Source organism: Phalacrocorax carbo, chromosome 4 (assembly GCF_963921805.1).
Source record: "Phalacrocorax carbo chromosome 4, bPhaCar2.1, whole genome shotgun sequence".
NCBI classification, from domain to species: domain Eukaryota; kingdom Metazoa; phylum Chordata; class Aves; order Suliformes; family Phalacrocoracidae; genus Phalacrocorax; species Phalacrocorax carbo.
This window is the reverse complement of record NC_087516.1, coordinates 54,957,154-55,077,318: the sequence shown is the minus strand read 5'-3', so window position 1 is coordinate 55,077,318 and position 120,165 is coordinate 54,957,154. Positions and strand designations below refer to the sequence as shown.

The window sequence follows — 120,165 nt, the reverse complement described above, 5'->3', positions numbered from 1 at the left end:
CACTGTGAAATGTAAAAACAGATACGTGCTTTTTATCTTCCTGACTGGTGTGATGCTAGGCTTGCGAAAGTCATACAGATGCAGGCAAACCGAACGCACAAGGGAGGCGCTGCCCGCCCTGCAGGGTGCAGCAGCAGTGATTGTTCTAGCCTGATTTGCTGTGGCAGTAGACGAATGAAAAGGCCCCACATCTGGTATCACCATCATAAGAATAGGCTGAGCAGCAGATGTCAAGCTTTGCTTAGGTGTAATCTATCTGCTGAACACCTAATCAGAACTACTGTCGGCATTTTCAATTCAGTCACTGAAGTCAATGTGTTCGGTTCACTTCAGTCAAGTAAGTAGTGATATGCACATGATATTAATGTCCTTAGACCCCGTGTCTCTTACTAAAAGAGGCTCAGAGGATAAATGACTTACCAGCTACAGAGAAATGACCTGCAGGCTGCAGCATGCTTCAGAGCAGCACAGCATTTGTGTGGACAGATAGCGTCTCTTCAACTACCTGCTACTGTGATGTACCCCGATCTTTGCCCTTATGCAGACTTCCCTCCTGTGTATAGGCCTGGCACAGATTTTATCTAGAAATGTAAGTCCCTTGATACTCCATCCAGGGAAACCATCTGAAAGTAGGAGGGTATCAGCACTTTGTTTGAGCTTGCTCTAACAGCGGTACCCCTAATAAAAATTTGGCAATAAGGGTATGGCTAATGCTTCACCTGAGGCCGTTAAACAACCAGGTAAATGGGAGTTCTGTTGGTGTCACAACTTTGTTGGTTATGATCAGCTCGTGCGAGCACTTGCAGCTTAGACCGATGCCAAAAGGAATAGTCCCTTTCTAGAACCAGGTAAGTCATTGATAACTGGTCTTCCCAATGTATTCTGCAAACTGGTTGAGTCAACGGAAATTATTTCCATGCCTGAGAAAACTTTTGGGCTTTTGTGGGTCCACTGTGGACTGTGATTATAAACATACCTGTTACATTCAGCCATGCAGAGGCTATGTGTTATTTGGTGTCCTGGTCTCTGTTCACAGCTCTACACTCTATCAGTGACTTTATTGCGCTATTAATGCCCAAATGTCTTTTGAATGTGATTTTTTTTTTTTGTAAGTAAGAAGCTGTTGAACAGTTCAGGATGAGAGGCTTTTTCTGTGTTTCTGGCACTGGATTAAATGGACGTGGAACCTCTCCTGTGTGAATGCTCCTGTAGCATCTCCTGGGTTTTGGTACGGTCCTGGAGCTTAAACTATTTGAGGCAAGTTTCTTTTCACACCCCACTTGTGTACATAATCCTTTTCCCATCCTGACTGGCATCTTCCCACTGCAGTGCCTGCGGCATAGCCAGTGGTTTCATGGAGCTGGGAAGTGAATTTGGGAGGGTCAAAAGCCATGGTTTTGCAACCAGGTGGCATGGGATTGCATGGCTTGGCCTCTGGGTTTGCCTCTTCAGCTGATAGATAAGAAGCCTGAAACTTGTGAGGCTGTGGCACTTCAACACTGGCAGTGCCGAGTTCACATCAAATTGCCTTAATCTTAATGATCTCTGTGCATTGTGGGCTCGATCAAGCTAGACAAGGGTATTGAACAGTCAAAAATAACATGCTGCCTTGCTGGAAACTGCTATCCCAGCTGCTCCCTGTTTTGCCAGAGCTGTCTGCTGGTTTGCTTGCTGGTGTGTTACAAACCTACGAAAGAGCAGCTGTGAGATGCTTAAACTGGCAATTACCCAACTCCTTTACCTAGGAAAGGAGAAAAAGGAAGACTCTTGCATGCTGCATTTCTCAATTGATGGGCTTCTGTTGAAGTTGCTGCAAGATATGCCTTTAAAAATCCATCTACAAAAAAACCCCCAACAAACAAAAACCCAATCCCAAGCAAGCCTGAGAGCGCTCTCACCCACATGGCTTTATGCAGTAAGGATTGTGTAGTGTATTCCTGTTAAAACGCGCAATTGTTAAACCACACAGTGCCTCTGTGTGAGCACACGCGGTGAAAGTGGTTGGAATTGTTTCCTTTGTGTTTGCTCAGCTGAAAGGCAGTGATTGCGTTGGGGCCAGAGCCAGGAACGAAAAGGGCTCCTCACCCGCGTGTGGTGGTGTGGTCGCGGCTTCTGCGCGTGAATACAAAAAGGGACAAACCACAGGATAAAGTGAGAGCACTGAAATTTTTATTTGTTACCTCTAGGTACCACGAGTTTGACATTAATAGGCAAGACCAGTGAATGAACAGCAGTACATTGCATTCAAACCCGAATCTCCAAAGCACCAAAAATGGAGCTAGATTTACTTCTTAATCCTATAGTCAGCACACTAGCCTGGACTTGCTGCATCTTGTATTGTCCCTAATTTAGTAGTACATTGTTATGCAGTTAGGGGGCGTGAGGAAAGAGTCATTGTGTAGTACCACTTCTACATCATCATAGGACTACAACATGCACATTCTACTATGTGGCCCAAGCAACAAGAATACAAGTAGAACAGTTACGGGCGGAGACAGGTTCATGTTAACACCACCTATGAATTTGTAGAAACCTTTTTGGATGGGTACCTACAGCAGTTCATCAATTTGTGTGGGGACGTTACACGCATGCACGAGTGATACAGTGGAAAACATAGCAGGAGTGGCAGCAGGACAGAGGACAAAGGTGAAATCTGTGATGGGATGCACTGGAAAGAAGACCTTCCTCAGCTTTCTACAGCAAGTCTCTGCTCTGTTAGCGAGGCCTGCTGGGCAACAGTTTTGTTCTCATGGCTGCGGAGTTTTGATACGACTTCTAGAAATGCCATGCTCTGCACTTCCTTTTGAAGAGGTTCTGGAAAAAGAAATAGTAAAAGAAACGGTGCTTTGTATGAGACGGGCAAAAGAATGGAAAAGCTTGGCGAGTATGGGAAACTTTTCTACTGAGCCCTGCACATGCAGGAGCACAAAAATGTGTGTGTACACGTAACCTCGTTATTTGCCTTTTTAATTGGTTTTGTGGATGGTGAGACAGCTCTCCGGGGCTGGGGGCACGCACAGTCTCCACAGACTTCAGGCAGAGATGGAGGAGGAAGCTGTTGCGTAGCCGTTGGGAAAACCCACCCGACTGCTGTCCAAAACAGATGCTTAGGAAGTGATTTTAGTGAAAATGTTTTTCTGCTCTATTCCTTAAACTAGCCTGACCAAGTGAGCTTGCCTTGAAAGGTTCACTATGTCATTCGTCTGTATCAAATCGGCACCAGTTGTTTGTGGGGGTGTGTGAAGTGGGTGAGATGAGACGGTCACTGTTAGCGCTCCGTCTACCGCTCAGCTCAAACACAACGCATGGCACATTGCTCAACATGGTGCCTGCGTACGCAGCGTTTGTTTGCCTTGGAACTGAGAGACACTGTTTCACAATTCCGATCCTGGATTGCACGGTACTTTGCACTAATAAGGAAAGGTTGGGAACAACCCATAAAGGTGAGCTTTTTTTTTTTAAACTTGATGAGTTTTCGCGAAGCCCGGTACTCTCGACATCTCCCAGCTGAGATCCAAAGCAGCTGGTTCTGTTTCGTGCCCTGTTCAGGCTGCTCTAGTGAACTCGTACTCAGCGCAAACATCTACGTACATATTTTTTGCTTCCCAGGTGCCACTGGGGGGCCTAATCCCTGAGCTTCCCAGGAGAAATCCCAGCCGTCTGTTTCAGATTACTAATGCTGCATGTTATGCACACTTACTTCTTTTTCTTTATAGCAAACGTAGACATTTGTTTCCCTTGCTACCTCCCTCCTTGTTCACAGGTTTTCAGTTTCCCAGCAGTTTAACCCTCACGCTGCTGTGCACCTGGGAACCCATACGTACAGAGCGGTGTCAGCGAAGCTGTTGGGGTGGTTATGCTGTGTAAGCACTTCCTGCTCTCTTTCTCCTGAGATATCGTCACGTTTAAGCGGGTGTTACTGAACTGAATTTCAGGAACTTACTGTGCTTTACAGTGGCTGAATACTTCTGCTTACCAGCCAGATTCCTGTGAGCCTGGAGACCCTCACACACAGAGGTGACTGTGCTAGCTATGAATGCTCTGCTTTTGTTGATTCTTTGTCACATGTAACCATTCTCCACTGTCCTCATTTTTCCCTCTTTCCATCTGTTCACTCAGTTGCAAGAGCAACTTCCAGACAGCAAAAATCACATGTAACCATGTACCTATTTACTGCTTAACACACAGCTGTTGGCAATATCAAGTTAAATGTGATGCCAGATAGCCTGTAACAAAGGATAGTTACAACAGCAGGCGCCGGAGGATTAAATTTACCAATAATTAAACCAGTGCAACGACTTCTAGTCTTTTATGGAACTATACTGGGGTCAATTACTTTAAAATGGCTCACAGATCTGTTTACAGTAGAATACAGAAACATACAGAAACAAACAAAAGTTAAAAGTTAATACCAGGGTTGCTCAGTTGTTCCTCTCATGTACTTGCTAATTTTACACAGGTCTGGTCATCAGGAAGCAGCGCTGAACACTGGGGTCAGCCATGTGCTGGGCCTTAACTTTACAGCTGCGTATTGCAGTAATGTGCTGCCTGTTCCCTGGGAGCCTGGGAGTAGGCTAAGCCGCCTTGTGTCTAGGCAAAGCTTAGAGTGCGGGGGCAGACTGAACTCTGCCAGTTGGATAACCCTAAAAAAAAAAAAAAAAGCCCTAAGAGAAGACTGTTCCTTACTCTGGTGGATTAGACAGACAGGTGTTGGACTTTAAATAACTCTGTCGATCTTGCAGGTGACAGGACTCAGGGAAGGAGAAAAGGCAAGTCTCAGGCAGAATTTCTGAGGATGGTTATTTTAGTTGGAAGCAGTGGGAATACACAGAAGAACATCACAGTGAGGCTGAGGGAGGACCTCTGCAGAAAGGCTCCTGCTCTAAAATGGATGGATAATCCCAAGCACAACATGGCTGTAGAAGGTTGTAACAACTAAATTACGTCTTAACATTGAAGTGAATGCTTACTGGGACTTACAGCAGACTTACACTTAGAGTAGGCATGGTGAACTCTCTTTAAGGGGGAAAAACGCGCATCTTTATTTACACAGACATTGTGCACTTAGCAATGATAACTTTTAATCAATTAAATTCAATTGCTGTAAACTCATCTCTGGAGAACCTTCACATGTCTCGCACTTGGCAAGTCGTGTGCAGACAGGCTCTGCGTTTCAACCGTTCTTAGTTGTCTGTAAATTTTGGAAACCTTTATGGAATGAAATTTGCTCTCCTTCCATGGAGTAAATCCTTCTTAAAGAACTGAATGAAAGAAATGTAGCCACTTCTTGAAACCTGAGCTGGAAATCCAATTTCCCCATAATACCTTGCTTTTCTCTTGTTTGTTGGTTTGTTTTTTGTTTGCCCCACACAGCTGGGAGTTCCAGTATCAAACCACAGCTTGCTACACTACCCTCAAAACAGGCTGACCTTTAGCAGAGGGTTTGCTCAAAGACTAGTCTTTAGTGTCCGGCGCTGACATGGGTTACAGCATGTCCTCCTCACCTTTCAAAGCAACCACGAACAGTTGCGCCTGGCAGGCAGAGCATGAGAGAGCTGCTGAGGGAAGGACTCCGCCTAGTGAGGTAAGTGTGAGGAGCCCTCCTAAAGCAGGATTACAGCCTATGTGTTGTACTAAGTACTCATTTGTGTGCACATGTGTCCTTGCAAATATTGCCTCTATTTTTTTTCCTACTGTTCTTGTAGGAATTTAAAACTACAAGTGAGGAGGCTCCTTGCAAAATTCACTAAACTTTACTTGACTAAGTTGACCAATAAAAAAAGCCATCGCACTCCAGTGACAGGGAATTTGCAGCGAAAGGTGAAAATAAAATTCTTGTTATCTGCATATTTGCAATGAGAGCCTGATACTGTACGGTTTTAAATGCCTTTCATTGCTTTCCTGTCAGCTGAAGTTTGAGCTAGCTGCATCCTGCAGAAGCTAGAGTCCAATTTCTGCAGTTGATATCCAAAACTGAGTTAACAGCCTCTCTCTTGACACTAAGTAAATGCTATAAATTGTCATAGTAGATCAAACCTCGTGTACATTGTGAACACAGGACCAGTCCCACAGTGCGTTTGCACACGTTGTATGTTCAAGCTAAAAGAGAGAACTAAGTTAAAATACATAAAGCTCTTGGGGAAGTAGCCCCTCCTGAATACTTACCAGATCCTATAAGGGCACAGATCAGCACCATGGAGTTGTATTTTATTTCTGGAGCGCTCCTGTCGTCTGAGAGCAGTCTGTGTAGAATCTGAACAAGCTGAGCATTTTCAAGATCCTTTTCAGCAGTGACTGAAATACAAGTGAAAATGTGTGAATCTGGAAGTGCCGCTTGCTTTGATGCTTCTCTGTGTTAGCCATTTACTGAAACGTGGATCTCTTGCCGTAGGGAAAGTTGTGCTGTGCTACGTAACTCATTGGCATAAAGCTGAAGCACGTATTAGATGGTATAATGACAGGAAACACAGCTTTTGCTATAAAAATGTAAAATAGCCGAACTGCTGGAAAGAAAAATCACAGAGTTCAGTGATAAAACCCAATCTTAAATGTGCGGCGAGCTGATGGAAAAGCCACCAGGGTTTCTAGTGATTTATGCCAACACCTGCAATATTTCAGCTTTCAAGGCTTCCACTGCCTGAATTTGCTTTTGGAAATTTTGTCCAAGTAAATACAGATGGCCTAATTCTTGATGCCACGGTAGAGGGAACTCAGGGTCCATTGCAAAGGCTGCGAAAAACTTTTCAAAATTGGAGTGAGAATTACTTCCTCTGGAGTTTTCTAAGAAACATTATATACCGAATTCAGGCTCGAAACCTTTAAATGTCTGAAGACAAGACTAAGAAGGGTTAGATGATTCATGTGAATAGGAACATTTTTCCTTGTAATTAAAACAATTCCCTGATGCACTGGCAATGATTTGGATGTTGAACATAGCATTCCTCTAGTACACAATGTCAAGAGATGAAACCGAGAGCAAAAATATGTCATGTTGCTCGTTTAGTTCATTACCTTAGTTAATAAGCAAGCAAATAGGATAAACAAAACCTCTGTTGGGCATTTACCTTTTTGTCTGTTAAGCTGAGGTACTATAACGGCAGGTCAAGACATGTAATCTCCTCTGCCTTCATATGGCAACGTTTGCACCTATTTCTTAATAAACTTAATAAAGATACTTAATAAAGAACTTAATAAAGATATTTGGGGGCATCATCCACCTCTGCCTGTATTCTCTAGCTCTCACTAATTAGGTAAGTGAAAGCTTTACTAAATCCCTCAAAAGGGGATTAACCAGTCCAGTATAGGAATGTAGTCAGGTCACGTAGTTGCCACTCTAAAGTATGATTTTTCTTAACTGTTAGCCCTTGGGCTTTACCCAAAATCTGAAAGTTATATTTGAAGGCCTTTCTAGATCACGTGATCCCCTACCAGCATGATGGAGCAGGCACTGTATTTCCAGCAATCTCCAATTTTCTGCGTAGCCTCATTGCCTGCCCGTGTCTGCAGGAACTGTCACGTATTTCTGTGCTACTGAACGGCAGGTGGAACGAGGAGGCTCTTCCTGCGTTGCAAAAGAAACTCGTACAACTCCCCCTCTACAACTTCTCTTGGACGCAGAGTGGAAAGAAAAGAGGTGGAGTTAACCGCTCGGATACTCACCTAACTCTAAAGCCGCTATTAGTGCCAGCGCAACAAGAGCTTCGTTTTGCATTATTACGTGTTCACTGGTTGCCATGGTTACTAAATGCTTGATGCCACCACTCTGTACAACGGTCCTAATTACATCCTAAAATAAATAACATAGAAATGAAAAAATTCGGCGTTGCATTGAAACTGGATTAGATGACAAAGTTATAATGGGTGCTGTGTTATCTTTGGGTAAGGATACTCGTTGGCTTTACGCACATATAATCACTTTATAGATAAATGTACATACACGCGGGTCTCATAATTGCGGAGTAATAGCAGATAATTTAAAGATAGGGCCCGTTAGACCAGGCCAGTTAACCACAACTGAGTTAAGACACGTGTAACTAACTCTCTTCTAGGTTATACTGTGTAGCTCAAGTTCTCGTGGTGTGCCTTCGGTTGCCTAACAGTGAGTCCCCTCTGTTGTGTTTGAGCTCAGCTGGTGTTCAGAGATGACTGGTCTTCCCCTCCTCATGTTGTGAAGTTCAGAGCAGGTTATCAAAAGCACCCAACAAACCGTATCTTTGGGATAAGAAGACAGAAGAATATAGTTTTAATAAAGTTATCAAATCCTTTCTCTCTCTCCATGGATTTTGAGTTTCTTCAAAATGTTCAGAAAGGTGAGACCACAAACGTTACACCTTACTATGTAACAGAAACGGTGTACTTGAAAATGCTGACTGGGTGAAATGGCTTTGAAGCAGTTTAAAAATACACAGCTGGGATTCTGTTTTCAAGTCCCAAATTTGATCCAACTTAGATACGTAACAAAGGATGAACCAAGACTTCTGGTCTTTGATTACTTGTTAATTATAATTTTAAAAGTGAGTTTGCACCTAATGTTTTCACCATTATGTCCCATGACTAGCTGCAAAATGTTTGCCTGAAAATCAGGTAACTTGGCACACCAAAGGCAAATTGTTCAAGGAAACGTGGTTTGGTTTATATTATTGTTTTGTTCTGTGGGTGCACAAAGTTTTGAAATAACTATTATTTCCTGAAATAAGAATCTGATTTCAGTTTTTTCATCAACACGTTGAATTTCCATTTAAAGCACACATCCCTTTCTAACTCCATCCACAAGCCAAAACTCATTAACTGAGATGTGTTCAGAATGAGCTGTGTTCCGGTGCTTGCACAGGCTAGGCAGTGACATTCTTTATGCAAGGAAACAGACACAAGATGATCATAATCCTTGAAAACTGAAATATTTTTAGAAAATCATACTGGAGATGCTAGTGGCACAAGTCATAGCCTAATTACTCAAGAATTTCACATTTAAAACCTATTTTTTCTGAATTACATAATGTATGCAGGCATGTAAGTATTTTTATATTTTTCCTTACTTGCAATGACGTGTTTTATTATTTGTGATTTTTCTGGTGGAACTCCAAAGCAGTTTTGAGGCTTCATGGAATAATCTGGGAACTGCTAATTTCTATTTGAATTGGTGTAGAATTTTGGCTATATGAAGCCTTGGGAATCAATCAGCCCCTTTTGACGTCAAAATTTTTTATTTTGTAGGTGAACGTCACCCTCCAAAAGGCAGTACCAAACAGACCGGAGATGACAGCAGCCAGGTTTGTTTAGTGCTAGTATGGCTTAACTCACAAGCACCTACTCCATCGTTTAGAATGAGACATATTCTAAACTACTGTCACCTTTGTAAATATTACCCCACATACTTTAAAATTAAAAACTGCATTCAAATCTAATGTGCTGTGAAGAATCATACAGTTGTACTCGTATTCAAACCTAGAGGGCAGTAAAAGCATTAAAATCCCACCCTCTCAGCTCCGTTTTCCTCTTCAAGTTTCCTTTGAGTGCATAAATGACACTTGTTCATTTGTGATAATTGTTAACTTCTGTACTAATCTGTTTGACGCCATCACAGATGTGCCTGTATTTAGGACTGAATTCTGTTTTCCTGTAGAGAGTATTGATAAACACTTGCGTCTGTGGTGGCGTATGCTGTCTACACATGTATCTTGTGGACTGGGGGGGGTCGTAGAAAAAATGAGAACTCTGGGGAAAAAAATGAAACCTGATCAGTTTTAGAGGCTAAAAATAAAACGGAGAAAGGGCATTAGAAAGAGACAGTAATATCAGAAATCAGCGAAGATTTAAATCTATGGAAATCCTGTTGATTTGTTTTGGAGCGGCTCGGTATAGATCAGGTCCACAATGTTTTTCACTTCTCAAATGCCATGCATGAATGAAGAGGTCACTGTTAAAGCCTGAGTTGTCCAAATCACACTTGCTATTTAAGCTCCGTCATGCAGCCTGTGTTCATATCAGAGACCACACTAACTGAAGTCTGAGCCTGAAATAGCTTGTTGCCAGAGGAGATATTTTTGTCCCTTCTATGGCCATGTTTTGCCTAATCCTCTCTTGAGCAAGGACTGTGGACTTGGACTGCTTATGTAAAGGTATTTGATGCAAAGGTGACAGGAGGGACAGAACTCCTCTGTCCCACAGTTTCTCTTGATGTCATTTCTTTTGCCACACATAAGCAAGCTTCTGTTAGAATTTGGAATTAATGGATCATTAGAAATGATCATTTGAATCTTAAAACTCTGAAATATGCTATGTGAAGAGCAGGGGACAGACTATTTCTAGATCTCAATCTTACATAAATATATAGGCAAGATCAGAACAACTGAGAATCGTAACAATGATTCTTCATATATAGTGTCATTAAAATACAGAAAATACGGCACGCTGAACTTCTGAGAGTTACAATCCAAATGAAAATGAGGCAATACTTACCCACGTGAATCCTAACAGTGTTCCTTCAACTGGCCTGCCACCCTGAAATTGCTTTGCTTCGTTTCAATTTATTTTTTTAACTACGTAGTTCCAGCGCGCAGTTAAACCTGTTGCTTGCGTCTGACCGGCAGGTCCCAGAGGCAGAGGAGATGTAACACAGGAATTAGCTAGCCTGGCTCTCTAAAAGGATTGCATACAGGAGGCCTCGGCTACCAATACTAAGCACAGACGTTTTTACAAGCCAACGTTTTTCACCATTAACTTACTTTTGATTTGCTGTGTCGTATAAGTGCGGAAAGTAGTCTGTTGGACTCTCCCATCACACCTGCGTGATCCTTGGCTTCGCACCACTCCACCAACCGTTCCACCAGTTTTACGTTTTTGCCCAGCTGCTCAGCTGCTTCTGCTACATGATGCCGGAGCCAACAACACAACAAAAAAGTTGTCACATTTTTTAAGCAAGTGCTAGAAAAATAGGCTGGAAGTTACTGACTAGAAGAGGTTGTTATGTAGAACTTTGCTAGCTTGCATTAACAGTGGGAAAAGTCTAGGCTGCATGGAAGAAAGTAAAGCCAGTCAAAATGGAAACAATACAGAGAAACATTCATAATCTGGTTTTTGAAAACACCTTATCAGCCCCGTTGATGAGGCCTGTGCATTCATTAACAGTAGGGAAAACACAGGCGATGTCGCACTCCCAGGTGAGCTAGCTCAAAAACTTAAAATCAGAAGGGACCGCTGCCAGAAGGGGAGCACTGTGGTCAGCTAGATTAGCTTTTCTAGACTGTAAGTCATGTAAGTGTCTTCAATGAATTTCTCTTTCAATAGCTTTGCTAGAACTAGAATGGATCTTTTGAAAAAAAAAAACAACAAACCAACCTGCAGGACTGGGTCAAAAATAAACACTTGGCTAATTTATCTCATTAACTACTTTTGTTTTTTAACAGACTTTGATTTTACAAATCCTCATCCTGGAACAAGCTTAAACTAGAAGGTGCTTGTTCATTTTGAAATTGCAGTTTATCAATTAAGCAGCGCGTTAGCCAGTTCCAAGGAGCCGGGAACAGCCAGGAAATGCAGTAAGTGAGCAGCAAAACAGGAGTGGTAGCTTAAAACACTCACGCCTCAATACATACTCGTAATGTGACAGTGTAGGAGAGTTCTGAAGTACAAGAGTAAACAAGCATTTGACACCTATTCTGAGGGTCCCTGGTAGTCAATTTAGTTCTGAAAAAAAAATCAACCCACATTCCTCTCCCTCTGCATATGTATTACATTCCAAGGCTTCAGGAATAAAATTTTAAAACCCCCTTTCCTTCCCTCTTGTAAGAATCTTGGCAGCATATCACAGACTGAACCAAAGAGAATCACTTAACATGGAGAAGCTTATTTTTACCTTGTGCATCTATTAACATTCTTAATGTTCCCAGCAGCTTGAATTGAACAGGGGGCATCTCCGATCTGAGAAATTTCAATACCGCTTCTGCAACACCAGCTGATAGCATCTTAGCCTTATTTACAACTGCATGAATAAAGAACAGGAATGATCTGAAGAACATTTCTGGAAGATGCCGTTAATTTCTAAGACAGTCTTGGAGCACATTTTCAGACACAGTTTGAAAAATAGCTTGTGAACACAGACTTCAGGAACCTGAGTGTGTGCTGACAATACTGCACTGTGGAAAAATGTCACGGTTGCTAAGACACAGGTGTGAAATTAAGTGCTTTTTCCTAGCATGCACATTCAGTTTCCAGTGTTGACCCTGAACATAAACTGAAGGCTCGACTTCTCCCCCTTGGTCTAGGAAAGGCATTTTCCACAAAATGCATGAAGCAGAAGCTCAGGCTAGTACTTGAACCCCAAAATATGAGGAAACTTCCCCGATTCCTAACATCATTCTATTTCACACAGGCAAAGGAACTAAAGCAGCTAATCAGCAGAATAACCTCTTACCTGGTTCCAATACTTTACTAATATAATACTGTATGTACTAACATAAACAACACTGGCCCGACATGTCTGGAGCCTGTAGTTGTTGTACTGCCCCCCCCCTTTCGTCCCTGCCACTAGTCTAAGTTCTCCAGTTTCATGGAGCTCTCTGAAATATATGCAAGGTGCAAACTTGGTCCAATATTGTTCTTAGAAAAAGTACTTACTTCACATTCAGAGTAGCATTTAACAAGCAGTTCATCACTGAGGCCAGTTATTTCTTGCTAATTTTTCTATAACAATATATGTTAAATCTTATGTAGGTCTCTGGCAGGCATCCCTGAGCACAGGCTAGAGGGAAACTTGCTGACTGATGGAAGCTAACGGAATTACTCACCTGAGTAAAAGCAAGCAAATGGCATACCATTAAAGCTGCAAGGGTTTAGTTATGTGTGCATGATCATTTTGAGCAAGTTATTGTTTGTCAAAACTGAAAAGAGTAAAATAAGGCTAAATGGATGAAAGACTTATTTTTGGCTTGGTATGAGAAAGCGTACACAAGTATTACAGACTTGCTTTGTTTTTATGTGCATGTGCTCTGCCCTTATGCCGGGGTAATCAAAACTCATGCAAATTAAGTTATTAAAAATGAGAAAATTAGCATTCAGTTCATTGCCTACAAACAGCACCTAATTGCAGTAGGCTGGCTATTCTAACAGTCTATCTGTAGCTCTAATTTGTGAGTTGTCAAAGCCAGAGGAGGTTACAGTAAGATGCAGAGTTTCAACAAAGTGGGTGCTGCTCTCTGGTGGGGATTCTCAGCTGTAAGAGAGATCCCAAATGAAACAAACAAAAAAAGAAAATGCAGTGCTCTGGACAGAAAGGATTGAGAAATTTTATCCGAGGCTGCCTCAGCTCCCCGCCTGTTACAAAGCTGTCCCTTCCTTGGTGGGAAATGATACTGTGGGATCAAAGTGGCAAATGATGGTTAATAGGCCTGTGATGTATTTAAAACGGCTGGTCACAACTGCTGTGCGAAAGACATAAAAGTGATGATGGGCCTGAAGGAAAAGCAGCAGTGTGACCTGCCTCTAGGCCTGTCAGTCAGTTCTCCCACCCTCATCCCCTGGCAGGGTGCAGTGGGAGAACAGGATTTCACCCTTGGGTAATCCGCAATGCAAAGTGACGCTTACCAGGAATAGCCAGGTTTCTGAGAGCACTCAGTGCAGCGTGCTGCACGGTTACGTTTCCATCCTCCACATGTCTGTCTAGCAGATCCATCAGCTTTTGAACTATGCCATTATCCACCATATGGATGCAGTTTCCGTCTGTGTGAGATGAGACAAGTCACTTGTGGATGGAAAATTATTACTAAGATTTTTACAAGAGCTTTTTAAGAATAGAAGGATTATTTCCTTGCTCTTTTTTAGCTTTTATTGTTGAGAATTTGACCACCACCATCAATGGGAGTTGCAGTGCTCCTGACGAATTTAGAAGAGTGATATAAGAAACACTGAAGGAGTCACAAAGCCCCTGTATCTCTCTACAAATGTGAGACAGTTTTTTTTAAAGTAGGCTTAATGCTTTTCAGAACTGTGAAGTATAAAACTACTGATGCTGCTGTATAGCTCAATACCACGTATGCAGTTTCTGTTTGTAGCTGTACAGGCAGAGCATGATAGAATGGCACAGATAAATTAATATAAATTATTATGGTATATTCTTACCATTTCTAGCAAAATTTGCAATAGCCAATGCTCCTGCAAGCTGTAGCTGATGGCTATTCGAAGGAATCCATGAAAGTACTCTTTGGAACACGCTGCCTTTTCCTCCTTCAAATAACTTTTGCATGGATTCATCTGGGGTAAAAAGCATAGACAGTCAGCAAGCCAAAGAAGTGTGTGTTAGGGAAAATTCTTCTCTTTATATCTGTAAAGCTCTGCTGGCTTCACTACACTTAATCCAGTCCTGCAATGGGATGAGGGACAAAATCTGACCCATAAAATGTTAACTGGCAGGTAGAAGGTCCTCTAGGTTAATTAGAAAAATGATAAATAGTAAAATTCTGCAGCCAAATGACATTACAGGTATCTTCTCTTGCTTTGCAGAAAGTAGTGTCACGCTGTACTTACCTCCAAGCAATAATAAAACCATAAGATCAGAAGCTGTTTTAAGCTCTGCAATATCATCCTCTTTGTCACTGTCCACAGTCTTCTGGACGATCTCAAGTAAGCACTCCACCAAGCCTGCTTCAACCAGCTGCAGTTTAATGACATCTAAAGAATAGCATGGATAACAGAGTCAGAACCATGGTTTTAAATACATCTATTGTATACACAGAGAGGACAGACTGGGGTGGAAAAAAGTAGTGATGTCAATGGTTTTGCTGACAGCTTGTGTAGGTAAAACTGAATTTTAAAAATTTTATATTCTCAGGGCCAACTTCTGTTACTATTCATCTACCAGGTGCTCCCCTGGCTCTGGATTGCCTTCAGAGCACAACTATGTGCTGAAGCTGCATGGAGCTGCTCTTCACTTCTCAACAATGAGGATATTTCTCTGCAGTAAACTTCTGGCATCTCAGTCATCACGCAGCCGACTCATGACTGTGCTGTGTTTGGGCTTTCCAAAGACGACTGCCTGTGCTGCAGAACAAACTTAGGATTTCTTCATCTACGTTACGTACAGAAGAGCTACTGACTTCATGGAGACATGCAAGTATAAAACGTAGAACTTCTTGATGAAATCTCAGAGCAAGTAATTACCCATTCCTTTTAGCTGAGCCATGATCTCTGCCATTCATTGAAAGGGCTGCAGGAGAAGTACAGTAAAGCCAAATCCAAAAGGCTGGGTTGGGAGAGAAATTTGTTGAGATTGAAGAAAAGCTGGAAACTGGTGAGGCAAACTAATTTCTTTGTTGTCATTGGTAACAAGGCTCAACAGAGAAGGCGATAAACATGTTCTCATGTGGTGAAATAGGACTTGGGAGCAATATTTTTTCTGTTGTATCTACGACACAACCGTAACAGATTATTTTTTTCTCCCTGTGAACTTGGAACTGGGAAGCTCCTTTACATGCCAAAACTCCCTTTCTGTTAGGTGGGAATAGCAGGTCATCTGATGCTGTTTTATGTTTTTTGTTAGGTGAAAGTGATTGTGGTAGTTTTTATATGCTGATTTTAGAAAGCACAGTCACAAACCTCTGCAGAAATGTGCAATCAAATGGATTTCTCTTAGCTTTCTGCATGAAATGGTGTTTTAACAATAAGGCCATCACCTGTTGTGATGGGTTATCCGCTGGATTTAACTCCATTCACCACAACTCTATGGGCCCGGCAATCCAGCCAATTTTTTACCCAGTGAAGAGTATACCTCTCCAAGCCATGAGGAGCCAGTTTGTCCAGGAGAATGCTGGGGGAAATGGTGTCAAAGGCTTTACTAAAGTCTAGGTAGACAACATCCACAGCCTTCCCCTCATCACCTTGTCATAGAAAGAGGTCAGGTTAGTCAAGCAGGACCTGCCTTTCATAAACCCACGGTGACTAGGCCTGATCACCTGGTTGTCCTGTAGGTGATGCGTGATGGCATTCAAGATTATCTGCTCCATAACCTTCCCCAGCACTGAGGTCAGAATGACAGGCCTGTAGTTCCCCAGATCCTCCTTCTGGCCCTTCTTGTAGATGGGCATCACGTTTGCTACTCTCCAGTCAACTGGGAGATCCCTGGTTAGCCAGGACTGCTGATAAAGGATTGAAGGTGGCTTGGTGAGCACTTCTGCCAGCTCCCTCAGTACTCTTGTGTGGGTCCCATCCGGTCCCATAGACTTGTGTGTGTCCAGGTGGTGTAGCAGGTCTCTAACTATTTCCCCTTGGATTACGGGGGCTTTGTTCTGGTCCCCAGCCCGGTCTTCCAGCTCAGGGGGCTGGGTACCCAGAGAACAACTGGTCTTCCTATTAAAGACTGAGGCAAAGGAGGCATTAAGTACCTCAGTGTTTTCCTCCCCCTTTGGCACTGTTTCCCCCCACACTGAATAAAGAATGGAGATTGTCCTTAGCCCTCCTTTGTTGCTAATAAATTTAGAGAAACTTTTTTTACACTATATACTATAGTATACTATGTATATTTGTAAACTACATTTTCATATAGTTTGAAAGTGCCAGTTTGGTGAGGAGTGTTCTGCCTTTGGTGAAGGATGTGACTGACTCTGTTTCTTGTTGCCACTAGGCTTTTTGCCTGAGTGAAATTAATTTTTCCTGTAAGAGCATCTGACCTTCTTGTGAACTTTGTTAAGGAATGCAAAATATCCAGCTGGGATTTAAATAGGTACTTTTGCACTGAGGTAGTTTAAAAAATAGAGTTTCCTTAGTTACAGAATACTGAGTTGCAGGTGTGCTATGATTTAAGATATAAATTGCTACACCAGTGTCCTTAATAACAAAACAAAATCTCAGAAAACCCCAACCACCAAAACGCAGACTCAGCAAATATTTTGTTTAGATGTTTTTGCCTGCTGACCTATTGCTAATTATCTACAATCAAAAAGCACCTAAACAGTATCAGCACAGCGAAATCAAATATTTAACCAGAGTGGAAGAGTTCAGCTGACTACCTCATAACATGCAAGCACCTGAATTATATTTGGCAGCAGTAAACTTACCTTACCAAATTTTATTGTGAATATAAAACATAGTCTAAGAAAAATTAAGCATTTGAACTGAAATATGTCAAAGTTGCAAAAGGTTAGACCCAATTCTGTGTCAGTCACTGAGGATGGAGCTATCAACTAATATACTAATATAACTATTATATAACATATATATATTATAACTATAATCAACTCGTAACTATTAGTTATTATGTGACAAATTAATATATTTTGGCAAAATGTGTTTTTAGAACTGAAAAAAGGAGTCCTGTTTTTACATACCCCCTAAAAGACAAAATAACTTTTTAAATAGAAGTCTGTACAACAGAGTAGGATAAAACATAGATCTTTAGAGTTTACAAGTCTGTCTAATAATTTATTCCATTCAAACAAGCTTTAATGCTGAGGTGATTAAAACAAGGTTATAGAGCCATCAAATACTGTGATGTCTTCTATACTCGGAACTGATTCCCACTTCAGTCCAGCTCCACCTGTTAACTCATTTCCTCATTTCCCTTTAGGGCAGATGGTAGATTATACAAACCACCCAGAATTCATTTGGGAGGAACCTGCTGGAGCGGTGATCAGGCACACATCACCTCCTGCCCTGGCTTGAGCAATGAATGAAACTCAAGTCTCCTGGGGCTACCATAATATATGCCACCAAACACCCAAATTAAATTGATGTGATCTCTCAATGAACAGTAGGGGTAGAGCATCCAGCTCTCAGCTCTGCAATTAACAAGCCTCTTGCAAAAGTATGTCCCTAGGAAATGGAACTGCCAGAGGTTCTGTGATCCCAGGAAATGACACAATGACTGATGTCCTGGTGCTGTAATGGACTACGAGTGCTTGAGCCAGCGTTTTGCAGACAGATGTTGTAAAGCCCTCTAAAAAGCATCTCTTGATATTCCCACTGCAGGTACAGGGAATAAAATACAACATAATCATATACAAATTGAATTAGCATCAACAATTTGTTGCCTCCTGTAATATGTTCAGACAATTAAGACCTATTCACATCATATGAAACTGTCATCACAAGATCAACCATGGTGGCTTATGAGCGAGGCAGCCACTTACTCTGCATTTAGTCTCTGAAAAAGACACTGATATACCAAAATACGTGTAAAGGTATGAATAAAAAATAGTGTAAGGTAAAAAAAAAAAAAATCAAATTGTCACCGTTTTCTGCCAGGGGAGCCAAAACTTCAAAAATCATCTCTTTTTTATCATGCTCTATTTGCTTCTTGAACAGTTTCACAAGCTCTTCAGCGATGTTTGTGTAGGCAAACTGCTCTTTACTTGACTCTGTGAAGCAAAAGGAAAAATTCAGGATCAAGTAAACAAACCACATCAAAAGGTAGGACAATTTTTTTTCTCTTTATTACGAGATCTATTCAGTAAGATGACTAATAGTGCTCTTCACAGACAAGAACAATAGACTCGTGCTTGTCACTAAAAGAAAAGAAAAATGTCTAACAATTTACGGAAAATGTACTGACCTGAAATAATTATGATTAAGGCTGTTAAAAATATATAAATATATGATCGAGGCTGTTGGGTCTGTTTCTGCCCAATGGAATGTAAAGGTAGCTATAGAAATGGTAACATCACAAAAATACATATTAAGTCTTTGATTTCCCTCAGATTACGAAGACGACTAACAGATTATATACTGCATTTTCTATGGCAGACATGAAGGGTTGTATTGGATGCTTTAAAATTTACATGGTTTCACGATGGTGACATTTCCTTTGAAACCTGTGCGTGGCTGTTGCAGGGTCATTTCACACTGCCCAGATAGCATACAGCAGCTTTACAGATTTGCTACCAGGAGGGTAGCCAGCAGATAGCGGTTCTTCAAGTGTAGATTCAACAAAAGCATCTCTTACTCCATTGCCTGTATCTTATTCCTCCTCACTGGCAGTATTACAGGGGATGCACGTGGTAGGGCTGGTGTTCTGCATTCTCCAGTTGCCACCTCCTGAGGGCTGTCTGTAGTTAGAAAATCTTCCAGCACCTTTCCTACTGCTCTAATGGATGGTTAGCAATTATTTTAATGTAGAATTGACCCCAAGGACCGGGGAAAAGCATCAGCTGCAGACCTAGACCCTTTTGTACACATCCCATTATTGTTTTATCTCAGTACACATGACTGCATAGTATATTCTAAGTGGATTTTTGACCTTTCCAGTATTTTTAAAAGCAGAACCATCACTCTCTCTATTGGGTTTTTGCCCTGCTTTGACACAAAATAAGAGTTTTGTATAATGCTTCTCAAGGGAGCTGTGGAATTCAGCTATCTCTTAAGTGATGAAAAATGACAACCTGACAATAAAATTCCCTTAAGTTGCAGGCAAAAATAAAATATTACAGTTACAAGGTGACTGACTATGCTATTCCTTAAGGGAGATTAAAGTATTGCAAGCTAAATTAATTTGGTGCCAATCTTAAAGAACGAGTATCTTTTCAGCATCTGGGAACAGGATGGGAAGCAGCTGCTCTTACGCTTCTTTCTCATGGTTCTTATTATTCAACTGGCCATGCTGGATCTTTCCAAAGAGGGAAAGGAAGTGTAGTTCTCAATGAAGATTCCATTTATTATATAATATACTTATATATTATATAGTACTAAAACTATTATACTGGTTTTAGTCATATTTTAGCACTAGGACTTCCAGTATATGACTTGCATTATACTTCCTGCTGTGCAGACACAACACAGAGTGCCCGTCTTGAAGATCTCTGATCTATTCATTTCTTTAGTGCTGTTTTGATGGTTCTTTCCCTGGTTTAGTTAAGTAGACTTGTCTGCTATAAGCAAAGGCATTATGTGTGTGATCAGACTACACTAGATAACATGATTTCTCTCTGGCCTTGGTATCTATGAATTTAGGACAGCTGTGAATTACTTCAGGTCACCAAATAGTACAAACTCACAGATATATTTTTCATATTTTGAACTAAGTCTTCTCAGAAATATAGGATGATATCATAACTGCTATATTAGTGTACTCCAGTGCAAAAAAACTCAAAAGACTAATATTTCTCTGAATAGGTTGGCAGAACAAGAACAGCAGTTTAAATCACAAGTGATAATAAAACATGGGCCCATACAACCTGTTGGGTTACACTTTGTGGAATACCCATGAAACGTAATCCACTTGCAAAGACATTGAATCAAAGCAGGACCACAAACTTCAATTTAAATGAAGTTGTAACTAAACCTGCTAAAAATAACATCTACAACTTAGTAGTGTTCATGGGTTATACATGTAAGTATTTACTCTAGAACATGTTAAAACTCCACACCTAGAAGAACTTTGTATAGGCAGATTTATGAACTGTGCCTGCCTCAGTTTCATTCAGAGATTGCCATGAGCCAAATTTAATCCCAACATAACTTTGTGGAGCTACACCAGGATACATTATTTATAATATTAATAAATAATTCACAGTAAGTAGCAGCATTCAGGAAATACTATTTAGGTGATTTAAAATGTGCGTAGTTGCACTGAAGAACGTTAACATAAAATGTAAGGTTGTACTAAGTACCAGTTACTAAAAGGGAAAAAAAGAGACAACTATAGGTTTTGGAGACAATAAGCAGAAATTGCTTGCTTTGAATTTTGAGTGTACCAAAAGTAATGGAATAAGCATCAGTGCAAGGCTTTTGTTAGTCTTGAGATTTAACTTTACAAAAACTGGATGTAAATTGGAGATTAATATTGTGGACTTACCAAGTTCTGCTAAGTTGCCAAATGCAACAAGGCACATCTCTGTCAGAGCCGCGTTTTGGCAATGAATACCCAACAATTTCACTAAGGTAGGAATAACACCCATATTGATAAGCTGTGACTGCAGGGTATCTACATAAAAAGAAAGTACAACAGTCAGTTAGCATTTCTGTTCGTAGTACTATTCTTTAAACCAAAAAAGCATTTCTGACACAGAGCAAACTTCTAGGCTAAGCAACAACGTTAAAATATCTGTCTCCTCTACTCTCCTACACTAGGATCTGGTCCAGACTTGAGATATGGACTCATAATTCCCTCTGCCCCTGGCAATGGGACGTATTCCCAGAAATATTCCCTCCTGATGTGGTCATAGGATATAGTGGATTACACAGCTACTGATAATTTTGTGGTTATCAGGTTCCTAATACATGTTGGGTTTGATTCTGAGCTCACTGAGACTAGCTGACTGAAATCAAACACAACTACATCAGTGAAATAATTATTTGTCTGAGAGCATGTTCCTATATACTGTTTTCCCTTAAAGATTAAAACTGGAAAATTAAAATTAGAATGAATATAAACTGGCACTGAAATAAACATGAGAAGTCTTATAAACACAGGAAGTCACAATGTAGATTATGAGGAGCTTGAGAAAAAAGAAAGTTTAATAAAGACAAAAAAATGGAAGGTTTAAGAAAAGTCCTTAGAAGCCATTCTGATAATTTCTTGCATAGGATGAAAGTTTATAGTATTTACAAGTAAGAAAGTTATTGCTCCTAGATGTCTGCAAATAGAAAGATGCTTTGATGGTTAGGCAGAAACATGGTTGTTTTAAAGGATTATTTATAACGATATTTCTCTTACACATTTTACCTATAACATAGTAAAGAAGAAAAACATTGTTTCACAGTTGAGTAGAATGAAGCAGACATGAACACACCAGATGTTGTTTAGTAATTTTCCTAAGCATCTTTTTTCCTTTGTTTCTAAGCACTTTAACTACGTTGAAATTTTACAGGCTCAGAAGAAAAGGATCCAAAGCCCAGTGAATTCAAGAGACTTGTTATTAATTCATTTAGTTTTGGGTCAAGATGTACAGGGGAATTCTCTTTTTTTTTTTTTTTAATGAATTTATTCTGAGCAACTGAAATCAGTTGGAGTTTTTATATCTGTGGAGTCAGAGCTACAAAAATTGCAGATTTTTACAGGGGGATAAAAACATATCACAACTGAAGTCTGGCAAATTTAGTATCATCTCATGCTCTCGGAAAACTCTTTGCCTTCAAGATTCTGCCAAGCACGTTTGAAATTTTCATGTAATAAAAAATATGAAAAGAATCTGGAATGTTTAGTTCATTTATACTCAGAGTAAAATACTTCCATAATGATTATCAATTTGGTACACTACGTAAATGGCATGGTTATTGGGGGATGAGCAGGAATCCTTATGGCTTGACATCTTTAATAAAACTGTATTACTTACCAGTAACTGAATTTCCCTTTTTTTGGGGGGGAAGGTTACCTCTTCCACAAATTCCGCAGTCTTTAGAGAAATTTATGAGATCGCCATGTCAGACATCAAAGAGCTGTTGAAGTTGTCAAATTTCAGGTAAGTACAAATTGCGCTAGCGCATGCATTGAATGCCATTTTACCTCTGGCAGATGTGTGAGTCACTACTATGCCCTCCTACTTCATTCCAAACTGACTGTAAAAATCTATCTCTGAATAGGAAAACTGGGGAGGGGGGAGCTGGAATGGCTCTGTGGAGAAAATGATGGCGTAGGAGAACTCAAGTTACTGGTAAATAATCTGGTTTTGTCCTTGGTTTGTGATTGTCCCCTGCAGACACTTAAAAATTCCGAAGGAAAAATGGTAGTCATGGAGAGTAGGAGAACAAAGACACAAACCACAGATGCCATAGAAAATTATGTGGAAAGAAATTGCTTTGTTACTAGACTATGCTTTTAGTCACTCTAAAATCACTTTATCCAACCATAATGGACAGAGAGACAACTAATCTCTATGGGCTTAATTTGGCAAAGTGTTCTCACGTCAGAAACATTAACCCTCTATTTTGAGCAGGGCTTTTTTCCTGCTGTCTCTTTCTTAATACAAAATACATAAAAAGTGAGGAGGAGAAGACAAGTGGAAAAAGGGAAACTATATCTATCTGAAAGGAAACAGGAATCTTAAGAGCCAAATAGAAGGATATATTGTTCAAGAGAGCACGGAGTGCACTGATTAAAGGGCCTCTAGAATTCCCAATTAGGAAAAAAGGAAAAACAAAATATACCAAGACAGAACAAATGTACTGCGTCGAAAGCTAGGTATGATACCTGATTCCATACCAGTCTCATTTTCCTGGAGTAGAAGGACGGCACCTGAGCACAGGAATGGTCTACAGTGATAGGAATCACAAGAATTGCCAGTAAGGTAAATATTGATGCCTAACCACAGTATGCAAAAGGATAAATTTTCTCCTCTGCCAAAGACAGGACAACTCTGTGAGTCACAAAGCTGCATAGGAGGCAAAACCTTTGAAAATAAAAGGCTGCCAGCAGCTATTTGCTATGTTTATACTTAAGCCTGGGCTTGCCGTGCAGATTCTTGTTATTTACATCGGTCATTACCACCAATAGTGACCACCATAGGAGGTTCTTTCTCTAGTAAATACAACAGCAAAGTCTATTAAGAAGACATTTAAGAGAAAAGTATTAGGCTTCTCACTGGTATGGAGGCCTACAGCACTTTTTGGTTCAGAGAAATTAAAAACATCTAAGTGGTTCAGCCTTAGCTGAAGGGACTGAGCTACCTACCCTCAGGCTGGGCAACCTAAAACCTGAAGACTGCAGACCGCGTAACTTGGAATAACTGCAGATGTTGGCTTTTCATTGCAGGAAGTGTTAAGGCCCTACTAGAGCAGGAGAGAAATTCAGGGGACACATGCATCCATCCTACAAGCAGTGTTGCCTGACACAGGACTAAAGTGAGCCATGAAGCCAGGCAGCATCATGTCTCAGGATGAAACAGCATTTCTGTCAGCTTCCTAAGCAGCACTTTATGCACAGTGAGCAGGAAACATGGAAAACTGAATGCCTGAATTTATGACTTAAAGCCACAAAAGAGATTCTTTTAAAGTTTACACTGCTATCACATGTTGCACTAGTAAGACATCTGTGTTCTCTTGGGGTGAAACGCACTGACAGTGATGCTGTACAGATGCATATACAGGTAGATAAAAGGCAATCAATACATGCGCCAGCACAAAGAATTACCTACCTAAAACTTGAATTTCAATGGCTCCATGTCCTTCGGTGACACACATGGAAACTCCAAAAAGTAAGATCTGGGGAGAATATCCCAAATTGAGAACTTTACTGGGGGCATTTGAGTTTAAAATGTTGATTTAGGCTAGTTCATAATTTTGGACAGAATTTCAGAAAACAAATAGTCATTTCGTGTTTCATCAGTAACCATGACTAATAATGCCAAAGGAAAAATTTTTTGTACAAATTGGTGGCATAGTGTCGTACTCTAGAGAAACCTGCTTGCCATCCCCACGTCTAAGTTAAATCATCATATAACATATAAGTGATTGTATTGATTATCTCATTATCATAAGAAACATAATTTTTATCTGCTTTTACATGCTTTAGGTTACTTTGCATTTGTATAGTTAGGTCTTGAAATGATGCTAGACATCTTTAGCTGTGATGTAAATGAAACAAAAACCACGGCAAGCATGAAAATTAACAAAGGTAAATCTTAGAAGGAAGCATTACTGAAATATTGCTGTTAGACCATAATAATGGTGCCATAAATCTCCCTTTCATTTCTTGCGTATTTACATAGCTTGTGCAGATGGTAAACAGTGCGAATCAGCCCCCAGTATTCATTCCAGACGCTAAGAGTTTCGTGAGAATAAGAAAGGCTTGGCAGTTTTATGATTTAACATCAGAATGTTACATTTTACAAAGGCACTGAAGAAAAGACAGCCATGACAGACTGAAGTTGAATATGAAATGAGATAAGGAAGCAATCTATGAACATAATTATTTTTATCTACATATATATATGGCCATATATAAATATCGGTATACTTTCATACATGCATACTATAGCCAGTTAACTTCTGATCTCCAATTTGACTACCTAATAAGCCAATTGGCCTAATTCTGCCATCATTTCTGCATTTCTTTAAAAATGCTTTTATGGTTTGTTTTATAAATCTCGAGACAATTAGCCACCTCATAGACTGATCACATTAACCTGTAAATAGTCTTGGCCCACAGGATTATGAGATCTGAAGAATAACTACTCATGTTGCTAGCTCTTTTACGTGTTTGTACATGATTATTAGTTTTATTAGATTAGTTATTAGTTTTTCACTCTATCCAAGCCTGCTTTGCCTCTTGGTCTTAAGCAAATTCATAGCTACACTGGCACTATATGTAATGATAACTGTCTTCAGAATGGGAGAAGCACAACAACATTCTGAACCCACTGAAAGGTGCCAAAACAGCAGCTTTAAGCACGGGTGCTCTGTACCCCCAATGAAGTTTGCGTAGCTTGACAGGGAAAGAATTATTATAGGTTTTTGTCAAGACTTGCTTCATTCAGGCTTAAGTTATGAGCAAAAACATTCACAAACATGTGTGACACGTTTGTTTCATTCCTAGCCACACCTGCAGCTTTGCATTTTAAGAAATAATAATGGAAAGCAGGGATGAGCTATTTGTGTCTGATTTGAATTTGGGTAGTAAAACACGATTATGATAGAGATGGTCAAGATAATCTGGGCTGAAGGTGAAGGGATGTCCCCCAACAGAAAAAGCCTTCTATTTTTCACAACACAATTAAAAATCTACACTTTTTGTTTCTATAAGCTTAAAAGATGCAAGACATGCCAAAGCTAAGTTTGTTCTGTTAACGTTGTAGTGACTAATGAAATGGTAAGATACCAAAGAGGCAAAGGAAGAATTGAGAGACAGCAGGCAAAAATAATTCCTGAACACAAGCAGATGGCACAAGAACCTTGTAAAGGGAATCTTAGGTTTAAAGCTTAGACAACAGTGTTATGAATGGAGTTACAATTGCAAGCTGAGTGTCCAGAATCGAGACGAGATACAAGAATGCTCCATTAATTTGCTCTGTTTAGGAAAAGAAAATATTACTCGTAGCTGCCCTGTAGTGGCCATTTTGTAAAATTCATGTGATAAATCCCTATGCTAATTCAAAAACTTGAAAGTACTCAAGAATGAGTCTCATTAAAAAATAAGGTAGTTGATAGCTATTAAAAATAAAGCAGTGGCTATTGGAAAAAGAGGGCATTTAGTTGACTGGGAATGACAAACTGTTTAGAATCAAATAAAACGATTTGTATACTCTTTGCTCATAAAACGCTAAGGATTAGAAAATATTTGGGTCTTCACAGAAAATTAGATGCAACTAAGAACTAAATGTGCTGTAATCATCCTTATCTGGATAGCTAGTGCAATTTAAAAGAGTGGGAGTCATTAAAAGCAGTAAAGAAATCTTCAAAGTCCCCACCTGTAATTTTGTAACGTAGCATGCTAAGTAGGAAAAGATTACAGAAACAAGAAAAAAGAAGGTAGAATTGCTATTTCAGACTGAAACACTTCTTTCTTACATTTCCAGTATTTTTTCTTGTATTTTTGTCCAATTTGTTTCCATAACTACTGACAAAGCAATCTGGGACTCTAGGCTGCAATCCCATACTCCTCGTCTTTCAGCAAAACCAATGCAGTGTTTGTCGTCTTCGTAAGGAACATGGGATCAAGCTTTTGCAAGTAAAACCTGAAAATGGTATCCGCTAATCTGTGAGCATAATTAACTGTCAGCACAACCTGAGTTTTCATGTTTAACAGGTCAGCAAAGACCTGAGTACCACATGTACTCAGAATATTATCCACCTGATGCTGCAATGCGTAGAATTAAGTGGTTGTCTTGGGCTTATATCTGACATTGACTGTTGTCCTGAGAATTTATGATGGTCCACAAGTAATATTTTTGGAGCAGTTCACGACTATTGTCCAATTGTACTTGTGGCTCTTAAAACAGAACTGGCAAGAGAGGCCAACTACCCGTCTCTCCACGCACATGCTGCAGGTATGGTCAGCGAGTTTTCTTCTAAAAATTTCATTCTCTAATGCTTGTTGGTTTGGTTTTGGTTTTAATATGGATTTGGCAGATTGTTTGGCGTTTAATTCAGTGGCTGCCCCAGTCAGTGGGCAAATTCACAATGGAACTACAGGACACAAATCTTACACAGCACACCCACGGGGGCTGGGCCAAAGAGGAGCCGGGTCCCTACCGAAAGGTCCTTTCTCATGGAGATCACCAGGTATGTGGGGTAAGGTGAGGGTTTGGTAAGCTCCCAGGAATCCTCCCTGATGTGGTGGTAGGCCAGAATGGTGGTGTGCACCCAGACCCAGGAGCTGGGAATACTCCAGCATTTTTCACTTCTGACATTGCTCCAGTGGCTCCTGTGGATATTGTGTCAGTTCATTAATTCATGCAAGGTGAAAGGTGTCATTTTGCAGAGTAGAGAGGAGCTAGTGAATCCTCCTGGTTGTCACTGAACTACGCAACTCCTTTATTGACTGCATCAGTATAAGCTATCTTACTAGATGAAATGAGTCACTTATTCAATGTTCATCATTGTTAAACTGTTCAGAGCTGCTTGTTTGGGAGATATATCTCATAATTAGTTTCCCTAGGGAAGATGTGCTGGGAGCTTAGTCACTGAAGCAAAACTGATACAGTATCTCCACACAGCACTTTTGGACTGGTCTGTCTTGAGCTACCAAATATACTGGTTACTCATTAGTCTTAATTAATCCAGAGGACTCTGGTATTTTAGAGGTGAGAATATCTATTTGCTCCACATATTTTAACAAATAAATACTGACTTAACACTATGAAATGTAATAAAACGTGACACTCATGCAGTCATCAAGCAAACCAGTTCCTGAAAAATATATGAAATAAAGGAACTAGAAAGTTGCTATTTGGAGAAGAAGAAAGAAGTACTGTAATCAAGTATCCTTACATAGTACTAGGAAAAGAGGAGAAAAAAAGAATGTAAGAACAAGAGAAAGAGATGAGACGCATATAACAGTGGTATCTGGAAGTGGATAAGTAACACTAAGAGCGAGAGCTCCAGAGAGATGGCACAGAAAACATACAAGGAAACTATGCTAGAAGATATGATAAAGCAGATTAAGGAAGCTATTTCTTCCTAAGACAAAACACTACAATTCAGGAAATGGGCATGATCGAAGAAACAATGTGATTAGCTAACTACATTTGCAATCTGTGCCATTACAAGTCAGGAGAACAGCCTCTATTTGGCTTTCCTCATTTATCCCAGTTCTCCTACAGATTCAGATTTTGAAAAACTTAGAAATGTGTGAATGCTGTAAAATATGCTTTGGCATATTACCATGCTTTTGTGTGAGGCAAATTAGGTACTAAAATATCAGTATACTTGTACAATTGGCGTAGAACACTATTTTCTTATCCTCAGTGGTCAAGGATTTCTCATTTAACATACTATCTTGTGTTTTTGTCCCAGCCCCTAAACACCTCCATTAAATGGGATCAAGAACATAAACTGATAATTTGTAGACAGAGAAGAGTGTTGAACATACACATGAACTATTTCCCATTTATCTCAGAAGAAAGCAACATGGTTTTATACACGTTTCACACGGAGAAAAATGATTACGGAAAACTTTGGCATATATACCCCCAAATCATCAACAAGACAACACTGCATGCCTGTGACAAATTAGTCTTCTGGTGTTGTTTCATACTAAATTAAAAACAGAGGACTTAATGTAGCCTTCTAGTTTACTTCTGTAAATCTGTTTTTTCCTAATGGGTATGATACATCTCCATTTATTGCTTTTAGACAAAGAAGTAAATTCCAGACGTTGATTTTTAAACTTTATATGATATGCTATATAGAACTGCATCAGGAAGATATCTAGTATTTTTGGGAACATAAATTTACTGAAACAGAAAATTGTATATGTGAACTGAGGTGCTTGATCTTTTCAGAGTAACTTAGTGTTAATATCCACAATGTAAACCTACAGTTGACTTTAACTTTCATCTTTTTTCTTTTTTTGATGGGGTTGTTCTCCTGGTAGACATAAAGCAAATTTTCGGTGTTGTTTACCATTCTCATTGCTATAGTTCATCAGCATGCCACAAAAGACAGTCAAGAGCTTCTCACTGGCTGGATCTGTCTTACTGCACAGTGACCTTATATGGTCTACTACAATATGTGCACCACCTGCACGGTCAACTGCGTTCCTGCCCTCATCTGTAAAACAAAGAGTTACATTTAAAAAAAATGAAACCAAAACCCACCGTAGAGTCCCGAACATAACAGTAATCATACAAAACAAAATTCTTAAACAGAGTGAAGTCATTTCTCCAGTGTTGTCAGCTTCATCTAGAGAGACGCTTGAGGGCCAGCTTTTAGCGTAACAGAGCTAAGGAAGTGAAAGCACCTACAACAAAAGGGATTAACCACCTGGCACTGATACCTTTGTAAAGAAGTGCAGTGTTTGAGGCAGAGCCGCTGGAGCTGAAAAATCATATTCTTAAGATACATTGGGTTGTGCCAGAGGGAGGTTCTGAGCACTTTACAAAGCCTAGTCCATAGACCCTTGTGGACCAGGTAAATTACTTTTGCCGTTATGCAGATCGAGAATTTGAAATACAGGAAATAAATTGCTTAGGCTACTTAAAAACGAAACGGGGACTAAATGTACAAAGCAGAGGTACTAGTTCCCAGTCACAAACTCTTGTTCATCCACTCACTCTGCCACACAGCATGTTCTTTGTACTTCTATACCTGAAATTTAATACCACTATCAGATTCTTTTTGTATGGCTAGAAGAAAAATTTGCTCTGCATCTATAATAGACTACAATGCTCTGAGGTTTCATAAATACCACACCATAATCTTTGTATGGAACTGTTTATGTATAACAAATCAGATTTGATGTACCAGTGTAGGAATAAAGGAAAAACTGGCCTTCTATTACAGTAATCAACAATACCACTTGCTTTTCCAGCAGGCAATCAGCAACAGCCAACAGTCAATAACATAAATTCCAGGGCTTCCAAAAGGAGAGACTTCCAAGTGAGTTACAGTTGGAACCAGCTGGAAAAATCTGGATGAAAACAAAACCTTGGGGGGAAAATCACTAAAGCAGAAGTTTTGCAGAATAAGAAAAAATCCCCCTCTCTTCAATTTCTTAATGGCCCCAAAGCAAATCTCCTCTTTCCCTTGTTATTCACCACTCTCTCATTACTCTTCTCTCTCCTCATCATACGTGGAGGTCAAGCTACCAAGTTTTCCTCATTCTGCAACATGTTCAGTATGAAAACCAAGGCTGTTCACACTTATAATGTGATTTTCCACTACAGTGTTCCAGAGCTCTGCAAAAAGAAGTTTCTAAATTTTCCAATTCTTGTTAATACTGTTTACAAGACATATATACCCCTTACATACTATATATATATAACAGGATTGTAAGTATAGTATATACACCTACACTATATATATTCATAAATATACATATCAATATATATGAGGTGTATATATAGGGACTTCAGATAATTTGTTGAGTGGAGCCAAAGGAGAAAGGGTAATTCTTGGTGGATCTTAAATATTAAATTTATTACCAAAGTAATACGTGTTTTGCAGAATAACTAAGATACATGCAACAGAGGAAAAAAGTCACTGCCATGACTGTCTCCACGCTGGACATGATCAAGACATCAGGGGACTGTGTTTCACTCCATTTATGTGTATTCCATTTTGAAAAAGGAATCTGTTTACAGTCAAACAAATTCAAGGTAAGATTCTGTGTCAAGGAAGAACTATTAAAAAAGGAGAAATAGAAAGAAATGCCTCACATCCTTGATGCAGTGACAAACGTAGGCATAATGCTGCAATGAAAGGAAGTCCTACACCAAAATATAGTGAGACAATATAGTCAGGTGTTCAGATTCAGTGCTTATGTTTACCAAATTGGCAGAGAAAAAAACAAACTTGGTGGGAATATTCCAGAATCCTGTTTCATGTATCCTCTTCTTGTATTTTTTATTACAAAAGTTATGCAAATACATGATTTTGTATTTGACTCGGCCATTTTGTGAGTCAAAACAGGTGTGCAAAATGAAACTGAATTGCTGATTCTGGATCAGATGGACTGAATGTGGTCCTCAAATTACTATAATGCAACTGAAATCAAACAAAAAAACCATGATAAAATCAAGCTTGAGATAAAAATCAGGTGTCATGCTTGTTCCCATGTCTTGATGTAGCACTGTGTATGAAATATGTAAGCAAAGAATAATATAAAGGTAGAGTTGGGTGAGGGTTTGGAAGCAAGGGTTAAAAAAACCAAAGAACCAGTTACAAGCCAAGTTCCTTACCTGGATGGAACTTGGCACAACTCCAGTGAAAATAATTGTGTGAAAGTATCTTACAACAAATGAAAATCTAACTCATATATCCTTTTACTTCTATTCTCACTAGTTTGTCAAAGAAGTTATACCTCAAAAACTGCTGTATCTTTAAGTACATCATGGTCTCTCACTTCAAACACATGACAAAATTCTTACCCACACAATATTTTTCTTAGGTAGATAATCATCTTCCACTGTACAGACAGCAAAAGTAAGGCAGAAAGATTCAGAAACAAATCTTACACCAAGAAATGTCTTTCTGTCTCTGTAGTACACTCAAAAAGTTCAGGATGCCTCCCAAGTAGGCAGCAGGCTGTAAGTGCCAGACTTTGACATGACTACATAGGCTCATAGATTCATAAAAGAGATGCCTTAATTGAGTTTGTTGTTCCACCTCTTCACCACGCTAGAGCTCACCCTGTGTAGCTGCTGCTCTGCCCTAGGCACCTGGGTGAAGAACAGACCTGGGCTAGTGCTATAATTAGGATCTCCTGGTGCTGCCTTCTTATGCCCAAATGGATTAACTCAGCTCATTAGTGCAGGGCCACAAAGAATCCTGTACCAGATGTAGGAGGAAAATTCTGAAGGTCCTGACCACCCACTCCAAGCTCAGGCTATGATGCCCTGTTGCATCCCTGAGCAAAAAGCCTATTTCTGACTCAGAATGCTCCATGTACTTATTGCCGACTTGCTTCTCCCTGCTCCGTCGCTAAGAAACAGATTTTGCACACAAGAATACTCACCGAGCTCCAAATCATTTATAGTCAAAACAAGACCACAGCACGTTGCCATGTCTTGTTCTCAGTCCAACTATTACCTTGCAGTTCAGCAGCTCTATGAACTCCCACACTTAACGTGCTTCCAGCCTCCCAGAACCTGTGTTGAAATTTTTTCCTGTGACCTTTTTAAATAAACATTTGCTATTCCTAAGAGATCCGTGATTGAACAGTTTAATGAAAGCATTCACATTTCTGCTTAAAAATGCCTCACTACAGCTCGCAAAGGGCAATACTGTTGTATTGCTTTTTTTTTAAGTACACGTAATATTGTTTAAAGATGCCAGAATGACAATCCAAAAGACCAGAGGGATTTTTTTCCTACAAAATGTACAGTAAGATTTATTACAGAATGAGCTATTACTTCCACAATGTTCTCTAGTCCCATGCAATGCAACCATCTCTAAGATCAGCACAGTCTCTCTTTCTGTCCTGAGTTGCTCAAGTTTTCATGCAAAACTGGGTTTTAATGTGGTTTAGCAAACTACCGTGATTGCTCACACTTCCCCTATGAACAAGAGCCCTGTCAAATTTCCCCATGGCTCAGCCGTGCCAGCTCCAAAGGATGCTCAAGTCTGAGACCAAAATTTTTTTAGCGCATATGATTGGTAGGTCTTTAAAATGCAACACTTCTTAGAGTAGTTTCAATTTGCTTTTCCCGAGATGTGTTTGCATAATTTTCCCTTGAGTTTTCTTCCCCGGTTTAGTAAACCCTAAAACAAACCACTAAGTCATAAAAGGTTAACAGGAAAAGAGAATTAATGTGACCTTAAAGTATGAAAACAATGTAAAGCATAAGCGATCTACAGCCAATGAGTTATTTCTAAAACACATGCACCAAAGTTCGATTTTTGTCACCACTGTAAGGTTATTATTTCTGGGAATAGTTATATCACGCAAAGGGCTGTGCTATAGTATAGGCAGATATCAGAAAATATTTTTGCAAATAGGTCACCTAGTGCTCTTTAATCTAAACCTTAAATTAGGTTTGTTGTTTTCATACTGGGCCTGTTTTTTAATATAAAGTTTAAGCTCTGCCAATCCAAGTGATAAAGAAGCAGGTGCATCTCATACAGATTGGGACGAAAACATTTCTTGCTAACGTTCTATTAGGCTATAGAGCTGTGTCTTCACAAGAAAAAGCCAGCAGTTTCAGACAGTTCTAAAAACTCATGTTCTACCCACTTTTTGATTAAGTTTTAAAATACATTGGTCTGGTTCCTCCACTATTCCAAACTTTTCTCTTTCTCACCTCTAATATTTAAACTACAATTTAGAAGTAATTTGTACTTCAGAAATTATCGTGGTCCTGCAAAGATGCATGCCGTTATTTAAGTGTGTATATGGTGAGTAAACCCACAGGCTGGTAAAAATTAGGTAGGTGGCTACAATTCTGGTGATGACGGCATCACAGCTAGTTAAATAATGACTAAGTAAAAGCATAGAAATGGCTAAGTAAAAGCATATAGTGACGTACTGAATGGTTGTTTGAAACCTTGTCCATTTTTTTCCTCACAAAAAAGGTAAAGTATGAACACTCTACATTACCTTCACCTATCATATCTTTACATCTTAATGGCCATAGTGACACTGCTTTCCAAAGAGTTCTTTGCTTTTGTTGCTTTATCTTAGAGTGCTTTTGTTGCTGTATCTTCACTCTGAAATGTGAATTTTGTGCTTCATATTACAATTTGCTATGTAACGATATTTCTCAGTAGGGGCCCTGTATTGGTTTGCAGACTCAAAATGGGAAAAATAGATTTAACCTTTAAAAAGCATCAGAAATCACAAGTCACCATGGTGTTATAATGTTTATTATATATGTAGCTTCAAAAATAGACCCATTTTGCAGATAATGAGCTAGAAAACTATTAAGAAATTATAGCATTTCTTAAAAATTATCTTTTGGGCTTCAAATTTAAGATTTTTACTTTGAAATGTTCCGGTTTTGTCTTGCAACTGGAAACCTGATTCCTCCTTTCTCCAATTCGTGTTCTACAGAATTTTATTGGTGTAAATAGTTGCACTGGTATAAATGGTGCAACTCAGTGAAGGAAAGGACGATTTATACGATCAATGACCCCATTTGCATAAATCAAGCTGCCCAGACAGCAGCTTTTGGTGACATGGGAAAAACATAGTATTTCTTTAAAATTCTTTTCTAATTCTTTTCCTCTGCAATTGGGTGTAATGATCAACTAAGTTAAATTACATACTGTCATTTTACTTTAAGTGCTTCATCTTTATTGCATTTGGCTCCATTCCTGCATTGTTTTTGACCAAAATATTTCTTAGGTTAGACCAGTGGTTTATGGATAACATTTTTTTTAATTATTATTTTGTTAAAGATGAACTAGTTTACGGTAGTCCAAGGCGGGGTGGGGGGCAGAGTTCTTTCTACATGTTCTATTTTTATTTACTTCTATTTTTTAATTAGGTCCTCTTTGTGTGGTTTTTGTACTGAGGCATTCATCTGTTCCTGCTGCTCATTCTTTCACCTGAAGTCATAATATTCTGTGATATCAAACTGGCTGCGGCAGAGCAAATTATGATGTGACATACAGAAAATGATGACCATGCATGGGGAAAAAACAGCAGGATTAGAACTCCACAGGAAGAAAGTTCCTGCTTACATGTTTTCTCTCTTCTTCTTAAGAAAATAGAAAGAGAAAATATTCAAAAAACACTGCTGGGGAAAACCCTTAGCTAGTGTAAACCCCATTAGCTATGTAGACATTAGGAAAAACATTGCCATTACATAAACTGGGAGTTTACAGGGTTTTTTTCCTGTCTGAACACTGTAAAGAGAAAACTTTCAATGCAATGCTGTTGTTCAGTTTTAATACTTGATCCTACTTTTTCTCTTGAATCTGTTTTGCATGCTTTTAAATCACTACGCAGCATTGCATTAATTTTATTTTTTCAAGGAAAGTAAGCTTCATGTAATTAAATTGCACTACTATTGTTTGCTGCTTTTTCCAAGTCTTCTGTGCACTTGTCTACAAGGGACAAGACACAGCCATACTATGTTTTGATACTCATGTTTCAATAATTTGGAAGATATTTTTGGGGTTTGCTCTGTCTATCTTGTACTGAAATTTCCTTCCCCTTTATTTAAATCCTTCAGGAATTATAAGTGTCTGATTACCAGAACTACAGTTTTGGTATATGGAGAAAAAATAATCTTGAATTAGTCATGCTTGCTTCAGAGATAAACAGAACAGTCTTGTAATCAGTTCATCTGAAATTGCTGGCAACTGTCCTTAGCCCTAACTCCAGCTGCACTGAGGATATTGTCTTACAAGTTATTCTTTTAGAAATTATTGCTAAAATAGTAAATACGTAAGCAGTAAACTAGAAATGCTAACAGAACACTGTCTTTTAATGTAGTGCCTTCAAGGAGTGAAAATAGCATTGATCTTTTGGATAAAACTATTGCCAGCACGTTTGCTGGCTAATGACGTCTGATGCAGCAGCATACCGGCCCTCTCATGCGTCTGGTTTATTGTAACAAATACAGTTTTAAAATGTTGTATCCAAATGGAGATCATGGGGAATTTTTGGCAGACTCTTATAAAACATTCAACGTGTGGACCATAGGATACCAACAGCAAGAAGCCCTGATCTCTCTCATGAGTATCGTGGGATTTCTTTTGTCTATAGAGTCCGGAGTTTGGCAGAACATTTGAAGGGATGGGTAAATGTGGCAGTGTCGCAGTCTCCCTAATGTTATACTGAGGCAGCAGTCAAATGTAAGCCAGATTCAACTCCACGATTTAATTGCAATAAAATTTGCTTATTTTTTATATTCCTCTTATGCCAGACACACATGAGAAAACTCATGTGTTTCTGATTTCAGAAAAAAAGAACAGTGATGACTTTACTGTTCAAGACTTTTCAATACTTCACTTTCAGTCAAATTCTACTGGTGGACCTGAGATTTCAGTATAACAGCAGAGATGTTTCTATTAGCAACAAGACAAAATACTACTACATCAAATGCTTCTAGTCTCAGTATTGGCACATGATTTGTTCTGGATTCCAAGGAGATTTTACTTTTAAAATGTAGTAATTTCCACTACTAAATTTTATTTGAAAATAAAGAAGCCAAGCAGTATGAAAAAGTTCTACTAGATATACCTAAGTCAGGTAAAGGCCCTCAAAGCTGAATGTAGTAGCTCTCCCCTCTGTCTTCCTTTCCATGTGCAATACGCTTACAGCAGATTCTTCAGCTGATTTTATAACTGTGCAACTCCTTAGTAATTCCATTGCATTCAAACAAATTACTCTAGGTTTATGAGAGCATAAGTCAGCGCTGAAGCCAGCCTATGCTTATTATTTCATACAGTGTGAAATAAATCATGGAATCCAATTATACAGTAAAACATCAGGCAGTTTTTCTACACTGGTAAATAAGTATTTATAGCATCTCATGCTATTAACAGAAGAAACCTGCACACAGCAATTAATTTAGAATTGTTAATCCCAGGCCTTGGAGTGGAGTGTTGTCTCTCAGCATCAAACTCCCGAAGAACAAGGGTGTGAACCGAGCACGGCACGGTCACGGTCCGGTGCGGAACAGGGGCATTCTGCTGGATGCTGCTGAAAGAAGCTTGGCAAGAGGCTTAGCCTGGTATTGTGTGAGAGCAGTACTGCTATCTGAAGGCGCTCAAAGGTGCTGTGGGTCTCCACCAAAGCAGCCTGACAAGCAGTCTCAGAAAGTGTGTAACCCATGGGGATTTGGAGTAGGTTGGGAAAAGCCCAAGAAGCAAAAAAATGAAACCACACCATAAAGGATATTTGTGGATCCTAATAGGCCCTGGGAGAAAGAAAATTATTCAGAGAAGTGAGAAAGTAACAAGTGGCCCTGGGATCTAGGAAAAACTGGGGTGAGTTTTGGGTCTGGGGTCAGTGCTATCCCTGCCCCAGTTCATGAGGCCTAGGGGAAGTGAAAGGGCCTGGCCTTCTACAGCAGCTCCAAGCAGCAGCATGCAGGCTGTCTCTCCTTAGTGAGCAGCCTGCACGGAAGAGCTGACCTGTAAAAGATTCTTGTATCTGACAGGTTGTAGGATACAGCCTGAGAAAGACCAGCAAAGCGTTTTGTTTTACAAAATCTTTTACCTCCTTAGCAGAAGGCAAGCCACTGATTTGACTAGAGGGCAACTACCCATGCATTACCACAGCCTGCACTAAAGAGGCCAGGCGGTGCCAAGATGTGGGTGATAAGCTGGACACTCTCAGGTAAGTGACTCTCTTCACAGAAATGAGTGCTGCTGTAGATAGGGTATTCAAGGCATCCACCCTGACTCCTCAGGCTGTTCTGCTGGCTGGACAACTAACCAGCACACAGCAACCTCAGGATCAAGAAGGCTCAAAGACCAACCTTGTTCATTCACACCGATGTCTCATGTGGCAGGAACACAGCTTTGTTATTGCTAATGCTAACCATCTTGCTATTATCTGTAGTTTTACTTAACTCTTTCCTCACAGTCTTTTATCAAATACTTAGGCTGCAACTTCCTCTGGTAGGCACGATCTCTTGATTATATTAGTGTACAAACTGTACTATAAAAACCCTCTACCTAAACAGAGTCCTGGTCTCCTGGCTGAGACATTCAAGAGCTCCTCTAAATCAAGGGATAAATTTTACTAATAAAATTCTTTGACAATACTGTCCAATTTCTATTTCTGAGAGTAGCACAGTATTCCTTAGATATGACTGCAACAAATATAACTGAATTTATGTGGTTTGCATGTTTTATGTTAACTCTATGCTGTTATTGCACTGTATGAAATGCTGTATAAAACCAGATGTCTGTGTAGCTATCATGTAAACAAATAAAAGGCTTGGCCCAGTGCCATATATGCATGGTGCACAGTGTTGCAAAAATCTACAGAAGTGAACCTCAGAGTACAACAAAATTATATTGTACTTTATTATTTAAGAAGCTATGGTGATATAACTAGACTGTATTAAAACACAACGTTAAAAGGAGAATAATGATGGCTGCAAGCTTAAAAAAAAATTAGTAAACACTTAATTCCCAATTATACATAAACAATGCTTAGCAAAATGCTAACAGACTCTTTCTTCTGTTTTCCATGGCAATTCAGTTGATGTTTTCTACCATTGCTGATTTAGTGACAGCTGATATTTCTAGTCACATAATGTCTACTTTTCCAAATAGAGTAGAATAAGCTAGACACTCTGGCCACGTCTAGACACTGATCTAACAAGCTTTGTTTTCTGAGCAACATGTGACTGTGCAGTATCTATAAATATGAACAATTTCAAGTATCTTAAAAGGTGAAGTGAAAAAAAGACATGAAAAGGGAGGTTGAATTGAAAGGGGAAGAGTGAGTTATGTATCTTCTGTTGTTCACTTATTGTTACTGAAATTCTAAAAGCTTTTCCTTCTGACAAGGAATTCTCTTTGGTCTTCATAAACATTAGGAGAATTCTAAGTTTTTGCCTTTCCTGCTTTGCTTAGCTTTGAAGTATGAAGATCTAGCTCAGTCCTTAATCAAAGTTTGAATCCTTAACTTGCTTTTAGGGTGGCAGCAAGATCTAGTGAATAAACAGGATTTCTTTCCAAGTCTGCTCATGACCTTCTTTAAGACCCTGGAAACACTTTCCATCTCTTTTTTCTCTTTTTTCTTTTTTTTAATTTCCTTGTTGCCTGTGGCTTCTATTTTGACTGTAAATTAAGCAGGTGTCTCTCAGCCTTTTGGAATACGACCAATATACAAACTTTAAAGACTGTGAATGAAATGCTGGAGGGGGAAAGTAAGGAATCAGAAAAAATCTGCTTTGTTTCTTAAGAGTTTATTTTCTTTGTACCTGTACTGACAGAATTCTTCTAAATTTATTCTGCTTATTCAAATAATCTTCCTGGAAAAAAGAGGATGAAGAAAAATATTTGCACTGCAGAAAATAAGCAGGACCTACCATACCCATACTCTTTAAAACAAACAAAAAACAGGCCTAATACCTTAATCTTAAAGAAGGGAAAAGTTGCAAATCTATGGCAATTTGGTGGGGTTTTTTGTTTGTTTGTTTTTGTGGTTTTTTTTCCCTTTGTAGGCTTCTGTTAAGTTTTGGCTTAAGTCATGAGAATTTTGCCACTTGTTTCAGTAGAGCTAATATTTAGAATGTAAATTTTAAAAAGACTAATAGCCTGAGAATGAGAATTCATGCTTTTCATAGCACCTCTCAAATGGCTCTTTCTGATGCTCTAGGAAGATTTCCTCATCATTCTGATTCCATTTAGGCCAGCTATAAACTAAGTAAATTAGAATAATATTGCTTAACAGCTTTCTAAGAACATTAATGATTAACTGCCAATACGTACTAAATATTACTGTGAAAGTATGCCCTGGCATGCATATGACATGCTTAGTTTCAAGCTGATGCAATACTTGTGCTGCAGAGGCTTGGGAAAAATGCTGCATTATCAAGGACTTCTTACTTAAAAATGCTATTGTTTTCTAAGACTTTGACGTGCCTTAGAGAAGACAGATCTAAACACTATCACTGTAGAATTAAAAACTAGAATTTTAATTCTCTGTAAGCTGTTGTAAACAATCAGTTTTCAAGCAACAAGTTAAAGCCTCTGGTCTCAATTTCATTACAGTGCTTGGGAAACGGTTTAGTAGATGGCATTTGCATTTGGTAGGATCTAGTACAATGAAAAGTGAAACATTGTGGTAAGATGCCGCCTGGCTGCATGAATCAGGGTGACCTTCATAAAAACGATTAGCCAGTAGTGTGCCATTATCAACACCAGTTGTGTTCTAGGATCCTGCCAGTTTTCCATATGGTACTGAAAAAGGTTATGCCATTTTTTGAAGAAAACGGAATTTGACTGCTTTCCAGTATGTTTAATTCTTAAGCATCTGTTTTTTCTGCTTTAGATCCTGAAATTAACCTCATCTCCTGAGAGGAGATGTAACCGTACAATTGAGTAATTTCTTATTTTTGTACTTTGCCATTCTTAGCAGATCTCTGCAAGAGGTCTGTATATCCTGGGCAGCTGAGTATACAAAACCTATAGTACATGGAAGATCTTTTTAACAAGAAGTGGTATAATGTTCATGGTCTGGTGTTAACACCGGGATCAGGAGAGACCGGGGTCTATGTGAAAGGCCACATCACTGAAATTCAGTAAGGAATCTTGCCATCAATACAAGTAAGGCTGGGTAGATAAAAAAGCAATGTACAGCTTGGGAAATGAGAAAAGGATCCAGTAAATTTCCTGCAGAAAAAAGTAGATAAGCAGCTGTCAGTGGAAAGCCTTTATAGAATGAGTTGGCGTTTTTAGTTTCTTTCCAATTCTATAGCTGTTTATATCATGAAGTATGGTTGGTGAGAACATGTACCCAGGCTGGTGGTTTCATGAAGAAACAAGGTGTGGATGGGTGCAAAAAGCAATAGCTTTGAGATGCCCCAAGGAGGTCCCTAAGCACTACCATTAATATTAATATTATGGAAGGGCAGAATGGGAAATTTTTCATTTCCCTTACAAGATACATGGAGAGCTTATTTCCCTTTGATAGCGTTCAGAATATGTGGATGCTCTAAAGAGCAGGAAGGAATTATTTTCTAATGGGTAAGAATCTAATATAATCTCACCTGAAGTCAAACAGAATTACTCCTTCTAGTCTGTATGGCTATTGAATCAGGCTCTAAATATGCTAGCTTTTCGCTTCCTCTTATAATTATCACTTTTATAGTATAATTATGGTAGCTTTTATCGTGTGCTCAATGCTACATAAAAACACATCAAAATAGTTTGTCAATCAGTTCTAAACTGAAGTGTGTAACTTACCTGTGGAAGGATCACTGAGATTAAGATAGTGTGTGCACCACAAAATTAATGATAAAAAATATTATGAGGTATTATCTGCTAGGAAAATACTACAATTTTAATATAGCATCATCTTCCATTAAAATTCTTGACTAAAATTTCATCAGGTTGGCCTGATCTTTCATCTACACAAACTGCATTGGCACGTGGGGTGTCAGAGCAGGACAGAGACTTGGCTACAGACAGGTTTTTCTCTTTCTCCCACATTCTCATGTGGGTCTTGACAAAAGGTAGGCCTAACTTGAAAACCCTTGTCTCAGTCTCCCTGTCCCCCAGGCACTCAATCTGCCACATGATTCAAGTCACCAGAGTCTTCCCAGTTTATTGGGAAAGAAGCCAGCAGAGAGAGCTGAGGGATGTACTAGCCATCAGGCTGTTCATGAAGTAATCCCAAACTGCAATTCGGATTGTGCTGACGATCTTTAACTTAATATCCCAACTGCCAGAGCTGACAGTAGCAAATCATTTTTAGCCTTTATCTACAGTAGAATTAACCATTGTGCTCTCGCTTAAGACATTGCCTTTTTTTAGCAAGAACCATGTTATGTTAAACATAACCTTTCCTGAACAATGGAGATGAGATCTTCATGTTGCACGTGGAACCAAGGTGCAGAGGGACCGTAGATGAGCTTTGGAGGTATGCCCTGTCAGTCTGTAACATCTGTACATCTCTAACAGCCCTAAATGAATGAACTTACTACAGAAACAGTGCTGGGGAGAATGGTGGGGAGGGCTGGGAAGAAAAACAGTAGAAAAGTAGCTATAGTTTGACTCCTGGATAAAGAGTGATGAAGCAGCTGAAAGACAGGTCTTATGCTCTGACTGGACAATGCCTAAGAGTTTAGCTTTGATTATAAGTGAAAAACATAACCGGTGGTTGAAAGGAATGTGTGGGCTAGGAGCTTTGCATCTAGTAATACAGTTCAGGCAACATTCTGTCCCTGAGTGAGGCTGAGGAATCCGTTGTCTGGGGATACGGAAGTACAAGCAGCTGTACTTGGTACAGGCTGTAGTTACAGTGGGGGAGAAAGCAGGAGGGAGAGGAGGAGAGATCATGTCTCCATTTCTTTGCTTTGCAATTTCTGCTTTGATGAAAACTTGGGGGCCGAGGTGTATGTGGTGTTTACTAGCTACAGCATGTAGAACAATTACAAGCTGTACCAGAACATACAGTAATGTATCTGTTCTTAAACTGTAGGACAGCACTGAACAGTTTGCATACTGTGATTAGTTAAATTCATTCCTTCTGACTTAAAATCTTTTTGGTCCCCTCAATTGTTTCTTTCATCTCTGCATACAAGAGGAATGCTGGGAGACTAGAAGCCTCATCAGTACTAACAAAGCTTCCTTCTACTCTGCTTTGCAATTATATTTGCCTGTATTCTTGATGTTCAGAGACTCTCATAAAGCAGATCTCTTCACAACATAAATACTTTAAGCTGCTTGGAATAAATTTGACCTATTTTTTTCCCCTTTAACTGTTTATGAAATGCATTTAATACTTTGTAATTTTTCCATGCTCAAACAGCTGACTCAGTATTATTTTAGGGGGCTAGCACTGATGAGCACCCAGACAATAACTTTGTGCATGTTCACCTCAAACTTAATAGAGAAGAAAATCTGTCAGTAAGTCTCAAGGTTTTCATTTCATGCTTTTTGTGAGGAGATGAATCTGTTTAGTAAGGTCGCTGCCCAGCAAGTGTGTAATTCCCCTTTTACCTTGTGGAAGGTACTAAACCTCCTCGATCATCAGGACTTAGCCATGAATTACCTTTCCAGTAGCAGCCCCTCCTGAACTTAGGTGGAAATGGTCTTGCCTTCATGCAGCAACTCTGGGATCCGTGAACTCTGAGAAATCACTGCCATTTTCATTTAATCACGAAAAAATTTCAGGCAATCCTTCTCCTTTGCAAGGCCACTTTTAAGAGGCCTTCCTTGTAGGAAAAGCCATTTGTCCCACAACTTTCATCCTGTGCCATGCAGACTTCTCTCAAAAATAGAGACCTGATTAACTCCTTTTTGCACAAACCGTCACTAAACAAAGTGATGTATGCTTACTGGGATGAAATACAGGATAACTGGGGCTTTCAATAAATAGAAGTGTTGCTATGAGCCATTCAATATGGGCTTGATTTCATAATTTCAGCCTAACATTGATTTAGGACTTAAAGACCTTCCTCATTACTGTCTCTTATAATTACATGGGCAGTAGAAGCGAAAAAAACACTCATGTATACGGCAAAATACAGCTAATGATGTATTTCAAGTTCCTTTGAGTCCCAGTTACCACAAGGGTAACAGCTGCTTTTGTCTCCATTGAAAAGAAAAATACTATCAATACATAATAACATCTTTTATTAGAGCTACTGGCCTCCACACCTTGTCTTTGTTATACTTTAAAGCTCTTTGTTAGGGGAAAAATAATAGTCATAATGAAAATATATCAAATTTTATACCAATAAGCATATTGAAAGTATTTGTCCTAAATAAGAATTTAGAAGAGGGTACATAACTACATAATCATTACACATTAAGATAACATACAAAATAAAGTCAGATAGGGTGGATGTGATAAATAAGCACTGTAAACAGCTTCTGCTCAAATCCAAGATGCTAATCTTGATTTTTGTGACATTTTATTACGCTTTATTCATTAATCTTATTCAAATACACAGGGAAGGTAGTGACCGTCCTCCCACAGGAGCACAGCAACACAGGGCATACAGAACACATCACTGCCTGCTGTAGATGCTATCAGTGCCGGCTTTGCTACACAGAAGGGCAACACAAGGCGTGTAATACAGCTCTTCCATACTGGATAACTCCTGCACTGTAAAAGCCAGCAGTCGTCCATAATACCTAGAATCATAGAATCATTAAGGTTGGAAAAGACCTCTAGGATCATCAAGTCCAACCATCAACCCAACACCACCATGCCGCCTAAACCATGCCCTGAATTGCCACGCTTACATGCCTTTTAAGTAATGGTGACTCCACCACCTCTCTGGGCAGCCTGTTCCAATGCTTAACCACTCTTTCAGTAAATAAATTTTTCCTAATATCCAGTCTAAACCTCCCCTGATGCAGCTTGAAGCTGTTTATACTTGTTCTATCGCTAGTGACCCGGGAGAAGAGACCAACACCTGCCTTGCTACAACATCCTTTCAGGTAGTTGTAGAGAGCAATAAGGCCTCCCCTCAGCCTCCTCTTCTCCAGGCTAAACAACGCCAGCTCCCTCAGCTGCTCCCCATAAGACTTGTGTTCTAGACCCTTCACCAGCATCGCTGCCCTTCTTTGGACACACTCCACCAACTCAATGTTGTTCTTGTACTGAGGGGCCCAAAACTCAACACAATATTCAAGGTGCAGCCTCACCAGTGCCAAGTACAAGGGCATGATCTGATACTACAAAACCATTTTTATGTGTCCTTATTGTATTTCATGAGAAAATGTAGGTTGAACAACAATGACGTGAAGAGTTAGGTAGATTTTACTTATATGAAATAAACCAGTGCCACCTGGGAGTGAGCTTTATATCACATATGGTCCTGAAATAAAATATAGTAAATACATTATGTTATAGAAAGCTCAACAGCTTCTCCTTGAAGTTTCCATGGGGAAGCAGCTGTTCAGTTAATTGGTCACCTTAAAGAAAATCCTAAATGAAAGAATTATGCATTAGCATCCTCAAGCAGTAGTTGTCTGTAAATGGAAATGCCAGCATGGAAAATCTGATTAACTTTCCTGAGGTCAAAGACAAGGTAATTTAAAACAATATAAAATGTAAATTTCCAAACTAGGCTGAAAAAATGTAGCAAAGAGAACGGCTACTACTAATTAATTTTTTTCAACAGACAGTATTCAGAACAGCAAAACTCATAGTAAATGCAACACATAGTACAAAGAAAATTTCTTGCAATATGAAATAAGACACTAAATCTCAAGATAACAAAATGCTTTTACAATTTCATCTCACTTCCCATCTGCAGACATCCACAGGCTTCTAATTCCTTCATGTGCGTAGGAAGATGTTCTTCGTGTCTCTGCTTCTGTACCATATTTATTATGCACTGGCTTTTATCAAAATATTTAGAGTAAGCAATAATGAGGCTGCATTTTCAAACCACGGCAACCACTGGTTTGGTTTTGTAAATGACATATCCATGCATGTAATCAGCACATGGAGTCACAATTGCATTTCAAAAATCAATTGCTTGGCAGTGCAAAATTTACTGGCCCACAAAAAGCTAAAAAACCTCACCAACCTCCACCCGCCATAATTCCTGGCTATGAAAAATACCAATATGTAATCTTGGAGCAACTAATTGGCCACATAAGAATTCCGAGAATCAGCAGTATAGCTCAGGCATCATTTCAACTGCATATGTAGCTCTGCACAGCTTTGAGGCTTGTAGAATATGAATGTTCCCTTCTGAGTCTGTCTATTCCCTTCTGAGACATTCTATCTGAGGAAAAATTAACTGATCAGGCCTCTGTGTATGTAGTACCTGCTCTTTGAAAACCTAGCTCATTAACATTTAAAAAAACCCCAAACCCAGGATCACAAATCTTTTCTATTCTTATATCCAGTTGTATCACAATATGAAAACAGGTTTTTTTAATCTTTCTGTCACAAAAGTGTAATACAAGTGTGACATTCAATTGTCCCATAGAATCAGATGAGCCATGTGGTAAATAAATAAAATCAAGAGAAGAGGAAAGTGACTGCCCAGAACGCAATGTACAGAACACCAAAACATTCCCCTCCCTCCTACAAAAGCATCTACAGAATATGGCATGTTTCAACACTCACGGCTATCGTAGCATATATTGCCCAGGGCACGTCCTGTTTGAAGCAATACTTCCTGGTCTTTGCAGTTTAACAGTTGCACCAAAGGAGGGATCAACCCAGCATCCACACATGGGTTCCGCATAAATTCTGCAAATAATGCAAAGCCTGTTAAAGCAAGCCAGCTATTTTCGGTTTCATCCATTCTAGTTATGCTGGCATTGCAACTGGGCCTTTTGTGAGAACAAACATGTGCATAGACAAAAAATATAAGTTCTCATGCAAGTTTATAGAGAATAAGTCCAAGTCAGGATTTGGGCTTACATTCCTTTCATTATTCGTTAATTCAGAAAGAATTGAGAGTATTTAATTGACTTCCATGGAAACTAATTTAACATAGCTCAGACTGAGCATGTTTTTAGCATCATAAAGAAGTGCTGAAAAGGACAGTGAATTCACAACCTTTTTCTCCACCCCAACAAATTCAACATGAATTAAAATCACTAAATAACACAAAAGGTGACTTAAAACAGCATTCATACTCCTACGTGAGTAGCATTTTTTACTCTCTATTCCCTTAATTAGAACTCCTGAAGAGCTTTTCCTTTAAAAAAAAATTAAAAAGAAAGGAATTAAAGCTAAGTAACATGCTCTTTATTTGGAAGGTAAGAAAAGGAAAAGAAAAACAAAGAATGAGAAATACAAGAGAGATTATGTGAGTCCAAAGGACTGTACCTTTCCACAGTCTTTCTGATTCCTGCCATGGGAGGAAGCCAGAGGACCCATCCACTGGGAAGCGCTCTGCCTTTCTGTCCTTCCCACTGTGTCCCCCAGTCACAGACAACCAAAGTATTTCACATCCAGGCAATTCATAGAGAATTATGCTGGTGTCAGAGAGATAAAGGACTGGTCTCTAGAAGGAGCTATAGTTAGGCAGGCAATGTGCTGCACATTTTACAAACCAAGTTTACAGAAGGAACCACCTGCTACACCAATAGTTTACTACAGAGCACCCTCCAGAGAAGTAGCATTGTAATGGGCAAACAGTCAGTATGGTTTTGATTTGTTGTGAATTGCAAACTATGTCTCTTCCTGAGCCTAGACTATGTTGTATCTTCCAAAACCAGTTTACTTTTGTGTTACTTAGTCATTTATGAGACAGAATGAACCAGGGTGTACAATCCCCATAAAAAGAGATGAGAAAGTTTTCTGATTCTGGATCAACAGAACCCTTCATGCCAATAACTCAAAGATTTCATACAATGCTTGAAGTACAAAAACATCTGCTTAAATACTCCATTTGTTGCACCTATTACAGTGTTCTTTAATGCTTCTGTAGCTACAAAATCTTGTATCTTCTGTAGTTAATCTTGCAGTGTTGTTTTGGCTAAAGAAATAATTGCATAGAGGTAAGCAATCCTCACGTGATGATAAACTTTGTACTTCATCTACTTGTTGGTATATCAATCAGCAATATCTATACACTTGCAGAAGTACAACAGAAGATAATAGTCAGCACAATTGATCCACCTTCCTAAGATACTGTAACATTTTAAATGTAAACAGGTGCTATACTGTGATAAATGGTGATGGTATCCACCATAATCAACAGAACAAATATCAGATACATCTGTTCTGTAAAATTGGTCTTGCCATGCCCTTGTAACTTTTTACCTTTTTCTTATCACCCACTTTCACCTTCATCTCAGTGTTTATTAAATTTATGTTCCTCCCTCTGTCTTCTCTGTCCCCTTAGCCTCTTCCCCTCTTAATTGCCTATAAAAACTTTTCTCTGTTACTCAGCTTCTCCCTTCATCACTTTCCTTTGCACTTACTAATTTACCATAGTCTCTACATCATCAAAGTCAGATTTTTTTTTCCTCTCCTAGTCTGTGACATGAGGTGGAACTTGTTCCCTCCTAAAAGATTGAGAGGTTTCAGTCTGTTCTGTTGTGTTTAGGTTCTTGCTTGTGTGGTAAAAAGGAGTAAGAAATGCTTCCTCTACTCTCCCGCCATCTGGAGTGAGCAGAAGCTTTCAGTCTCCCATTCAGCAACAAAATAATTAGGCAATGTGCTGAGCAAACTTGCTCAGCAAATTTATCAAGGTCACCTAAGGGCAAGAGGTAAAAAAAATGGTCCCATATATAGCAAAATAGATCTGTGAGACAGCAACAAAAATGCAGTAACTGCAACTACATTTGCAGGTGAAATTCCACAGATGTAATAGAAGAGAGAGATGGTAATCAAGAAGAGTCATTTAGGAGGTTTCCAGTGACCTGGCGGAGAAATGAAGTAGGTCCTTTGAAGAAAACAGTGAAGAATCGCTTAAGAAGTTAGGAGGAGAACCACTGAGGACAGAGTAAGGTAAACCAAAGGAGGACAAGATTTTGAAAGAGAAATATAATTGTGTTTTAGTATTACAGATTGTAAAGACGATGTTCTCATTCCTACACCTGGCAAAGAACAGGAGACTAAAGAACTCGGAAGAGGGTTTTATAAAGTCCACAGTGGGGAAGGAAACTCCATGTAGCAAGTGCATCTGAGCCTTCAGTATGCTCACAGTTGAAAGGGAAATGGCTGTAGCTGGAGAGACAAGAGGGACTAAAGGGAGTTTTGTGTGTTTGGATATTTAAAATGGGAGAGACTAACACGAGCTCATGTTGGGAGGAGGAAGAGACGTGAGCTGGAGAGGTGAAACAGAGCAAAAGCACAAAGAGGTGAAAAGAAGACGATGAAACAGGACAAAACTACTGAGGCAAGCAGAGGGATTTGATGTGACTAGATGTGTGTGTAGGACCGGATGAGGGGAATGGTAAAGGAAAACTAGAAGCAGGGAAGAAAAAGATGCTCTTTTATCAATAAAGCCCAGATTCAGTGTCAGAGGCACTACTCCCAGCTCTGCCAGTGCTGCATAGCATGACCAGTTCCATTGCCTGGGTTTAATGCCTACTATCTGTAGGATGCTGATAACACAAATTTCTCAAAGTACCCTTAAGCTTGTTGAAAAAAGGTGCAATGAAATGCTTGTAATCTTATATAAGAGGACCAAGAAAAAAACAGAATTCAAATGAGCTATCTGCTCTCCTTCTTAAGCAGCTAGTTCAACAGAATTAGAATCCAAAGAGAAAACGCCCAGGTCATCTCAGTCCTGAAAGCAATGGGCACCTTAAATAATTTCTGATTACCTTCACTTTAACCTGGGCTGCCAGAAGTTCCAGTTACACCTGCTAATAACTCAGAAAAAGACAAAAGCTGTTTTGTATGACGAACCAAGTAAAATGCCAGTTCTTCTGAAAAGTGTACTCATACAACAATTTAAAAGCTGGTAGGGAAAAGGATACATTTCAGACATTTCATGTATTAGAAACTATTCAGACATTTCATGTATTAATTCAGATTTGAACTATACTGGCTAAATGCTCTGTAGGAGAATCTTGCAGGCAACAATGCATAGTAATCAGTTAAGCTATTGTGAACGTTGTTTTTATTCTTAGCTTTCCCCCTTCTGAGGTAAGAGCTAAAAGGACTAACTGTGAGGATACAGAGTAGACTGCAACATTCTGAATATACTTACTATGAATTTATTAAGTACAGAACAGGCATGTGATACTGTTGCATGAATCTCTATTATTGTGAAAGTTTAAATATCTATGTTTACATTTTTTACTGGCTATTATCTAAATAATTTTAAAACATAAAACCTAACTAAGTATATCTTCTTTTCTTGTTAATGTTGTTTCTGAATATCCATATATAGCATAGTCTCAAAACCAGTGAATTGGGTGGAGGAGGTCACACAGGGGCTATCAATAAGAATGTGTAATACTGTGATTCTAAAGAAAAGGTGGAAAAAGAACGTGGAAATAGTCAGCAATAATGTAGGCCATCTTCCAAAGAGGCATGAGAGTTTACAGAGGGAGAGAGATAGAGCTGCCAGGCCTGCATGCAGACAGCAGTCAGGAGGCATCCTACTTTTCTCTGCCTGGCCTCTGGGGAAGGAAAGTGCAAAATGCAATCTGTGCCTCTTTGGCTGAGGCAGCAGCAAATCAAGGAGTGAGAAGTCTGCCACAAACCTCCTCTACCCTTGTCACAGGGTCTGCCAGTAGCGCCTGCTGCAAATATGAGGCCATTTTTCTGAACTCAAAGTATGCAGGGTATTGGATGAGCTTTAAGATAATTACTTCTAAAGAAAAAAAATTAAATAGTTTTAGATAATCTCCTACATTATATGACTGTATGTGTATAATACATACCAAAATGGACCTAATTCTCATTTGGGAGCTTGGGCTCTTCCTCTAACACACATAATGCTCTTTAGGTAGGAGTAACTGGTTTTTGTGTGGTATCAAAGGCCTCATAATGGTCATAATGTTATCACAAATCTCAGACCAAAGAAACAATCTACTATCCCTTAACCACCTGCATACATACTACTGGTGCAACTACATGCACTATGTGTAACTGGATGCATAGATGATGCACACCTTTTTTTCCTATATGCATTTCATAAAGCCAGTGGCATGCTACCTCTGCCCAATAAATTACGCTATTGATTGTCTTAAAACTAAATAGCTTGACAGTAAGGACTAAAAAAATTCTAGCAGCCAAATGCTGTTTTGATTATATTACAAAGTAGAGAAACAAAATTTGACAAAACAAAAACAAAAAGAGTGAAAAGGAGAGATATGAAAGGTGTCTAATCTACAAAATGAAAACATAAATGAAGTAAAACATACTGACAAGTGAGGTGAAAAACTGAAGATGTTCCAGCAGAAAAGTTCTTGTAGAAAACCTCACCATTTCTGGCTACTTCTGCTATGATGTTAGCTACTTTTGCTGTGCAGGAAGATTGTGGCGTCAACAGACTCGCAAACACCTGAAGAACTCCACTTTTCTGGATTTTTTCACTTGTCTCCGTATCTGAAAAATACAAAAATGACTTGTGCATCAGCTTGCTTTGGGGAAGAAAAGAAAGAAAAGCAGAAGGGAAGTTAAGTCTTCTCAAAGGTGATTATTAAAGTACTTATTTTCCCATATAAGAAGCCAACTGCTATTTCAGTGATCATACTTATTATATATGATGTGCTCATAGAACCTAATACTTTGCCATTCCTAATCAATTGATCTTTATAAGGTGACTCTATGTATATAAGTAAATACAGATACATACTCATGCACACATAAGGAAACTACTGGAGAGACTGGTAGAAAGACTAAAAGTCATGGAGTGATATGCAGCATCCTAAAATACTATGTAAAAATCAAGGAATGGTACTTTGAAGTGATGAATTATTGGAAACGCTCAAGCAATGATAGGGGGAAGTCCTTCCAGCTGAGGACACAGCTTAATGCAGCATAGGAGTCAGAAACTGGAGAAGAGGGAGAGCTAAGCAGATCCTGGTCTAGACTCCTCTTACACTCAGCTTGAATATCTTTCTAAATCACTCTGCTAACCAACAGTAGCTCCAGTAAAGTCTCAGTAGAAGGGAAAGGGAAAAATAACAGTGAGTGTCTTGTAGTAGGTATCAAAGATTCAGAACAAAACTTCTCTTTCTGCCTGTAGTAGAGAGGAATTGTGCAGCTGTTCCATAACAGGGCCCCACCTAGCACTGCTGGACAACAGCTCTGTGACAAACTGAAAGTTAACATTGATTCAACTGCAATTAAGGATAAGATACTAGATGCTAAAACATATTTCGCTAATGCTTTCAAAGAACAGCATATTTGAGACGAATATTAGTGTGACATACAGTATGATTAGATGGCAGCTATCACTCAAGAAAGCAGCATGACTCCTTAAGCCATTCATAACAGAAGTTACTTGCATTCTCCAAAGATGGCTGTGAGATGCTCTAATTGACAACTTTTGCAAAGCAAACCAAACCCACCTGAATGCACGTCTGTTGTTCAACAACCCTGTCTCGCAGGGGTGTTTTTAAGCACTACAACATGCACAACCCCCCTCACATCACTTAAAATAAAAGTTTTACAGTAAATGCAAGTTAAAATGAAAAAAATCGCTAGAGCTTGCCAGTAACAGTGAGAAACAGATGCAGACGTTTCAGAGCTCTGAAGACAGGCCTCTGAGCACGACTTTCTGCAGTTTCTTAGAAGCACCCTTACTCTGGTATAAGAGCTATCAAGATAGTCAGGCGGGGCAGCAACAGTAATAATCAGTGGATTTTGGTTTGACATCGTATCTTTCAAATCTGGGAGAAAAGGAAGGGATATTATATAATCTTGAACAGCAAAGGAGGAGACTTAAACTAATCCAATAGTTTTTTCAAGCCAAAGTTCTCTGTTTTCCCCCTAAACAAGTAAATGCCTATTTTGTGCACCACAACTAGCCAGTCGTCTAGAGCAGCAGTTTGCAACCACTCTTCAGCTGTGCTTCACCTGTGAAATGGTAATGACATGTCACTGGGCTTACCACCTTCTCTCTCCTCCTCCTCTTCCCCCTTTCTCAGGGCTGAAATTGATTTTTGACTTGTGGCAGCTCCAGGACAACCCCGCTTCCTCTGAGCGTGGGAGAGATCCACTCGAGCTGGCCCTGAACAGAAAGCAGCACAAGCCTGGCAGAGGTGACTCGTGTGGGTTTTGTGGCTCACATACAGTATGTATGTGCATCCAGTGATGTCTAGGTGACAGAAAATGGACTAAAAGGAGAGAACTTCAAGTCTGGATTGTAGTTATGCCTCTATCTCTGTTCAATTCCATCTTGGGATGCTGGTCTTTGGCTAGGACTACTCATCTGCAATATGTCAGTGATGACTTCTGATTACAAACAATTAGGTATAAAATTAAGATGGATTAATTTCAACATATCATGCATAATATAAGTGCTAATTATTATTTACCTGTTTGCTATCTAGTTAGCTGCGATTTTTGAAATGCACTGAGGAATCCTCTCAGAAGATATAATGTGAAGGAGCTTACGGCTTACTTGGAAGCTTTTTATAAGTTCTGACATATAGCCTATACTTAGTAGATATATTCTCCCATGTATATATACAGATGAAAGAAAAGTTTGATTTCAGAGAGAAATCATATCAAGACTAAAGACTGGTCCAGACATCTTAGCTGTCTATTAAAGACAGCTCCTCCTTCTCCCTTAAGTTCCAAACTGAAAGTACAGAATTGAAAATTGAAAACGCAGGTATCTGTGAACCTGCATTAGTAGGCAGGAGACATTAATGCATTTTTTTCTCCTGCCACGCTGCTGAGATACACAGTATCCAGTCTTATTTTTATGATCTGTAATTTGATGGACTCATTACTGTGCAGAGCATAAATTACATAAATAGAACAAAATATATCCTGCATGAAGTGGGAAAATAAAATTAAATGCTTCTCCAGGCCAAGTGTGTGTAGCAGATATGCACTGATTTATTTTATTAAGATAAGCAAGTGAGTAGCAATATAGCAGTGGGCTTAACAGACCTGTTGGAAATTGGGAAATCAGCTAGCTGGGATCACATAGATGAAAACAGACCATTGACTTTTGTCTTACTCTTAAGCAGTACAGGAGGCACACCTGCATATACTTTCCCCTTCAAACCAACATCCCACTGGTTCTTGTTACTCAGGCTGAGTACCAATACCAAACTTCTGCTAGCCACAAAAGAGGGAAGACTGATTAATTTGACCAGCAGCAAGTGTACCTTTCCTATCACTGGGCAGGGACACCCCTCTGCTCTACCCTGAGTGAGTACTGAAGCATAATTGTGGGGAAAAGCACATTACTCTGACATCAGGCAGAAGAATAGCTACCAACTATGCAGCCCACACTGCTCTCTGAGGCAGTTTTGCCATTAATTGCCTTGGGTGTAAAAAATGCCATGGCGCACTTCAGCTTGTCTACTCCAAGTCTACCTGAGCCCTGCTCTTCCTCTGCAGAATATCTGCAATTTACACTTGGTCCAATATACAAATTAATCTAGTGTCAAAATAGAGATATGACAGTATGACATTAAATCCTTGCAGGCAGTTTATAGTATATCCTCCATATAAGGCATCCTAAGGGAGTGTGCCAATAAAATTAGTGTTACATCCTCATTTACATTACTCTAAATTATCCTGTTTTGTATCTGCAGGATAAATCAATTTTTTTCAGGGACTGTGTGTTCATCACATTAAAATTCTAATAAAGAAGGTGGAAAAAAATGTGCTGAAATATACAAATTAATTTCTTAAGCCATATGTAATTGGCAGACATTTTAGTTATAGAAAATCAATCTTCTTGGTGGACTTTTGAAATGCTTCCACAAAGAAGGTATTTCAATCGGAACAAGATGTCTTATAGGTAAACCTCAAATTGCCTTGTTAAATCTAACATTTTTGTATTCTTTTAAAGGAGGAGGGCTACACGTGCAAGTGATGCACAGGGCTGCCCTGTGGAAACTGGGAAGTCTAAACGAGGATCTTCAGCCACCCTTCACTTGTCTGAGGAGTCAACTGTATACTCAGTTCAGGTAGTAAGTGTTAAAACACCAGGCTAAAGAAGAAAACACCAAGCTGGAGGTTTTGAAGATGAGTTCAGCACAGCTATAGGTATATAAGCAATTTGGCTTTTTCTTAGAAGTGCCCAAATGGGACAATTACTTCATGGTTACTTGCAAAATATGAGCTAAGAGTCTTGTGTGTGACTCTGTGCACATGCATTTACACAGTCCTAGACCCTATTCTGCAGGATGCACTGAAACTATAACTAACTGTGGTAGGAGGGGACTGCAGCTGCAGACAGCTCTGAAAAGCAAATAACTGCCCTCAATCAAGCCATGCTTCTCCTTTGTTTTTTCCACTTGCTACTAGAGAGTGGCATGGCTGTTAGGAGGCGTGGATTTAGACTGCCCACCCATTAAGGCCCACGCACCTCTGTCTCTTCTGCTCATGAGTCAGGAACATGAGTCCTGTATAAATGGATAAAAGGCAAAGGGACATTGACAGGGACAGAAAGGAAAGAAAAGTGTGTGTGGCATTACTCTTTTGGAGAGGACAACAAAGGGTTGTGTTTACATAGCAGCATTTTCACTGTGATTGTAAAAACCATTATTTGGTTTTCCTTCTGCAGAACCTAAGACTGGAAGATCACACACCAATGTTGCCAAAGAGCTGGTGCCCATACCACTGCCCAGGCCTAGGGGAAATAGTTTGGGGTTTACGGACAATAAGAAATCGCTAATGGCTTTAGCATAGGCAACCCTCAGTTCTTGTTTTTATTCGTTCTCTTCAGAGGCTGGAGCAGGCTTGCTTGGCTTCCTGGCTGTGTGTAAATGCACAAAAGAGGTATTATTTATAAGGAGATGAAGCTGCTGCATGCTAGTTTCATTCTGGGCTTCCTAGTAAATTATTAGAAGCTAAATGATTTTGAAAACTTATTTCAGTTGTCACCTTTAGAATTGCTATTTCAGTTGTAGTTGGAGCAAGTAAAACCGAAAGTTTTTCTAGAAGCAAGAAAGATCTGGGCAAAATCTCCACCACGTAATTTCCCTTCCGTGCTTTCTATAATGGAGAAAAAGGAAATTATAGCCAGTGGTAATCACATGCTAAAAAGTTGGCTTATGCTTACCATTTTAACTCCTTTATCAGAATTGCATCCCCTTTCAAATCTGTTGAATTTGTCTCTTGGGAAACCTAACAATCTAAGTAGCCCGACCTTAGGGTGCCACACATCAAAATCGTTTTGCTATATGTGATGTTCAGATTTCAAATGCTTTCTTTTAAAGCCTGATTTTCAGTCTGCATGCACCAACCTACCCCTAGAGCACCTGCTGCCCCCTATCTTAAAGCAAAGAAACTAGGACTGTAATCATGCTGCTTTAGAAAGAGTCCTTTTCCACACAATATAATACAGTGATGTGCCATGGCAGCCTAATTAGGGGGGGAAACCTCTAAGGTTAAACCTGCAGCTTGAGATGTCTCTTTATATCACTAGATATCAAGACAAAGGGTATGTTAGATCAAATAGTGCCAAAATCTTATTAATGTCATAGCCGGGTGATTAAAATGTCAATATCCTCACTTTTCATGGTTTTTGCAGTGCCTGAAGTCAGAATAATAAAGGGTGTGGGCAGGAAATTCTTTAATGCCATAGATCAGAGCTGGAGAGCTGAGCACCGTGGCTATCAGACTGCTTAATTAAGTAGCAGAAATCACTACAGGAAAAAAATCCAATGAGTGTCTCAAATTAAATTATACACTCTCTCCCCTCTCAGTTCTATTTCCTGTGAAATTTTGCTCCTCTCTAGTCACTCTTTCCTCCTCTCTGCATCATTTCATCCACCTTCAAGTAAAAGAAATGGCAGGGAGGGGGAAGGGAAGGAAAAGGCAAGGCAACTCTGTTGGAACTGCTACTACTTTGTCCTTGCTAGCAGAAGAAAACTGTAGGTTCACCATTTCCATTCTCTATGAACAATGAGTTTAAGTTACACTATTAGATGTGACCCAATGGTAGTGAAGGCTAGCACTGCAATAATTCTCATGTTGTGGAGCTTTACATGAGAAATGAGGCAGAGAATTGTAAATTAGTAGCTTTGTGAGTGACCTCTTTTTTAAGCCAACCGTGTTTGCAATGTACTCTTTTGAAAAATGTATGTATTTCTGGCTGCAAAGATGTTTTATAAACCTCCCAAAACTACTGCAGAAAATTACCCTGGCTTTATAATGTTCCTCCTACATGTACTTTCATCAGAAAGAGAAAGATGAACACATGAATAAATAATGATAAGCCACATATATCATGAAAGGAACCTTCCATCTGCTCTTTCAGAAAGCAGAAGGAAGTAGAATGAAGGGAGCAAGGGATATCTTTCTAACTGGCATGTCCTCCTAACCACCACAGTAAAAAAGGTTCACATGACCAAGAGCAAGTATTGATGCTCTCTCCATATATGGCCTCCCTCAAGAAGCATTGTCTCTCTCTCCATAGCCTCCTACTGTATTTTCCAAACCACAAAATGGAGATTTTAGTCTGACTATATGAGCAGAAAGAGAGGGTTGTAAAGAACCTCAGTGAAACAAATGATGTGCTCTCATGCAACAAAGAATGCACCACTGATAAGGAGGCTTTTGGTTACCATACCTTAGCCAAAAAGACTGTTCCAATTATCAAGACGTGTTTTTACAGAGAAAAAAAACCTCTAATAATAAGTTATATAGAAAAATAAATGTATAAATATAACTTCCTTTTGGCATGCTCCTCCTCACATGGGGAAATCCCCACAAGTACAATCTGCTTGCTCACCTATCCTTCAAACTAGATGCCTAGGAGACAGGGAGGGAGGGCAGATTCTCCCTGATCTGTGCAAACGTTTCCATCACAGTGTTTGCTCTGTTCTGTCTCTGCCAGCAGCAACAGGGCAACTTCAACTCCTATTTTAATGAAGAATCTGAGATAGTGCACAGACGTTTGTAATTAAAATCTCAGCTCTAACAAGGAGGGAAGGACAGATGGAGAGACAGATTAATCAACCAAGTAGCTGCATGATTCCCACTGATTAAACTCTCCAAAAGCTATATCCAAAGAATACAAGTGAATTTCAGTATGAGACCCACCCCTTGAATAGCCTGTTGCAGGTACCAGTGAAGTAATTTAATAAAAATACAGGCCAGCTTTGCCCTCAGTGAAGAAATATGCACATCAATACTTCCACGGATATGTCACAGTACAAGGCAGAATATTAAGGCTCAGAATCCCTGAGTTCCTGAACTGCATCTAGTTTAGAGCCCTAATGCATAGTCTGGTGGATTTACCTGAGCTGTTAAGTTCCCTGCTCCCCCTTTCTGACTCACCCTCTGCAGGAGGCAACCACTTCGGGAGCACAGTTGCTGAAAGGGTTTGATATTAGTGCCTCAGCTGCCAAGTTCATTGTCTGGCGTCTTAGTACAAATGTCATCCACTAGCATCTTCATGTTTTATACTCAGACTGTGAGACATTTTAATCTGCTGTCTCTGTTACTTGTACTAACTGGACTTATTACAAGACCCTGGGTAAAGCCTTAAGTATCCTCATGCTTTAGTTTTTCAGTCTGTATAACAGAAATACTAGGCCATAGTGTAAAATCCTTTTTCCAAATTTGATTTAGTTTAAAAATCAAATCTGATTTGAAAGCTGAGCATTATATATGCAGGAAATGTTTCATATTCCTTTTAAGCAATCTCTTAAGAGTACTCTTGAGCAAACTCAAATGCCTGCTGTAAAATTCGACCCAGTGCTTATGGAAGAGTACGTCTATGGACAAAGGAATTTTTTAGTTACGGATGTTTTTAAAAAGTTTTGCTGCCGAAGTAGCTTAAGGAAAAGCTATCCTAAAAAAGATCACATTTGTAAGTCATAAGGGACTAGGACAAAACTAAGAATGAAATTTCAGACCTGAAATTGTGAATTGCATGATCTATAAACACAATTGTTTGTAAAAAGCAGGCCTCTTCCTTTCATTCTCTATTGCATTTCAAAACGCAGGCCTTTTCCTTTGCTTCTGTATTGCATTTCAAAAACGCAATCTAAAAAGAAATTTGTCAATTCTATTATCTGGCACTGCTATTCACTGATGCCTTCTGCAAAGAAAAAAATATAACATTTAATCTTTATTTGGCACACTGTGTATTCAATGACTAGAACCTGGAATTTAACACTTGGATAAACATCATTTAACTATTGGCACTAACTAAACACATCACTATTAAGAGGAATTTATGTAAAGTATAATCCCACTAAGCAGCAGTGATTACCATTCAGTATCATTAGGGTATGCCAGTTTACTAGGAGCCAGTCCAGTAAAAAGCAGTCCCCTTGATTTAGTAGGTTCCAATTAAATAGGTATACTGTAATAATATCATATATACAGCACTTATGATGAAACATTTCTGAATTATGTGTATACAGTGCTATGACAAAGCAACAGCTTCATGAGCTAAGATGCAACAAACATCCTTCTTCAGCAAAAAGAAGGAATGCTTTATAACACAGTATTGGAGCCAAAACTCCCTCTTACAAAATATCCATCAGGATCCCCAACTTTCAGAAAGGCATTTGACTAGAAATCTTCTCAGGTAAACTTAATGGACTGCAATGAGCTTAATCGGCTGAGCTGGCCCAATTCAATTTGAACCTCTGGCTCTGCTACAAGAGATTATCTGCATCAGAGGCAGACTAGAGATCTTGCTTGTATGAGTACGCTGGTTTTTGGTTTGACAGCTTCCTACCAGCAAACCCTTACTGCTGATGCAGCTATACTGCCAAAAGCTATCAAAATAATAGAAGTCTGTTTTGTTGGTAATGTTACTTTCTGAGGCACGTAGTGTAAGGTATTGTAGCAAAGGAATGTTTGAGCCAGTAGAAACTGCATCCGTACTAAGACGGTTTCCATCCTCGCTAGTGCAAAAGCAGTCCAAAGCCTTCCCTAGCAGCAGAATATAAAACCTTCCTCAGGGTTTTATGTACTATCTTTATTTCCTCACCAAAATTATCTCTCTATATGAAAATGCTCCTGCCAAAAATTTTTTCCTCTGTAATCCATTATCACCATTTACGTGAGCATAAGACTTGATTTTATGCATACAAGCCAATCAAAATGATTTTTGGTCATGCAAAATATTCCCAATTATATTAAATGTTATGTTGATTTCTACATAGAAATATATATGTTGTAAAGCATAATTCAATGGCAAAAGCTAAATGCTTACATCATGCTTTCGCCTTTAATTTTATAGCTTTCTACTCCCTATCAAGAAAAACAGGTTCATATGACACTCAGCAAGGACAGTGTACTAAGAAATAAACTGGAAACACACCTTTGAAGGAAGAACACCTTCCTTGACGCCTACTGTCATTTAAGAGTCAAGACTGAAGGTGACCCAAAACAAAGGAACTGCTAAAAGGGGCTGTACATACTTTGGTTCTGAACATGCAAATGCTTTGCCATGTATATATGGCTTTATACATAGAAATATACCTCTGGAGCTCGGTGGGACTACCAGAATGTCAGAATCTATGTCCTTAAAGGTAAGAACATATGTACATGTTGGCAGAATCAGGAACTTTCTTTATATTTGTTTTACTAATATTACTCTGTGCTCTAAATGTGTGCTGCAATAACATACCGGGCTAAATCAATGGAGATTCTGAGCGTAAGCAGCTGTTGTAGAAGGCAGTGGGAATTATGAAGACATGGCACCATCGCTGCTTAGGTACCTGCGTTTAGCTTGTTGTTTTCTTTCAAAAATTTTATCTTTAAATCTGTTCCTCCCTTCTCCCATTTCTCTCCTCTTCCTCTAAAAAATCTTATGCACTACTTTGTTCCTTGTTACTCACCCACTTAGTTTCATTTCTTCCTTTTTCATTTCTGTTCCCTCTCCCTCCCTTGGTTTGAGTAGACATTAAATACATTATCCCTGCACCACTGAATTCCAAAGAAGCTGGATCAAGATTTAGCCGTTGCTAAACAGACACCAGGTCATGTCTCCAGTACACAAGAAAACAAGTTGTACAAGGTACTATGGGTAGCTCAGTGCTACTCTTAATAATTTTGTAGCTTCCAAGTCAAAGCAGGAATGATAAAATAGTAAAATCTTTGTCATGGGCTAAGGCCACCATCTTCCCAAAGAATACTTTAATCTCAGCAGATAATGATAGATGTCAGTAGGCAATTAGCAATAATGCTGTTTTGGTTTTCTTTTTGGAGGAGGATGTTCCGGCTTTCATCTCTGTATTTCCTTTTCATGGATATACACCACAAATGTGTGTTGCTTATTTGAATGTTCAAGCTGGGGCACTTCCATATCAGGACTAACGTGCAAGCATGTGTCTGCTGTGTCTCAGTATACATCGATGGGTGGCCTCCTTCTCCTTCTAAGCTCACAGGTGGGTGACATATCCCAGAGATCATTGGAGGGGAGACCTGAAGAGGATCAAAACTCCACCTGCTCCTAAGAAGAAAGGGAGATGCTAAAGATCAAAGAGGAATGAGAGAGCAGGGAAATGCTATTTGTCATTGGACTTACTTCTGCTAGTTATCAGTTAGCTTAATAGGCCACTGATCTGACTGACACTGTCTACCCGCTTGCTTGTGCTATGCGACCTTGATGTGCTTGTGCACTGGCTTGTGTTGTTACAGCTTGTTAGTAATGTGTATGAGATCTACGGGGATGCTGAGTGCTCTTTTTATTTATATGAAACAACAGTAGCCAAAAGTTAATCCTACATGTGAGGATCAGAATAGGGCCTATAGACAGTTATTCTTTTGTTTTAAGCTATAATGCTATGCAAGCATTCACAGCCGTGAAAGCATTGTTACTTGGTCACAGTCCACATTAAATGATTGTCACCTCATTTTACTCTTATTCTGCTCAGTCTCTTCAAACCAGACAAAGGTTAGTTTGGTGATGTTTAAGGACAGGTCCACTTGAGCAAATTCTGAAATGTGGAGCTTTTTCTCCATGCTTCAGAAATGGAAAGGAATAAGCTTAAAATGTCTAGCCAATGGGAAAAAAATGAAAGTCTTTTAGGTAACGTTTATACCTTAGAATAACTCTGCTAGGACAAAAGGTTCTACAACTTTATGTTTTCTATGTTTGGGGTGGGAGGGCAGCACATCTTTTACTTTCATACTAATGTGTGAGAGGATCACAGAAACAAAAGATGAAATGACTATTGCTTAATCCTATGCGTACTAAAGAGGTACAAGATTTCACTGAAATGAGACGGCACTCTCATGTGCTAAAAGTTAAGCAGATACCCACTTACATGACTCTTCAATGAATAAATGAGTTTGGACAATGAACTGTCAAAAATGTCCGAAAAGGAAATAGATAAAAATGGGTAAAGCTATCATTTTTTTCATATATCAAAGGCATTAATAGCGACAACAATACATTTTCAAATTTCAGAGAAGCAGATTTTTTTTTACTTGAGCCCTGAATTTAACAATTACAAAACTTTCTCCCTAATTCTGCATGACTTTTCTGCTCCAGTAGAGGATTGTTCCATCTTCTGTGGCCAGCAGAGATCAGAAAAAGGAACATCACGTATAGGAAGAGCATGAGTACTAACTAAATTCAACAACATATGGGAGCCACAGCTATAAAGAACAGAATAAAATTAAGAATTTCCAACTCAAATATAACCTCTGTGTTAACATATGGTTGTGAAAACTGGAAATCCACCAAAACATTGAAGACAGGAAACTAGATGCCTTTGAAAGCAAGTGCCTACAGAAGATTTAGGGCATTGGATGGAAAGTTTCATCACTGATGAAGGAATGTGACAAATCTGCAGTCTCTGCAGAAATCCAACATTTTCTTAAACACTCCAGATGCTAACACATCCTCCTCTGTGATGCCATCAAATAGGAACCAATGCGTTTCAGAAAACCCACTGGTGACTTTCAAGTGAAAACCTGAACAGAAGCGTTATGTAGGAGGGCTGAGCTCATGATCTCAACACCATAAAGCTGAAACAGCAGGAAGTGATGGCAAAGGCTTGCTAGCCAATTGCCCAGGAAGTTTGTAACATGTTATTTTCTCTGATACAACACAGTGAGTATATTCAAAACAAACAAACAAAAAAAAACCCTGGCTACAGTATATAGCCAAAATACTTTGGCTATATTCAAAACAAAATAGCAGAAAGAAACTACATTCATCATAGGGAGAAAAATGACATGCCAAAGAAGCCTTAGAATAATGCTGAAATTTCCAGTTTCAAACATGATTTTAAAATTCTCAAGTGTCATCTGGTGGTTCCTTGAATCAATATATGCGTAGCTCAACAAATAGAAAACAGCATCTTAGCCAACCACATCTTCAAGGCAAAAAGCATTATTTTAAACCTTCTTCTTTGAACTGTAAGAGCTTTCCAAAATTTCTAAATCCTTTTCAAAATGGGGCCCTGCCATGTCACTTAACCTTATCTTTATTGGTGTGATTTTGCTTAATCATTTTTACACACAAACTTGTAAACTCATACTCTTAGCCACCTAAGAAGTGTATGTAAAAAGATGCTTCAAATGCATGTGCTAGCCTTTGCACTTCGATTACATGTCAGACATTTTTCAGAGCCAGAAGTTGAAGGCTGGGATTAGTGGGCATTTTCAGCCTCTTACACTGAGTATATCAGAGCCAAAAATAACATTCTCAGCAGATTTTCAGATTTCTCATCTGTCAAAACTGGGTTATTTATGTCTGCTATAGCCTCTTGTATCTGAAATGCAGCATGTCTGGGCTAGCAATAACATTTTTTTTGTTACTGCAATAATTATGTCTCAGAAGGCCTGTGGTTTAAAAGAAACCCTCTATTTCCTTCTTGTTTTCTTTTTCTCAGGCAGTCCTTTCTCGTGGACCTCTCTTTGAGGATCTTAGGACAACATTCAGCTGTTTTTTACTGTTAAAAAAAAATTCAGTAATATACCAAGTCTAGTAATGCTACTGGAGCTCGTGCTTAATACTGCCATTTTTCTACAGTATTTGCACTGAGAATTTCTGTTGGTCAGGAAAGCAAATATGCCTCTCTTGCATCTTTAGCGTAACTTCCAGTACCACTTGTGCATAGGGGAAGAATGAGATTTCAGATATTGTTCCTCTGTAAGTTGTCATTTAAAACAAACAAACAAACCAACCAACCAACCAACCACAAAATATCCTTGAATTCCAAAGTTGATAAATATGACAGAAACTTAGCAAAAATATTAGAGCAAATATACAGCTTTTATAACTAAGGCTAAGACCTGAAGATAGATGGCTGTGGGCTGCAGACAAGTATGTGACATCTGTGTGTTGGTCAGAGGGCAGCCTGAAGCGCAGGGGGAGGGAACTCACTGACCCTTCCGCAGTGAGCACAGAGGTGACACAACTGCATTTCTCTGAGAAAAAAGCATCCAGATCCACCTACAACAGCTCTCCTTCCCCCAGTTTCCTCCTGTGGATTTTTCTGCAGTCTTCAATTCTTTTCTTCTTTACACACGTTATTATAAAGCAGCTACAAGATAAGCTGTTTATTACTCTAGCCTGCTTGGGGTGGGGCGGGGTGGGGGGAGGAAATAACCCCTGTTTGTCAAAAGTCTTGAATTATAATGTAAGGAACTATTACATATTAAACACAAAATTAAATTTCATTTTGTAATACACAGTTAATCTTGAAGTTTTTTAAGCTGAATAATAAAAAGCTGCAGAACCTGAGAATTACGTTCTCTGACAAAGTATTTCCTTAGTTTTTGCCTCTTCTGATTGTTATGATCATTCTAGGCTTCATAGTACTGTAAATAGTCTAATTCCAGATTAGCAAAATTCTTTCTTGAGAGTAACGCATCAAACCACGTCTGTATAGATAGAATCCAAATTCTAAAGAACAGACAATGGAGTAATTTGTTTTAATATACAGTTTTTAAAAGAAACCACATGTAGTATATGAATTTCACCTCTTGATTCAGTAGAAGCCAGTATTTCATTCAGCACATGGCTGATTCAATTTCTTGGCTGCTAACATTGGTAATGGATCATGCACCTCAGCCTTACTTTAAAAATCTAAATTATGGAAAGTTTAGCAATCTAGAGATGGTGAGCACTGGCAGGGGGAGAGAGGTCAGGGATTCGTGTTTTCCTTTCACAGGCAAGGTGGACAGAATCTCAGCTTACATGAATGAGGTAGATCCACCAAGGTGAAAGGAGCTGTGCTGATTTACATGAGCTGGTAAGCTAGACTTAATATTACTGTATGTCTTCAGTTCTGCAGGCCTTATGGGTGCAAGGTCCCCAGCTATGCCAGCTGTCTTCACTGGGAATGCTGAAGGAAGTCCACACAAAATAAGGTATGCTCTTATTAGTCTAAAGCATTTCTAGTGCATGCTTATCTGTTATTCCTGTCATTGTTGTCTCTTTCATCCTGAAGTCCTCAGTTTAATCTAGTACCTCAAGCTAGTCCATATATGACTGGCCTCAGCCAGTAAAATATCTGCATAAATAGGAATATATGTCTCTCCAAACAATGTCTCCTAAAGAAACCATCTGTGCAGGATTTTCAGACCAGAGCCTCAGATGCGAAGGGCTATACAACTGTCTCTCTAGACAAACAGTAGCTAAAACCATTTGAATTTGGCTTACCAAATATTTACTAGCAATTATTACATTCAGCAAACTATTTGATTCACCCTTGTGTAGTATAGCACATGTGTGTGCGTATACCTTAATTTGATTGGTGTGACAAATCCAGAGAGGAGGTATTATATTCCAGGGCACTACAGCCTGCCTGGGATTGTCAAAAGCTCAACAGTCAGAAGGAGTGTGAAAAGCAAAAGAAAAAGCAGCAGATTACGTAAAAAGAACTTAAAAGCTATAATATTCACCATAACTTTGCCATCCCTTTCAATATGGTGGACAATATGGGAAGAAAGTAGAGTTTGCACTGTGTTGCCATAATGAAAAGTTTAAAAATCGTATGCGAAGTAAATGGAACTATAGTTCTCACTGTATTGTTAGAGAGTAAGGAATTTAAGTTAAGTTTCCACAGCAACCACAACCCTGTGCTGCATGCATGCAGTTTGCATTAAAAGCAGCGTAATGCTCTCTGATGCATCATAGGTACATGCAATATGCCTAAACTGAAGCTGTGGGAATGATTATTTCCTTTGTTAAAAATCTCAGTTTTGCAATAACACTGGGTTTAACCGCCAGTTTTTGGCTGGCAGTAGATGGGAGTGGGTTGCATTAGTGTATTAGTAATATATTAAATTTTATATAAGATAAAGTAATATTTTTATCTCCGAGTCTTAATGAAATGAATAAAATTTTAAGTTCTGTGACTTAGATACCACGATGAACTCCCAGTGAAATCATAGTCCTATAAAATTATCTTAAAATAAACTCCATTGCTTGCATGGCTTATTTTTCTAGTTTTACTCTAATATGATGATTTACTGAACTATAATCAGAATGTATACTTCATTAATATAATCATACAGATGGGAACATACTAAAAAAGAGCATAATAACTATTTGAGAAGTCTTAAACTATTTCTGTATTACAATTAACATGTAGTTTATATAAACAATCTGATATTTAATTATTATTATATAGTAATTTATACACAGGCACAGGGGTACAGTGTTTATCCCATAGCTATATGATATACTAGATATCACATATATGATAATACACACTAACAAATCAATCAATCAAATCCATACTAAGATACTAACTGGATGGATGAGAACTATTAAAAAGGACATTCGTTGGTTGTTTGGTCAAGGGAAGGACGGTCATAATATATTGGCAGCCCAATAATAACTCAGAGACTGCAGGGCTTAGAATGCTGATTCTGTATCTATTTGTTGAATCAATCTATTACATGCAATTTACCTCATAATCTCTGAAGTCTTTTGAAGGACTGCTGTTCTCAAAAATTTATTGCAAAAGAGAAATCTTCTTTCTATGAGGATTTCTTTTTTTTAAATCATCAGGCTATCTTGTGACTAAAGCCTGCTGTCCAAAGAGACTCAGCAAAACTTAGGTATCGAAGTGTCTAAATCACCTAAAAGGGAACTGATATACAGGCTCCTAAATCACCAGCAAGCTGCTGTATAAACTGTCCCATCCAATTTTCAGTGAGTTATTTTAGTTGCCCTCAATCTTTGGCAACTGAAAGTATGTGGAGATGTATATCATATGGCATCTTGGCAGGGTTATAATCATGTTACTGACTTACACACAAAGAACACAGTAAATGGTGGAGGGATGTTAGCTAAATTTTTTTAGACTACCCAGAAGAGAGGTCAAAATCCTAATAATCTGCTTATCTGATCTGGCAGCTACGAGCCTAGAACAGAAAGATTTTGAAAGGAAGAGCAAAGCCCTAGGCTGAGATGGAAGAGAGTAATCTGGTTGAGAGGAAGCATCCGTAAGTGTGCTGTGCATTAGTCAAAATTATTTTGCATCTGCCAAACTTGTTCTGTGACATAGCTGTGTGACCTTGCTATGCAAAAGGGTAAACTCTGTTATTTACACTAAGTACTTTGTAATTTTTCATACCATCTTCTTTTTACGACTTATCATGTAAGTATTAGACTTAACTAAAATACTGGGAATAGCAAATGCAACTGCAAGTTAGATTAAAGTATTGGGTATACCTTATAAATAAACCCATAAGAACAATGATTCGGTATCTTCAAAAAACAGGTTGATCTAAAAACCAAATATTTTATTCTTTCCTGGCTGACATCTCCTTGCAAAATAATCGGAATTAAAAACCCACCACAATTAAATGCAGAGACTGTTATAATCCATATTTGACTTCATATGGGTGGTGCTTATATTGTGAAAAAACTCATGAAGTGTTTTATACCAGCTAAGCTAAAAGGCTGTGATTTATAGGATACCTTCATGGGAAAGAAACAAGACTTATTGATAGTATGTACTTTTGAGTATATTGATATTTACAAAGGACCAACATTTTTTTTAAATACAGAATTTCTAATCATGGCTTGTATCTATCCTGACAAATTTTTCAACCTGAAATTGTACACAGATTTTTCTTCTGCCACCACCTGAAGCGCTAAGAAAGTTAAACTCAGAAAAGTCTTATAAGCTGTCATCTTCATTTACCATACCTTTCTGCCTACTGCGAGTGGGGACACACATTCTACAGGTTTTGGTAAAAAAAGACATCTTGTTCCATTCTTAAGTTATTTTTATTATCATACCACATGTCAAATTTGGACCATCTTTGGGTATCCAGCCTATTTCTGCTAATTGAAACTACTGGCAATAAGAAATATGTGATCCTAAGTATGAGGAAAAATACATTACAAATAAGAAACTATGTTCTTTTAACCAGAATTAGCAAGCTACTCCCATATCCCTCTCCCCATCCTATCAGGCTTATCTACCCATCCCTGTTCTTTGTTTCTTGAGTGATCAACTGCAAAAGTAATCGTGCTACTTCATCATATTGCAAAAAGGACTGGACTACAGCTGTTCCAAATATCCAGGTATTTACCATCACTGTATTTGATGAACGTTACAGATAGATGGGTTTAAAAAAAAACGAAACCCAGAACAGCCAATCCAGCAGTCTACTGCTTGAATCAGTCTTTCTGCCACATTTTACTACCTCCAGTAGGGAGGAATCTCAGTGAACTCAGATTCACTAATCTCATTATATGATTTAAACTTTGAAAAGTCCATACAACTTACTGTTTTGTGCCAGAGCTTGAAGCAGACAGTCCAAGCATCCCTCCAAGCTATCTGCTGTGCTGTCAGAGGTTGTTATCTTCAGCTTTTTCAGGGCGTCACTTAGATTATCTGCTTGGTAAACACAAGGAAAAGAGAAATCAGTGTCCTCATCGACTTGGTAACAGCATTATAGCATTGAATGTAAATAGTTACTGTAAAGTAAACAAGATCCTGTATCAATAAAGAAGGCATGTATGGTCTGTATTCTGAGGATACAAAAAGCCAGGAGTCAAAGGTTATAGATTAAATTAAACTTTTCAAATTTAAATATATATTTATCATTCTGCATCTGAAAACAGGATGCCAGCAGGCACTTTATGAAATGCCACTGAACAGCAATTTACCCATCAGTATTTTCTCAGCCTAGTTGGTGCGGGAAACCAGCAGCTGTTTCTTTGCTTCTATCCTTGTGTGTAGGAAAAAATATGACGGAAATAAGCACATCTTGATTTTTTTCATCAATAAAGGGAAAGTAATTGAAAATGCCATTTTCTCCATGCCATGTAGGCTTCCATCTTGGCTATACATTCACAGATCCCTAGTGCTAAGCTTATAGCCTTTTAAGTATTATGCCATTTTCTACCACAATGTTACAAGCACCATTGTTTATATGAACTGTGTTAGCTCTTTAAATTCTACTGATGCATAAAAACGTAAGGCATCTTGTAGAAATAAGAAAGTTCTGTTGTGGATTTCAGATAATTAGGTAACTCTTCCTTCTTTCTAAAAAAAAAAAAAACCAAACAAAAAACAACAAAACACAACACCAAAACCAAGACCCAAACCACAGAATATAATTCTCAACAGATGCACATTTATTCCCATAAAAGTTAAGGTAACATGACTGCTGCCATTTTGAGTATTTCATCTATTCATGAGTAAGGTATACAGTGTTAGCAGCTGCAGCCTGAGTTTTGCCCGCTGATGACTAACCTCACTCTGAATGGACTATCCTTTTAAAAAAGGAGTGCTAATTCAGTTTCCATGCCAACTCTGTCTGTAAGCAGAAAGTGTTACTCAACACAAATAATGTTAAATAGTGTCTAGCTGTCTCTTGTTCCCCAGTGACTAATCAAAAAACCTTGACCCAAGCCCTACAGAACCGTAGGTACAGTTTCTTTGCAATGTATCACTGCTATCTTCTGAGCCTGAAAGGCAGCCAGTGCTGCCTCAGAGCTTCACACCAATGTAGTAAGCCCCCCTTCATAGGCGAGTTGGCAGCTGCTGTGCTTTGCCTCCTCTTCACTTGCCCACATATGGGATGGTGCAAAGGAAAGGAGGCATGGCAAGAACTTCCCTTTATTTGTCTTCAAGGCACTGGCTGCCCAGTGGAAACACAGCAGGCATCCCACAAAGAGGGTGGAATCTCACTCCTCCTGGAGCAGCTCAGCTTCTCAGCCAAAGCTGTGGATTTTGTCCTACCTCCATTTTTATTAGCGTATGCTTTTGTAGCCCGATACCCCACATAGTTGAAAGTAAGATGCTTCATTTTTGAAGTGCTCAGTATTTAGGTATGAAATTTGTCATGAAATGTTTATCAGGCAGTTAGGTTGTCTATTCAATAATAAACATGTTCTTAGCTACACTACAGCCAAGAATCCCGTTACGCCTAAATGCAGAGAGCCAGCAGTGTGCAGGCAGCTCTGTAAAAACCTTTGGGGCAGCTGCACTTGGTTGCGCTCCTTGAGATCTCAAACTTGCCTCCCTACCACCTCTCCTTGCTGTGCTGAACTGACACCTCCGGGAACAACCTACCAGGAAGGGAAAAAAAAAGATTTATCATTTTCTTTTGTACTGACTTATGTTACTGTCTAATGGGCTTTCTGCACAACATGCATTGAATGACACTTAACCAACAGTAGAGCTGAACACGCACTGCCAAGTCTCATTGCTTAGATAATTTTTTTAGGAAATATCACTCGAATTTGTCAAAAGACACAGGTGCACAGTAACCAATGACCAGGCCCAGTCCTACAATTAAACATCCTGCGCTCCACCTCCTCTTATACTTTCCTAACCCATCTCCCCCTCATATTAGTCTCTTTGGTTTTCCTCTAATACAGCACTAATTCTTTTTCATCCTACAGGCATCTCATCTCCCTGCATACTCACACACTTAGCTCTGAAACTGTAGCAACCATTTATAGTAAGACAACTAAATCTACTCTGTATATAAAAAACAGTGGTTCCCACAACCTGGGGAAGAAGAAAATGCAGAGGTAGGAAATTCACCTTCACACCACAGACTATGGAGAGAGGCTATTGTTATTGGAGAGCACACCTAGACTTTATTTCTCTCTTATAGCCTCTTCTACCTTGCATGTGCTCAATAAATGACAAGTTCCCACTTAATATTTCATTTTACAGTGCAAAGAGATGAGTGCTTTACCTCAAATACTTGTTATTTCTTCCACTCCATGAGATGACAGACTGGGAAGGTCTCCCCAGTCTTTTTTCCTACCTACCCTTTCTGCTCAGTGCCATATCAAGTTTTTCTTGGGAAAGCCGACTATTTTAATACTATACAGTTATATATGATATGCAGACTGACGTATTTTGGGCAAAATTTTCAAATGTGACTATCCAAATACTTCATTCCTGTGAATGAAATGAAATGAACAACTCTATTTTTTATGGTACCGAGCATGGGCACATCCCACTAACGTACAGGGACATTTAACTTCAAGTTTAGACACACACCTCAAGAATCACTGAACACGTGTGGCAATGGTATGCCATGTTGCTTTTAAAATGTCTTATGAAACTATGTTGCAATATGTGCCAAATTGCCATTTTACTATATACGACTGGATACTGTAAGTACTTTTAAAATTATAATAGAAATTAAATTAGAAACCATATCCATAAAGTGTGTTTCTAAAATAAATTACAATAATCCTTGATTTTCTAACAAGCCTACAACTCTAAACATACTGCAGCTGGAGACTTGCTCCTTCTGTGCAAAAGAAGAAACCATAAGCAGGAATACTGTATAATCAACAGACCTCTTGGCACAATGTCAGAAGGCTGCAGGCACAGAGGAAAAAAAACACCCTTCACGAAAGACTTTTATTTGCCCAGTTTGATTCCTTCTGTCAAAGCCGGGCTCATTTCTAAACAGGGTCAATACTTTGAAAGACACATTTACTTCTGAAACCTAAGAATCTCGGACATATGCAAATATACCTTAAACATATTCGGAGGTTTTGTTATCTTTTTTTTTTTCTTTCTCTTTTGCTGTTCTGAAAAGAACAAAACCTAACAGTTTGAGACGATGCTGACAGGGATATTCAGAGAGGAAAGGCTGTGGTGCTCTGGCAGGCTCTCACCATAGAAGCACACATGGCTTCCTGATTTCTGCAGTTTCACAGTTCCTTGAACCTGTCTTTTAATGAAGAAGCTGAAGATGCTTGTCTTCCATGTACAAAAATGCTGCTGTTTTACTGTGATCATCTCCTGATTACCCTTCTGACTGTTCCTCTCTTTCTATAGAAGCTGTTTCCAGTAGTCTGGTTTCTGCATAGGCTGATCAGATTCTCAGACATAAAAACCCACGGGATAAAAACAGCAGAAGGTATCTTTTTGGCTGAGTGTCAGGGAAATGTGCATAAGTAGATGTTGTCAATATGCAAGGTCACGTGAAAGCTCCCATTAGTTGGGAAGCTCTAAGGGGGTAAGATTAGGATGGTAAACGTAAAATTGAGTCTAGTAATTTTCCCTATGGCACAGTGGCTCAGCAGTGTAGTATCAGGTCGTGAGTTTATAAGGCATCAAGTCAGAAGTTTAACAGAAGTATCAACTATTTTGTTGATGACCCCAAGCACAGGGAGTCACTCATACTTACACCTGGCTTACCAGATTGCTTTCAGAAGAATTAGTTCTGTTATCTGGATGGAAAGCCCTGAATCCCACAGACCTTAATCCCTTATATCCTAATGATACAAACTGATAAGTCAGGAAGTGGAGTCTGGCAAGAGCTGTCAGACCTGTCTGGCCCATTCCATCTACTGCTGCATTTTGTTTTCCCCTGATAACCACTCCTGCACAAACACTCATAAAAATGAGGTGGTTTAAATACTAAAGTAGTCCACGTTGCTTTTGGTGGCACAGCATTACTACTATCTCTCCCAGACTTTTCCTATCTCTTGCAGAGGCATTTTTACAGAGAAAAATGGTCAGAAACTAACATAAGTGAATGCTTTAATATTCCATTTTATTTCACTGTACCTTTTTTTCTGAGAGCTTTTCTGTGACTCGTTCCTATTTTTAATCACTAATTTTTTTTATAAAGAACAACTGTTACTTCATCTTGTAAAAATTTGGTAGTTGATCAACCTTGTTTAGCATCAGGGCTGCAGGAATGCTGGCTAGACTGCAAAGAGTTTTACAAGGTACCCAATCTAGGGACGCAGCCTCTGTGGACAGGAACCAGCTTGCTAATTTTGCCTTGAGCTCACAGCATCTCCATCCAAACCACAGAAAGAAGTCAAGGTACACAAAAAAGCCATCTTCTAAGACAGATGTTAAAAAAGTTATTTAGAATGTTTTAGCTGAGTATTTAGATGGATAGCTTTTCTCTGGACAGTTTATTTTTATACATTTGTGATCTTTTTTTCAGTATAGATATTTTCTTAAGAAATGAGAGTTTGTTTGAACATATTAATATTTCCTGTATCTTTTGATTGACACCTAGTATGCTGTTGTTATTACAGGGACTATTATATTATACATGCAACTTATCAGATAAGGAATTCAAAATTAATAGATATTGAAATGTGACATACTGGAACAGGCGGATCTGATAAGAAAAGAAAGTCAAGCAGTTCTGCTATTACAGGGATGGTGGCTGTATTAACCTCAGAGACCTCTGAGCCTGTTTCACTGCCTCTCAGGAAACAACGAGACATCAAACTGAGCAGAAGGAATGATACCATTTTATGGGTCTCCTTGTGTTATTATGGCATAAATGTCTTAAATATATAAGTGTGTACCTCAGAAATTACTTAATTTTCTTGTATGGACTTTAACTTTGTTGAATTTCAATACAAACTAACCTATATGGAAAATCCACCAGTGACCCACCACAGTTGTTTTTGACTAGAAGTGGTTATATTATTAGAGGTTATATTATTTGAGAACCTAGGAACTGACACAAAGATCAGACACATAATTCATTTAGGCCAGCATCCAGATCCAAAGCCATCCTTACCCCACGCTCTTCATTTCCCTCCCGATACCATCTGTGTTTCTACTCTGCTGCAGGCCCCACATCACCACCAGAGCACTGAATGCACAACCACACTCAGCAGTGCCTGAGGAGCCCTGTGGTATATAACACCTACCTCCCAAGTCACTGCCCCAACCTTGATAACCTCCCACAGGTGGAGGGGAGGTGGGGGTGGTTTCTTGATGCCGAAGCTGGCTGCCTGAAGGCATATTTGGCTTGAATTACTTTCTGCAGCAGGAAGCCCAGCAACTGGTGAGATCTGTAGCATGCTTTTGATCTTTAGTGACCTCAGAGACCCTTCCCCAAAGAAAGCACAGAAGGGTGGCCTAAAATTATCAGAGCCCATTAGTTCCCAGGATATTGAATAAGCTGGCAGGAATGCACAGGATGGGTCCTTCTTGAATCATAAGGAAAAGCTAAGATGCTTCCCCTTGAATACCTTGTCAAAAGATACCTAGTCCCATACAGCGGTTTATCTACCTAGACATGCAAAATACCCAAAATAAACACAGTTTATTGAGGACAAAAGAACTTTGTCCTCATGTTTACACCATTGCCAAAAAACACTCACTCCCTCCTTTCTTTGTAGCAGCTGCCCTCAAGTGCTCCCCAGTGTACAGTGTCTTCTGTCAAACCACCCAAATCTCTCATTACAAACGACTCTGTTCTTAGCCAAGCCAGGATATGTTGAAGCTTGGCATCTGATCAGGAGGTAGATATATGCTGCCAGTGGTAAAGAATTAATTTTTGACAGGTAATGCCAGGAGAAACTTAGCTAGCTATTTTCTCCTAAAAATAATAGAAGTAACAGTGCTTCTCTAATAGCAGAGAAAATCCAGTGTGCCTCAATGGATTCCCACAGCATTTTACTCTTCTGAGGAATGACAGATGGGCCTGCCTGAGAGTGGGTCCTTGCAAATGCAGTGTTTTACATGCTGCCAGGACACAGCTGGGACAACCCCAATGTGAACCATATCTGACATACAGACTGGATTAGTAATTGCCTGGCACAGAGAGGAGATGGATCTGCCTGTGCTACGTGAACCTGTGCTCCATCTTGCTTCTCTGCTACACAATGTCATTGCAGGCCAGAGCTGGGAGACGGAGGTGGTGGCAAAGTAAACAATTTCCCTTTTTCCTTGCCGGGTCCTCTTGTGCCTGGTTGCTGTGGAAATTTAGTCACCCTGAGAATTACAGACTGTCCTGCAGGTGTTGTTCAGTCAGCAATGTCAGAGAAGGATCTCAAGGCACAGAGAAACATGTCGTAGCTGACAAACAGGCACAGGTACTGTAGCCGTGCTGGTTTTATCTGCAGGTAGCTCTTTACACGTAGCATCGCTTGAGCAAGATTGGTGCTCCTGTATGTAACCTTTCCAAGCGACAATCTGGCGTAAGATTCCTCTTTGGTCCTTAGAGATGTTCCTTCTGTGAGTTATGCCACCAGTGGAATGGGCAGTCTGAAAGCAACCCTGTTTGCTTGAGTCTCTGGAGAGACACAGCATCGCTCCAGGACGCATGGGTGTAGCATGAGCTGCAGGGTGCTTGTTCTGCTCTGCTGCCCTGCCAGATGGCCACTGGCAGCCTGGGGCTGTCCCCAGCAGGAGGTCATCTAAACTGCCTGAGGATGCACAACCAGTAGACCTGGTAAGGACAGACCAGATCAAATGGTCTATGACAATGCAAAGGTCAACAGCTTTGTTGGGAAACAAACAGGAGTTAGAAAATTATTTTGCCATATTATTGTTGTATAATTACTTATAAATACATATGGCTGTAAAATTACTACGATGCACCCACATTTTAAATACTGCATACAACTCTAGGCACCTCAAGCTGTAAATGCCATGCTGCAGAATTAGAAAAGTTAAATAGGCAAGGACTCCTAATTTGGAAAAAAAGATGACTGAGGGTGAAAAATTACCTAGATGTATGGAATCCTGAATAGGACTAAGGTAATGAAAAGAAAGCTACTATTTACTGTTTCTTGTAACACAACAACTAGAATATCAAAATGAAATTATCAAGCAACAAACTTAAAGAGGAGAAAGTATATTTTCACACCACAGTTAAACTGTGGAACTGTTAAGAGGCTGGAACTATAAACAGATTCATTTAATTTAGTCAATTAGAAAAAAAATCATGAGGAAACTAAAGCCCATGCATGGCTATTAATACTATGATATGCATAAAACTTCTCAATTAGAAAGTTCCTAAACGTCAGATTACTGGAAATTGGGAGAAAACCACCCTGTACTTGCCCACCTCATGTTCCTGCCCTGCCCAATGTTCTCCCAGGCATCAGCTACTGGTCATTCACTGTCAGAAACAGGACAATTGAGTGCACTGACTTTCGGCTACAGGTGGCCGCATTGCCACATTGCGCCTTGGTGCTCTGGTTCACCAAGAAAAGAAGATGGCCAAACAAATATCCCCAGATGTGTTTGGACTTTACTGGACCACCTGTTTGGATCCAGCAAGCTGGAAAAGATTTTGGGTTCTGTCGTTTCTCCACAGCCAGTATGGTATTTCCTGTTATCAGCTGCATCTTTGGTGCTGAACAGGTCCTGAGGCTGATCCTGGCCCTTAACCAGATTAACACTTAAATCCATTAATCCAGACATCTTAACCAGGGAGGAACTTTTTTTAAAAAAACAAACAAACAAACAAAAAAACCCCCAGAAATCCTGCTTGTTTGTTTCTGTCCTAACATGTTCATTGAGGTGGGTTAACTTTTTTCCCAGCTGATTTTACTAGTTCTAGGGAAATACTGATAAATCATTAACTGCAGGGCTCCTGCTGCAACCTGTTTTTAACTTAGGTACATTTGCTCCACTTCTCTAGCATAGTAACTAATTTTAATGAGAATGCCTATTTTTGTCAACAGTTCAGCTGCTTCATTCTTAAACACTTTCTGAATCTTAGATATATACCATCTGGTCTTAGAGAGTTGTTACTCTTTCATTTATCCATTTGCTTCAGCATCTGTTCTTCTGACACCTCCATCTCTCACGGAGCTTCATTTTTATTACCTGAAAACACTGACACACTATGACTCATTGTCACCTGAGCAGTAAGCTACCTGATTATTTTTGGCAATTATCGGGTCAGCCTATACATGCTGACAATTACTTAGTCAGTTTGCATTTAAAATCAGGATAGAAACCTAAACAAAGCAGCATCAGCCAGTATTCAGTTCACTTGGAATCTCTTGCCAATGCAAAATTTTCACTTTGCTGTAGAATTCTGGTTAATTTTAAGCAAACAGAGTGGTGTGGTGGGGTTTTTTTCATACTACTTCTAAACTCCCTCGCTAACATGTCCATAAGCAGAATTAAAAGGATCAACCTAAAGATAACCAGAAACAGAGATTAGCTAAAATGACTTTTTTCCTGTTTTCTGGTTCATTTGCTGGCTTTTTTTGGTTGTGTGTTTTTGCGTGGTTTTGTTGGGGTTTTTTTTGCCTTTGGGGAAATTGGAGATCTTTGAAAATAATTTTGCATATTATTCTCACTGTAGTCACAGATAAACAACAGTTATTAACACAAACTATTACACAGTACACTATTGCAAGGTATCTTGATCTGTAGCTGCTGTAATTGGTTTCTGCATGGTAATGATCCTTTCCCTATTAATTAAATCCTGAGTTGCAAAGGCTAGACTATAAGAACAACATTTCAGAAGATTTTTTGTCCCTTCCCTATGAAAATGTGGTACAGATTTAGGTATCTTTACATTTCATAATTAAACACTGAAGATCTGGAAATGTCTTGAAGAAACTGATCAAAATTCAGTGAAATTAACCTATCAACTCTTCCTGATTTACGGAAAGCCCTTAAAAGGTCTTGCTTAAAACAGGTCCTAAAAGAAGGATGAAATAGCTATTTTCATAAATAAAAAAGAAATATATTGATTGAAAGAGAATCTGTGCTGGATGAATTTCATTTAAAAATCAGCTAATGATAGAAAAAGTAATTATTTCAGCTAAAGAAGACATATGGTTCTCAGTTTATGGAAAGATCTTTTCTGGTACTCTGTTACTAGGAGTAGCAGACAAAATCCTATACAAGATGGCTACCAATTTGTAAAGAATTACATTTATTGACGGATAACTGTCCATCTTATTTTCATACAGTTTGTTTTCTCCAGGTGCCTGATCTTCACTGAACTACATTACGAATACCCAGGAGACATGCAGAGCATAACAGGAAATACTAATTGGGACTCCTGATAGACAAAAGCCTTTTAAATTCTCACTGGGTCCCTAGTAAGCAAGAAACACACATCATCTGCAATCAAAACTTCAGTGGCTGTATTCAGTGTTCCGTTATAAAACTGATAATAAAGAAGGTAAGATGCCTGTTTTATCCTAAGCGATGTGTTGTATCAAGATTAGCCAAATGGAAGAAAAACGTCTTGTTGTCTCTACCTTAAGTAATACATAATTTTCCTCTGTGCCCTCTGGTTTAATTCTCACATGTTCATAGGACTTTTTAAATAAATATATTAATTTCATAAATTCATGCATATCTGTTAATTTCTTCAGAATCATAGAATCGTTAAGGTTGGAAAAGACCCTTAAGATCATCGAGTACAACCGCTAACCAACCATTGCCAAGTCCACCACTAAACCATATCCTCAAGCACCACATCTACCCTTCTTTTAAATACCTCCAGGGATGGAGACTCCACCACCTCCCTGGGCAGCCTGTTCCAATGCCTGACAACCCTTTTGGTGACGAATATTTTCCTAATGTCCAACGTAAACTTCCCCTGGCGCAGCTTGAGGCCATTTCCTCTCGTCCTATCGTTTGTTACTAGGGAGAAGAGACTGACCCCCGCCTTGCTACAACCTCCTTTCAGGTAGTTGTAGAGAGCGATAAGGTCTCCCACCTCAGCCTCCTCCAGGCTAAACCACCCCAATTCCCTCAGCCATACTGAATAGATCTCATCCTTTTCCCTTACTTTTTAGACAGTTTTTTAAAGACAATCTTTATTTATCTCTCCAGATTACTATTCAGGCTACTTGCATTTCTGGAAAGTAGCATCAGAATTTTTAATATAGAGGAAAATCAAAGTTCATTGCAGCAATCTTCCCATATGGGGAAAAAGGCTAAGGCAGGGCAGGGCACCTGCACTGTGTCCTTACAAAACAGAAATGTCCTTTCACGCTTCAGCTACTGCCAGCAGTAACACAGAAAGAAAAGCTGCAAGATAGTAAAAAGCCTAAGTTCAGCATCTTGGGAGTTCGTGTAGTTCTTATCTGCCCACTTAGGTTACGTGGAGTCTCTAAACCTCTTCCAAGGAAATCTGTACAGGTAATGTAGTGCAGAAGTAGCAATCTTCCTAATATTCCTGCTGTATTTATGTGGAAAAAGTACCAACCACACCATCACACCATCAAGAGAAATAACAGCTCAGGCACAGATGTAGGTCAAAACCAAAAGAAAATTATAAAATGTATATCACAATCTAAGCCTTCAAATAGCGAGTCCTGTTTAAGGCCCAACTTTTTTATATCCTGAGAATATAGCTAATGCAAGAGACAAAAACCTGTGTATCATGGTTTTATATGGATTTTTCTTACTCTGTGTAAGTGGCTATCAAAAATGCAGTGTTATTTAATAGATAAAATGTTCCCACATTGACAGATAGTGTGATTGTGTCAAAACCTATGCTACTAGCCATGCTGTTTAGAAGTACTAAGGTTGTGGGCACTGCTGTCTCTAGACAAATGTACTGAACAGGTTGTTTAGAAAAAAGAAGGGAAACACACAATTAAGGATCTGAAAGCATGTTCTGTAAGCGCACCACTGCGCACCTCTGCTTGCTGGATGTGATGGGCGTTATGCTCCTCCTCTCTCCTGCCCCCCATGGGTCTGATCTGCGGCAATATAATATGTGACAGCTCACGTGAAGAATTCTTGGGAGCTGAAGCTCAGGTTGCAGATATCCTTTCTTTCAGCACTGCTGGTCTCCCTCTCAATCCCTGCTGAAGGACAAGAGAGTGGCCACCAAGAAGTAGGTTTCTTCCGGGATTTAAACTATTACAGGCTGCAATGAACTGGCTTTATGAAAGAACCAACCAATTGGCCACTGTTTGTAGCCTCAGCTACAAGCTACCTTTTTCTGTTGTCAACCAGATTCTGCCTTTTTAGCCCCAGCTATTGAAAAGAATTGTTCGGTTTGGCGGCCTCCTGCAGCACCTCTGAAGAACAAGTTAAAATTATGCAGTTCCCAGGTCATCAATAGTCACAATATTACCATGTGTTAGCTGGTATTTCTCCACAGGCATTACTCTCAGTAAGTCGCAAATACCTGAGAATATCAGGTTTCATGTCTCTATACATTTTTTTTAGCCCTCAAGTTTGGGAGAAAAACAACTTGAAAATATGAACTGAATATTACAAGAGAAAACAGAAACAACCCAAAGGCTATCCTTTACAAAATAATTACTTTTACAGCCTATCTCAATGATTTTTTTCGTTTTGCTCATCATTCTGCATTCTTAAGTTTCATTGTTTTTTTTCCCCAGTTATACACATACTTGTCACGTTTTCCTTAAGTTGGTTAAAGAAATTCTACTACTAATGTAATCCCCCAAATAAGTAAAATACATATCTATGCAAAAGTTGCATGTATTCCTTATTGTAAGATCTCCATAATTCCTCTTAGAGGTAGGTGTGTATACACAAACACATATAGTAAATACATATACTACTGCAAACAAAAAATTGCTAGAGTGATAGTAGGTTGCATAGTCAAGTATTAAAAACACAGGAAGCTCCAGAATTCAATCAACCCACATATATTTGACCCTGTACAATATCTGCCAAATGATACAGTGCATGCCAAGATGTATACATGATGAATACTGGTTTTTTCCAAGGGACCCCTGTCTCTTTCAGGATAAATGCTCTGTCAAAGAACAGTTACTTAATGTCTTGTCTTATCCTCCTTCTTGGCATATGGTTCTAGTCTTATTTACCAGATACTATTAAAAAATACTCTCTGAAGGATTACTTCCTTTCTCATTGGCAATTATAACATCAGTATCATTGCATTATGTCACAGTGTTTCAAAGATATTAGTGTGCTTGTCTTCACAGGGTATTTATAAGGTATGATGGAATCAATATACCATGAGTGAATGGGAGAACTGAAACATGGAAAATTTAAGTATTTGTGTGGTAATTTGGGATTCCCAAAATGAGATAGCTCCTGATTGTCAGGTCCCAGAGTTACTGCACATTCTGGATTCCTTTGTAGTCTTCAGATGCAGATATGAATTATCCTCAGCACTTCATAAAGCAGACCACAACACAACACGGGTAGGTATCAACAAAGCATGAGATAGTGTCCTGGTTTCGGCTGGGATAGAGTTAATTTTCTTCCTAGTAGCTGTGTTTTGGATTTAGTATGAGAATACTGTTGATAACACACTGATGTTTCAGTTGTTGATAACACACTGATGTTTCAGTTGTTGATAAGTAGTGCTTACACTAGACAAGGACTTTTCAGCGAAAGGCTGGGAGCGGGCACAGCCAGGACAGCCAACCCAAGCTGGCCAAAGGGCTGTTCCATACCATAGGACATCATGCTCAGTACATATACTGGGGGGGGTTGTCCGCTGCTTGGGAACTGGGTGGCCATCGATCAGCGAGTGGTGAGCAATTGCATTGTGCATCACGTATTTTGTATACTCTTCTATTACTATTATTAATTATTATTATTCCTTCGTTTTCTGCCTTATTAAACTATCTTTTTCTGAACCTACAAATTTTACTTTTTTTTTTTTTCCCCTGATTCTCTCCCCCATCCTGCTGGGGGCAGGGGGGAACGAGTGACCAGCTGTGTGGTGTTTAGCAGCCTGCTACCATATTTTCTACATGAACTGTGTGCCTTGGGGGAGAGGAGGATCCAGTTCTTTGTGGGAACATTCAACTATTAACTGTCAGACCAATTCTCCTCTATACGTGTCCACCCCACCTTAATTTATGACATGGCTTCCAAGTACTGCAACACAAGAGGTAGGGTCCTTGAGGCAACAGGAGGTCTCTGTCACCAGATTACCCTGAAGTACTGTCCAGCGTATGCACAGAATTAAAAAATTCTTGAGGAAAAACAACAGGACCAAAATAGTCTCTTAAATGACTACTGATACTTCAGACAACAGTCCAAACCTGTTTCTTGCTACTGCTAAAGCAAAAACCCACTAAACAAATGAAAATGGACAGCCTAAAGCGGACACTTGGCATAGCTCTTCCTGAACAGTCAGTAAATGACTGAAACAGGATCTCGTAAGTAAATAAAAGGGCAACCTTAACAGCAATCAATGCTATCATTCCTTACAATTATTTATTATATATAAATAGACAACCATACAGAGCAGGAGTATAGAAAATAAAGGCTTGCGTGTGCATGTGCACACCCCCACCCCCACACACAACTAGCAGGGCTTGCATCTCTTTCCTGGCTCTTTTTTCATTCGTGTTTGATGTTTAATTATGTTCTTTTGTCCTCTTTCTTGTTCCTTCCTCTTCTGCCCCACCAGATGCTTTCTGCCTGAAGCATTTTTAATCTAGCAAGAGACACTTTGTCAAGTCAAGACAACAAGAACAGAGAATAGCTGATAGAAAACAAACAGAAGAAAATTAATCTACAGAAATAGTACAGTCTAGAAACAGCACATTTAAAACTGTTAGCTCTCTCAGCTTAATCTTTTCTTTGGGATGATCTTCATCTGCTACTGCATATAACCTTTTCTGACCGTACCTACTCTAAAAGTCTTGATCCTAATGTGATTCAAGTTAACTGACTACAGATGGCAAATGCTAATCTAGACATTACATAAACAAGTAAGAGGAAAACACTTTCATAAAATATTTTTTAATTGTCTTTCAAATTATTTCCCTTACTATATTAGAACAAACACTGATTTAATATATATATCTATCATAATATTAGAAAAAACAGATTTTTTTTCCTTGCATAATTTAATGGAACTCCCAATTCTTTATACTTTTTCCAAGTTGTGTACAAAATATGGCTTGTTAAGCAACAAAATAACAGGTATGTAATGCCAGAAGTTAGCCTGAATGGACATTTGCAAGTTGCTGTAATGCAAGACAATGTTTTAAATTTGAAGTATACATTCCTAATCTATACAATAAAGTTAATATACTGTTAGCTTTTTCAATAAACAAATTCCTCTTGTAATGATACTGGGCCTATTGTCTTCTATGTGAAAGGAATAAACTGGGGCTTTAATAAAAATAAAATAAATGCATAAACAAACAAATTAAATTCAGGCAATACAAGGCTGAGGATACAAAGTTCCAGGGCTGGCAATGGTACCGAAGAAGCTGAGAAAACTCTCATTAACTGCAACAAGCTCTGGATCTGGTCTTTGGCCTACACTATGCAAGTAAGTACATATAAATTATACAATATAAGTCCACAGTACAATATCTGTCATAACTGTATTTATGCTCCCAGTTTGAGTTACTGAGCAAATATGGGACCTGGATCTGTACAAAGCCCTCAGGCTCATCCTTCACCAGCAACAGTGAGAAATTTGCCTGAATAAGATACCCAGGCTCAAAATTAGTACTTCTAACTCTAATTGTATGTCACATCGGCGTTCTTCGTGAAGCCTAAAGTAAGTCAGACGTTATGAAATCCTAATCTGCAACACAGCACGTTTCTAGCTATCACGAGTTCCCTGAAAACCTTCAATATGGAAAGGAAGCACTTAAAAGGCACAGGGCAAACAATGAGTCCACAGTGTGTTACAGATTTTGCTCCTTTGCCTCTTAAGCTGTCTGGTTTGAAGGTCATCCTGTGATTTACCAGAGACAATAGAGATTTTCAGTTTTCAGATATTTCTTACAGACAATAAACCCATGATGATGCCAGAAAAGGAGGATTCACATAAATCCACATGGTTTTGTACGTTTATCGGATTCCTTAAATGGAAATCTGACATCACTACTATCAGTGGTTATTGACGTCAGAAATCAAGGTTATTTTAATACTTGGGTATTTTTTGTTGTCGCATAAAAATACATTAGGCTGTTTATTAAAACACCTATTTCTAAATTCTGCTTTTTATATGACCACTAATTGTGTATATAAACCCACCTGTTTAAAATTTGCTAAAAAGTTGTGATATGTAGATTACCGTATATCTTATATCTCTTTTCTTACCCACCTTGCAGAAACGACAACCTCTGAAGCAGTCAACATCTTTGCATTAAGGGAAGGTATATGTGTAATTTTGCGTAGTAGGAAAAAATATCAAGTTTTCTGACACATTCTCTACAAGCGTTTCAAATATAGTAAGTTAAGAAACAAAATCTCAGCCCTTGTCCTGTTGAGTGTTAATAAAATTCCATCTGGTCACTTAGGAGCTGTGCCAACATTACCACACAAAGAGCCTTTGAGCCATTTGAATGTTCAAGAGTCATCTGACAGCTTTTTTATTTACCTTTTTTTTTTTTTTGTCAAGTACGCACCTAATAGTGTACAGATGGCTAGGTTCTAACAAGTTTACTTGCATGTAAACTTGAAACTAACCTTGAAAGTAAACTGCTGAGGTTTTGCTTTGGGTTGTTGCTTAGGTTTATATATTTTTTTCTAACATTTAGGATTGTTCAATCTACTGCTGCTCCAAGTTCCTTACTCGGCAAACACAAAGTGAAAGTGAAAACCTGGTGCACAGTTGCTCTAAAACTGCACAGATAGAATCTGCTCAGCCTGCTCAGGGCCAACGGAACGGGAGTAGGCACAGGGAATTAAACTCACAGTAGACAGCAAGTTACACAGTGACACAAATCTTCACAAGGGAAACAAATCTTGAGAACTGCTCTAAGCAATGAGAGAGATTTCAGCAACAGATGGGTACTACGCTCAGTATATGTTACGTACATATCTTTTAGTGCCAAAATCAGTTATAGATTTATTCTCTAGTCACTGTGCTAAAAAGTATGCGTATTTAACAGAGAAAAAATAAATTCCACACTGTAATTTATATTCATATTTGCCTTGGAAAACCAAAATTGGGTTTACCAAAAATAACCACACCCAATTAAAAAAAAAACAAAACGTTCTGAGTGACCTCATCTAGCTTCAAAGTTAGCCCAGCTTGGCACAGAAGGCTGTATTAGGTGACTTCTGATGACCCTAATGACTTAGTTTTTCATGTGATGCTGTGAGTCTATCGGTTAAGGTTGTATACATCATAAACACAAAGCACTGAATTGCCTGGCCTAGTCTATAGCCTTCAACACAAAACCACTACTAAAATAATCATGCTAATGGCCAGATTATCAGGGAGGATTCACAACCTTGCAAGACTGCAGAAGTAATCTAGGTGATCCACTGCTGCACTATATTGAGTCAAAAGAGACAGGTAAAACAATACTGAGTACTCCACCAGACGCTCTGCTAGAGGACCAGTTAATTGTCTGGTATGCGAGAAATACACAGTGAGACAAAATTGCTATTTCAGTTATAAGAAGTGGTTTGGTAACACTCCCTCCTCATTCCTACCCCTCAACACTTTTTAACTAAATCAAGTATAAAATCTGTAAATTAATAGGATTAATTTGTATCTTAAATCTCTGAAGGATTAGTGCTCAGAAGTCAGATAAGGGCCTGATTCTGTCACTACTTACCTGTGAGTAAATTTTTCATTCTTCCTGGAGTATTTTTGTAAGTAGTCTTCCATGTGGGCATAAACACTTGGAGGTCCTAACATGTAATGAGATACTACAGGGAATAAAACTGTAAAAGTATGGACTATTTTAATTGTTGTTTTAACTAATTTGTGGGCAATCCAACAAAATTGAGTTTTGGAAAGGATTTGAATAGAAAGATCTTTGCTTTAACATTCTCTTTCAACTCTTGGCTGTGGCCTTAATTAAAACTAGTTACTCCAATCTTCAAAGCCGTAACATATATGATTAGAACCCAAAGAGCAATCTACTAAAGAAAATAAAATAGGCCTGAGCAGTGGAAAAATAGCGACTAATCTAGGAAAAGCTGTGAAGCTTTAAGGAAAGGCTATAAAAGACCTAATAAAAGAACATAATGCTGTTTCCACATGTTCTATAATTACTCACTTAGCATTACATTTTTAGAGGTGTCTTGGCAGATTAAATGAAATTGTCATTAAAAATTAACATTGTATGTAATCTGCTTTTGTACTCCTGGTCTAAAATCTTAAATTTTTATCAGTTAATAACTCTTCTTTGTTTTGCTACTGTCTTTTTGCATGTGATTATGGGATACAAATTGTTGTACCTGCCAGCAAATGCATACCATTCTAGGAGGAAATCTGGACCTTGTGCATCTTTCTGAACGGTAAGCTCCTTAAATTTCTTTACTTGAATTTCATCACAGTCCTTTTCCAAGCCAAGAAATTGTTTTGTTTGCTGGATCTTCAAGCAGCTAGCTTTAAATTCAAGGTTGATCAGAGAACTCTTAGCAACCCATTTTCTCCTGGTCCAGCTATTGACTTGAGTTTCTCCATAGCAGTTGCTACCGTGGTGTCCCGTGCTGATATAGTTCTCTCCATGTGTTAGCTCTGTGAGAAACCTCTGATGCCTGACACAGAATGTAACACTAGACATTGAAAGACTGAGGGCTTGCACAACGCACTTAAACGACACCTCAGCAGGGACAGTAAATATTTACTCTGATATAATTATAAAGGTTACTTTGTATTCTATTCTTTTACATCTTATATAGAGATATAAATATAAAATAATACATCTATCACTGGTAAAACAGAGCTTAAAAACAAAAGAAAAAAAAAGTCATAAATGAAATTAGTTTAGCTATTCCCAATTAAAAAGACATCAGACATTCTGTTATGCAACAACTCATGCAAGCTCCATTTTCCTTCTTGACAGTAAGATACATATCCTAAACCAGCTGACCAACTACACTTGTCCCCACAGTTACCTTTTTATGGAAGCATGCAGTTTGCCCCCAATTTTCTATCCCAGCAGAAGGCTGAGTTGCAGCCTCTGCATCTTGTCAGACTAGGGGACTTCAAAATGATGACCCAAAAGGCACACATTCCTTAGATTTGAAGTCTTGATGGTGGTTTATGCTGCTCTCCAGAGAACGTTCAGAATCTCCTTTTAATTTGTTTTTATTTATTTTTCCCCAAAATTACAAAAAAAAATCACCACTTTTAATTACAAGCTAGATGATAATTACAAACTATGCAAGAAAGCTTTCAGCCCTGAAAATACCCTGTTCGAATTTGATGAATGTGTGCAGAGAAGTTCATAATGGAAGTGACCTGCCATTTGTGCTATTGTTTGGTTTTCAGTGAAAGTTTGTTAGAAAGAGAATTGTTGCAAATCTAATACGTGACTCTAAACCCCTTTATTTACAAACATCTGACAATTAAAAATTCATATGGTGGTAAGTACTTGTTTGCCTGTATTCTCCCACTGAAGTTACTCTCAAAACATTTTTGTCCCAAGGAAGGAAGAGGGGGAAAGATGATCACATGAGAATGTGCCTTTCCTCCTGAAAGCACAATTGTTAAAACCTGTAATTCAAACATTTCCTTTAACCATAGAAGGGCTGATAGCAGCATGACAGTCTCCTCATGCCTTGGAGATAGAGGCTTTTAATATTCTGTAATGTCAATGAAGGATACAAAGGAAATTAAGTCAAGCCTGGAAAGCGCTGCTTCTGGGCTGGTGAGGTTGTCTGATGCCACTAGTCCTTCAATTTAGCAGTTTAGCACAAATTACTAAGATGGCCCCAAATCAACAATATGCACTTTGTAGGCAGACTGTGGTGCCCACATATTGTAACTTGAAGACTGGGCTGTCAGTATCATTTGTCTATAAGCTTTTAGGGCCAAAATGTACTCTAGAGTTTATTTTTAAAGGTATCATGTACTTCCTTAAACTTGGTGTTACTAAGATTAGTAGACATCTGTGGTTAATCCCTCTAGTGATAAATATTTACCTATTAATGCAGTTATTTGTTCTCACTTAAGAATGCATAGGATGTAGAACATCAATAAAAACACTGTGGTGGTAGGATTGGCTCAGATGCTCTCCAGAGGAAAAGGATTCAACTGAGTTTTCATGTAAGACTGACACAAAACTGCATAATCAAATGGGAAAATTAAAATGGTGTATGAAATGCTTACTATAATCCTAATTTAAAGAAAGTTTTCCACAAAACCCACTAGTAGTCTGCATGACTGCTGCAGTTATAAGCGATTATTAACCTCTGCACAGCAGTTAAGAGCTTTATTTAGTAAAAATTATACAACAGTGACAGTGCAGTAAACACGGTACTGATGTTCTGAGGCAGCACATTACAGTACGTATGCACAGCTGGGTAAATCATAATCCAAATGTTATAGGCCTCAAGTATTACTTCAAACCACTACAATGAACATTTGAATGAGTGAAAAGATGCAATACATATCCTCTGAAAATATGTTTTTGGAGAAAATCTGACAGTGCAAATCAGGAGAAAAAACTCTCCAAAAGAAAAGGCTACTTTATATGTCTTCAATCTCATGACTCTTTATTAAACTATTAATTCTCCATTCTGCAATCAGCTGTGTTTGGACATCCCAGAAACAAGTGAAATGTTCCCAAGACATGTATTTGTAGGAAGCTCAATAAAAAAGGCAATCAAGATTTTTTTTTTTCCAAAAAGAAATACATTTTTAAAGACAAATTATTTCTGCCACTTGTTACATTAAATTGCAAGTCATTTGTTTTCCTCACAAGCAGGGTCTGAGTGTGTTGCAAAGTGGAGGAGTGCTTTGCTTTCACTGCTTAATAACCATCTTTCAGACTAAGTAAAAAGTCATATTGACAGAAACTGAAAGGAGTCAGGCTCTGCATACAATCTGCAGGTCTCAGGAATGAAGGGCAGAGCTAAGAGCAGATGGGGAGGACAAACAAGTCCTTGGGATGTGTTTCACAAGAGATGCAAGGTTCTGTAACAATTGGATACAGTTGCAAATGTTATGGCCCCCAAAATAAGAATGTCTACTGTACTCTCAAAGGCTTTTATCCCTCTGATGACAAAGCAGATCTCGACTGAGCCTTAAATCACAGGGGAGAAAAGAAAAAAATCAGGTTTATACACAGGAAGCCTACCTCCCATGGTCCCATTCACTTGTCACCAAATTCTGGAGAAATTTAACCTTTTTTCCTTTGAAGTTCCACATGCCTTCAGCTTAAGCCCAAATCCAGAACTCTCCTAGTCCTCTCAGGCAGCTTATTAACCAAATTAATGCATTAGCCTTATCGGGATCTCTGAGGGAGAGACTCTTCTTGGCCCTTCTTTGAATGTGCCCTGTACACACAGGCAACATAGGAATTCTTGGAGAAAGGCACTAGCATCCAACAGAAAGTAGATGTCAAAAACGTGAAAGCACCTTTTGCATGTTAACCTAAACATGAAAACAAACCAAATGCTCTCCTCTACCTGAAAAGATTTAAATACAATTTCCCAGTAACATATTCAAATCAGATTTTTGTATTTTTCATGCGAGGACTTAAATACCTTCTACATCTTCTATTAAGATATATTTTATATTAAATAGTCATTGCATAAAACAAATGAGCAGTCACAGGAAAACGTGCTGGAACTAAACACCTCCACCTTTTAAAAAAACATGCCTTGACTAATAGGCTATGAACGCATACCACTATTAGGCCTGGTTTTCTGGTCTGTTGGAAGGCACAGCTTCAATTTCAGGCAGAGAAAAAGCCTGGACTATTCTCTTTCCTGCATAAACATGTGCTTATCCCACGGAAGGTGAAGGTGGTAGGTAACCCAGTGGCACCCCTTCCTCCATTCACATTTGAAAAGGAGGAGGAATGAAGGTTTATGCTTTTATAGAAAAGGTGCAAGCATCCACTTCTAAGAAATAATTCCAGGCCCTGGGCTTAAGGCAGAAATTCTGCTGATCAGAAAATGGTGTGCATATTAATTATGGGTGGCTTCCTGCTGAGCTCAGTAGTTGATCCTACTCTGAATTTTCCAGGCACCGTTCCAAGAGCCAAAACTCCTGGCTAAGGTTTCTGAATGCCACACTGGGAACCAGCACCTAAAATCCAGAGCATATGTGTCAAGCAGTCTGTCTCTAACCACGTGTCTACAGAGACATTTCCACTGCAGTAAGTCAGTAAGTATTTCAGGATATTCATGTTATTTATTTTATGCCACTTTCAATCATTGTTGCAGAGAATCGTATCACTGTTAACTGGAGTTGTGCTGCTACACTGGTCTATGATGTCAGTAAACTACCCAACTTAGACAGACTGTTAGAAGGACTGAGCTACTCATCGAATGCCTGACCTTTTGCCATTAGGGCTGAAAGATGTGGTGACACTTCAGAAGGCAGAGACACAGAGACCAGAAGTCAAAACCCAGCATGATTTTTCTGAAAGGTGATTTCCTGACCACCTCCTGCATGTAGCAAGGATGCTGCAGCCTTTAGCATAACTGAGTGCACTGAGGAGTTATTTATGGACTGCTTGACAGTCAAGAGACACTAAGAATCTTTGCAACAGTCTGTCAATAGTCTGAAAAACTCCAGCAACATGCCCTTGCCCATCCTCCACTAGGCATCTTGCACCAGCATTAACAAACAGCACAGTCCTCTCTATATCATATGTTTATAGTGTTTGCCCCAAGGAAATTCCTCTCGGTCAGCATATGTAACTCCCACAGATGCCAGCCACAAAGAGACCACAGTTGAGGAAAGAACCTCTCCTATTAAGTTTTCCAATTGTGTTGTTTCTGAAACATTTTCTCAATTATAATTGGCCCCTCAGAAGTGGAAGGAAGGTCAAGTGGAGAAAAGAATAGGTCAGAAACTGTTGCAGGTTACAGGGGGAAACCTGAGAGATACATTTCATAGAGTAAATGTGCAGATCACGCACAAGCCAAAAGCTGTTGTTGATATGCTGAGGTTTTAATGAAATTAGGAAAAGACCAGGATGCTTCTGTATCAGCAGGCAGCTGATCAGTGCAGCTTTGTTGCCGGCCATATTCCATTTACTTCCAGAAGCTGAATATAAGAGCAAAAATTTTAAAAAGCATTATCAGGTTTAGTATCCTTCCTCTCCATTTTATTAACACACAAAAGCATCATATTGAATGTTATTGAGGTAATATTAATTAATACAGTCAGCAACTGATCCTTAAAGCAATATTTATCAGGAAAATTGCTAGTATTTCAGCTGTAAGCACAAGACAAAAAGAAGTCTTTCTCCTTTCTCATGTCCCATTGAAACAGGCAGCTAGGTACAATGAGTAGTAGTTTGGCAACTGCTGGTAATTTCAAATCCCATATAAATCCAGCAGAAGACAGGACATGCACAGCTCCTTCATCTCATCTAGACATTGGGCCTTCTCAGACTAAGCGCTCCCCTATTCCGTGTCAGCACTTTCCATGTGTAATCAGAGCTGGACTCCCCTAAGGGAAAGATTACAGGAAGGGCCCAGAGGGAGGGAACTAACAAACTCTACTAGCACTGAAAAATCTAAAATATCCCAGAAAACGTCTGTGTATTGCCATCCTTTTATACTGAAGTTTGTCTTCCCTGTGAGTAGAATCTACTGTGATAATCCCTTGAAAAACAGTGCAGTTATGTCCCACTAGAGAAGCATTAAATGCCTCTCTCAAAAGGAACTGTTCTCTGATCTAGTTGAGCATAATTTTTGATTGCCCTATTTCAGGTCTACACTATAGGTGCTCTAGAGGGATAAAAACAGTGGCAGATGCCACCAAATAACTCTGCTAGCTTACACTCATCTGCCTTGGAAAAGCTTCCTTTTGCTCCAAGTTGATAAACATCTATCACCAAAGCTGAAAACAATAATAATAATACCACACAAGTAAAAGCACAATGTGTTGGGATAAATGAACCTAACTTAGGTGGGGTGTTTTTACCTCTATAGTTAAGTCAGATACGGGCCATGACAGACAGATTGTGGCTGTGACTAAACTGGGGGACTCAGGAGAGCTGCTAAGTACACATTCTGGCTCATTGAATTCCATGTCAGAGAAAGCTTAAGGTACGCACTGTGCCCTGCTTAGGCTGAAAAACTGGACATGCAGGCAGGGTGGGAGCTATTGCATGCTCAGTAGGGCGCTCACAAGAATGACTGGGAGATTTGGACCCAATGGTTTTCCATTACTTGCTCCTGCAAGTCAATCTCAATGCACTGTTCATCAGCTAAGTAAGTAATGTAGCACAGAAAAAGCTGAAATCCCATTTAGGCTACACCTGAGAACCCATATTTCATCATCAGTGTAATTCTGCTGCATTAAGTGTGTTGGGTGCCTACAAATTAAGATTTGCCATCCTCTACTCACTTCCATTAAATGATTGCCAGTAACTCATGTTCACTTGCAGCTGCAATGCTAGTCTAACAAAAACTCCTAGACATTTTTTCAAGTATACAGCCTTTTTTAGTTTTCCTAGAGTCACAGATATGAAGTGTTTAGCACTGCTTTACTTAGTATCAAGAAGTCAAATGTGAGTCCACACAGCCCTATGTGGACTGGTTAAACTGCGGATTTTGAGTATGCAGTTTTTGAAACCAGTATAGCCTGAAGGTAGATATGCATTTGTAATCTTTTGCAGACAACACAAAATTTGGGGGGGACAGCTGGCATACCAAATAGCAATCCAGAGACACCTTTCAGAAACTTGGGGACTGGATCAACAGAAGACTCATGAAGTTCAACAAGGATAAGCACCAAGTTCTGCGGCTAAGGCAGAATAACCCCATCAGCCAATGCAGGCTGGGAACAAACTGTTGAAAAGACCTGGGGGTTACAGTGGATGTCAAGTAAAACATGAGGCAGCAGCATGCCCTCAGGGTAAATAAAGCAAACTGTATTGGTTATATTAGGAGTGTGGCCAGCAGATCAAGGCTCTGCTCAATGCCTGGCAAGGATTTACATGTCCCAAAATTCTTGGTCTGGTTCTGGGTGTCCCAGATCAAGAAGGATACTGAAAAACTGGAGAGAGTCTAGGACAGGGCTACCAAGATGGGCATGTGCCCACAACACATGACGCATAAGGGGAGGTTGGGAGCTTCTTTAGTCTGGCAAAGAGGAGGCTAAGGGGGCCTGCAGCTACCTAAAGGGACATTACAAAGACTACAGAGGCTCTGGGTAGTAGCTAGACAAAGTGACAGCTGACTTGATTCTAGTGTTGGCAACAGTCCTCCTTCAAAATCCTTCCAAATGACAATTTTGTACGTCTATGATTCCATGAATCTGTTCAAATTTCAGCTCAAAACACCTTCACTGTTTCTACCACAAGGCTTATTATGGTGCCTCCAAGCAGGACATGCATATTACAGTTATGTCTAAGTCTTGCTGTGTGACAGAAATGTAACTGCTTGATCTTATTAAAAATTAGCAGCGCACAGATTGGAGAAATCCTGATGTGACTATTTCTGCTACCTAACTCTTATGTAACAAATCTTTTCCTCTTCTTTTCAAACAGGTAAGTACCCTTTTGTTCTACAAAACATTTAGCAGCTTGGGGCTCAGGAAGAAAAACCCTCAAACACAGGTATGAAAGGACTCCTTTGTATGTATAAAATTATCTCCTTTCTCTTGCTAACGTACTGTTTTTTTTTTTTTTTGTGAGATTCTTGTCTTGCGTTTATGCAGCAGTGTACGTATTTTTGATACTGCTTGAATTCCCTCATATAAGAATACAGACTGTGATTGTAAAATATCATGGAGGCTAAGTCTTACTATTGGGGAAAAAGCAACTTGTCAAGTATGATGCAAAATTATCTTCATTTGGTAAGTCCTTCATATTATTCCAGGAGGATCTGAGCACACCTTTGAAGAACAGAGAAGGTGAACTCCCTTCCACTGTGGTCTTCAGTTGTAAAGGCAAACAAGAAGAGCTTGAATGATGCTTGCTTTTTGTAGCAATATTTTAATACCGAGGAACAATTATTAATTATTTCTAGCTCTGAAAACAAAAAGATTAAAAATGTGAATTCTGGTTTTAAAAAAACTCAAAATTTGTGAGAAGAGAGTGTACATGACACAAATGGAACATAAGTACCACAGAGGCAATTTTGTGAACTGTTTACTATTAGAACTACACAAGTATATTAACTCTCCACATGCCTATTAAAAAAAACTTCCTGGCCTATCAGCTGTTAGGAGATGATATGTATATAATGAAATATTTATCTAAATACCCAGAAACTTTACATTCTGAGGTGAATAAGGAGCTGTGGTCTGAACACAGGCCTTTGAAGATGCTGGTTTTAATTCTAGCTGTCCTTACGGCACCTTCTGCACCTTGGTATCTCTTTTAATGATGCAGTGTCACGCTACAACACCACATTTTAGGAGCAAATTTTTTCACATATATCAAGCCCGTATCTCTTTTGCACAGCGTGCCTTTCATTTGTCAGGCTACTTCTTTACCTTCACGTTTCAGAGTTCAAGGTAAAAATCTAGTTTTCACTTATTTCCTATTTCCCTATCTGGGTCAATAGGAGCCTTCTGCAATACATGAACTCTAAATCCTGCATGAGAATGGGAGTAGAGGGGAACACATCTTTTTACAATCTACTATCTTGGTCTTGTTATTGCCACTTTTTTAAAGAAACAGGCTGCCAGGGACTAAATTTAAGTTTGGTTTTACTTCCCTGCTTCACTTTTCATGTAGTTAAACATAGCATTACCTTCACTCTCTCACGTAAATGGCTATTTAGGTGAACTGATGTTTATAGATCCCTCTGAAGAGGAATTTTTTTAAATGATAGAGCTCAGTGCTCTTATCTTTTCGGTAACTGTCTGTCACCCATGGGCAGCACATCTACCTTTTCTCTCTAATGCATGAGAAGACAGATTTCCTCATCTGTGTCTGACATCGTGATACACTGAACCAACTAGTCTTTTGAGAATATAACTCCTAATTCCCTTATGCCGCAAATTCTCCAGCGTACCAAACATCTGCAGCTTTTCCTGGCTTCCACAGCTGTGAGCTACTGCAGCCTCAAAAAATGTATGCATAAGTTAAAAACATTAATTCTACTAAACCATGATGAGTATTTAAAAACTAGACTTCTTCAAGTCATCTCAAATATGAAGGCACCATGGGCATCATTTTATTACCCATCACTTTATTACCCATTATCCTATGGTCATTTATGTCCAGACAGAATATAAAAGCTACAATTTGGGCCCAATTACCATCTTAAATCAAATTTGCAGTCACTTTATGCATAATACAGGGCAATGGGGAACTGAAACCATAATCTGACTACACAGAGCCTTCAGCAGCAAAGCTGGTTTCAACAGATTACCTTTTCTAAATGCTCTGCAACCAGGTCACTTAAAGCACTGCAATACAGCGTCATTTAAAACTACAACACACGCTTAAACCTGTCATTCTAGATTTTGCTGTATTCAATTTAAAGCAGTCATGTCTCAGCACTGAATAATAAGTTTTACTTTCATCAAATTAATGCCTCTTTATAAGCTCTGTGTTGAGCATGAAGATCTTTCATGTCAAAGCAACCAGACTTTCTTGTCCAATGGTTTCACATTACCCTTAGATTGCATTAGATGAAGCAGTAGAAACCTCTGCTGTTTCATTCTAGTATGAAAAGATGCAAATATTATGCTGAATTCTGGGGACAAATTAGTTACGCAGATACAGAGCAGAATAGTATGCTCATGTAAACAAGCAGAATTTGGCTTCTAAATGTGCACTGACCCTCTGACAGTGTTAGAAAATAACACTGAAGTCCAACACATCCTACATGACCAAAGCTTAAGTACAGAAGCTTTTACTGTTTTATAAATATAGTAACCATAGCAGCCATCAAAAACCTATGCTGACTGGTCTTTGAGAGGCCAACAATTATGCGTCAAAACAAAAATTGTTAAAACAAAAATATTTTCACTCCAAATTGTGACCAAAATCATTACAATGGCTGCTTTTGCAAGAAGTTCATGAATCTGGGAAGAAGAAAGAGGAAAAAAATCACGAGCTTGCAAGAATTCCTGGATTTTAAAGATTGATATCTAATCCTCGATCTCAGAGTTACATCTCTGCCTGCCCAAACAGAGTCTAATCTTAATCTGCAAGCATGTTCCTCGGCATATTTCTGATTGTAAAAAATAAATTTTGTGTAATGGGAAATAAAATTAATAGGCTCATCTATTTATCTTTTAAGACATAAAAAGGGTCAAACAGAAAACCCTGTGTTTTAAAAAACCTGCCAAAGATTAAGTCATTTTGTAAAATGTGCTTATTAACCAGCTTTCAAAAAATTCAGAAAGTTCTTTATGTACAGCCAAAAATGCTGTTTTGTTGATGACCATTTCTGATTTTAGAAAAGAAAGCAGTTTGGTTTAAATAGTTGCTAAGTATGCTGGCTTCCAAGTGAGACCTTGCTGTTGTGATCCCTGAAGTACAGAACACTGTTCAGAACTGGAAGAGCTAAGTAGACTAAAAACAATCCAGTAGTCCATAGCTGTTGCTTTTTATCAGAAAGCCTATCTAATATCAATTTAAAGACAAAAAGTAAAACCGTCCACCCCTTGCTAACATGAAGTGCTGTGTTATCTAGGGCATTTCTCTCTCCAGCCATCTGTTTTGAACTGGGTACATGCACTAAACTCAAATTTTATGTTCACAAAGGAACTCTTCCAGACTCTTACAGAGACTGTAAGTCTTAAATTCTGCCTTGTTCTCAACAGCCAAGAACTGTGATGCCTTCACCCTCCTCGTAAAGGGAGAAGTTATGGCCTTCATAAAGATAAACAAGCACTTCAGATAATTTCTGGGATGAAGATGCATTCTGAAGTAGTGTACTGAATTGCTTTTTATTTCTCTCCACCATCCTTGCCTTCAGAGCACTAGGTGCCCACACTCTAATACACGTGTCATTAGAAGCATAATGTGTAGCAGTCTTGCAAAGAAGGATTCCTAACACTGGCATCAAAAGCCATCATCTAATGGCTACAAAGTGAGTTTCTGAAAACGTATGAAAGTTCATGAAAACATAATTTTTCTTTTTCCCTATGCTGCTACAAGACAGAACAAAGGTCACTGTATGTATATTAATAGCTTATGACACCGTGCTTACTATTCCTTTTATAGGAGGATGTTCTAATATTATGATCTCCATGTTAAACTGTTTTTTTCTTTGACAAAACGAATTATATAAACTAAATAGTTCTACCAATTTTTTTAAAAAATGAAGTTCACTAAATTATTTTCTTTATCACAGGATATAAGTCTGTCTTTCTCCAGATTGCTGAAGTTCCTTCAGATGGTGTATGTTAGTATAGCATCATACCTATGAATAGAAAACATTTTAACAGTGCTTCCGATGGTCAAAATCAGTCCAATGTCTGCTATTTTCCCCCCAACTTTATAAACCTGAGAGCCAATATTACTATGTCTTGAAAGGATGGGGCGACACATGCCATTTTACATGGTTTCACCAAAACAGGAAAGTTTAAGTTGTACTACAGCTGAATCGGAAAAGCAGGATCCCAGTTGACTTCAGTGGTACGCAGTGTGGGCTTTGTGTGGGTACAAGAATGCTGCATAAATAGCATTTAGATGAATAGGGCCCAATTCTGTATGATTTCTTTCCTACGAGATACATTTTTTCACATATTCTCACTTATTGTACAAGTACATTAGACAAAACTGAAGCATGATTTTAAACTGGTTGTAAATAACTAAAATTTAAGTGAAGAAAAAAAGAAATCACTTCAGCTCTTGAAATTAGAAAGTAGAGCACCGGTTTTTCAATTTTTTCCCTAAGAAAGATAGTAGAAAGGGTAGATTACAGAAGAAGCTGTCAGATATTTAATTAATATAGACAGAACCAAAGGAGGAGAGAGAGTAGGAGATGGGAGGAAAGATGGAAAAGAACAGGAGGAGGTAGACAGGAGTAAGACATTATAGAAAACTGGGCAATGAAATAAAGAAGCCTGAAGGAATAGGATAGCTGTGGAAGAGAGTGTGAAGAGTAGAAAGGATTCTTACGTAAAATAGAAAAGACTTATGGAAACTCAGTACATTGTAACATCAGCTAGAGAAGTGTGGGGTTTTGCCTGGAAAGCGCACACTGTATTTTGGGCACTGCTGCATGGAAATGTACTGATTCGTACCTCTGATTGTACTGAAGCACTATCTTGCTGTAAATAGATGACAGAATTTTTATTGTGAAGGTTTAAAAGAAAACGCCCCAAAAACCCTGAACCTGCTCAATGCCTGTCAGCAACCTCTTACATACATGCTCTCTTTCCCTCAATCGCCAACATTTACGTGCTTTTCCCCTAATTCCATATAGCAGAAGCCAGCATATCTATATATTCTCCCTGAGAATATTTCCCCCCTATATAACAACATCCTGATCCTAAAATCAGTTCAATACATAAGCATAGGAGAGGAAGGAGGAAAAATAATGGCTACTAGTTACTTAGGTGAGGGGGGGGGAAGAGAGAAAGGTGTGTGGAAATACCTCATAACTGTTCATTACTGCTGCCACTTCTCTTGATGGTCACATTCACTCACTGCATTTCCTCTTAAACTGCTCACTGGCATTCAGGAGGGGTGTCTTAAGTATTTGTGCAACAGGATCCTAACGTGACCAGCAATCCAGTCACTTCCAGCGCGCACATTGGAAGATTGCTGAAGGAAGTGGTCAGAGATATGAAGATGCTATTACCAAGTACACCGGATGACTGACTTCAGTCAGTTCCTCTGGAAACCCAGGAGGGGTAAATTAAACATTCTGTGGACAGGGAAGATTTAGATAAGAAAGATGTGTACAATCCTGCTTTGGTTTTAAAACCCTTTTCTCTTCCCATGCTTTGCTCCTGCTGTCAAGATAAAACAGCATTTTGATTTAAGGAAATCGTTCCAAAGCCTTCATGTAGCACAAGTAGCTATTTGGCAGCACTGAACTCAAGTTATGCCTGCAGGGTACTGGGTGCTGTCAACTGCAAGCATGATGGAATTTATCCATAGAGAAGGGATACAGGAGTGAACTTAGCAAGGCTAGAAAAGGGAACAGGTGTACTACTGGCCCTGTAAATAGTGACATGTACTTGTAAGGTTGCATATAAAACTAGAAATGTTAAAACAGTCCCATTAATTTAAGTCACTGGACTGTTGCGTCCAACGTCAAGGACAGGAAGTGTTTCTAAATACACTCCCAAAAGGAGTTCCTAGCTGCCAGAGAGCAGGCCACCCTTAGCAACACGCAGACCTACCCAGCCAAACACTCCACTCACCCTAGAGACCAGAAAGGCTTGCAGGTGGTCATATTTTATGGGTGACCATTAATATGGTTATATTTATGTTAAATAGCTAGGCTAGCAGAGTTTTCAGCTTCCGTCCACAAAACGTTGTCCCAGAATTAATGTATATAGTACAACACTATTTTAGTTTCCCATTTGGGTATTATTAAGGGCAAAAGGGGTAGAACAGAGTTTGTAAAGTGCTGGGTATAACAGAGTTCCCTTCCAACTACAGATGACCACTGCACAAGAGAAGGATGAGCATTCTGTTCTATCTGGGGTTTTTTTTTGGACTGATGTATTCTAGAGGTAAAGACATTCACTGAAATGTGAAGAACTCCATAAGGATAGGGTTTTCAACTGCAAGGTTTGTGCCCTGATGCTCCCATATTAGTATATCAGGAAGGCCGTAAGAATGCACAAGTGGCTGACAGTGGATACGCAAACTCAAGACTACCAGGAGATGCTAAGCTGTCACCTCCCCAGGTCTCCCGAACACAGGCCTGTTCCCCACAGGTTCATTGACAGCCCTGACATATTTCTCCAAGGTTTTGTTCAGTCCTCATCAGGTCATCCATTTTGTACTGCTTAGCTGCTCTCCTCCATGACTCTCGGTCTTCTAACCTAGTCTCCGTCCTCGTCCAGTCTTACTCCAAAGTACATTTGCAGAGCACAGCCAGTAACTCTGAAACAAAGGCTTAAATTCTTGTGAATTTAAGCACCTGCTTAACTGGATTTAATCAGGTACTGAAAGGACTTCTCAAATTGAGTCAACTGATAGGAAGGGTCAACAAATAATTAAAGTTATACACAAATTTTGCATATTTCTTCAAAATTATTGTGTCCATCAGGCTGGCAAGTATCAGTGGATGGAACCAACTGATGAACTTAAACAATACTGATTAACTTTCATGAATCTCGCTGAGCTATCACTAACACAATGAATAGCTCAGTGTTTTAATAAAAGCTCAGAATTGACTTATGCCTCAGATGTTCCTATAATACAAGATTAGAAAGCAGTAAGCTTGTAAGAGTTGTGAAATATGAGGAAAATAGGACCTAATATTGAAATGGATCACTTAAAGTATTTCCTTTGCAGAAGTATGATTTTTTTTTATTTTGCCTGATTTTTAAATGTGTAAAATGTGATTTTTATAGGAGGTTTGTGCCTAACCTAGAAAAGGAAAGCAGGAAATGAAAGCACTTCATTTATTTTAAGCTGCAATTTTTAACACAACTTTGTACAGCATCTATATTGTCTAAATTTATGCATATTTTGAATTCCAGCTACTGCAGACACACACATTTATTCCCTGGCATTTATCAGAATTCATGAAGATGTATCTGAAAGTGCTTCAAGTCAGAGATACTTCTAAGACACATGCCTTGCCAGTACACACTTCTATTTGTAAAGGTAAGCTATACTGTATTTATTGCAGGTCCCAAAGCATCCTGCACTAAATTCTGGCCTCTATCTGGAGTTAAACGAACAGCAGTTATCTGGTTTATAGATTTGACAAATTCTTCTGGATATGTGCCAGCTTTGTAATCAACTTGAACTACAGTGTAAGAACGGTATGAGATCACAAGGGTTTCTGCACAACTTCAAAGCTCCCTAAACTAGAACCGCACAACTCTCAGGCTGAACGAACATTGCCAGGCTGCGTGCACAGTTTTGAGGCTCCTTGAACCGCAGCTATTTGTTTCAGAGAGTTTACAAATTCTATTAGGCATATCTGGAGTGCATGTAAATTCTAATTCACATCAGCTATTTTTTCCCACAAAAATGAACTTCAACATTCAGAAGCCTGTGGCTTTTAACTATCATTTTATTCTAATAAAACAAATTACGTTTGGTTGCCACTATACTAAAATTTGTAAATACAAACAATTTTCTAGACCATATTTAACAAAAAGAGGCCCTGGGAGATTGTCCTTGCAGTGAAAGCTGCTACTTATAAAATCCCTTACTAGGAAAAGCTTCTTGTCTAATTAAAATCCACACTATCATTAAAAAAAAACAAACTTCTCCATTAGCTGGAAAACACACATCAACATTTTAAGACCCCTAATTTCCAGAAGTTTAGATGTAGTTCTTAATCTATTTTAACCTGGAAACAAGTTAGAATCTGAAACGTAATGCCTCCAACAGTATCAAGACCGCAGGGGTGCTCATTTTCTTGAACACACAGCATGTGAACAGACCCAGGTGGACTAGTCGACATTGGAAAGTGGGTTTTCTCTTATGTAAGTAACTGGGTCACTAATGTCCCTTTGTCATCCTAAAGCATGAACTACATCCTGCGACAGGGTTAGGAGGGGATAACAACCAACTTCCTTGACAGATGTCATTGATGAATCTTCATAGCTTTCTCTCTGGTCAAATGGTGATGACATTATTTTCCCCTTCATTGAAAAAAATGCTAGTTTATGTTAATCTATTCTTTTTACATATTTATAAATAACTAAATTCTCAGAACTTCCAGAAATAAATCAGCTGTACTTGAGGAAGATGGAAAATTATAATGAGTCTTCTCAAGGGCTGTCAGCAGCAGCCAAATAGTAGTACAAAAAAAGAGGGTAAAAATTATGTGATTTTATTTACATTTATACCCCAACTATTTTCTTAACCTTTTTTGGGGGGAGGGGGGAGGGTGGGGCACACAGAGTAGAACTCCTCATTTCTTTCTCTTTTATTTCTGCCCTCTGTTGTTCCATTCATCCATCTATTATCCCTGTCTGTCCTCCGCTTCTAGTATTTCTCTCCCTCCATGCATTTCCCTTACGGGATTTTTGTTCCCTTCTATTCTTGTCTCTTGTCTTGGTAGCTTTCTCATTCCCATTATTACCGCTTTGTTTCCTTCAGGTTTCAGCTGTTCTTCTGCCTCTTCTCTTTTTACTTCTATTTTGACACTACAGAAAGCCAGATGTTCCTCACAGGCTTCTGAAACTACCTCTGAATATTCTGTTGTCAGGAAACATACTTGTGAACGAAGCCTTTAACCTAAGGCTAAAGACAAAATTGGTTGGTTTCAGTCTCACGTAATAACAAAAGACAACAAATATTGGCCCGAACACAGGAACAGTATTCATTAGGGAAGGTCAGTCAGAACTAACCTAACCCCTCCAGCAGCACACTTTGAGGAACATTACTGAAGCAAAAGAGATGCAGTCTAAAAGCAGTTTCCTCTGTGTTCGTGTTTTAAAGACATTTGCCAAAAATCAGTCTCAGTTTTAGGAAAGGCTAAGACAACATTTTATACTGGCTTAACCTGCTGTTTTCTAGCTGGCTAGAACTAATATGCTGGTGGTGTTAGAAGTCTCATCGTTTCAGCAAAAACTTTAAAAGAAATAAAAATTATCTTCTTGGGCAACTGACATCTCTCTTTCTAAGCAGTTTATTAGGTTGACTTGCATCCCTTGTAAGAAAACTAGCAAAAGAGCTCTCAAGATGGAAGACTTTTTTTCATCAGCTTTCATTCCTCTCATGACTGAGGCTACCAATTACATTTTTTAACATAAAGCAGGCAGGTTTATTCCTAACTTCCCAAAAAGCAATACCGCACACAGCCATGCCTGAAGCTTCACACCTACCTGCCTCCTTTATTTTGTGAACCACTGTCCTGAGGACAGGCAGTGGCTTGTTCCAAACTGAACCACAGATCAGGGTGCATTTGGTGTTTGACAATGACCACGCTGACCCCAAAACTTGATACATAGTTGCACGTGGTCATCCTTCAGGGAAACTGGGAGACAAATTGAGTGTATTAGGAGCAAAGGGGCAATATAAATCTTTGATCTGACACCAGCGTTGCTAAATGGACAGCACTTACATAAATCCATCTACGTTCTAGCCTGCGTACCTTATATATCTTGTCATTGTGCTGTTACTGCTAGATATTGTAAAAAGAGTCTAGCAGTTTGTTGCCCAACTAAGCACCTAAGTATGTATTCATCTTTATCAGAGCAGAGGCTGCCTTCCATTTCCTGCCAACAAAACCAGTACTCTTAAAATGGAAGAATATTTTTACCAGCTTTCACTATTACAGACGATAACATCAACACTTCAAACAAACCGACATGTGCCATAAAAAAAAAAAATAATTGCAATCAGGACTTGTATTCTGCATACAAACTTTCACACGTGGAGTTTCTCCATCTTTTGGGGCCAATGGATTACTGCTGAGTGGTCGACATGTAACCAAATTCCTGATTTTTATTTCATTAATTTATGTTTGTGGAATAACTGCAGCCTGCTTACAACAACCTCCACAGGCCACTGCTCTAAAATGGAAAGAATTTCTTGGATACAGTGTGTTTTTGCATGAGTATACCAGCTGTGTTTTTCAAGGTTAAAATCAAGAATTAACTAGGGAAAGGGGCCATTCATTGTGAAACTGAAGGATTACGTTAGGAACTGAAAAGTAAAAATCTGTAATTGTTCTTATAAAAACACAAGTAAAGTACTGGTGGTGCACATGTCATCTCAAGTATTCAAAGAGCTCTACTGCCAGGAGTACTTCAAGAAACTTGTCTTTCAAAGCCAAAAGTTGAATGTTGTTTAAGCTGTACTCAGACACAACTCTAAAAACTATGAATGCAAGCAACAAAAATTATAATTTTGGAAAGAACCGATATTCATGAGAGGAAATCACTATCCTCAGGGAGGAAACAACTGCCATGAGAACGTCTTCAGAGGAATACACACTTGGAACCAGAGTGGCAGCAGAGATGTTTCTATACAGTAAAGATAATGCAGATCCACGCATACCTAAGAAGTCTTTTTAACAACAGAAATCTTTTGATTAGAATTAGACTATATCTGCTTGGGCTTCCATTTTATATCATTAGTACATGAAACAGCTCATACCATATCAACCTTCATAAATACAGAATAGACCATATGTTTAACCGTAAGACATTACTGCAGTCTCTGCCACAAATGCTTGTTTGTTGAGCATGATTTATGGAATGATAGACAAGCTGTAAGAAGAACAAATTCATCCTTGATTTAATTCTAAGGATTTTCAGCTTTTACGCAATGCATTACCACAAAGAATACCGTAAGCTGAATAAGGGAAGCTAGTGCACTGCGTGTATGAGCTTAAACATGAAATGTCATTATTCATTGCTAGCCAAGGTGAAACTGATTTCAGTCTTGCCACTTGCTCCTTGGAGCGACAAGATCTGCTGCAGAGGCTACTTAGCCTTTGCCTTGATTTTAAAGATGGGTGCTGATAGATTCTATCAGGAAAATAATTTCAGTATTCCTGAAAATAATTGTAGCTACTCTTACTTATGCAGCAAGCTGTAGCAGATTCTCAAACTGTTTACAAACTTGCCTGCAACTGAAGCATAGTCTCACCATAAAGGAGTGCTGCACGCATTCTGCACCAGCTTTTCTGAACAGCTTTTACCTGATACCCTGAAGTTTTTATTTTTGGAAGTCAAAACAGTTAGCTACAACTAGACTTTCACCAGAATGATGAGATGAATAGTCCTACCTTGTGAACGGAGACAGGAAACATATGCAAACTAAACCCTGGTGTCTTGCCTTTTCCACCCACGTGAAAGGAAAGACCTTCTCTATATCATTATGGTTTTACCTAATTCTGATAAAATCTGACTGCTATTCCTCACGCCTGACCCTGGCAGCTTCTAATTTGAACCATTCTCCAAAGGTTCTCCATTGCTTTAAAGGAGTTACAGAAGTACTTATCCTCATTTCACAGTCAGAAAAACTGAGGCACTGCAACTGCTTCTTACCATGGAAACTTCTAGTTAAAAGTGAAGGATGTGTGTAATCTGCAAAGAAACTACTGATTTACCTGAAGCCACAGGAAGTGCTGATGTCAAACCCCTGAGCCGAATTCAGGAACTGCCACCTCCTCACCCTGGTTGCGAACCACAGCTCCTTGCCCTCGGATCTGCAACCCAGATCCCACCATCACATTCGGCAAGCTGGCTGGGTCTTTGGCAGCTCAAGGGGGGCACTCCTTACCCGTCTCTGAGATCTACGTTACAGCCAGATTTCTGGGAAATCTGTTTTACGGTGGATGTTTAATAGCAGGAGAGCTGTAGTTTGTGCAAGAGGAAGAGGTGGAGAAAGCGAGAGAAATTCATTGAGCACTCTGTAAAGAAGAATCAAATACTATACTTCCTAGATTCACACGGCATTTGTTGGAAGCTCCATGCAAGCGGCGATCAGCGTGAAACTACTTAATCTACAATCTTAAGATAAAAAAGGCAGAGATAATATGGCTGCATTTGTAGGCTTGAGTAATGCTCTTTCTAAAAGCCGGAGAAATACGAGGATCCTTGAGTCTTCCACGAACAATGAACGGAGACCGTAAGACGATCTCCTAAACCTATTACCCCAACTGTCTCCATTATGCAAACAGTAACTGGGAAAGCGTCCTGGGGGTGCCTTATGTAACTCCTTGCTCTAAACCTCCCTTCGGCACTCGCGGAATTCCTCTCTCCTCTAAGCCCGCTGTGAATTCAGACCCAGGACCGCGAGCGCGGTGCGGGAGCACCACGGGGCCGAGCGGGCGGGCGCCGGGCTGGGGCAGGGCCGGCGGGCGGGGCCGGGCGGCGGCAGCGCCGGAGCCGCGGAAACTTTGCGCCGCAGGGGCCGGGGCCGGGCCGGGGGGCTCGGCGGAGCCCCGCTGCCGCCCCGACCCTCCTCCCGCGCTGAGGCGGCCGATGAGGAAGTTGCACCAGTCGCCTCTCCCCAGCCGCCGGAGACGGGCGGTCGGCGGCCTCCGGGGGCCGAGGGGCGGTGGCGGCGGTGGGGGACTACAGAGCGCGGAGCTAAGGCGACTTACCCATGGTGCCACCGCGGCCTTCCTCGTCCTCCTTCCCCTCCTGCTGCCGCCGCCTCTCCGCCGGCGCGGAGGGAGGCGCGGGAGGCGTGTGCGCGGAGCGGGAGCGGGGCGGGCGCGGAGGCTGCGTGCGGCGCGGCTATGAGTCAGGGTAGCACATCCGGGCAAGGCCGCCTGGGAGACACCCCGCCGCCCAGCCCGCCCGCCCGCCCGGCGGCACCCCGCCGCTGCCCGCTGCCGCCGGGGAAGGGCGGGCAGCCGGGGGGAGGGAGGAGGCGGTGCGGGGCTGGCGGCAGCGCCCCCGGCCGGGAAGGAGAGAGCCGAAGGGCGGGTCCCGTCCCTGCGGGGAGCGGCGGCTCCCGCCCCTCGCCGCGGCCCCGGGCCTCCTTTGTTCGAGGGGCCGGGGGGCGCCGTGCGGCTGCGGGGCGCCGGTCGGGCCGTGCGTAACGGCTCCCGCCTCGCGCTGCGGGCGCTTGAGGCCGTACTGCCCCTTTCCCGCCGCCCCGCACCTGTCCTGGCCCCCGGGGAGAAGCGGCCGAGGTGTCAGCGGCGGGAGGGGTGCCTGCGCCGTGCTGGCGTCCCCTCAGCGTTCCGCGGAAGGCGGGCCGCCTCGGCGGCGGCCTACGGTCGGGGCCGGGGAGGGAGAGCGGGGCTAGAGGCCGGGGCGGGCGGCGGCAGGGCCGCGGGGCTCTTCCGAGTTGCTACAAAGGCCCTGTCCCCGCTGGGGTCCCTCCCCGCAGCCCCCTGCCGCCGGGTCGGTGTGCAAGCAGCTACCAGAGGGGGGGTGCTTAAAGAGGGGGAACGCTTAAAGAGGGGGAGCGTGGCGTTAAAATTCGTATTTCAGAATATGGACTCGAGCGCTTTGCGGGGGGACGGGTATTAAGCTGGATGGAAAAGCGGTTTTTAGGTGGGCTGTGTGAGGAAAAGAATCGGTGAAGGAAACCACCAGGTGAAGTCCCATTGCTGTACGTTTTGTAGACCAACGTTATGAGTTTTACACCCAAAACTGAAAGGCTCGTGCAGAAGGTACTACGTGTGGAAGGCATTTTTAACAACAAAAATCTCTGTATTCAGTGTTCCCCCCTCCTTTCTGCCCTGGGATACTCAGTCTCTAAGGCAGGGAACAAGAAGGAACTGCTTGCTGTTACAGTCCTCATTACAGCGTTTTCACTGGGAACCATTTTGGGGCGGGTTGAAATTAATTGAGTGGTTCTTGTAGCATTTTCAGTTTTTCCAAATCTTTCCGTATTTATGTATTCACAGGTTTACCTGATTAAATCCTCAAGTGTGGGTAAGCAGAGTAGGATCAAAGAGTATGATGAAGGGTCTCGCTTGCTGTGTAGAAATGGATAGGCCAGGAACAATTCAGGTGAGCCATGCAAAAAGAAGCTGTGGGTGAGTTGGCCCCCACAGCAGCTTCACGAGTGACACCAGTAGTCCCTTTCACCAGCAGTCAGCAGCTGCCAGGGGTTTCCTCTCTGGAAGAGCTCCCGGGAGCCTTCATGCCTGTAAAAGGGCAGCGTGATATGACAAGGAAAGAATAATTCGTCAGCCCTTTTGTGGAGTACAGACGAGCATGCTGGGGTTTGTGCATCTGCTTTGATGTAGCCCTATGATTCACCAACCCCTTCCTTAGGACATTAGCGGAATTTTGCAATTCATTTCAATGGGGTTAACCACTGTCCCAGTATGCAGAACTTGACACTGAATATATATATTTTTATGACCAGATGATACTGAACATTAGCATGTTTTTACACTGGATAGACAACTAAAATGCTTTTGTTACTGTTCATTGCACTGTGACTGCAGAAAATTCAAACCAGCACATACTGTTTTTTTTAAGTGCAGGGTTTCTCTAATTCAGTACCTAATAAAATACAGGGATTCTTAAATGAGTCTAAGTGGTGAAAGGTTGTATTTTTCTGCTTTCCCCTGTTTTCAAATCTTGCCTGAAATTAATCTTTGTCCTGTGTTTTTGCCTCCTTATTTCTTTCACTCAGCAATAAATTTTGTTTTGGCTCTGTAACCACATCCTAAATGTTTCCTCTATTTGTCTGGGGAAAAAGGCGGTGAAATACTGTTCTTACTGATCCATCTCTGAGGGATCATGGAGGAGATATTCCACCTATTATTCCATATTATTTCCCACTTGGGTACCTGGGATAAATCAGCAATCTGTAAACTGCATGGATTTCACCAATTTACTTGCATGTCCTAAATGAAATGCACACACATATATGTCTTTGCAAGACCTGGAAAGGTAAGACTGCTACCTGCTCCAGAGGATTTTGAGGACAGTGACTTCTGAAGAGTTCTGCTTTCCAAAAAATTGCCAGAGTCCTGGCATTGCAGAACATCTTTGATTAAAATTGTTTCTAGTGGATCCAAAAGAACTGTGCAAAACTAGGGAGACTTTTTGATCTTTTGACTGAATATTGAATTCTAAGAGAGAAAGAAAAAACTCTAAAGGAGCTGAGGCCGTGATTTTTGTCAATCTCAATTAGGTGCAAGTTTACAACAGAACAAAGGGGTGGTTGTAAAAAAAAAAAAATCCAAATGAAGTCCTGCTGTTCTTGCAGTTTAATGCAAGATCCTCTATGTCTGGCTACTCGTGGTACAGTGCAAAAGGGAGAGGAGTATTCATGAGAGGAATTTCCACCTCCAAGAGACTATATGGAAGAGCTTTGTGCCTTCAGGCTTTAAATACTCTATAGAAGATAATATGCAAAATCAGTGTGCTGATTTTTTTAAGATGATTAGCACCTGTGAAGTGTGCAGTGATGCCTGTGAGAATATCTCATTAAAAACAATGAAATGATTATGCCCTTGATGTATTCAACAAGGAAAAAATGAATTTAAAAAACAAGTTCTTGAGGAAAACTGGGAGCTAGAAGCAGTGTATTAAGTTACCAGTGAGGTTTGCAATAGAAATTGAGAAGAAACCTGTACAAGCACATTCTGTGGATTTCAGGGGTGGTTTAATTTCAGTAGTGGGGAAGAGAATGAAAGATTCTTTCATAAAAATGTCCTTTAGAACAGCTTATGAGATCGCTGCTCACTTCTGCACTTGTAATGCAGCTGTGAAAATGGAGTTGTAGCCTACAGAAATTACGAAGTTATTAACAAGAGCTGTCTCTTCCCTCCCAAACGCTATGTCTGATGTCCTGCAAGAAAATGAAAAATTGGGCCAAAGTGACCTTCCAGTGCTTACTACTTCATGAATTTTCCTTTTTTTGTGTCTTGTATCAGTTTCAAATTCTCAGCACATCTCAGGACATCTCCTCACCTCTGACAGAGCAACTCCTTGAAAATATTCTTGCATACATTATATCATTTAATTTGGTGCAAAGGTGTGTGTAAAGACTGTGTCTTTAATTGCCTCTGTACCAAAGTTAGAAACCTACATGAGCAACAGGAGGATGTTGGGGTGCTCAGATACATGGGGAAATACAATATGGTACTGTAACTTCATGGAATTTGTATCATCTGATGGGAATGGGCGGTCACAACTTGTTCCATAAGGAAGGGCAAAGAAAGCAGAAGTGTGGGTAGCGCTTTACCCCTTGTTTCCTGTTAGAGGCACAGACAACCCTCTGAGTCCTGGCACCTTGAGACATTTAAGTTCTTGCAAAATTAGAGGTGGAAATTTTGGAGGGCTATCTGTGAACTTGCACATGGAAAACAACTTCAAGCTACTTCTTGAGATCTTCCTGTGATACGTGAATGGGAAGAAAACAAAGTGTGTACAGTGAAAGAGTGTTGCCAGGGCTCACTTGATGTTCTTCTCCCTGAGAGTAAGCTGCCTCACATTTTCCATGGGATAAGAGCAGTTATTAATACAGAAGTGAACACCTGACCTTGTTCTATAACAACTCATTTACGTTTCCATATCCGGTGTGTAAGTATTCATGATAAAGCTTTTCTGGTAAGTGCTGGAAGCTGAAATTAGAAAACGCCAACCTTGACATAAGGTACAACTTTCTAACTGTGAGTGCAATTTAAATACCAGAATGGCTGACCTGGGAAAGTGAAATCTGAGAAACTCATGGGTTTTGTGTGTCTCTCAATCCCAAATTTTCAAAAAGCAAAGCTTTGATCTGGCTGAAGGAAAAATCTGTGTGTGTTATCTGTGAGTGCATATGCATTGTGTGTCATCCTAGAAGGTTACAGTAACACTTTCTGGCCTGAAAATTTGGGACTTTTGGAATGACCGGTATCTCCTGCTTTCTTCCTGGGTATCAGGGAGAATAAAAATGCATGTGATGCTTGGTACATTCATAACACATGAAGGCAGTAGCTATAGGCTACTCTTACAGCGGAAAGAGGTTTCCTGCATGGTCAGGAACAAATTTCTTCCTTCTTCCCCTCAAGTATAGCAGGGCAGTTGTATTATTTTTTGTTTCCTTGCTAGTTTATTTATTTATTTATTATGGCTTTCCCAACAGCCCTCAAAAAGAGCTAGGAGAGCAACTGGAGGGAAAAATTGCTCCATGATTATTTTGTGTATACAAAATCTCCTTGGATGACCTAGTCACAAGATCTGGACTTGGGAGATACTTTGCTTCCAGGTGAGACTGGTAGGGGTCTTGCCCATGTTTGCTTTTCCCTTTGCCTTGGAGGTGGTTTGCCAGCTGGACTCTCTCTGTGAATCTCACCTAACCAGCTTCCAGCCATGCAGCTGTCTTGGGTATGAGAACTTGGTGGTTCTGGCTCCCATTGCTCAGCAGTGGTACACAGTCAAATTTGACTAAATCCCATTAGGGTTCAGGTGAGTAAAGTCAGACTAATCTATGGAACATCGAGGTTAAATTTATTGGCCTGTGATACACAGGTGACTTAATGGCCCCTGCTGGCACAATGCTTAAGGAAACGATTCAAGACAGCTGTGAGTCCTGGGGATAACAAAGTAGGAAAGGATGAACTAGCTTTCTGGTTTGTATTCCTGAAGTCTAAGTGAGAACTCAGTTATCCTCAGCCCATTTAAGTATCATAAACTGAAAGAGGTTAAAATATTCACTGAAAAGGAGTTTTGTCTGTAGACATCTCTAGCTGTTCTGTAAGTATATTCTTCCCAACACTGTCTGGCTATCATCACCTAATTTTAGTCATTTTCTTGCTAATGTTAGAGGAATATGAAATAAATTGGAAGAAAGCCTTTTTATAGACTCACACCGCTATTTCTGAATAAGTGCTAATACACATTCATGCTCTTGGGTAAAGGTTTATTTTGGAGTTGTTAGATGTGCAAAGTAATTATGCAGTGCTGTTTATTGTTAATTGTACACCTTTAGTATATCTTCAGTTGTATAAATCACATGTTTTTGGGCTTAATCTAGTGAAGTGCATGCATCTGTGGCAGAGTTTGCTACAGTGTGTTTTATTGAAGTGTTATGAAGAAGCATTTTATATTTAAATGTTATAATTTATTACCACATAAATAATGTTACTCCTCTAGTGGGACAAGTGTGTCCTATTTATTTCTCTGCTTCCATCAATTTCTCTACTTTGGTGCAAATAAAACTAAGCTGCATAAGTAACTTCTAATTTTTAAAACCAGCTTCTGACTTGATAGTACTAATAGAGATAATTTGAATTCTACCTAAGCAATAATTATTGCAGGAGCAAAGCTGCAGCTAAATAAGGCCAGTGTGTTCAGCTGTTAGTGATGCATAACCCAGAAGACTACAAGGAAAAGGACTTTTCAGGGGACAGTTACAAAAAAAGGCATGGTTTGAAATCCTACCTTTTATACTTCCTAGGTGGTATGGGCAAGTTACTTTGGTCTGTGATTGTATGTCCATGAGGACAGACTTTCAGCAACTGATGGATAAGTATCTATTGTTCACTGTATGTATTCTGACAGAATCAAATAGCAAAAAAAAAACCCCAAAAAACCAAAGAAAAACCCCACTTTGCTTTAGTGTATGGTATATCCCTCAGTGCCACATTCAGTACTGCAGTGCTTTAATAACATCAGTAAGCTCTCAGAATTTAAATAAGATATTACAGAGATGTGTACATCAGCCTCTTACTTAAATCTTTCTGCCCTTTTTCAACCTTGGAATTCAGTGAGCTTGTGCTTCCCTAGAACTCTTCAACTCTTTCTCTGTTCTGACTCCATTTGCTTTGTCCCTGTCAGGAAATAATTTTGCCACACTTGACAACTGAACTAATTCTGTCTGAAGTTAACAAACTAAAAACACGTTAGCCAGATGACTGTCTTCAGAGGAATTTGCAACTCTGAGGCAATGTTTGCTGCATTATTGCCCACAGCGTGCTAGTGTTACGCTAAGCTGGAGAAGGGAATATCCAGCTCCTTGGACTGTGTCCTTTTAAAGCCTGTCTTTAGTTCAAGCAGATGAAATATAAACTTAATGGTTTATTTAATTTTGGTTCTTTACTACAGGAATTCAGGCTATACCTTAAGGTAGCAAAAATTCTTTCATGTGTATATATACGCAGGACCCTGTATGTTTTGTGGTTCCTTAACGGTAAAACTGGCTATAGGTTTAATTGAATTTCAGAAACAGAACTTACGCTAAATATATTTTACTGAATATATAAATACCTATATCTTCACATATATTTAGTATGTATATGTCTATATATGCACACATGCGTAGATGTTTCTGGGATATCTTAAAATTATAAATTGGGTATGAGCTTTAAAACAAAGGGTCTTTTGCATTTGTGGAAGTCTGAAAAAATAACTCTGAATATCACAAAATCCTTAGGGTTTAATTTTTCAATATAATGGAATGTGGCATTTTCCCAAATACGTTACAGTCTTCACATTCCTGTTGAATGCACCATTTTTCTGCAGCTGGATGCCCCCCACCCCTTTTTTTAAAAATTTCTATCTCTTGATCTACTGCAACCTGTATTTCTCTGGCTGCATTCCACAACATAAATAATTCGTTGTACCCTGTTGTCCTGGGTCTTAGAGGTAGAGCCCACTTTGCAACCAGACAGCTCTAGGTATAACCTGGTGATTTGAAGTAATTTTTGGACTTGTCATTTTTCCCAGACAAGCTTTCAAAACTTGTACTGTATTTGAGAAACTGCAAGAAACTTAGCCTGTAATAATATCTGTGATTTCTATAGCTGAAAGCATGCAGTTGGGCAAATCTGAGAGGAAAACTGAATTTTCAGACAGATGATGAGCTCTGGTCTGATCTGCTCAATCTCAAACTTCTTTTCCTTGTATTTCCTTCTACCATGCAGCTCAGGAGGTTGGGGTTGGAATAGCAACTTATGCTGTGAAAGTGATTAATGCATAACAGCAAAGGCAGGGTGTGCGTCTGCCTGTGTGTGTGTAAAAGGTGCATGATGGAACAATTAACTCCAAGTGCTGCTTCAGGCCATCAAGATGTTGGTGTTCAAGAAGGGATCAGCAAATGTCTCAGTTTTGTTAGTCGTGAGGTTTGCATTCTTTTATCTTTTTTTAATGTTGAAATCTAGGTACCAACAATTATATTAGCAGTAAAAAATACATACATTGTAGCATCAAGAATAAAGTCTAGAGAAAGACTGTCTCTTCCAAAATTAGAATTAGGGAGAATCTGCACCTAGGCACCAGCAGCGAGGCTGTTATCTTCTCTGAATATTGTAGCAAGCTCTTGGCAAGCTTGTCTGCTCACTGAGGCTAAGAATTTCGGAATAGCAGTTCTGATGCATTCAAATGCCCACAAGAGCTACTCTCAGGATGTTGAAGCATTTTGCTCTGTCTGTAGCTACTTGGTAAGTTAAATCTAGATGTTTGATTCTTCAGTTTTCTTGGGATTTGCATCAACAGAAGGCTTGATATCTCAATGTTTGTGTCACTTTCTCATTTCTTAATGTCCCTTTTCCCCCAAAAGGGCATTAATCTACATACAGAAGAAGCAGAGCTCAAAAATTGTGAAATGTGCTAATTTTAACTCTCTCACAAAATAGTACTAGAAAAATTTCACTGAGCCCAGTTCCCCACTTCTTATTGTTTGCCTTTGTAATGTTTGGTCCATGTTAAAAAAAAAATCCAGGCCCAAACAAATTTATTTACTTTCCCCAGCGTCCAAGTTGTACCTTGTCCCCAGGTACAAATCCAGACTGTTGAATCACGTAAGGATTATTTCCATCATCATTTTAGGCCAAAGTCTGGGTGGTTCCTCAAAACTGGCACAACACAAGAAGGTGCGAGAATGGAAAGTTTCACTTTTCCTTGCTGTGAAGAGTATTGTGGGACAGATGCGAGTCTGTGCCAGACTCATATTCTGAGTCTGTATGATGAAACTCGGACCTCATTTTCCAGCAGCTGTACAGGTGTGCCCCCAATGTTTGGGATCATTCCTGAGCATGCTGAGCATGACCATTTACTAGCACAGATGCAGCCCATGTATCATACAAGCAGCATGTACACTTGTGTTCAGTCATAGCTCTCCTTCTAAAAACTGCTAGATCTATGCTTTTTCTAATAATCAGTATTAGCATACTGCTTTTACTCATCAGGCTTTCCAATTCTGAAGCTTAGAGCTTATTTGAAATTGCCCTATTTTAGTGCTGCGTATATACATTAGCATATTTTTCCCACCATGGCTGTTAATTTAGCTTGTCAGGCATTGTGACAAACTGCAAGACCTTGCAGGTACTTGTCATGTCTGGGAACTCTATCCATAGCAGCACAAGTGGGGGTGGAAATCGCAACAAAGGTAATTACCACATGTCTTGATCTTCAGGCAATGGAGGTTGCTCTCAGGAGCGATTTCCCTTGGGGGAGAATGGGGAAGGTAGGAGTCAGAGCCTGCAGCGCTGGTTTGGTGCACTCTGAATGGTTTTTGACATGGTGAGGAGGGCTGCAGCAGCACAGGACTTGCAATCACAGGGCACAAACTGAAGCTGGGGGAGAGGTGATGGAAGGGAGGGCATATAAAGAAGGATGTTTTAAAAGGAAAGTTTTTTTAAGAGGTATGTTTTCTTTAGCCTTATAAAGACATTTCATATTTAAATGGCAGTTTTCCATTACTCTACTATGCCTTTCCTAGTTCTATGTTATGGCCCTGATCTCCCTATCACCCCAAATGATACTGTGGTTTGCCCGTTGATAGTTTCTATATAAAAAAGTCTTACTTGATGTTAGCCGGCATTCAGGGACACCCATATATGTACCCATGTCTCAGTATTTTTAGTTATAAGGACCTCTGAAATTGAAACCAAAACACTGTTGTCTCTTGCAGGCCAACAACAGAGAGGCCTTTGAAAAATTAGCTTTGAAGTCTTAAACTTCTTGCTGCTGGGCTGACTGCAGCTGTGCTTCTTGCAATTCCTGATAGCAAGGACTGCAGGGATACTTAAGAGAAAGGAGAGGTTTCAAGTAATCTCACTGCTGCTTTGCATTACTCAGTTTTTGTTTCTGAGGTTGCATTTGAGGTTAGACACAACATGGTCCTTTTTCTGTGTGTATGAAACTGGTAACTACCCAAGCTTTAAATGTAAAAACATTTTAAATCGGTTAAAGATCTCTGGTATTCTCAACTAACAGGCCTCAAACACTTTTTTCTTCACAAACCTAATTAATATACAATTAGCAGGAGAGAATTAAAGAATAATAAAAAGTAATGAACCAGTATGGTTAAAATAGCTGTTTGCTTTGATACGTTTGTCCTGCATGAATCTTTAGACTGTTTTATTATAGGAAGTTTTCTAAACTTCTGTGAATGTTGTCCTAAGCAGAGGCCCCAGTGAGAATGCTGCTTAGTGAAAGTACATTTCCCTCCTTTCTTGGGTTTGCATTAGTGAAGACGAGTTTCTCGTGGAGCTTTTGGAGCTCCTCCCAGAAAGATAAGGCTAGCATTTCTTTGCTGCTGCCACTCATTATAGTTGCTGCTGCTTGGCGACGTGCTAATAAGTCAGGGATTAGCTGGAGCTGGGCCTATGGGTATGCCTGTGTATTCATGCTAATTTTATGAAAATAATGGAATTGGAAGTGTAATTCACATGTGCTATGAAGTATGTGCAAATCTGTATGCTTTGTACCTGCAAATTACACAGAGATGTAGGTCTGAAAAATCTGGCAATTTTTCTAATGCAAAACACTTGCTTAAAATTGCTCAGAGAGCTATGCCTACATCAGTATGTAGAGAGACAATTTAATCTATTTTTTTTTCTTTTATTGTCCCCTATACATTGTATTTTTCCTAGTTCACCTTCTCCGGAGAGATTCTGTAGGGATATGTATTTTGTAGGGAAGCCTCTTTCCTTTTCTCTTTGCACTTGTCTAACTCCAGGCGACCTCTGCCTCTCCTCCCGGACTAACAGTGAGAACCGTGGCTTAATTTCAAGAGCTCTGCATTCTGACAACATCAATGTACACTGAAGTCTAAGCTGAGCCTCCTAGATCCCATATGGGCTCATACATAGATGCCTGTGGGATCTGATGCTATCAAAATTCAGCATTACAAATGGCTTATCTACGTAAAATAGCTGGAAGTAAGAGCAAACAGTGACTAGTGGATGGACTATTCAGAAGGGAAAAGTTAGTGATCAGTGCTTTGATAGCATATTACCCTGATAAATTGGAAGGCTTGAAAATAAAATGTCCATGGGTGATTTTACAAGAGGGAACAAACATAAATAACATGAATCTTCAACAACTCTAACTTCTGCCTCAGAGTTTCACTGCGATATTTGATCTACTTTCCCCTGATATCTTACTCTACCAAATTAGACGCATTATTAAGATAGAGGATATTTACCTCGCAGTGAGAGGGCCTAAAGTAAGGGGATATTGCACTATGGTTCCTTGTAGGCTTTTGGATCCAGGTCTTTATTCTCTGACTGAAAAATTCTACTGTTCCTTATGCTTCTTATTTTAATGGGAATTTAGTGTTGTGCAGGGCAGGTAGGATAGATCACTTCAAAATGAGCACATGAATTTCAGATACAGTATTTAGCAGAAATTAAACACTTCCAAAGCTTCAAACTTTGGGGAGCTGGGACTGCTTCTCCAAGAGCACAGATATTTTCCTAAGGGTCAGCCTTCTGTTATCAAAAAGAAGATGAGTCAAACCCTAATAACTGGCTTTATAAAACTCTGAGCTCTAGGAATTCTGCTGTTGTGGACATTTTTGCAGAACTTTTTATTTCCCAGGCAAAAACTCATTTGCATTGTGGTATTGTTATGTGTTCTCCTTTGATCTCCTACTTTGGATTTCGAAGACTGAGTGCTATTTTTTTTTTCTTGTGAATTTGCATTGCCCCGGGATATGAGAGGGTTTTTTTTTTAACTCATTTAATTGGCCAGTGATGTGAAAAATTATCGTTTTCTATATTGGAAATGAGTTCAAGTAACCCCTTCATAGAGTCCTTACAACCTACTGTAACTTTCCAGGCATTTCTACTGACTCAGGATTATGTTGTCTGGAAGGAGAATGAACACTTCTAATCTTTTCCAGGATTGCAGACATTGATTTTGGGTTTACAAGACATCACCATAAAATTATAGAAAATCAAAAGATAATTAGCCATGCTCTTCAGTGTTTGTATTTCAGGGAAAATGATACAATTCCAATTAAACCAAAGCAGATAATCCCAACAGATGTGATATGCCTAAGAATAAAATTGATCTTGCTTTTTTACATTTGCTTTCATGCTGGTTTATATTATAAACTCAGTGAAGTTACCTTTTATTTACACAGAGGCTATATCTTATGGGGTGTTTTTGGACAAGAGAAGAATAAGTTTTGAGATTTTTTTTATCCTTTGAAAAGCCTGGGTGCAAGCAACTAACCTGAAGGGTACAAAAGCTGCATGACTGATCTTCAAAAATAATATGCTTTATTAAAATATTTTTATTTGCATTTATGATGTGTTACAATTGCTTGTTGATTTTTTTAGAATGTGAGAGAAAAAACTAAAATTGTATACCATATAATTCCAGTATAAGATGCCAAATTTAAATACATTAAACTATAAACTCTTTCTCCTATCAAACTTACCAATGCTTCTATGTTTCTAGCCATCTCTTTTGTCCTGCCCCACTGTGGAGCCCTCACCTAGATCAGTTTTACTCCTCTCACAGTTGCCAAGCCCTGCAACCACAGGTGCCTTATCTCCTTTTAGTCCCATTTAAAAGGAACTTTGCTGTACCTTGAAGGTTGGGGGTGTTATCTTGAGATTATGAGGAAAAGATGATAATTCACTTGCTTCTGTGCTGTTCAGAATGAATCATCAGCTCCTGTTTTTCTCCACCCCCTTTATTAGTTCCTAATTTAAACAATGTGGAAGAACTAAGTTTGTGGGGTTTTTGCTTGTTTGTGGTTTTTAAACAAATCTTCTGATACACGTGGTCTATATGATCCTAAGTGGTTTAACCAATGTGCTCAGGGAAGAGTGGACATACAGATCTGCCATTGGATCTCACATAGCAGTGCTTTAAACTCGTTACTGAAGATTGCAAGTTGTAATTGCGAAGCGACAGGGCGCTTATGAGGCATGTGGGTACATGCATTATGGTACAATTGATGTCTTGTTGTTTGTGATTACCATGCCTTTGAACTTTTTTGTTTTTATTGAAAATCATGAATAATCTTGCTTCCTATTCTTCAGTGCAGATGTTGAATTATGGTAGTTTCATTTGTATAAAACTGTTTAGTAAGAAACGTGATCATGTTTCAGCATGTAGTTTGAAATTTCTGTAAGGCATGTTAGCTATAGAAAAAATGTGATAAACACAGAATCGCAGAATCACAGAATGGTAGGGGTTGGAAGGGGCCTCTGGAGATCATCTTGTCCAACCCCCTGCTTGAGCAGGCACACCCAGAGCAGGGGGCACAGGAACGTGTCCAAGTGGGTTTTGAATGTCTCCAGGGAAGGAGACTCCACAGCCTCCCTGGGCAGAGTCTGTTCCACATAAGTGATGAACAAGTCTGAGGAAAAGAAATTATTCCTAACCACTGAAATCTATAGAAAACTTGTGCTATTTCACTATGTAATGTAGAGCTAAGTATTAAGATGGCAAGGATGGTCAGTCTTTAACAATCTAAATTTTACCTTCTATAACTCACCAAAATAATATTTATTGTATGTATTTGGTCAGTTCTAGTGCTCTTGGTGGTCTTGAATGTAGGCCCCTTGCAAGGGGTGGCTATTGCCTGGTTTGTGCAAAGGCATACATCAAAGGTGCTATTTTGGACTGGTTAGCATAGTTCTGCAAACTGTTCAGCAGACGTTCTGTATAATAAAATTAACTTGTCATGCTTGGGCTTTCCAAAGTGAAATTCCAGATTGAAACTGAGACTGTCATTTGCATCACATCACAGACAGTGCAAGAAAATAATCACAAAGGAAAAAGAACAGACAGACTGCGTTCCAGGCATTTTATGCTGTCTGCTTCTATTTTAGAGTGAATGTGCGCTATAGGTAGAAGTACCCACACTGGGAGGGATGGGGACAATACACTATTTCCATTTAATTTTCTTCTTCTGAGGAAAATTCAGACCTATAGGTTCAGGTTATCAAACTATTTTTTGTGTTCCATTTCTCAGAGCTTAATGAATAAGAAATATTCTAGGAAACAAACACAAGATTCTTATTCTGTAAATGATCTTTGGACCTATCTAAAATAAATGGCTGCAGAAGACATATAGGAGGCTAGCCTGCAACTGTCTCGAGGATGACCTCCTTTCAAATATTCAGAGCTTGTGAGCTCTCCTGCATATCCAGATTCAGCAAACTTTTTGTATGTAATTCCTATTAAAACTTACCAATCTTTTGATTTCAATAACGGCGTACTGATCTCTCGACTCTCTCTCGACTCTCTCGCAAGCTTGTTAAGTTAATACTACAGGTAATGTGTTGCATATTTAATAATGGTAATAACAGGTAATATATGTTTGCTGTTAAACATTCTCTTTGTGTTCTTGCTTCTTCTATTAGTGTTCTAAACCTATTGGGTCTTAATTAATTGGAACATATGATTTTTGTCTTTGCTTTTTACGTAAGTGCTGCATTCTTTCCTGATGTTCCACAAAAAGTATCTTTTTGAAATTGAGAGGTAGAAGTAAATGAGATGTGAAATATTAATACAAGTTCACAAAACCCAGCAAAATACTGGTTGTTTTCATATTTGTCCTTGGCTGAAGGGAAGATATGATAAAACAGTTACCATAGAACACCAGTCCAATGCAAGCTCCCTGTGTGGACAGGTTACATTCACACCCTTGTGTGTTCCAGAATAGATTACCTCTGTGGACGAGCCCTCAGATCAGTTGACAGGAATGATGTTTCATCAATGGATGCATGCATATCTTAATTAAGAGTACACGTTGTTGGAGCTGACAGGAATGTCAGGCTCTTTAGATTCCCAGAAATACTCTACGCCTGACAGATATGAAGCCAGCATTGGCTGAGTGCATTCAGATAATTTTTTACAAAAGATGAGTCATTCCTCTTCCTATATGAATTAGTACCATTCCCATAATTAGCACCTGAATTTTCCCTTTCTCTGTGAGATCTTTTTGTAGTGTTTCACAATTCAGAGACAGCTGCATATGTTATACTACCTAACAAACACTTAAACACAAGAGTATGCCATGCTTTTGAGATGTACATAGAATTTTATCTCATTGAGGAAAACTCACTACAGGCTTAAGTTTTATCAAGGACATATACTGAGATGCAAATATATCTCTCAGAAGGAATTTTCTTATTGTTTTGGGCAGAGACACAATAACTATCACAGCATGATTAAATCTTGGAAAATATAGTGTTCTCTAGCTGAGGGAAAGGGGGATCCTTCTAGGTGCTTCATTTAAGTTATATCTTACCCAAACCTTTAAAAAGTAGATCCTAACATTGTGTGCTGCTATG

The 120,165-nt window shown here is 39.4% G+C and overlaps 1 protein-coding gene across 8 annotated transcripts; it reads right to left on the bottom strand.

Annotated features, from left to right (window-relative positions):
* Nucleotides 1–2,147: 2,147 nt before the first annotated feature.
* On the bottom strand, nt 2,148–105,591 carry RAP1GDS1 (Rap1 GTPase-GDP dissociation stimulator 1). Of its 8 annotated transcripts, none has more exons than XM_064449989.1 (15): nt 105,322–105,591; nt 67,903–68,013; nt 50,519–50,641; nt 45,746–45,871; nt 28,981–29,127; nt 20,777–20,905; nt 18,219–18,344; nt 14,521–14,664; nt 14,116–14,247; nt 13,582–13,716; nt 11,855–11,980; nt 10,725–10,864; nt 7,660–7,786; nt 6,166–6,294; nt 2,148–2,814 (listed from the first exon to the last, which is right to left on the bottom strand). In XM_064449989.1, the coding sequence occupies exons 1-15, from the start codon at nt 105,323–105,325 to the stop codon at nt 2,687–2,689; spliced, it is 1,827 nt and encodes a 608-aa protein (XP_064306059.1). In that variant the 5' UTR covers nt 105,326–105,591; the 3' UTR covers nt 2,148–2,686. The 8 variants fall into 8 exon arrangements, with proteins under 8 accessions (XP_064306059.1, XP_064306060.1, XP_064306063.1 ...); XM_064449990.1 differs by having other exon boundaries at nt 67,903–68,010; XM_064449993.1 differs by lacking the exon at nt 28,981–29,127.
* Between the last annotated feature and the right edge of the window lie 14,574 nt (nt 105,592–120,165).

What these genes read in the sequence shown, in the direction of transcription:
- RAP1GDS1 (XM_064449989.1), bottom strand. An exon ending in TCAAGCTCTGGCACAAAACA is followed by an intron (nt 50,642 to 67,902) that starts GTAAGTTGTATG and finishes TGTATTTTTCAG; the next exon opens with ATACGGAGACAAGTGAAAAA. An exon ending in AGCAGAAGTAGCCAGAAATG is followed by an intron (nt 45,872 to 50,518) that starts GTGAGGTTTTCT and finishes CATTATTTGCAG; the next exon opens with AATTTATGCGGAACCCATGT.